General features: G+C 31.8%; 1 protein-coding gene across 2 annotated transcripts; it reads right to left on the bottom strand.

The window, feature by feature from the left end:
• Positions 1-1,212: 1,212 nt before the first annotated feature.
• On the bottom strand, positions 1,213-100,588 carry LOC118181158 (tetratricopeptide repeat protein 39B-like). Of its 2 annotated transcripts, XM_035350232.2 has the most exons (19): positions 100,325-100,588; positions 67,479-67,554; positions 56,007-56,038; positions 53,390-53,494; positions 48,133-48,208; positions 41,531-41,651; positions 40,068-40,200; positions 38,347-38,446; positions 38,133-38,198; positions 31,236-31,347; positions 29,013-29,080; positions 28,194-28,253; positions 28,022-28,113; positions 21,437-21,598; positions 16,297-16,414; positions 16,052-16,163; positions 13,277-13,394; positions 9,355-9,471; positions 1,213-7,740 (listed from the first exon to the last, which is right to left on the bottom strand). In XM_035350232.2, the coding sequence occupies exons 1-19, from the start codon at positions 100,408-100,410 to the stop codon at positions 7,482-7,484; spliced, it is 2,013 nt and encodes a 670-aa protein (XP_035206123.1). In that variant the 5' UTR covers positions 100,411-100,588; the 3' UTR covers positions 1,213-7,481. The 2 variants fall into 2 exon arrangements, with proteins under 2 accessions (XP_035206123.1, XP_035206125.1); XM_035350234.2 differs by lacking the exons at positions 67,479-67,554; positions 100,325-100,588 and adding an exon at positions 62,516-62,645.
• Positions 100,589-144,179: the final 43,591 nt, after the last annotated feature.

A 144,179-nucleotide genomic window follows, 5' to 3' on the forward strand; every position in this document is an offset into this window, starting at 1 on the left:
TTAACACATCCCTAAAATGCTTGTTATAATACACTGATTTACTATACTGACTTCTTTATATCAGAGTTGGTTTGGATTATTTACTTAAGGTAATGAACATACAAGGATATCTGCTTACGCTCCAATTAGATCTGACTGAAAATATAGTATGTACACATCTTTGTATTTCATTTTATTATGAGAAATCAGTATTGAAGTTACAGGTATCTTTGTATCCCGTTTTTCTTGCTTCTCTCATTTTGCAGACATTGCAAACACCCATGATGTATTCAGTAAGGTCACTAAAAATGTCCCAGTTATATATAATTTAATTAGAAGATTAAAGTCTTTGTAACAGCCTTTCTTCCTTTTCTATTTTGTAACTTCTATATCTTTAATGTATTCATGTAGACTTATGATTATGGCCATTGACTTTAAAAAAATACAAAATGAATTAAAAACACAAATTTTGGATCACGTTTGTAAATTTATTTTTTAATCACACATTAATATATGAAGAATATTTTATTTCAGATAAGTTGGAAAACATTAACTTATTATTTTCTTTATTACAGCAAATAATAATGTAAAAAGTGATGCAATCATATTAATAATATAATACTTAATACTGTTCTATACACATCACAAATTAAATACAATTAAGAGCTTTATATACATTTGAATGATCTGTTATGCAATAACAGAATAAAAGTTTGCTCTTAAAGAAACAAAGAACAGTATATTTCATGTTAAAAATAATCAAAATATTTATGTGAATAATATATTTAAACTCTTTTTAGCATTATTAACATCTAGCATGTATTTTCAAATTTATCAGGAATAAAATCCGTTAAATATAAATTCAGCACTGTGACATTAAAACAAAAATTGTGCAATTTGTCTTTTGTTGAATGAAAAATAAAAACATTGATAAAGACAATATTCTATTTGAATAGGAAATCCTAAAGATCAAATATGCATCATTGCAGATTATATTTTGATGAGAAATGTAATGTGTGTATGGATGGCTGTTTCTAAAGCATTAAGCATAGATTAAACCATTTGTACTGATTTGAGAAATGTCTATTCTGAACAGAACTTTACTTCTTGCTTTTAAGAAATTCAAGCACATAAAAGTAGCATAATTACCATTATTACCATTACTATTTTTTAACTGATTTAACAAAATAGATATATAATGATATAAAAATTACTTGACAGAAAGTGTTCTTATTTTGTTAAACTTCTTTAAAAGATACAATTTAAACTGGGAATTTGATGCAGCAATGAAATTTAGTATGGTTTTGAAAAGAGAGATTTAAAAAATGCCTATCGTTTACATTAAAAAGGAGACAATAATTTGAACTTCGATGCAACACACTTAGTAATGACTGAAAGTGTCTACTGAATGTGAAGGATTAATAATACATGTTTCTTAATTTTGAACTAACACAATTTTAATAACATTTTAATTGCAGTCATATATGGTATACCATGCACATAATGAATAAAATAGTTTGCTTAATAATGTTATGTAAACAAAATATGTTCATATAAACTGTAAAGAATAAAGCATCACATTACATAATTGAAGATCCTAATGAGATTCTTTACTGAAATATAAAAAAGATTTGATTTAGGTAAAAATTTAATTATTTGCATGCTAAAAATAAAATTTCAGGAATACATTAAACAGCATATAAATTTAAATTGCATTTAAAACTCTACCGAATAAGTATATTGTTTTGCATAATGGATATAACAGCAATATAAGGAAAACACAAATTTATACGTGAACAAAGGGAGATAATAAAATTCAGGTAATATAATATACAATAATTACATAAAACTAAAAGAATAAAATGCAAACACACACACAAATTCTAATTACTGTAATTAAAAACCAATATTTTAAAAGCTTATGAAATACTTAAACTGATGAGAGAATCTTAAAAATATCACATTATTTATTTTAAATAACATAATTAAGTACAAAAAGAAGTGACCTCTTTAAAATTGGCCTATATTAGGATGATAATGATCTAAAAGAAAAAAAAAAAGTGGCATATGGAATGTTCTACTTGCATAAGTTATACAGCTACATATTTAAATTTCATAAACTACTTATATAGCTACACATTTTAGATTTCATAATTTTCTTTTAAATAACAACAAATATTTTGAAAATAATGAATAAAATATAAAAACAACAGTTGATTTTCGTTATGTTAATGCAATTGCATTTTTAGTATAATAGTACTGGTGACATAGACAACAAACTTTATTTTTTATACTAGTAGTTTTATAATTTTCTTGAAAAGCAGAAGACATAAACCAAAACTGAAGTATTATTCCAATTTACCATTAAAAATAGCATAACTTTAAAACAGACATATTAATTTACAAATAACAGTCCATACAGAATAACAACAAAATTTAGAATTTTTCCCCTGCATATTGATTGCATGTTTTGTTTACATTTATTTGTAAGCAAAACAAAATTTGTTTACAGTTCAAAATGTTTCAGATTCTATTTTGACAGCATAGTTGTGTAAACAGTCAATATTGAAAATTCTTTATTGTAATGACAACAGTTTTTTTAGGAAAGGGGGACATTTGATGATGTCCTTTTCTAGTCAGACTTCCAAATCCAAATAAAATTCCTTTTACTATCTAGAATAAATTATATAAAATTTCACTTTTACTATCTAGAATAAACTGGGAATATGAAAAACAGACTTTTAAAAATTTTACTGTGTTAGAAAATTAATTTAAAAAACAAAAACCTTTTTTAAGCAAAAATTCCTATATATAAAAGTGTTATGAGATTAAAAATAAAAAATCAAAATTACAGTAGTTCTAAACCTACAACACTTACGAAAACACAATACTACTAGTTGTGTCTATGTATTCTGTGATAAAATTTAGCAATGCTTATATTATACAGAAGATATAAAACTTTAAAGATAATACTATAAGAATGTATATTTGTAAATAAAAAATATTTTACAAATATTTCAAGACAGATGACTAGAAATTCTACTATTCATCATTTATCCTAAAAGTAATGAAAAAATTAATTAAATCTGAATAAAATATATCATTCAAAAACACAAAATATGCATAAAATACACATGTTTAAATAGTTATTTATGTTCACAGCACAAAATATGTCAGAAAAGAAAAAGTTATTTGTAATATTGTGTAATTAAGTTTTTGAATGCAGTTGTGCATTTCATGAATGGTATCAAAATGATAGAATAGACATAAGAAATGCAATAGTTGTTACCAAACAGAGACGATAACCTGGTGACAATTTATTTAATTTAAACAGATTGCTTAATTTACAGTTTATTATTTAAATTGTTTAATTAAAAGCTTATTTAAGTTATGGTTTTGATTTTATAAATATTTAATTTATATTTCCCACTGAATTTGGGTAAAATTTATTATTAAACTGCAAACTAAAAATAAAAGAACATATTGTAGTTTTGCTATCCTTTTAAACATCAGAATTCTAACAACAAGTTTAAATTATTAAGTTACTATATTTGAAAATATATATGTTTCCTAAAGATATTTCAGGTCATATACAAGTATATAAAATATTTTTAAGGGCCTAGTTTCTATACGGATTTACATGTATAGTAAAATAAACTTTCTAAAAACTGTAGTAATTAGATAAATATGTATATATACATGTTATATTTAGTTAAAAGATAGCACTTGCATGCATTAAGGTTTGAAATTATGAATGACTTATGAAGCTATTTTTCAATTACATTGATTTTCGATAGCTATTGTGTTACATCTGTAATGTATGAATTCACATCCCAAAATGTTTGGATTGAAGGATAATTAAAAATGTGACAGTAAGTTTAATATGTTGTAGAAAGTAACAAAATTATCTATTCTATATAACACTTTACCCATTAGTATAATTATTTCTTGCAAATACATGAATGAAGGAAAAAACATTTAGGAGGTTACATTTGTACACAATGAAATGAAAACAAAAACATCCTAATAAATATAATTTGGAACAAAATTATTAAATCATTGTTTATAATGAGTTAGACTGCATTAAATTACAAATAAATTTTTAGTTTCCAAAAAAGGAATAAATTGCTGTAGCTGTATAACAGAAATAACTTGACTGAGATTCTGTACTGAAAATGTCATTCCAGTTATATTAAATACACCAGAGAAATTAAGTATTCACCAGGGTTGGAAATAGGGCTTAAGTTTAAAAAGTGTTATTCTCAGTTTTAATTAGAAATTTTAAAAACTATGAGAGAACTTAATAATAAATAAATTAGATTAAAATTTTCATCAATTTTACATTATTTTCAAAGTTTTTGATTACATTATATGTAATCAACTGTATAATTTTCTTTTTAACACTTCTCTGTATGTTTAGAAAGTATTTTTCCTTTAAGTTTTAATCTGACATCTATCCTTTTATTTTATTTAATAGAAGATTGTGAAATATTTGAAAATGTTTTACTACTTTTAGACACTTTATGATTTTGAATTTCAAAAACTCAATATTTGTGTATATATGTTAGTAATAAAATAAAATTTCTTTAATCCAAATTAAATTATGGTTGAAAATTTATGGTTAAATTATGAAATAAGATATTTATTTTCATGAAAAAAGAACAATAAAATATCACACACTTTGTTTATCTAATGAATAGAAGAAAGCTGCCATCAATGAATTCTTTCAAGCAATTTTTTTCAGTCTTCCCTAAAAACCTTCTATTCCTTTTTTATTATATAGTATATTGAACTGTGTGGGAATTCTATAAGAATTCCAGTTAGTAAAATACTCATTATACTTTAGTTTAAAAAATCCTTAACTGCAGAATTCAGGAAGATATGCCCAATAAACAAAGGGGCCAATTTAAAATTAAAATTTGATGGATGCTATTCTATGACAGATAAAATCATTAATCAACAAACCACAGCTTCATTATGTAGCTGCTATTTAAATTTGTTCTCAGATGTCTTGAATATGAGTAAAAATGGCAGAGAAAATGATTATGTCAGTAAATTCTTTTAAAAAGTCGGCATAAATTTTGCATATATTATACAGAAATTTCTTACAGTATACTGAATAATTTAAAGAAACCTCAGACCTATAATGATAAGACCGTATTTTCACACAATTCTGTACACCTTATTTTAAGAAACTTTGCAGCTAGATATATATGCTGGTAATGAATATGGAATAACACATGACCTGCTTTTTTGTAACATACAAAATGTTATTATTAGTATTACTTCTCTTCAAGTTCTCATCATTTTAAGGGAAAACAATTTAAGAAATGTTTTCATATAGTATTTTTCGGACTGAAAAAGCTACTACAATGGTGTATTTTATGTGAACCGTTAAGTGCTTGCTGCCTATTTACAACCCTGTTTGCATTAATAATAAATAATAATAAAACATAATTGTATGGCATAATCATGCACTCGTGCAACTTCGAGAAGAGAAAATAAGTAGTTGCAACAAGCTATTATCTAAAATTTGTTTTAATAATATTAATATATAATGTGATAATTAAGGTAATAAATTCTGATAAGAGACAAAAATACATCAAACATTTTAAAGGAGGAACACCAAATACTAAACACTGCTACATACTAATATAAATGTGATAACTATCACAGAGATTACCATAAAGTTGTCTTTGGTAATAAATGCAAAGGCAGCTAATTTATTGCTGCTTGAATTTACTACAAATACTATTCAGATGTTGACAACCTTCAAATACATCAGCTAAGTTAGCATGCAAAACTTATGCAGTGTAAGACAAGTTTCCAGAATACTGTTTTATCAAAAAGAAAAAGTCTTACAACAACACAAATTTAACTTTCATCATTACAAACAGGATGTTTAAAAAAGGTAGCTGCAGGTTTTATTTATTTAAATACCGATGATGTACACTTAAAATTACAAAGTTCTTTTAAATAAGTGAAGCATTTTATGAAAACAGTCTCATACTGTAAGTTAAAATTCTAAAAAATAAAAGCTAGTATTTTTATATGAATGACATAAGAAAAATTTCTAATGCTTCAATTAGTTCAAAAATTTCACACCTTATGTACAAGATTCTTAGAAATATTCAAGAACAATTTGCTGACTTTGATTATTTTCTTGTACGTGACCTCAAATTCCAGACTTTTGAGAACACATTAATGCAACAGCTACAAAACAAAAGCTGCTTGTTTTGTAATTACTTGTTCTGCCTCGGATAATACAAAACCCACTGTTAAATTTTAGATGGCCCCTTTATATTGGGTAAAAATGTTTATTAATTGTACTGCAGTGAATATTGCACATAATGGTAGAGAAATTTAAAAAATTAAGCCATACGCTATATAGAATAGTTACTGTACAGGCCCATATAAAAAAAAAAATCAAATTTTTTTTCCCACCTACGCACTGAAAATATCTTCATGAAATTCTCTATTCTAATTTTAAGAAACTTTGTAATTAAAGGAAATAAAGTCTACAGCCAATTTTTTTCAAACATCTGGTATACTAGTATTAAATTCGAATGTCACCCATTTGATTGCTTATTTCTGAAAGTGAATAATAAGATATTTCTTTTTATGTACTAAATTTTAGAAACTAATACAGTTTTGAACGGTCTAAAATAAGATGTTATTTTGAAGATGAGAACAATGCAACAAATTCACTCTGTACCTTTTATGCATATTCCTAAACCATAAATTTCAATTTCTTGTTATCTAATTTGAAAATAATTTTAGAACACAAGATTTAACAAAACATGCCTTGCATAATACTGTGAAATTAATACACAATCCTACATTAAACTAATAATTCTCTAGGTATTAAAACTTCAACCACTGCAAAACTAAACTTGAAACTAAAAACACAAACTGAATGCATGAAAATGAGAAAGCAGTCCATTTTTAATCACAAAAATTCATTTGGGCAAAATAATATTTGATACTAATTTCTTCTATATTAACATTCAGTTTAAATAAGAAAAAAGCAATAAATATTCCTCATAAGGTTGATTTATATTTCTGATAAATATGCATTGTTTACAGTAAAACATTGCAGGTATTTAAATAACTTTCTGATAATTGAAGCATCAAGGCACTAAATTTAATTGTGACCAATATGGGCGGGAGTATCTCTTACAGTATGACAATTCTAATAGCACCTAGGCTATGAGTTATGCCATGGAACAAAAGAAGAGGTATTTTTACACTGTTTTTTTAAAGCAGTAAATCAGAATATAATTAGAAAAATATTCAGTCTCTTATGAAATTAATTCCTCTTCCTACTATCCATTATACTGCACTATACAAACATAATTTTGTATATCTTGCATTATATATTATCAAGGCATCCAAATTTATGTCAATAATTACAATAATATTTATCATCAATAAAAGGCTGTCACCACCTGAATGGGTGAGTCATATAGTACTTGTGAATACTAAACAACAAAAAATTGTGACTAAGGCAGAGAAACACAGGAGCCCAGATCAGCAGGAGGGTGAAGAAGATTTCGTTTAGGTGGCAAAGTAGGACTCTCTTTGAGATAAGGGAACTCTGGAATCTCCCCACTGCGATTAGGCGAAGGATCAGGTGAATGTAAAGGAGTAGATTTCGGAGATGGTGTAGGGATCACATGACCTTTGGCACGTAGCTGATGTAGAATTGAGTGCACACGGAAGTGAAGTATAGTCTCCAGAGGATAACCCCGATAATTATGCCTATAAATATAGAAATAGAAAATAAATACATACCATGCCATTAGTAAGAGAATATAGTTTTTGATTATTATTATTATTATTATTATTACGGAATGATTTTTGTTTTCAGAATGAATAATAAATAAATATATGTGGAAGGATAAAAAGAAATGCAAAGTAAATTGTTTCGCCTTCAACTCTGAAGGTTCCTGCAAGCTGGAAAACATCAAACAGATTACTGCATTACAGGTTTTACTGAATTAGCTACCAACTCTGGTAGAAGACACATGAACCATTACACAAAAATATCACATTTGCTAGTGCAGTCTACAGCTAAAGAGTAATGATTAAATTTTTGTACATTATACAGAAAGTTAAGCCAGAAGTTTTCAAAGAAATTGCTGTAATTGCTTGGATCACAGCAACATTTACTGCTGGTTTATTCTTCCATTCCATTAAAGAAGTACAATTAATCTTCCACACATGATTATGTGCCTCTACATGATTATGTGGGTGCTCCAATTCTTCCCATCCCCAACGTCGGAGTAGCTGCCGTACACACTCTGCTTTATGTGGTCTTGCATTGTCGTACAGAATTATTACACTGTCCACAAGATCCGGACATTTATCCCGAATACCATGTTGTACCTGTTGCACCAGGAAGTCCCTGTAGTACTGTGCGGTCACTGTTCTGCCATGAGGAACAAAGTGGCAAACGAAGACACCCATAACGCCATATGCGACGATCACCATCAATTTGACTGGGGAAGGATTCTGACAGACCTTCTGCTGCCTCGGTGATCCAAGATGTCGCCACTCCGCGGACTGACGTTTCAGTTCTGGTTCATATGCCCTGGCCCAAAATTCATCGATGACGATTATTCGGTGACAAGAATTGATCGCTGTCCTGTTGCCAGCATGCACAGTGGTCGGAGCATATTGCATAGCGCACCCCCTTTGAACTTCTGTCAGTGCATGCGGTACCCATCACGATGCGATTTTGCGTAGCTGTAGCTCATTACACAATAGCATGTGGACAGTGCGTTTCTCAATGTCACTTACCCTCTCTAAATACAGTAACATCCATCATTTGTCTTCATCCGTGAGGTGCTCAATGATGGCACATGCCAAGTCGGTCCGCACACTCACCGGTCGCACCGAACGTTGCTCATCACTGGTTAGCACATGTCCTTGCTGAAACTTTCCTACCCACCATGCTACTGTACGATATGGTAGGGCATTATTCCCAAGGGCTTCTACTAATTCACTGTGACATTCCATCGCATTTCTCCCTCAGAGAACGGCTATTTTGATGTAAGCGTGCTGCTCAACACTTATTTCCATCTCGTATGACACTCACCAACTGACTGATTTCAGAGCCCTCGCTATCACAGAGCCATCTGTTGTTCTGCATACACACTATGCCTGCAGAACTTCCACATGACGCATATATGTTTTGTGATCCGTTCACATATCTACAAGAAAAAAATAGTTGCCATGACTTTTGCCCCAACCCTCATATAAAGACAGAATTAATGTAACTGTATTCAGAGAGTCAGGAAAAAGAAAAAGAATTCTATATTTACATGCAATGGAAACAAACTTTCATGCTACAAATGTTTCTTAACAAATTACCTTGCAGGTTCCAGAAGTTCTTTTGCCTCTAGTCCATTTGCCTGCTGCAATTTGATGAGAGCTAATTCAGTCATAGCAAATGGGATAATATATATATCTTCTTTCACTCTTTTTTCACTATAAAATAAAATATTTCCTTTGAGCAAAACATTTCTCATTACATTGTCTTATAAAAAAAATATTTTGTACATGACAGCACAAGTTGGTAACACATGGAATCAAAACACAATAAAACATTCATCACTTACACTTAATAGAGAATGATTACTCAAAATCAATCAACTTATGGAAATAAAAAAGACTGAAATACTAAAGATATTAATATTAAATACACTCAGGTGAATATGTTTTGCAAAAACTTGAATCTTTTCGTTTAAATATAGAAAGATTCTGTCCTTTTAAAAAATGACTCATTTATATGTTTTGATTAATGTCCTTGTTTATGCTCCTGACATAACTATTTATGTGGCAATAACTATGAAAAAGTGATATAATAATTGCACACAGTGTAAGCAACAAAAGTTAATTTACATCTGCATTCACGGAATGCAATTCTTATACATGTTCATATGAGTATTATACAAAACTTAGTATGCAAAACAACTGTAAGATTTCCCTACAAATAGTTTGTTCTGCTTAGTAATTTTATAATGTAAACAATACGCATAATTAAAAAGTATGATTTTAATTCTTTCTTAAATATTTCAGAAAGATTAATATATTTACTCTTCAGGATGAATAATAAACTTGGTATTTTACTATTAAAATTCATATGCAGAATAAAAATTTTCCATCCAATAAATTGAAAACTCTAAAATTTCAATAATTTTTACATTAATGGTATAAAATAAAACTATAGTATTAAGAAATTCATATTTCACTAGTATTACATCTTTTCAACTATGAGATAATTATCTGATACATAATAAAGACTTTATCCTTGAAGGTTATTTGATAAGTTTATTAAATTTTTATGGGATGGTACTCTGACTTCTGGATGTGCCACTCACTAGGCAGGCAAATTTTAGCTATTCTTGACTTGGGGAAAATTTTACATAACAGCAGCATTCTGTTAATGTTTTTACAGACTCTTTAAATAAGTACTGTAGTAGTTAAAAAAAGTTCTCTGCAATGATAAAACACTTTTATTTAACTAATCAAAGAATTATCCATATCAAACAGAGCTGGGTAAAATTCATGAAGATTTTGCACAAGCAATGACAGCAATTTATTTCTGATAACTAAGTTTAAACATAGTCAAAAATGAAAATGAAATGCATTTTGAACATCCAGCTGAATCCATCATGACTGGTATTAGTGAAAACAGTCCGTAAATATCATTACAGAAAACCAGAGAATTAAAGTGTGTGAAACTGCTGAGTGTAGACTCACAAATAAATATCTGCACAATAATAATAATAAAATTATTATTATTATTTACAGACAAAAATCGTATATGATGGGTGCTGTGGTTGTTGAAAGACCAAAAATGCCCATGAAAAGAGATTTCAAATCAATATTTGATGATATTTAACTACAATCTTTAAACTTTTTGCATCAATTTATGATTATGGATGAAACCCATATACCATTTACCATTATACACCTGAGTCAAAGCAGAGGACAGTAAAAGGTGAAAATGTTCAGAGAAGGTGAAGACTGTTTTGTCTAGTGAGAAAGTGACAGACAAAGTGCTTTTCTTTGGATTCCCAATGGATATCAAGGTTAACTACTTGGAGAAGGGAGAAGCAATAACAAATGCCTAATATCAGGGCCAGATTAACGTATTTAAAAGCACTAAGCACTTAAAGAACTTTAATGCCCTTGCATAAATTTATGGTTACTTTTTCCATCTCTCTTGGTCTTAGTTTAACTGCACCATACATAGTAAAACCTGCAATGGTAAATTTTTGTGGTGCCCCTTTTCTTGAGTCTGTCAGAACCGTTTTATTGATGCTGTAAGCATGTGCTTATTTTGCTTAATGGTTAATGTGGCTGTATGTATTATACAACATTACTGGTCCATTTGAAAAAAATGTAAAACAAAAAATTCAAAATTGGTGCATAAAAAGTGCTCTTTTCTCAACATAATACACTGGTCCACAAATTAACCATCACAATGGCTAAATTACATGAATTGTGCTTTGAACTATTTCTTCATCCACCATTTTATATATGTTCCAAAATAATTTCTTATTACTAAGAATATTTAGCTCAGTGGGAAGAAATACTCATCAAATAAGCATGTCATTAGTACTTTCATAGTGTATTTTGGAACTTCTGACTAATGCTGTTGGGTCATCTAAAGAATTCTGCAATTTATTCATGGTAAATATTTATGAAATAACACAGAAACAGTAGAAACCTTCATTGAATAACAGAACCACTATTTTATTCAGTGATTCTTATGCACTTTTTTTTTAGCAACTGGAAATTTCCCTTCTAAAAGAAGTCTTTAGATTTATTTGTAAGGATTCCACCAAAATCTCATTTGACAGTTTTAAAAAAATTAACTGCAGACCGATTCAGACAGTTTTGAAGTAATCAAAACAGATGAAAATCTGATGGGGCAAGATCAGGTAAATATGAAGGATGAAAAAAGAAAAAAAAAAAAAAAAAAAAATTCCAGCCAAACACAATAAATCACTGTCAACATTCATTCAAATACAGAGCAAAGCATTGTTATGATGATAAACAACACTTCAATAATTAGTTATTTCTAAACACTTTGCATCATTTTCTGCTCTTAGATCTCCAGTCTGAGAGTTCCCTCCCCCTAGAATTGAAGGTCTGATTAGATAGCAACATTTGAAATAAATTACTCTTTTAAAGTTCCATCATGGGAACAGCATCACTTTTTTTTTTAGATGAAACCCACATCAGGATTCCATAGAATCATTTAACTTATTCTGTGATTCTTTTTGCTCAACATTATTGCATAGCATCCACTTCTCATCTGCAAAGGTAAACCATCCCAAAAAAGAGCTTTTTCACATTTTATTTCAAAAAAGAATTGAATTCAGAAATTCAAGCACCCATATTCTGCTTTCAAAAATTATGGGGGTAAAAAAATCATAGCAGTTTACATACTCAACCACTCAAATGGTCATATATTAACTTTTCAAAACATTTCAAAACATTGTCTGCAAGTTCCTGAACTGTATGATGCTGATTTTCAGCAATGGTTTCTTTAACATGTCCTAAGAAATGATGTCCCTAGCAGGTTAGAAGCTTTATATTTTCTAAGCCTGAAGTGTTCTTTTTTCCCTTCTCTTTTGAAATAAAGGAGCATAATGTAACAAAACAACATCTTTAGTCTTCAGTGTGAATTATGTAATGAAACCAAAATAATATTACTATAGATGTACAATTAGCAGAATGTACGAAGGAATACTGTTTTCCTTGCTGCATTGAAAATCAAGACGCTTCTTATTTTTTAAGAAAAAAAAAAAAAAGTCCAACCACAATGAAGGAGAAGCAGTTCAAAGATACAAAAATTTGGTAGCTCATCAATGAAAACAGCACATCTTAGTTTCTAATTGAATGAAAAAGCAGAAGATCACTGAACTAAGTGGTCAGTGAAGACTCCGTTGGGAAATAAAATCAGTTTTTCCAGAAAAACAATGTTTAACTTGAAATAGCCTTTGTAAATTTTAAAGATTTTGTTAATTTGTTTTGAATTACAGCAACATCCGAAAATCTACCATACATTTAAAAAAAAACTTTAAATGTTACATATAACTACTTAAATATTAAGTCATTTAATGCAAATAAGTAAATTTTTAATAAATAATTGACTATTGCAATAAAATCTTTTCCTGGAAATTATTTGAAATTATTATTGCATTATTTGAAAGAAAAGCTTTTATGAAAAAAGAACACATAAAATAATTAACAAAAATGCACTTATTTAAAAAAATACCATGATATAATTTCCCTAAAACAATCTTCTGCTTGCATGTTACGGCCCAAACTGGTGTAACAAACACCTCTTATCAATAAAATAAGACAATAATCATCCAAAGGTGTATTTTCCACATCTGTGAAAACAAAACAAGATTTAATAAATCACACAAATAATTTTCATAAAGTTTACTTTCATAAATAATCAATTACAAAGAAAAATGCTCAGATGATTACTTCTAAACAATTTACTGATAAGTGCAATTAAGCTTCAAACATAACTTTTCAGGGGAAAAATATTTAACTTAAAATAATAACTCCTTAAGTTGTCAATTAATTACATATTAATTTTTTGAAAAATACTACAACAATTTTTTTAATTATTATTTTACACGTACTCATAATGCTTTATTGATGTTAATAAAATTGTTTGGCTGAACAATAACCTATTTATAAGTTTACAAAAAATTTCACTTAAAATTCTAATTAACACCTTTCACTTGTTCTTGCTCCTCCAGGTATGCAAGCAAAATCTCTTTATATTATACACACAAGTAGGCTTAAAATAATGTCATTATTAAAAGAATTGCCGAAATGTATTGGCAAGATCTTTTTGATTTATAAGCAAGATCTCTTTGTCTATATAGGCAGGATCTCTGCACCTGCAAGTGTACGCAAGGCAGTTCCATAATAAAAAGAATTTCTCCCTTTTCCAATTATTTTTTGGTACAAAATTCTGGATTTATTTTGTATTGAAATACTAAAATAAATACTTAAAATTGCATTTTATAGCATATTATTTAGTTTGAGTCACTTTCATGAATTTTAAAAGCAATTTGTGAGACATATATTCAAGAAAAATTGAAAAATTAAATAATGCAATAACTTTGGATCTATAGAATGCTCAGAATTCAGCTCATGTAGCTTCATGCAGAAGTAAGAATTAATTTGTTTTATAACTATTGCTTCAAGTTTTCAGACAAGTTAATAAAGCATCGGACATCCCAGCAACATAAATTCAAAAGATAATGAAGCATTATTAAACTAAGTCACATATAATTTTTTCTCCTCTTAATGGCAGGCTCTAGTTAACTAAGGCATTGGCCACTACTAGCCACCTAATAGGTGAATCACCATTCCCTTCTATGTAGAGACAGACAAATTACATCCATGCCTTGTCTGGGATTCGAACCTGGGTCCTTCGATATGGCAGTCAGAGTCACAAACCACCTTCCCATCTAGGCAGCAAGTCACATATACTGGATAAAGGATAACATAACAAATCATGGAGTAGAAGAAAAAACACAAATGCTTCCAGAAAAATACAAGATAATAAATTCTTGCCCATTCACTGCAGAAAAGGGAACATAATAATTTTAATGTAACAAAATGAAACATGGTTTTGTTTCTTTTAGACAAAAAATCTAAAAACCGCCTTAAAATTTTGGTATCAAAATAATTCATTGGTTTGAGAGGCAAGATTGTAATTCCTATTAAAAAAAAACACTTAAAAATTTACATTTGAAACAAGAAATATATCCGATTCAATACTAAAGAAGGCATTTTTTTAAATAAAAATGTAACTGACACTAAAAAGGCAATTGAAGAACTAACTGGCAAAAATTAATAAGAGGATGGCAATAAATATACAGTGGTACCTCAGCATATGAATTTAATTTGTTTCATAAGAGTTGAATAAGTTGATGTATCTTGAAATCATTTTCCCATTGAAATAACATTTAAATACCATTAATTTGGTTTAGTATCCCAAATAAACACCTCAATTTACTGTTACATGTTTCTAAATAAGAAAAAATACACTGTATTATGTAGAAAACAAATAATATTGACAGATTCATTGTTTGAAAAGTCCAAGTTTCTTCAGCAAATCAGTGTATATAACTCATGCCTTCTTGCACATTATTGCCCTGGTCACAGTATCTGAGTTGCTTTTCCTTCAGCCACACCAACAGCAGCTTGTCCATTATCACTTACAGTAATACACAGTTTCAAAATTGTTGTAATGCCTTTGGCTGTCATTATAGCCTCTACTGCTTTGTTCTGTTTCAATATTGTACATAAAATAGAAGTATTATGCTTATACTACTAGCCTAAGTTGAAAACATGCACATTTCCCTCAAGTTTATCTATGATTTCATGTTTTAATTCTTATGACATCATCCACTTCTTCACACTACTCATATTCTTAGAACCCATGGACATGGATATATCTTAATAATAATTGTAAATATGTATTAAATTCTAAATGTATCTTAATAATAATTGTAAATATGTATTAAATTCTAAATGTATCTTAATAATAATTGTAAATATGTATTAAATTCTAAATGTATCTTAATAATAATGGCAAAATAAGTTCACACACATATGAAGAAATGTAAGAAAGTGACCATAAAATATTACAGAGAGATGCCTGTGGTACAAGGTAACACATAAACCAAACAAGCGAGGGAGTTTATGCTTCACTTTGTTTAGAGCCAAATAATGCTGGCGCAGCAAACCTCTTGCTTAGGATCCTATCTTGACTTTTACTTGTATCCAGACACAAAAGTTTGCTCAAATACCAAGTCTATTTTTTACATAATGGTAAAAATGTAAAAGTCTGAATTATTTTAAACAGATTTCATTTATGATGAAATAATATGAATATAAATATTCCACAAATACACACGACTGGATACAAATATTATTGACTGATTACTAACAGTAAAAGTTTAATCTTACTTAAAGAATATAAATTTTATTTCTAAAAATATTAAATATCATCTTATACCTTTGGCATCTTCTAGACTAGAATACACATTATTGACTCTACACAAAATATTTTGTGTGAGTTCACGATTTTTTGCTATCATAGGAAAACTGTTCCATATATAAACAAGCTCCTAAAAGAGACCAAAATAAAAATTATTCAAGATGTAATCTAATTTATGTGATATAAAATACAAATGATAAAATCGCTATTATTCACTGGAAATTTTTAGTATCTTCACATTAAAAATTACAAATCACACATACCAGTGCAGGAACAATAAGACGACCACCCTGTGAATTATATTTGTTCGCTTTTCTTACAACATACTTTTCCAAAGGAATTGATTTCCCAGCCAGTTTTTGTTTGAGACTAGGAACTTTCCTGATTTGAAAAATAAGAAAGTTAGTTACCATGATACATATAAAATTAATAATAATAATAATAATAAACACAGGGAAGAATAATTTTAAACATATGCTTCAAAAGAAAATACAGAAAATTAATTAAGAACTAACTGCCAAGAGAACTGCTTTCATGGAGCAATTTCTCAGAAAAATTAGCTGCTACTCACACACCAATAGAACAACAAAATTTTCATCAGCCAACCTTCCAAGGCAACAAAAACCAAACTCAGAATGAATTACCAGTGTTCAATGGGCTTATACACTTTACCATTAGTTAGGCTTAGAAGAAAAATATATTCTGAGCCATATGCTTGATATGGTATATTACAATATTTCCTCTGTGTTAAATTTTTTACTTTTTTATTAAAAGAAATATGAACAACTCCTTATTATTACAACCCCTGTTATTTTATGCCTGATGGTCCTAATCTTTAATCATGATTGCTAACAATCAACTTGTCAATAGAAGAAATCTGTAAGGTTTGCTGCTGCTCTGCACTCCATTTAAAATTGCAGCACAAGGAAGGAATGATCTGACAAACGTCAAAATCACATGAAAGGAAGAAGAGGTTGGGATATGAAAATGATTAGTAATTCAGCACATTTAGAAAATACAGGAGGGAGAAACAACATCTGGAGCACTGCATAAAAGAAAAGTTGTGTACTCATTCGGAAACCACTTTGTAAAGTCATAATTTGTTCAGAATATCATGTTATGCCTCAAATAATAAAAAGAAATGCTTTCCAGCAAGTGTCAGAATACGGCAGAGGATGGATCATTGCCCACAGAGAGTGTGGATTATTGTTTCATGATATTGCCTGTCACACTGGTCAACATCCAGCCACTATCATGCAAATATGGAATCAATGGGTTGCTGAGGCTCATACTGAACGGCATGCAGGATCTTAATGCCCTCCCCTGACTAACGTTTGAGAGGACAGACATATTATGAGGTCAGCTCTGCAAAAACATACAACCACACAATGGATCATTAGTGAGGAAATGGGCATGTCTGCTCGTATGATGTGTCGATGTTTGCAGCAGCGTGAACTAATGACGACCATTAGTTTGGCTTCCCTTGACAATGCAGCATAGAGAGGGACAGCGACTCTGGTGCACGAAATGACAAATGTGGATACAGGAGTGGCACAATGTCATCTTTCCACAAGAGTTCTAGTTCTGCATGCAGTATTCTGATGGTTGTATATGTGTCTAGAGGCTACGAGGAGACTGCATGTCGCCTGCTTGCATTCGATATCAGCATAGGAACCCTGCACTTGGCGTGATGGTTTGGGCAGCCATTGGGTACATGAAACACACATCTCTAGTTCAGATTGAAAGTAATTTGAACGCGTATCGGTACATTACTGAAATCTTATGTACAGTGGTTGTGCCCTATCTTTGAGGCTTGCCAAACACCATCTTCCAACAAAATAATGCAAGATAACATGTTGCACATTGTGTTCAGATTGTCCTCAATACACAGGTGACAGGTGACAGCAGGGCCGGACACCCGGACGGCTTACAATGACTACTCGGGTGCTGTCCAGACCCTGCAACTATCTGTAGCTGAAACTTTAAATAGACATAAATATAGTAATTTACAAATAGACCTGATCGTGTAATCGCACAATGCGTCAATGTACATAATGCAACACACTAAGATACTGTAAACTCAAAGATAGACACAATACACCAATACACATAATTGTGACACACTAATACGCTATACACCAGTATTCTATACACTAATATACTATACACCAGTATACTATACAATAATTCACTAATATACTATACACTAAAAGATAGACACAATACACCAGTGCGCACAAATGCGACACACTAGTATACATTGACACTAATACATAAGTACCATGTACACAAAAATACACATAGGTAAGATAATACAATTATTCTATTACACTACTGTAACATACACGTGGATACAATACACTGAGATAGGTAGAAACGTACGCTAAGTTACAATATATAAAAAAGTTAAGTATTGATACACATAGATACTGCGTAAATTCTATATATTTTAAAATACACTTTTGTGTAAATATTAATAATACACAGTACTACTACAGGTGTTACTCTGTATGTTCTTAGATCTTGAAACATGACAACATGATGCTAGAATATATTTATAGACACAATAAACCAATGACACGATGCGTCAATATACATAAATGTTTCACACTAATATACTATACACTAAAAGATAGATACAATACACCAATGTGCATAGATGCGACACACTAATATACTATACACGTATATACTAAACACTAATACACGATACACTAAAATATAGGCACAATACACCAATGCACATTAATGCGACACACTAATATACTTTACACTGATATACATTGACACTGATACGTAAGTACCATGTACACAAAAATACACGTGAATTAGATTATACAACTATTCAATTATACTATTGTAACATACACGTGGATACAATACACTGATAATACGTGAATACAGTACACGTAAATAAGATTAAACAATTATACTATACTACTGTTACATACACGTGAATGCAATACACTGAAATATGCAGGCATATACGCATATGAGAACACTAAATACTACGTGGATTCGACATATTATGAAGTGCACATTAATGTGAATATTTAATACATGCCAGGCGGACATAAACTGTAAGAGAATTCTAGACTGCACTATACACTTATCTATGCATTATTCTCTTGGTGCATGTACGATGGGTACAGTGCATGCCGAGGAACGTTGTTAATGCGTCTGTGGCACGCTGAGCATATATGCTAGCGAGGTACTCACTTTGCCACGTATGTTACAGAAACTGGCATGTGCGGCACCTATGCAGGGCTGCAGAGCTCCTGCCCCAGTACTTCTAAGTGATCCATGATCTTTTTGATTTTGTCCATAAGTCGTGGTTGTTTCAGCACGAATCTTTTAAAGGCGGCCACATTATTCGACGGGAGTTTAACGTGCCATTGTGTGGTGAGTTGACACTCCGTCAGGTAGTGGTCGGGGGACCCGATTTTTCCGCAGACACATAGGTCTGTGGAGGATATATTTCTCTCTGCGAAGTAGGTCGGAAACGGCCCATGTCCTGTGATGAATCTTGTTAAGAAGGGCGCAGATATGAGTCGTTCCGTGTCCACTTTTCGTATGAATTCGAAAGTTCGCCGACTCTGTGGTGACGTGTTCCATTCCTGCTGCCACTGCGACAGAGCTGACTGCCAAGTCTGCCGCTTGAGAAGTGACTTTGGTAAAGGTGGGTCTATTTGCACCGCATCCCGGTCCTGTGCTGCCTCTTTTGCCAGGGTATCTGCGCGTTCGTTGCCCTGGGCACCAACGTGCGCTTTTACCCAAGAGATTTCAATTTTTTGGACCGGACTCGTATTTCTTAGTGTCTCCTGAATTTGGGACACGAGTGGGGAGGTGTGGCGTGGGTCGTTGATGGCGTATAGTACCGATAGGCTATCAGTATAGATTGTAAAATCTTCTGCTGTGGTAGTTTGTGCCCATTCTATTGCTTTCAGCAAAGCAAGGGCTTCCGCCTGGAAGACCGAATTGTGCGGAGACAAATGGCACTTCCAGGTTTGCACTTCAGTGCCATTATGGAAAACTGTATATGCGCTGCCGACTGTATTGTCCATCTTCGACCCATCCATGTAAATCATGAAGCCCGGGCCCTCTATGGATGGTGGTAATTCAGGGGCGAAGTGAGTCACAACACCTTTCCCGTAATCTGAAGGGTGCGTTTTAAGTTTTGAACTTTTAAACTCGAATACGGTTGATGAAGTGTAGCACAGACTTGAAGCAGCATGGAATGAGTTGAGCGTTTCTGTCATCGAAGCCCAGTTCAACTCCATGCCGAACCGGGTAAGGGCCATTTTAGCTACCAGGGATGGTAGCTGTTTCTACTGATCTTGCACCTCTGTGAACCCTGTGTTATGCAGATTCTTCATTATTTAATTTCTTTAAATATAATACAAGGCACTAATATATGGTGCAACAATTTGAAAATTGAACCAACATTTATAGTGAATCAACGCAAAATGCCAAAATAAAATAAATAGTCCTTCTGGGCAAATTGGCCTTTTGGACTACAAATTCATTTAACCCCTTAACTGCCGCGGGCGTATATATACGCCTTGCTCAGCCGATGCGTTAACTGCCCCAGGCGTACATATACGTCCTTCCAAACTGCTATCATTTGCTTTGCGCTGCTACACCTAAAATTATTCGCAAAGTTAACACATCGGCTGCGCATCTGGGGCAGTTAACGCATCGGCTGAGCAAGGCGTATATATACGCCCGTGGCAGTTAAGGGATTAAATTAGTTAGCTTTCCAAATTTGTGAAATAACTTATTTATTTTAACTACCACTTAATATTTTAAAAATAATTCATTCCAGCAAAAAAGTACGTGTTACTATTTATCACAACTAGGTATTTGAAGGCATACAAACACCATCAATAATAATAATAATAATAATAATAATAATAATAATAATAATAATTATAATAAAATTCAAAGCAATTACTTAAATGACATTATGAAGATAGGATTTTTGAATGTGCAATGTAAATAAATTCACTGCTGAAAAAGTATTATGGGATATATGTCTCAAATGAACATATGTAGGGTGACTACATAGAATTTCATAATAGTTCTAAACTTTTTTTAACGACATAGCCTTAAAATTTCTAAATATGCTAAAAATACTACATAGAAGTTTTTTACTCATATTAATATTTTTCTTTCAACTAAATTGTAAAAGACTGGAAATGCAAAAAATTTAGTAAAATTCTAATAGGACTAAATTGTGTATGCAGTTAACTTGTTGCCATTACTTCTAAATTTTAAAGTCCACTCTATCTATGTAAGTAATCCCTTTCATACTATGATACAAATAAAAATAAAAGATAAAAAATTATTTGCAAGTACTCATTCTTCTAATCCTTTTTAGATAATAATGAAATAATAATTTACCCCATAAGACCTGTAATAGTATCTTTCAGTTCTGGATGGCCTTCTTCCATCATCATGTACAGCACAGAAGCATGTACATATGTATAGATGGCTGGTGACCACTTGCATTCTAATCTAAGTATATCTGAACACTTTGCAGCTTCCTTCCAATCACATTTAAAACTATTAAAAACAAATTTATAGATAGCAATTGTTAATAACAATAGAATTTTATTCAAATATAAAATACATTTTATTTTTTCAGAATTCTCATAATATTTTTAGAATAATAAAAATAATTGAATTCCCCCCTTTCTTTTCTTTTTTTGAAACTGAACACTTTATTTCAATCTTACATACCAATTAAATACATGTTAAACAAACTTTTAATTCAAATTCACACATGACATGGAAACAAATTAAAACTTTTAATACATATTTTCTATTAGAAACTTTTAATACTAGAAATTTCTACTATTTTTAATATATCTTCTTACTAGAAAATATGTATTAAAATTTCTAATTCACATTTTCTTTCATACTTTTTCAAAGAAATCACTGAATGATATTAAACATGCTTAATTTGATTAAATACTAGATAAATCATAACAAAATGCTTTAATATCATGTGTTTTAAAAGAACAACACTTTTAAGTTGATAAAAAGCTACAAATGTATGTGCACAGAAAATTTTTTATTTTTAATAATTTAAACATTTTTTACCATAATGTTGTTCTCATTTCATGGTTGAAACATACACATTGTTAGCATGAATTAATAAACTTTTCTCTGTAGGTACACAAAAAGAAATTATTAATAAAATTTTAAACTTGAATTATAAGCATACCAATAACATCATTCTAAAGAAGTGCTTTTTTTGCATATGTTCATTAATATGCTATTATTCAGAGGAACTGCAATATCAAGGAAAAACTATCAGTTAGACTTAAAATTTGGGATAGTAATTAGTTATGCTAAGAGATACAAATAATTAAAACTTCAGTTGTATCGGGAAACAGAATATGCACAAAACTGAGGTTGCAATCTGACTTAGAGGGTTATACAAAGAGGGAAATAGGAAGGAAATTACAATTATCACATTAATAAAATTATTTGTTATAGCACTGAAAGTATGCAAGATTGTTTCAAAACAAAGCATGGCAACATTATAAACAACTAATGAAAGCAATTACTTAATACCATGAAAAAGTAGCTCATGATAGTACATTTACATTGTAACAGCTTTAAATAGTATTAAAATCTTGTGGTTTAAATAATTTAAATAGATGAACATTAAGGTATTTGTGAATGGCAATATTTGAAACCAGACTCGAGTGCCATGTGCGACTCTCGCACGAAGAATGTAAATTATTTTTAAATGTTAGAATATGTTTTCTCTTCTTGTTTGTATGTCGTCTTTTTGAGTGTTAAATAAAAGTTATTGCTGTGTTCCATCATTGGAGTTGCTTCATTTCGCCAAAGAAGTATTACAACATGCACTTAAGAACAAAGGACAGACAAATATGTGATGAACTGATACAAGACAATTGTTTAAGTTGCATGGTTTCTTTCAAATAACCGTTTTAAAAATTTCTGTTTACACATTCAAACTGCATAGTAAGGAGCACCGTTTATTACTTTTTTTTCAAATAGTTTTCTTTATACTATATTTTTTAGTCATAGTTATTATTTTAGGTAATTTTTGAATTTTTAGACTTTTATTTTAATTTTTTGTGTTGCATTGTCTCTTCAGATAATTGTTTTAAAATTTTCTATTCATTCATTTGAAGTGCATATTTAAAATATATTTATTAATATAAATTTTCCAGAATTTTATTTTATTTATTTGAATTGCGTTTCTTTCGGAAGAATACTTTGTGATCCAGACTACGATGCATTTGAAAACTGCATATATTAAAAGAGAAAATACTGTAAAGTACAGTTAACACACCTTTCAATGTTCCATTCAGAAAAGATACATAAATAAGAGAGATATATATCCGACATTTTAATTTTAGATGACTTGCATACTTTGCTTTAAACAGTTTTATCATTGTGCCCATTGCTTTACACAATTTCCTCATCCTATATTTAATTTCTTAAAATGTTATTCATATTTTAGTCAAATATTTTATTTTTGAAATCGCAAGAATCAAATATCGTAAAATAAAAAAAATTAATTTAAAAAATACTAAATTTCACGCAAAAGCTTATTTTTTCCCTTAATGGTTTGTTCTTTTTTTTTTTCACACATTCTGCAAGTATATTAAAAAGCATCCAACTTTTTGAAACATATTGGTATTTCTGACATTAATTTTAAATAAATTTTATTTATTTCCCCAATTTTCTTCTTTCCTTCTACATTTGTTTTCAGTGCTGACACAAGAAAATTATGATTTTTAGATTGTTACACTTCCATAAATTTTGCATTCTTGTCAATTTTTTAAAATATCAGTTACATTAAATGTGTTTCAGCTGAAGACAGCTTCTAGACATTTTAACTATAAATAAAGTTTAAAGCAAAGTCCAAAAGATCAATATTTGAATTAAAAGATTTTTGTTAAATGAGAAAGAAATAAACCACTTCAGCAGCGCTTATCCTGTATCACCAAGTGACTCAATTCTTATATCGGGTGCAAAAAATCTTAATCATATTATTTAAAGTTTTAAGCCTAAAAATTTCTATAGTAAAGAAGATGTTTTTTATATAATCTACAACACGAGAGAAAATTACTGCTTTAAAATATTCTTTCTAAGAGGATTAATGTTTATATATATGTTTATATATATGTTTTTTAAAGCTAGGACATGACCCAAAGTGTCAACGTTTTGTTTGCTTAAAAACATTGTAAAAATAAACATCAAACAAACTTTTCTCAGTTTTAGACAATTCAATTTAAATGAAGTAAAAGTAAAGTAGCAGACGATAACACGGTGAAGGTAAAAATTGACTCTTACAAATTTAAAAAAAAAAAAAAAGAAATTTTTTTTTAAAAGTTAAAAATTTGAATAATATCATCTATAATTAAAAAAAAAAGCTTTTCATATCATATTAACAAATATTAATTATGAATTACACTGAGGGAAAAAATTCATATAATTAATTCTCCGTAAAAATTTATTTGAAATTTAAGGTTAAAAATAGCTGTGGCAATTCACTGTAACAAAATCCATAAACCACATTTGACATTACTATCACTCAAAAAAAAGATGCCAAATTTCAAACCGCACAAATATGTAAATTTGCATATATCTTAGAAAATTTTTAATAAAAAAAATCTAATTTTTTGAAGGTTAGATTAATATTTAGACTAATTGCTTAGAAATACACCTACTTTAAGATGATGGTAAAACTTTTCTAGGTTCTAATTAAAAATTTTTTTCATAAAAATTATTTAAAAATAGAAATTTTAAAAATAAATCATAAAAAATGGGTAAATTTTATTTAGAATGAACCTAAACTTCGAAATGTGAAAGGAAGAATAAAAAAAGTTTAATTAAAAATGAGATATTAAATGATATATACCAAATTCAATTAACAATGAGGAGCTAAAATTTTGAGAGCTAATTTTTTAAAAATTACTCGTGCAATTTTTACAAAACTTGGTAGTCTGGCATAATTTGAGTCATAGACTCGAAATATGGAAAAAAAAGGGCATATCATTTCAGAAAAAGTCCGATTTTGTGTCAAAATACTCATGTTAGATTGATGCTATATATAAATCTAATATATATCCTACATCATGCTTTAGAGACATGAAAAACACAATTTGAATTTCGTCAATCGGCCCAGTAGAACGGGAGATATAGAACTATCCCCCTTTTTTACATAATATGATATACCAGGTTTTAAAAATGTTGAAATCTTGAAAATAAAAAATATTTTACTTCTTCTCAGAAATAATACTCTTCAGCTCACTCATTTAACAACTACTACTTAATTCATGCAAAAGCTTGGGAAAGGTTTAAACAACAATGTAAAAAAGTAACTATTGTTGCCAACCTAATTAAAGTTAGCAAATTTCTGCTACTAAGGGAAAGCCCCAAATGGGGATCATGACAGTTTATGGGTTAATTCAAATAGCATTAAATTGCCTAAGAATATCATTTACAAAATCTATTTTTAAAAATTTCTATTAAATTTCTTATCATCAACACACTTCATAATGCAATTGGCTGAAGTTCGTAATTGTTGGTGAGTGTCATTGGCACAAAAGGTTACCATGCTGTTTGGTGTTCAGTTACTACTATTTAAAACAAAAACTGTTTGCCTCATGAAAGAAGTAAACAATATAATTGCCTGAATCATTTCTCAAGCTGGTCGGAGTTGACAGTGTGTGGTGATTGATGAAAGCAACAAATAAAAAAAAAAATGGTTGTCAAGTTGGCACAAGGGTCAAATGACATTCAGTAACCCTAAAATAAGCAATAAACTTTGAATGTTTTGATTTGAGATGAATTCCAAGTAATACCGCAGCTACAGAACCAAATATTGATTATAAAGATTTATGCTAGTAAATGATTGTGTTTCTTCAACATGGAGATGTTTTATTTAGTGTCAAAACGAAATTAAAAATCAAGCCCCTCATGCCTTATTAGGAAAAAATGCTGTGCATGCATGAAAGCACTAAGCATATGCTACTCTCGGAATCTAATTCTTTCTCCTGTTTTGGAAAGAAAAAAATCCTATTAAAAAAAATGCTGGTGAGTAGGAAGTCTGGATATTAGATCATTCTGGATGCTGGACATCTAGATATCAGACTTTATATATTTGTGATGCAACTGCAGAGAAATGTGATTATTTCTGCTTAATCTTGCAATATAATATATTTATTAGTTTATAATACAGTACAAAGTCCGAAATATGGACTCGTCGCGACTTTGGCAATTCTCGATTTGGGAATTTTAACCGGATATTAGATCATCAGTTTAAATTTAGTAAGATGGCATGTAAAAATTATAAAATTAAAAATATGAAATCATGATTTATGAAATACTGAAGTATTTATGATCTAAAGAGCATCAAAATTCACAAAAAAAGGCTTAATATTTATTTGTTTACCTTATTAAACATTTCTTTCAATGTAAGTTAAGTTGCTTTGTTTTTTGTGCTAATACCTTGCTCTTTAATTCTGTAGAGAATTCCAATTAATTTGTCAATTGAAATTTTTTTGTTTTCAGTAATTTGTCTTCACTATTGGTAGCAGTATTTTCTGGATCTAGAACTATATTACAGATTTCACCATTCATTAATTGATTGATGATCGAGAAGCACTGTCATCACAATGAAAATCTTCTTTTATATCACTTTCATTTATTACCGCTTCTCCACATTTCTTTACAAAATCCGTTAATTGGAAAATTTCACCTTTGTTTTGCGATATCCGAAAAACTTTGACATTCGCGGCTATCATCATAAAACTTAGCTATCGTTCGCTATACATATTTGGCTATGCATCATGAGCTTGGCAACTAGTGACAAGTTTTTCTGTTAAATTTTTATCTTGCTTCTATCGTACACTGAGACAATTAAGCCTGAATTGTTTTAGTTATTTATTATACTTATGTCTATTTCTTGGACATGCTTAAGGCTTATCAAAGTTCTGAATAAATAAATTCCCACATATACTTAAGCCTTATTGAGGGCCTGCGCTAGGTATCTTACCACCTGATGCAGTCTCTGCGGTTTCTAAATTCTGCGACCCGGTGCGGCCATATGAGCCCTGGCGCTGGTTCTGGGTTTAAGTGAATAACAAATCAGTTATTCTTAATTCAAATAGCCCTAAATGTAATCTTTAGGTCTATGAATATCATCAACAAAATCTATTTTCAGCACATGGGAAGAAATCTTTGTTAAATTTTTTTCTCGTCAAAATGTTTTAGCGCATTTAACTTAATTCTGTAATCATCGCCAAGCATAATGTCAACATAAGAGTTACCATACTCCTTTATTATTCAATAACTAACATAAAAAAATTGGTTAGGCATCGCTACATGAGTTATTACTCAAGTTGTCATATGTTGATAAACATATGGTGATGAAAGGAAAGTATAACAAAAAATGATTCACCAGGTTGGAGTCAGATCAACGATGTATGTATGTGGAATGTTTCAGTTTGAGATGTGTGCCAAGCGGATATGCAGCAATGGAGTCAAATTATTGATCGTACAAATTTATGCTAAAATGATTGTTTCTTCAATAACAAGGTATTTTATTTAGTGTCGAAGTGAAATTAAGAATCGGGACTCTCCAAATGTTTTATTATGTGCGGAGGGATGGGGGAATTAAATGCGCATATGTAAAGAAAAACTACCAGAAAAACGTTGTTGTTGGTTTTCAGGTCCAGATAGATAATGTACATCTGGATTTCGGACTTTGTACTGTATATTATTTTCCAAACTTTCAACCTAATTTGACTGTACTTTTATTGAAGCAGTGTTTGTACATTAATAATGTAAAACCACTAAAATTCAAATAACACAATTGATACTATGCAAACACACTTAAGTAAAGTTATACACACTTATTTACAAAGTTTTAAAAACTTAATCTAATTCTTAATGCAAGGAAACTAAATTCAGTTTTAAAATATTTATTTCTCATACCAGTGACACCACAGTAATTCCCAATAACATAGATAATGAAACTGCTTCCATTCTTCTTGAACTTCAATGGAGCGCTTAAAGGTTTCTATAGCCTAAAAATTAATAAGATCATAGTAAAAACCAACTTTCCAATATATAATTATTGAAACATTTAAAAAAGCATAATTCTTACTTCATCAACTTGTCCTTTCAACTGCTTTATACGTCCAGACAAAAATATGAATAAAGCAGCCTAGTAAAATGAACGTAGCAATTAGCATTTAGTAAAAAATGTATAAACTTAAGCTGCAAGAACTGAAAGTTACAAAACTTTCTATACCCACATTATACAGATGACAACAAAGCATATAAGATATGCAGGTAGATTGTGGAAAATGAAAAGTGCATCCATAAACAGAATCATTAAATACCAAACACATTTATGCATTTTCTTTTAGGAAATTAGCTCTGTGTAATAATTTAATAAATAAACATATATTTAAAGAAGCAACACTTTGAACAATATCATATAAACCTTTATTCTTAATACGTTACAAATCCTAATTATTAAGACGCTGACTTTCACAGCACTTTTCAGATTCCAGTCTGAGAAGCCAAACCAATTTAATCATATTATATTATTAAAAATACTAATTATAATTTGTAACAATCATTAAAAAGTTTACAGGAAAAGGGTCCTATGAATTATCTCATAGTCTGCTTTTGTTAAACAAAGCTCTTCGCAAAAGCTCACCACGTGTTGATTCGTAGAGACACGCTTTGACGCGTTGCCTTGGTACAGCTAAAATAAGTGCTATGAAGCGAGTAAGTAACTCATAGCGGCGCAAAAGTAGCAAGTCAAGAAACTACTAGATAACTCGTATTGGGCGTCCTAAAGAAGAGCACGAATACAAGCTATCTTGTGTTAGGCAGTCAACGTGTTTAATAAGTTAAAATTAATAAATGTTTTCCAATACATACTTAATATTACAAACACATACATAATTCTTACCTCTGGATACCGCACAAGCATATCTTTCACAATTTTTTCAGAGGCTTCAATATCTCCATCACCACAGCCTAATATTAAAAATCAAGCAATCACTTGAGAAGTCAATTCAGATTAATAATACTGAAGCAATTTACAATAATAAAACACAGATGATTTTATAATTGATGTATAACTTATTAAAATATTTCCTTAATTTATATTAAAGAAATGATAATAATTTTTCACAATAATTATTATAATTTTAATTATTACTGTGCCAAAAAAATCAGATATTACTAAATTGGATTGCATTATAAATTACACTAATAAAATGTTTTCAAAATCAAGATACAGATAATTTGATTTAATTTCTTAATATGTCTAATGAGTAACAGTGTCACTTAACCAAAGGAAGATCAATACAGGTAATGCATAGGATTTCTATTGTGTATAGTTTCACACAACCACAAATACTAACACAAGGGATACCAATTACATGCCATAGGTCACCAGATATAATATATGTACATGCTACTCATCTAGAACTGTAGGGCATCTAGCACATATAAGAGCTACTTCGAGAACAAAGAGTAATATTTGGGCATGAAAGCTTCTGATAGCTCAATCACAGTAAGCACAGTAAGCCTTGGAAATATGATATAATGTTTTGATGTAGTTTGGTCTGAAGAAGAAATTCATGGGATCCAACGACTATAATTACCTTGGCCTGCATTACTTCTCAAATGTCAGGGTGACACTGATTATCTCACAACTATTCATTCGTCTTATCGTTTGAGATTAAAATTGTCATATAATTTTATCTCACAGATTTCCAGTTTGGCTTGACATTGACCTTTTTGGCATAACAAACCCTCTGAAAATCCATTTGGTTTGTTTCTAATCACTTCAGAATAAAAACCTTAGTGCCGTTTATGTGAAACAGATGAGAAGTGTTTACCTATAGCATGAAAGATTATATGAAAGTTTCTGCCCACCCCCCCAATTATTAAAGGATGCTTGGCATCAAATTTTTTTTGCAGACAGAAGCTGATCTTTTCTCAAAGATAATTAACACTGATGGATCCTTTGTGAAAGTAAATTCAATACCTAATTTTAGATTTCAAGCTATACCTATAAAGAAGCTTTGCTTATTTATTTAAAAAAAAAAAAAAAACTCTGAAATGGAGTTGCATTGTGCTTTTGTTTATTTTTTCTCAGGAAGCAGAGACACTATCAGAGTTAACTGAGATACCACTACATCTGAATATGAAGGCACTATTGTATTTCCATTTCTACTGATTACTCTGTTGGCAAATTTTACTTTGTAACCACAGCTGCAAGCATATATTTGGCAATTAAATTAAAATTTACGTCAAATAAATAAAGCTATTATAAATTACAACATAAATGAAATTTACATATGATTATGGACAAAGATCAATTACAGATGCAATGTATAGGTAGTGTCAGAGCATACATAAAGTTCATACATCATCAATGGAATTTAGTTTCTTGGAAAATGCAAGATTCCACAAGACCTTTGTTTATCCCCCCCCCCCCACAATGAACCAGAAGAGCTAAAATTATTATGCAAAATTAAATGATGTACATACCCTTACATCATGAATAATTTATGTTGCTGATATCCTTCGTTAAAGAAAATACTAATTTCTTTTTATTTTATTTTTAGTGTGCCAAAGACAGCAGGTTTTATGTTTAATAATCAACATCAGATATAACACAAGGTAATAAGTAAATAAAATTTTGCCCACTCCATCTAATAAAAGAAAATGACTTTTACTTTACACCTATAGCAACTGCAATCTAAACATTTTCTGAATAATCAACATACACATGTTTCATTTACTGCAGTCACTAAACAACACATAAAATTTTACGCCGTTCATATTAATAAAAGAGATTAGTATGAATACATTACTACTGTAACACATTGCAACTTACAAGCAGTACAAAATATTATATACCTCATCTCAAATAACGGAAAGTGAATTTTAATAATAAAACCATTTTTACTTCCCCTCATATATTATGAAAGTTGTAAATTATATCTTAGCAGCAAGATAATCCTGATGTCCAATAACCTAACACTACTTAAAAATGAGAGTGTAAAAAATAATGGATTTTCAAATTATCAATACACTTTTAATACAAGCATGAGAAAAATATTATAGTGATGCATTTAATCATGTAAGAAATTCAACAAAAAATAAATTAGAAACTTACCAAAAATATAAGTAACTAAAGTGTGGAATGTCACTAGAATTAGGGCACAAAGTGGCGAACGCAAACTCTCTTTTATAGCATATCCATCATCAAGTTCTTTTAATCCAAGTTGCTGCAAAATATATGAGAACTAAGGTTTCTAGTTATATATGAACTAAGGTTTCTAGTTATATATGAACTAAGGCTGTTTTCAAGAAGATACCAAAAACAAATAGTTGTAAAATTCAAATAAAGTTTCAATACATCATCAGCCATTCCAAACATGCCTGTTTATTTTCTATTTTTGGTATCAGATAAGCCAAAAATGTCATCACATCAGGGGCATAGCTAGAGGGGGGCAAGGGGGGCATCTGTCCCCGGGCACAGAATCCAAGGGGCGCCAAACTGATGTTACGACATTTTAGAATTAAATGTTTTCGATCCTTGGCAAGCAGTAGGGGGCGCGGAATCTTCAGTTGTCCCTGGGTGCTGAAAACCCTAGCTACGACTCTGCATCACATAACCTTTTCACTGCTCAAAATTCTTCCAATCATAACTTTAATTCCTTGTATGAAATAATGTCATTTTATTTCTACTAGATAAGGTTCAACAACAAATAAGGTGCAAGAAATCCTACTGTTCTTCACTGGTATCAAATCTTGTTACTACAGTTATATCTGTGTGCCAAGCCCACTCTGACAAAAAAATGAGGTGTGATCGAAAAGTATCAAAAATTGGTGCCATAAATTCAGAGTGAAAAATATATAGCAGAACTTTTCTGCTTTGTACATGGATCATGAAGTGTCTTGTCAATACATTTACCATGACACAGAAGCAGAGAATATGCCTGAAATTTCCAAAAACGTTTGATGATACCTAAGCAGAGACTTATGCAAATTCTCAGAAAGTATATAAACTGAAATTTGCAAAAACGTTTGATGATACCTAAGCAGAGACTTATGCAAATTCTCAGAAAGTATATAAACTATACATAATTTTGTGCATGGATTTAAACATTTCTGAGATGTCAAGAAAGTATTAAAATTGACAACATTCCAAGAGACCCATAACTATAAAAAGAATAAAAATATGTATTTTGCAAGAAAATAATTTAATTTAATCACTGATGAGAATCACTGAAATCATCAATTTAAATCATTGATGAGACTTCATCATATGACTTTAAATGTCTGCGATACCCAAAAATACTTTTTTTTTTTTTTTTCTGTATCTTTTCAAACCCAGAAAAAGAAAGAAGAGTGCTGCTGCAAAATTTGGTGAGTTTCATGGATGATCAAAGGCTACCACTCATTTACAAGTCATAACTGCTCTATAATAAGGGCTTTATATAGCCAAGCATTATCACAGTGAAGGAATCAAAAGCTTATCTTGGAGTATTCTGGATGTACAGGATACTTTGCAACAAATTTGACAGAACATCTTTGTAAATGTGAAATATCAATAATATCCTGGGAAATAAACATTATTTTTCACATTGAATCTTCTTCCCCTTGTGCTTGATGAATTGGGATTAGGGCTTTTCCATGCCTTACCTTTTAGGCTGAGGGTAGTACATCACGTTTTGTCTCCACAAGCATCCGTATGAACATGCACATGATATTTTGTAACATGATGAGGTATTAGAAAATTGCAAACCTTCTGTTTGTGCAAATTATCTGTCAGTACAAAATGAACACTCTCAACACTTATACCCTATTTTTTTGATATTATTTACACTGTAAGACAATGATTCACTGCTAACATCACTGCCCTTTTTTAATTCTTTCAGCATTACACAAAGCCCTACAATTTTGAGCAATATCATGAATGGTATAGCATTTAAACAAAAAGCATTGAAACCTTCATAAAAACACTTTAAATATATGGCTTATCACTGTAAGCTTGTTTCAGCATTTCATGATTTTCTTTTGCAGATTTACCACGCTTGAAACAGAACTTTAAATTTCTTCACTGCTCTATTTTACAGCCATTACTAAATCTTTGCATGCAAGAGTGTTACTAACAGAAACCTAAAATGCTTATTTTAGTACAAATGCGCAAACATGTTAGAAAGATATCATTTCTGTGCTTCATTATTTGTCCACTACATATGCACATCCTATGATGGCATTCACTCTAAAAGAACTTTTTTTACACCTTGTACAGTCAAAAGTCGTTAATCCGGACTCGTCGGGACTTCGGCGATTCCGGATTATAGATCATCAGTTTAAATCTCGTAAGATGGCATGCAGAAATTCTAAAATTAAAAATATGAAACTGTAATTTATGAAATAAAGAACAATGATCTAAAGGGTATCAAAATTTACAACAACAAAAAAAAACAAAAAAAAAAAAAAAAAAAAAAAGCTTAATACCGTCAAAAGTCGTTAATTCGGACACCCATAATTCGGAATGATCTATAATCCGGACATCAAAACTAAAAACTATCTGCGCATGCGCCACGTTGACACATGCGCAGAGTCGTTCACGCGTGCGCGTAAGACCTTTTACGACTGCGCATATGAGTGTGCGCAAGTGCAGAATACGTTTTCGCGTGCGCATTTTATGTATAATGGACGTATAAGCTAAAATTATCTAATTATCTATTTCAGTTAATGTTGATGATTGCATTGTTCCTTAATTTTCGAATTGCATCCGGCTTATTATTTTTTGCAGACTGTAAGAGCAATTTTATAAAAGTAAGCTTAAACTTTCGATTATATCAAATAGAATTTCCGATATATATTTGTTAATATGTAAAGGATCTAAAGCGAAAGTATGTTTTGAAATCCGAAATCTGTTTATCAATTTCACGCTGCTCGGCGGCGGGCTCCTAATGAATTGGAAGTTGATTTGTCAGCACTATCATTATCTTCAGCGCAGATGTTTTTATTTTATTTGGCTTATAATTCCTTACCAAATGTAGTATTTCATCTCGATATGCTCCGTCTTTGATATGATTTAAAACAAGTTCCTCGTCATTATAATTCGCTTCCGATAGCGAAGAAAAGTGACAGAGGTTATTGAAAACAAAAAAATTTCGATTGACAAATTAGTCGGTGTTCTTGACACAGCAATTATAGGACTTGAACGGCGGAACTTTGTAACTGAACAAGAAATTATGTCTGTTTAATAGAATTAAAGAGAAAGTATTATCACATGAAACGAAGCAAAACTTAAACAACTTACATTGAAAGAAATGTTTAATAAAGTAAACAAATAAATATTAAGCTTTTTCTTTTTGCAAATTTTGATACCCTTTAGATCATAATTGTTCTTTATTTCATAAATTACGGTTTCATATTTTTAATTTTAGAATTTCTGCATGCCATCTAACGAGATTTAAACTGATGATCTATAATCCGGAAAAATCGATAATCCGGAATCGCCGAAGTCCCGACGAGTCCGGATTAACGACTTTTGACTGTATTTATTTGTTTACTTTATTAAACATTTCTCTCAATGTAAGTTGTTTAAGTTGCTTCGTTTTATGTGATAATACTTTCTCTTTAATTCTATAAACAGACATAATTTTTTGTTCAGTTACAAAATTCCGCTGTTCAAGTCCCGTAATTGATGTGCCGAGAATACCGACTAACTTGTCAATCAAAATTTTTTCGTTTTCACTAACCTCTCTGTCACCTTCTTCATGTCTTTATCCATTTTTTGCAGCAATTCCACTTTTTGTTTGACGGACGTCGAAACATATTTTCGTTTTGCAGATCCTTTGGGAGCTCCAGCATCAGAAATTCTATTTGACATAATCGAAAGTTCAAGTTTACTTTTATAAAATTGCTCATACAGTCTGCAAAAAATAATAAGCCGCATCCAATTCGAAGATTAAGGAACAACGCAATCATCAACATTAATTGAAATAGATAATTAGATAATTTTAGCTTATACCGTCTGTTATACATTAAACGCGCACGCGAAAACGTATTCTGCACTTGCGCACACACATATGTGCAGTCCTAAAGGTCTTATGCGCACGCATAAACGCCTATGCGCATGTGTCAACGCGGCGCATGCGCAGAAAGTTTTTAGCTTTGAAGTCCGGATTATAGATCATTCTGGATTATAGGTGTCTGAATTAACGACTTTTGACTGTATATACAGTAAAAGCTTAACTACCTGGAAAGCTTGGGAAATGTAGAATTCTAGATACATTAAAATTCCAGATAGCTGTGCATATAGAAAACGGAATTCACATTACAAAAGCCAAATGAATGGGGAAAATGTCAGCTCTAAAATCATAAAAATAATCATCTCATTTGTCATCAACTCAAATATCAAAAGCCTAGATTTAAAATTATACATGATTTTGAGAAAGGAAAGGCATTTAAGAAATAAAATTGATGTAATTTGCAGGCCTTAAACATGAACATAAAACATCTGATCTGATTATGGAATCTCCCCAAATGTGAAAGTTAGTGAAGATATCGCCAATCATTTTGGCAGAAGTTTACAATGAACACATCACTGTTTATTTAGTTAGATAATAAAGAGATATAGATATAGCATACAAAGAACTTGAATGGCTTAACATAATGTTTTCCATTATACAACCACTGTTTACCTGCTTTCAAAGTCAAGTATGCTGGGGTTTTTTTTTTTTTTTTTTTGGATGTCCAGATACTATAATTCTGATATGCCAAATATTAATAATTTTTTCTCATGAGAACTTACATCCTTCTCTACAAAATAAATAAATAAAATAAACCGGCTTATCAAGAATTAATTGAGTTTACATTAAACCAAAATGTTGTGTAACTTGCTAGCAAATTTAATATTTAATTCTTGTAACCAATTAGTTTTGTTTAAAGTGGTTATTAAAAGTTTCAATTAGAGCTCTAACTGATTTACATAATTTTGAAAATGATAAATCTTTATTAACTTCTATAGAAAAACTTATATTTAATTTCTGTTTCCTCTGTCAACACTTCCCTAAGAGGCACCACTAATGTTGTTGGTGGTTTGCAACCCTTTTGGTTTGCTGGATGGGAAATGAGGAATTCCTTCTCAAGAAAAGTAAAATACTTGCCGAGCAGAAGAAGAGCGCCAGCGAGACATTTGAAGCTGTGAAGTGAAAAGAGAAGGTTCCATCTTTTACATGGTCAGCAAGGCAGAAAAAGAGGATGGAAGTGGCCATTGTAATAAGAATGGCAATAGGAAACACGGCTTCTAAAGATCCACTGGAAGGAAGGAGAAATCTCACCTAATTCCATATTAACTACTTTCCTTTTATCTTTATAGATTTAGTCAGCTGATTCATGCATAGATGTCTTCAGTGGAGTTAAAAAAAGTTGTGCACATTTCCGAACTAGTAACACTTACATTAGTACCCATTTAGTAAAATCAAGATCTTGTATAATTAGTTGCAAAATAGTGAATAGTTAAATGAATGCTGAAACTTCTTCATCATCACATGGTATAACCAGTTTAAAAATAAAAATTTATATTTTGAAATTGGCTATTGCCTATAATTTTTTTGCAGCTTATGGAGACTATCTTATATAATTCTTGAAATAATATGTGGTTGCAAAAAATTATGTCTTCTAAAATCTTGATCTTATTCAAATAATTCCAGTGATATCGGGTAGCTAATGATTAATCCTGTGATTGAAATTTTTGTTGAAATTCTCCCTGGTGTCAATGGTCTTCATAGTTTTCACTAGATATTAATTAATGTTGTATTTTCAGAGTTAGGTTTCATGTAATTAATATGAGTATGAAAAAATTCTCTTTGAAGTGGGGTCCACTTATTAATGTATGTCAAAAGGTATGTTATCTGTTTACTATTACTTAGTCAACCACCTACAAAACAGATTTTGTAAAATCTATTTTGCTCTTTCTTACTAAATAAATAATATATGTTTACTTAACTAAATAAATCTGTTTTTCTAATAGCTTAATTTATATAAACCTATATTAGTATATATATACTTAATTTATATATACCTATTTCCTAGGTTATAATGAAAATTTTCTTTAATCACACAATGCATGAATGTTAATTAAATTATATGTTATGGACACTTTTACTCTCTGGTTTACCAAAATTGATGTATTGTTTGAAATGACTGGATGCATTCATTAAATTTTTAAATACTGTGTAGTATGTTTATAAAAAAAAATGAACTTCTTATAATGATTGTATTGTGACATCATACTTATCCATCATTGGTACTAAATCACATTTTTTGGTGACGATACACACTATTAGTATTACAAGCTCTATAATGCCGCTCTAAACCTCTCATTCATTAAATTTTCAGGGTTTATAAAATTCTAAACTATTCTAGTTACTTGACATTTCTAGTTAGTTGAATGACAGATAGTCGGGTTTTTAGTAGTCGGGATTACTATTCTCCCATGTGGGAGAAACACATGGGAGAACAGTACAGTGATACATTATCAACAACAATATTCTCACTGATTAAGGTTATTTTGGTGATGAAATTCTTTCTCCTAGACAACTTAATGCAAATAAATCTAAACCACAAGTACCTTGTGTGCCTCTACGACATACCAGTGCATAAGTGATTGCAGGAAACTGCATTTTGTTTTTGATGAGTTTTAATCTAAAATAAAGTGCAGCATAAATGCAATGAATACTTAAAACTTTTAACATGTATTCCATTAGTATATATATACATCACATTGAAAAGACATTTAATATACCATTGTTGCAAGAGCATGAGCCACAGTACACTAAAAATGTTGAGAAACTATGTTTTAAAAGATTTGTTACCATTATTTTTTTCAGTACCTAATGATTTATGCCTTCTAAAAACAGAAAAGCACGGGTAGGGGGAAAACACAATAACACACAGAAATGGCTCTTAAAGATAAATATATAAATAAGCATAAAAAATTCATAAATTAAGAGATAATAGATAAAGCAGGAAATATACGTACTCGATTACCAGAAAACCCAATAAATTCTAGAAGTTTCAAAACTTTTGTTGGCAACTGTGATATCATCTAAAAAATATAAATTAATTAAAATTATCGCTTTATAACATATTAAAAGGAAAAATTCCTTAACATCACAGTAATTAAAAATACAGGTAATTTTTTATAACAAAGGTTTAATTTAATAATGAAAAATTTTTTTTATTAAAAATATTACCAGATTAAAGGCACCAACACCCATTCGAACACCACTTTCAAAGTGCTTCTTACGTAACTCATTGCCCCACTTCCTTGTCTCTAAAATATGCATACATTCTCTAAAAGAAAAAAAAAAATCAAGTATTTGAGCTTTATATTCAAACAAAAATATCACAATTTCCTCCAAATTTCCTTTCTTACAGAACTTTCTCTACAAACAATTTTAAGCATAAAAAATTTTCATACATATATTTAGTCTCCTGCAGCAAAGACTGTCATTATTACATTTATATAAGGAACTTTACGATACTTTTAAAGCTAACTTGAAATCTTCTTCAAGGAGAAATGAATGCATAAAAAATCAGACAATATCACCACAGAATTTCAGTATGAGTGATAAATTGCTGAGAGTAAAATTTTCATATTTCAGCATGGTAATTTACCATGAAAAATTTAAAATAGAACAGAATAATATAAATATGCTATGCAGTATTCAAATGAGGAAAAATAATGTGAGTAAATTTATGAGGCTATAGATTTTAATACCACTCTTAGAAAGCATAAAAATTTCTGAAGAAATAAATGGGTCATCAAGAAAATTTTGCAGCTTTTTTATGATAAGTATAAATGAAGCAGTATAAAAGCGTCAGAAAATTTCATTACATCACATATGCACAATACATTGTTATTCTTATAAGCTTTCGCTTCACTTATTCATAGTGTTTGTTGCTATGGTCAAAAGTCTCATTGATTTTTAAACTACTTCCTGTTAAGTTATCAAGTTCAAATTTTGTACACACAGTATTTGTGGATGATAATATCATGTGGTCCAGCCATTTTTTAAAAATTCAAATTAGACTTTTTTTAATTTAGTGTTGAAATGACTTTTTTTTACATATCTTCATTTAATGAACAAACTGAAAAATCATATAGTTTACTGTTTACATTATCAGATAGAGCACAGGGGAGAAAAATCCTTTAAATGAAATGTTTTGTGTAATTTATTTTTTTTTTCCATAATATTAGAAAGTCATATACTTTCATAATATTCGGAATTTGTAATATTATGTTAAAAATATTCACGTCTAAAATATTTTATTAATTTCTATCTAAGCTTTCAGCTAAAAAATATACAAAGACCTATTTTTGTGCAACAGCACAGTTCATGGAATGTGCACAGTCATCCATCCATATAAAAAAAAAAATTGCTTTTTGGGCAAGAGGTGTGTTCTATAAAGCTTACCCACTTAGAAGTGAAACTGAACTATCCATTTTATATTTGTAACCTAACTTTTTATAAAGAAACATATTTACCTCATCTTACCTTAAATTATGCTAGTTTGACTATAAAATAGTACTTCTAGCACATATGTAAAAGTTCATGTATGGGGGGGGTGACTTCTTGGCTTCTGTGTAAGCCTTTAAAATAAATAAATAAACACTCACTAATATTATATAAGAGGTAGTGTTATATTCAGACCATTACAATATATATCAAAGCTATCTTTTTATTATCAATATGATTTGTTCCTTAAACCTCAAATATTTAATTTTAATCCATTTTAACAGCAAATGCAGACATACACACATATTTCTTTTATTTTAAACTGATATCCATTTAAAATAGGAGAAATTATGCATCAAGGAATACAATAATTACTGAAATACAATATCTTCATCCATTCGAAATTATTCCAACTTTTAGGATATATCATGTGATATGCAGGTGCTAATACTCACTTATATGAATGATAACATGTCCTTATTCTTAGACTTCCACGAACAAAATTGACTAAACTTTGATCTTCAACAAAAGTCAAAATTGCAGTTAACAGTAAGCATTCTGCATAACATAACTCTGCATGGACTTCCTCTAAAACAACAAAAAGTAATAATATAATTAATTACCTTAGAATGTGAGACAATATCAAATTAAATCTGTAACTACACATTATATATAACAGGGGTGTTCAAACTTCATGTTAGTAAGAGCCAGATGTTAGAACTTAGGAAAGTTCGAGAGCTGCAACTAGATTTTTGGAAAAGTCACAAGTATTTATATCATTTTTATCTTATTTCATATGCATATTTTATTTGCATAATAGCCATGAGACTTGCCTGCAAGAGCTGCGTTTCATAAGCCACACTATGGCCACTCCTGATATACAATAACCCAAAGCCTTATTTTTCCTTTCATATAAAACAGAAATTCATATGCAGTTTCAACATATGATGTCACTTTAAAGCAATAATAACCATGTCAAATTTTTTATTATTCAGAGAAAGCAATAAAGAGAAATATTAAATAAGACGAATAAAATAGACAAGCTTACGAAGCTTATAAGCTTTATCCAGTATTTAAGCATTCTGCTAGTATTCACATTTTTAAATAAGGAGGAAAAAGATGGAAGATGATTAAATAATATTTTACTCTCAGTATACATGATGATAATCTTTCACATTTTCAATATCATAATAGCTAATATTATGATATTGAATATCATTTCATTACTTCTGAAACTTTCTTTTGTTATTAGTTTTTACTTTTCTAGAATTTATTAATTTATTATTCAGATCTATGCCTTTAGTTTGGACATACAAATTCAAATTTAATTTTTTTTCCCATTTACACTGTTAATTTTTTTAAATACACAACCAGAGAATAAAATGTCAATTCATTCTTTTTACCAAAGTGGAGATATACTAACAAAAACACAGCTTTTTAAGCCTTTGAAATACATGTCAGTCAGTTGTTTGGTCCTATACAACATAATTGACTATAATACATGATGTGTATTATAGTCAATAAATATCACTCAATCAATTATTTTTCCATATGCACAACTCAAAGATATTATCTTAATATATTGCGAAAATTAGATGAAATAATAAAATATTCAAGATAAAGCCACATAACAGACCAAAGCACAAAGCTCCTTTTATTAATTAAAACAAAATATATCATTCATACCTTTCTTAGATGAATATGCTGCACATCATTTCATAAATTCATATACAACATGTGAGAAGTAATGTGAATGAGTAATTTATTCTGTTTTATATTCAGTTTTTACAAACTGTAAGTGATTTTCATGTGTTTCATGACAGAATTAATTCTTAAGAAACATCTTTGAAATAAGAAAGAAAATTTATTTTAAATTTATCTCCAAATAAGTAACTTCTAATCAATGTAAAATAATTACCTTCAGAATATAAATTGTAATCAGGTCGACGTATCATTTTTGACACAGTATGCTTTTTCCGTTTTCGCTGGCAAACGTCCACTGCTTGCCGAAGAGCTTCTGCAGCTTTTTCTATTTCTTTCTGAAAATATTCAGAAAATTTATATTAGAAAAACATGAAACCTAACAGAAAGCAGAGCTTTTTTTAAAGGTTTTGCAGGGAAATATTGATTGCAGACCATTAAACAATATTTTAAATATTATAAAATATTTTATTTTATTTACTAAAACTCTCCGACAATTTACTTTGATACATTAATAATTATGACAGAATTTCTATATTTAATAATACAATAATTATTTTTGATAATAACTCATACATAATACATTCACACATAGTTGATGGCACATAAGAAAAAAAAATGTATGGCAAAAATAGTAGAGTTGGAATATTTAACTTTGATCTTTATTTGTTGCAATCTTTTCATATTGTGATTACAGTTACCTTTAAATTTCATTATAAATTTAGCGATTTGCACTGAGTACTTAAGCATATGATTCATATAGAGTTCCCTATTCCTAAAGTCTGCTGAACACAATTACCCGCAAAAGCAATAGCACCTCCTGACTGTTTGTCAAAGTACCAATTATAAGCCAAAGGAAAATCCCAGGAAGAGGCATCAGTAGTTTTAACTCTTGAGCAGATCTCTAATAAGGTCAGGGTGCAAGTGGTCAGAAACATTAAAGTACCTTCCTTAGTCAGGGCATCAGCCATTTCATTACCACTGAGGCCAATATATGAAGATATCCATCACAGATGCACATCATGATGGGAAGAGAGTTTCTGCAATAAAGCCAAAACAGAAAGTGAAGACTTAATCACCATTATGAGGCCAATTTTGCAGACGCTGGGGAGAACTGCAATTGTCAGTCAAAATGCAGATATCTTGTTGGCAGTGCAAGTGTATGCAGCTTCAATTGCTATAAGCTCAGAATAAAAAACAGAACAGTGATCAGAGTTTCTAGTTTTAAAATTATTAAATTAAAACTATTCACAGGTGTTCTGATTAAGACTCCACTAATACAATTCCCACGTTCATTTTTACTGCTGTCAGTGAAAATCTAAAGGCCCATTTAAAGTTTCCAATGCCAATCTGCCGAAAAAATATGGTAAATCCCTTTTCTTTTTTCTGTTGCTATAAGAGTTTAGGCCTGTGTAAAAATAGATGCCAGTCCTTCCAAAGGGTTGAAAGTAAGTTTCAGGGATTATCTCTTAACAGTTGTAGCTATTAAATCCATGAAATAAGCCAAGAAAAAAAAAGCTGTTTCCTTTCAATCTTTGATTAGAAACCCAATCATGAAGAAGTACAGAGGTACAGTTATGAGTTATTTATAAAAGTATTTTTCCAGTTTAGCTTTATGTCTCAAATTCAACGGTTGTATATTACATTATTCAAAGAAGGTTATTTCAGCCGGGCACTAGTTGCCTCAACATGGTCAGGGGGTGACAATGGGCAGAATGGGCGAAGTACATCTAGAGTTTCTCCTGGCAGGGCTACCCTAGGTGTGAAGGCCATTCCTTTTCGCCCAGCTAAAACTAGTATGTGAAGTCAGCCATCTGCCTTTTGGTGCTCCACGTTTCTTGATGAACAGGAGCTATACCACTCTCCTTTTTTCATGAACCAGATGTCCAGTTACTAAGTTTTATGAATGCCTATAAGCCTAACTTTTAAGAATAGAGCTTTTTTCCCCCCGGAGTTTATACACGGCACAGGAGAAAAAAAAAAAAAAAAAAAAAAAAAAACACTCTCTTCAGTTTGGGAAGCTAATAAAATCCTAACCAAATAAGACATGAAAACTTTCTTTTTATTCCTTGAAAGTACACACAATTTCATTTTGCATCAATTTTTTTGTTTTGTTTTAAACAAAACATCACACAAGTGGTGGCTTCCATTGTTTATGCACTAGTTGAGCCTTTCTCAATATTTGTCTGACTTTGAGAGTCATTTTGAATGTAATAGCAGCAACTTCCTGTTGTATTACCACCTTCAGAGATTTAAAATTGAACACTCAATGGTAATTTTTTATGTGTGTGGTTATTGTTGGGAATAAGTTTTATCGACTAAGTGCAGAGACAATGCAAAAGGCAACCCATGCAAAAGACAACTGCTTGTTATCAGCAACCTGCTACAGTGAATAAACTGTTCTACAATGAAAGAGCAATGTTCTTATGACCAATGATCTATTCTGAGAAAGCACATTAAGTCACTCTTCAATGGTATGCTTCCATCATTGTTATCCTCCTGAAACATAGCTATGCTACTCCGAATTTGGGGAGCTCTTTCTAGTTCGATTATGAAATCTACCAAGCAAAGAAAGTGATGTTATTAGTTTTTTCATGAGCATAATTGTAACTGTTAATGTTGCAATTTGTATGAAATAAAATTTTATTTTAATCAACCGAAGAGAGCATGGTGATTTTCGAAAGATATGGAAACAGTGGGAACGCAAGTCAGCAACTGCTTTGCAGCGAGTAGACAGCCATTTGTTGCTGCCAACAGATTAAAAAAATTTCATAGAACAACTCAACATGGCTAATACTTCTGTTATATACTAGAACAATTATTTGAGAGAAATATTTGTCTACAAGATGCAGAATCATGAAAATAAAAAAAAAAAAAAAATAGGTAGTGAAGATTTAATCACAAAGACTGATGAAAAATTGTTCTCAGAAAGAAAAAATAACATTGGCCATATTCTGCTGGTACAGGTCAGTTCGATGCCAATGGTTCGACGCGTGGTCAATTTGACATGAGGTCGTTTCGACGCAGGGTCAGTTCGACATCATACTTTTTTTCCTTTTGTTTGACGCCATACTTTTGGTATTTTTATTTATTTTTAGAATAAGTTTGCTTCAACATTCAAATAAATTTGGTGTCATCATCATTTGAAGTTTAACACCCCACATTATGGGAATTCATAGATGATCTCAGGCGTATTCAAAAATCAATTGATCAATGTTATGAACAATTTGTATGTGGAGATGAACCGCCATACAAGCAGAATAGGTATCTGCGAGCTGATATGAGAATTTAAGTCATGGTTGAAGATTTTGAAAATCGAGAAATAATGGAATACCTGAAAGGTGTGGCGCATAACTTTGCAATGGATTAGTATAATAACAGTTCTGTGATGTAATCTTATTTATCTCTAATCTTATTTATCTGTAATTATATTTGTCTGCAATATAATATAACTACTTTGTAACCATATGTTTATTTACCATTTGTGTATTTTGCCTTTTTGATGCTGTTTATGAAATAAATAAATAAAAAAAAACCCTCCCTTATGTCCCGGGGCCTTGATGTTGGCGAGGGGGTTTCTCACTAATCTGGGACACAAACAAAAATGTAGAACACTTTCACACATATACGCACATATATTTATTTCAAATATGCAAGCAAACAATCGCTAATGCAATAAATAAAAATCAGTCATATTACTTATTTATGTTACTTCATATTTATTCTAAAAATAAATAAAAATACGAAAAAAAATATGGCGTCGAACCGTCGGCATCAAAACGACCTGCTTTGGTATTCTGCTGCTGATTTCCAAACATTTTTCACTTGAAATAAAGAAAAACTAATTGTATCAGATTATGACCAAAGTTATCCACTTCCTATCTGTTAACAAGTACCCAAAAATCTACATAGGTGGTATTTATATTTCTATAGTTAGTGTTAACTGTTTCAGCAAAATGATGATAATGATGATTAAAGCAAAGTAAAGTAAGTCCACACACAGTCAAATATGTGTGTGGTAAGCATATGCTTAAGTTGGCTATTGTCACATGCAGTTAACCTTTTGGGATTGGGTCTTAAATATCTGCAAGATCCTTACAAAGATGTGGGGTGTGGGATTTCTTGCACTGAATGCTTTCCCTCTTTCAGGAAGCCCCTTGCTATTTGTAATGATGGCTCTTGTAAGTAGTTTGTTTCACGCTTCGAAGAGTACATTTATTTCATAAGCAGAAGGGAAATGTAGGGATTATTGATCAAACTGCTGTATGTTTTTTTCAATGGAAGAAAAATTCAAAGGTGTAACTGATTCTAAGTAAGTCTACTCAGTGATAATATACTTTAATTTTAAAAATTAGAAAACAGAGGAATATTTGTACAAGGAACATTTACATAGCTTCTTGAAAATTAACAAATACTATTATTTTTCAGTTATTAATAATAAAATGAATTTAATTCACTAAAATATTAACTCATTTAATAGTACACACTAGAAAGCAGCACAATTATTCCAGAATTCTCTTTATCTCTTTGTTTGTTTCTTAACTAATTTCACAGCTTTAATAAGAGAAAGTGTTTAACTATATTAGCAAGATTATGGCAATTTTTTATAGCAAAAAACTTTCAGAAGGGATAAATTGTGTGGTGTATACAATTTTTAAAAGAATGGGAAAGATAAAACATACATAGTTGCTGTCTTCAGTACCTAGTATTAATATTCTTTTCGAGATGTTAGATAATTTAGCACTTCATAAACTCTTGACAAAGCTTCTATATTTCATCTTCACTCAGTCTTATTTTCTGCTGTGGCATATTGCTATAAAATGAAGCAAAATATTTCCAAGAAATCTAGCAAAAATATGGAATATTTCAGAGCAAAGTAAGGCTCTGCTTATGATTTGCGAATGCTATCATTCCAAATTTTGAAACTGCAAAAATTAAAAGGGAAGGACAAAAGAAATTGGATCCTTAATATAATGAACTTTGAAGTAGATAAGCCTTCAGAGGCATCACACATGATACTTCTCACTCTTTCAGCTTGGGAAACGGGGAAAAAGCCACAGCCTATAAAGTGGACATCTCCATGTTTCAAACAGGGAACACTATGGCTATTATAATGACCATAAAATATGTTAAATATACACAACAATTCTACTGAAACCAGAAGAATGGATAATCAAAGAACACATTATCATAAATAAAATAATAAACATACCCCTTTCTCCAAAAACCTCAAATCATAAAAACAGTAAAACTATACCCATTAGTTTAAATAAAACAAAGGCACAGTAATATTTATTGAATTAATAATACTTATTTTATTGACAAAAAAATAGGTACTTACATATATACAGAACCACCTTAGTAGATGTTTTCAGAATGTGCCCAAAACTGGTAACCACACACATAAACCATTTTTCCTGCAACTGTGCTTATAACAATCCTTCAGCCAAGCAACATCGCTATTTTTGTATGCATTCTTTTTTGTTATATTCCAAACTCCAACACTTTTTATAAACAAATTGTGAAATTTTTTGCCTTTAAATTAGTTTTAAAATATGAACTTGCAGAATTTGAAAGCAATGAAAGAAACTGCAGTTAAAATTTTTGCAAGAATACAGAATTTTATTAAAGTTTTCGCAAGAATACAGAATTTTATTAAAATTTTTCTAAAGGGAACAATGAGGAAATGCAGTTCCTAGACCAGTGGTGCCCAACCTTGTGCTCGCTGATCGTTTTGTATGTGCTCGCCAGCCCAATTAGGTACTATGGAAAAAATTTTTTAAAAAATAACCATTTTTTTATATTTCTTAATTGTTAAAATATAGTAAGCATTTATATTCATAAGAGATATCTTGCAAGACATTATAAAATAATTGATTGCTGACTGATAAAATTTATAGTGAATATGGAATCTTATTGCTTCATTCCAATGTTAGATGGCTCAGCAGGAGAAAAGTACTTCAACGATTTGTAGAACTTCTTTTACTAGTAAAGCAGTTTTTGGAATCTGGAAACGAAAATTATAAAGAATTGGAGATAATAATTGGTTATCCGATCTGTATTTTCTCATGGATATGACAGCTAAACTGAATGAAGATCTCCAGGGAAACGAAAAATCCCTTTTTCAATTGACTGGGACTATAACTGCTTTTCGGATAAAGAAACATTTGTGGATAAATCAGATGAAAGAAAAAAAATTCACTCATTTTCGGAATTTATCAAGCCATATTAATAACCACAAGGCAACTGAAACAGAGAAATACTCGGAAAACCTAAATGCACCGAAAAATAATTTTGAACTCTGCTTCTCTGATTACCATAAAGTTCAACCAATATTATTATTCATCTCAAAACCATTTGCCGAAATTAATATTTAAGATGTATCACACATAATATTGGAAATATGTTTAACAAAAATACTGATGTTTTGGAAATGTGCTCAAAGACCAAAATGTGCTCACAAGAGGTCAAAGGTTGGACACCACTGTCCTACACAGACGCCAAGGATTGCAAGAAATCGAGTTCCAGCAATTTTCTGATGTTATTTTAAGTGAAAACAGATCACTGTACTTTAGGAGAAGAATAGCACAAAAACAATTACCAAAAGATTTGAAGAAGAATGTAACTGTTTTATTTTTTTAATGTATCATGAGATAAATATTTACAGTTTGGGAAGCTTTCTAAAAAAAATTTTTTTTTAAATGGATGTGAGAATCACGCCTGATAAGTAACTTTTAACCTTTCATCTGTAAAAAATTGCCAAATTGCACAAAGGTGGTTGCATTAATATATAAGTACCCTAAAATAATAGTTACATACACTTTCCATCGTCAAAAGTGCTTGCATGAACAGCATAGTACCTTTGCCAAGTGCATGGTATGTACTGACATGTGACCTATAAGGAAAATGTATACATAAATATATATACACATGTATGTATGTAATGCAAAATACATTTAAAAATTCAATAATAAATTCACTCCTTTCAAAGAGTACTTAATACTTTTAAGAGTTACTTATTTTAATAAGAAGGGATAAAATATTTACAAATTAATAGCTTATCACGTAATACAGTTTAAATAATCTGAAATGAAACAAAAATTTAAAAAATAATATTTTGACTAGAAGATTTTGTAAAAATCCATTAATGTCTAAAATTTAATTTTAATACAAATAAGATAAATCTTAGATCTGCAAACACATTTTATTGTTTTGTGTTGCTAATTTTACTTAATTAAAAAATATATTAATGGAAATATGAATGTCATGCAGAATTTTTGAACAATATAAAAATCTCATTTTGAAGCACCTCGTTATTTTGCTAATTATTCTATTGAAATTGCTTTAAATTATTAATTCTTATCTAAAAAGTTGCAAAAATCAAGGCATGCATTAATATAAAAATTAATACAGGTCACAGGGTTAAAAAAATAATAGTAATAAGTAATTGCTCATAGAGTGGTACTTTTATAAAAGCATTATAGTACATCAAAATAATGTTATGATTTTGCACATTGAAAAATTCTTCAAAACTATTTTACTATCCTTTAGTATGGATAAGATACATAGTTAATTTTTAAAAGGATGCTTCCTTTTTTTTATCAAGTCCTAGAAACCTCATTATTAATACACTAGGACACTGGACTTTAAAACAGAAATTTCAGGGTTATTTTATGCAGTACAATTTGACTCATAAACATGGAAATAACAGCTGTGGAAAAAAAGGTCAACTCTGCTTAATTTCTTTCCCTCACTTCAGTTCCATTTAGTGTGTTTTGCTTCACAAAAACCACATGAATGAAGGTTGACTTGAACATACAGTCTCAAATGATAAGAAGAAAACAATTGCTTTGCAGTGATGATGACAAGAGTTAGGATCACAAACAGAGAGGCTGGCAACAGCCTTGAAGGGAATATTTTTAAGTAACAAATTATAATTAATGCTGGGGTTGTGGAAAACTTCATCTGATCATAGGCAGAGATAAAAGAAAAATGTTTGAAAAATCCCGGTATAAGGTATACTTAATTTTTGAAAAGAATGCTCTTTTAGTAAGTATATTAATTAAAATTCTTAACAGAATAAACTATATCAATTAGTAAATGTTAGCTTTTATATTCACCAATATCAACAAAGGTGATTTTGTTCAATGAATAAATGTTAAAAGGTCTATATTCACGTAAAGCTGCATTGTGCCTTTTTACCTCAACTACTGATTTATTTATTTAAGCTAAAAATCTAGTATTTATTTTTAAAACTGCAAAATAAATATATGTTATAAAGTTGTTTCTGATAAATTACTATCTAAATAACAATTTGTTCTTTAAGAAGGAAGTCTTTCATATTATAGATTATCTGCAGCAGATTAACAAAATTTGCCTAAATAATCATAACTAAAAAATATCAGATATCAAGAAAAGATGCTTTAATTTACAAATTGAGCATTGCTAACATATGCTTATCCCTTATTAGAGTAATGTTTTACTTAAATTCCTTATTTTTCATAAATCTAATTAAAAGCATTTTTTTCTAATAAAGAAAACTAAAAATACTAAATGTAACTAAATGTAAAACTGCAATTTACTTGTGTTTTATTAACATACCACACAATTAAAATTACCTTTCCAGTGAATCAATAGAAGGAGCTGCATTCGAAATACATAGTAAAGCACTCAGAAAGTGACAGGTGCCTCTAAAAACATAAACAGACATTGACACTGGTAATTATAATAGCAGTCTGAGAAGACTGCTCTCTAGCCTGACCATTCAATTAGGTAATATAACATTAATTTCAGTATCAAACTAACAGCTTTCTGCCCCATGTAAATCAAAGGACTACATTTTCTGGTACTTATTTTAGCAGAAAAATTATTTTTAAGGTACAAAGTAGTAAATCATTAATTCAATATGGTTTATTTGCTAGTTTGTTAACCATACAGAAAAGCATATAAGGGTTCACTCTATTTATAACACATAATGTTAGCTATTATATTTACCACTGGAACATGTATGCTTAAAAAAAGTCTTCTATTTATTAGGAAAAAAATTCTCTTAATTATATTTTAATTTATAAAAATAAAAGCATCATGAAAATAATTAACGTGAATGCATATATAAAAACCAAATGTTACTATACATTATAAAAGTCAAGAAATCCTGACAAATGTTGCCAGAGGTGTAGCTAGAGTTTCCAGTACCCGTGGACAACTGAAGAATTTGCGCCCCTTTCTGTGTGCCAAGAATGGAAAACATTTCATTAAAAAATTTCTTAGCATCAATTTGACGCCCCTTGGATGCTGTGCCTGGGGACAGATGTCTCTCCTATGCCACTGAATGTTGCAGTACAAATTTTCTCCATTACACACGTATTTGAATCTTCAATCCTCTGTCTGACAGGATTTTTTCTGGATTATCAATTAATGACAATCTTCATGACAAAAAAGCAATTTTTTTCCAGTTAGAGACATCTTTCCACTACCTATCTTACACTTATCATATAATGTTTTAGAAATCAATCCTTTGTTGTGAATTCAAAACAGGCACTTTGAAAAATATAAGCAAAAATATATGCATTTAATACCTATCACTTTTATCAATTTTCAAGGACAGCCACAGATTTAGAAGTATAACCAGCAGCTCTGTCACGATGAAATAATACTCGTTGACAATTTCCAGAATACAGAGAATTTCTTCTTTTAATAATAGGAATAAAAACATTATTTTTATAATATAAAGAACTGGTTTTAATTTTTCCTTTTAACTTTTCTTAATTTTTATTTCAAGCAATACAAGTTAGCAAAATAATAAAAAAAAAACCTTCATCAAAACTTTTATTTAATTTTGGAACAAAATATCTATTGTCTCCAGCTAAATGATTTGACAGAGTTTTAAAACATGCATTTTATAACACAATGAACATTATTATACTTCTTAAGTTTCAAATGTTTTGTTTTTTTCTCCCCTTCCCACAAGTTGATACAAGGGTATTTAAGAATATTATGATATTTCATTTAATTAGAGATACCATTTTGAAATAGAGAGAAACTTCTTATTAATACTACTTCCTATTCATTAACAGTTATACAGTGATCAGTACTGTTTTTACTTCCTTGTACGAAGTAAAAAGGAAGTCTTGTAATCGCAAAATGTTTCAGGCAGCATATTTCAACAAAAATATCCATTTTGACAGCTATTGAATGCAATTTAACGATGTTTTTGAGTGACATCTGTACGTAAGGACAGAATAAAAGACTCTTTTCCTCCAAAAAAATTATAAAACTGCTTTAAATTAATTCTGAAAAGAATTTTTCGTGGCGTCTGTATGAACGTATGTACATATGTACGTATCTCGCATAACTCAAAAATGAGTAGCCTCAGAACGTTGAAATTTTGTATATAGGAGTGCTATAACATGTAGATGTGCACCTCGTATTTTGGTTGCAATCGGCCACACCTAAACGTATATAAATATATTTATACATATATCCACTCTGTTACCCGGCTCAGTGATCTCAGTTTCTTTACTCTTATATGTTTGTAAATTGTACATTTTTTGTTTAAAATTAATTGAATTGTGTTGTTATTATCTTCCGGTTAAGGTTTTTATGCCTTTAGTAAATCTGTATGCAATATTTTTAGAATTATCAACAATTTTAAAGTTGTTTAAGTGCCGCTCAGCCCTTTTCTTATGGCGGCCATTGATTGTTTACATTTGAAACAGCAGACTAGTGGATTTGTTGCCAATCTAGAGAAACTTAGCTTCGCAACAACAAAGATAACGCAGTCATTTATTATTGCGAATTAAATCATGCTTAATTCTTTCTGGAATTTTTTCGATAAAATAAGTGTTTAAGATTTACTTTGTAATTTTTAATACAGATATTTTGAGTTTTTATGTATTTTTGCCTTGTCGCGAAGTGAGAACTGAATTCATTGAATGAGATATACTGAATCGTCTGTGAAAAACTGCTTCTTTTTTTTGTTTTGTTTGCTTAATTTCTTTTATACATCGTTCTAGCTTTATTATAGTATTTGAACAGAACATGTGGCAACTATTAGATAATACTTCAAATGATATAAATTTTGTGCCTTCTGAGTTACAATATGTATAGTACATCTTATTTTTGATACATATGTGAAAGGCCTAAGGCCCACTTGATCTATTGCTGATAACTCACAGTAGTTGGTACCAAATGCGAGTGAAGGTAAAGTTTATAATATGAATGAAATACTAAGTGAACCTAGCGTCAGTGTCACTATGCTAAACAAATATAGTGAATTTTAAAGAGTGCATTTATTCTATTGTGGTTTATTTGCTGTCAACAAAGTAGATGATTTAATTCAGTCCAATAAGTTTAAATGAAATGCAAGAAAAAATGCGTATAATTTAATATTCCGTACAAGGAAGTCATGTGGTGTACACATCAGATTTTTTAAACTATACAGAAGCAATGGTTCTAAAGATCACCTCTTTCGAGCAATTCTCTCCACTAAAGACCAGAATTTTCCAAAACTGTCAATAGTCATACAAAGCATTTTCTTGAATTTCTAAAAGTATACTTATCCTACTCAGATATTTGTTTATTGTTTTTTTCCCCATTCAAAAGCACTATTTGATGGTTTTCCCTTTACACAAACAAGTTTAGAAATGTTAATTCAATGATTTTATTGCTTTAATTCCATAACAAGTTTATTAGTTTCCTTTGGAAAATTAAAGTATACTCTTAATACAAAACTCATTTATATACACCAATTTTTAACCAGCCAATAATTTAAGTCCTAAAATGATGAGTTATGCCCAACAATTCTTTAGAATGTTTTAGACATGTTTTTCAACATTTTCATAAAAATCAATCTGTAAACAGAATATACAACTCTCCTTTGTAAAAATGTACTAAAGAAATTCATCCACAGAATCTATTACTTGGTTAATACATAATATAAGCAAAAACTGGAAAAATGACATCTTAAAAATATAATTTAAAACAACAAAACTTAGAAAGAGTTATCATGCACATAGTATTTCAAGTAATAATTATAATGGAAATATTGTCTTGTTTAAATAAAAGTGCTTCTTACCAGGCCATGAGGCTATCTAAAGCTGCAGCGAATTTGTTCTGGAAAAAAAGATCCAGAGCTTGCTTAGCCTCCTTGATGGACTCATCCAGACTAGGAAGTCCATCACTATAAATAACAAAATTTTTTTTTAAATTCATTTAATGATATGGAAATATAGTATTAGAAACACAGCATGATTTAACACGAGAAAATTAGAAAATCAAAATTATAAACTCATGTATAACAAATAAACTACCCTGAAATATATTCAATGAATGCTTAATTTTAAATATTAAACAAGGAAGAGGTATTTAATAGTCAGTGGCATAGCTAGATGGGGTTGGAGGGGGCGGTTGCCCAGGCAACACATTTTTAAGGGTTGAAATTTTTTCATGAAACATTATTTTTCTGTCAGGGGCTAGTCAGGTGCATCATCAAGGCAGATGAAAAATAATAAAAAATTCTATATTGCCATAGAATCAGAAATGGATTCAAAAACGTATGTATATAATCCCACATGTATGTGTCCATATATGTGTGTACACACATAATATATGCACATACATACATTTACATATTGCCATATGGAATTAAATTAAGAAGAGAAATACTCAAGGCAAAATATCTAAAGAAATCACTAAGTGATTTTTCAACAGCCACATACTTTTGTCATTTTTTTTTTACTCTGTCCAAAATTTCTAATGCAAATTACAAATATGAACTAAATTAGGATCTTGGCAACAATAAGGAGGAATATTTCATTATGGAATAAGCATCTGAGAGTTTTAATTTCATTATTGCTAGAACAGAAACATGGAAATGCAGTCTTTTTGAATTTTTCCAGTTCATTCTAAATACAGTCTCCAGAATAAAGTTCCAAATATCATAGTATTACTGCCAACTTTCCTCTTAATTGCTGTAAACATTGCTAGTTGTAAGAAGCATTTTCTAAATAAAAATCATTTAAGAAGTATTTCAGAACTACAAATGTATATTTAACATTTAAGAAATCTTTCTCTACTGCTTACATAACAGCAAAAAGCAAATAAGTACATATCTATAATGTCATTCATGGTTTTGCAAGCAAAGGAACAATAAATACATATATATATATATATTATTCAATTTAAAGTTCTTTTTACAAAAATTTCTACAAAAATATTAAAGTCTGAATTTATTTAGGTACTCTTCTGTTATCAGGAGTGGATACAAAAATATATGTCTATATTCCCATATGTATGCGTCCATATATGTGTGTCCATATATGTGTGTACACAAATATATGCATATAATATATGCACGTACATACATATATACAAGCATACATGAACACATACATCCATACACACATTTCTCATCCAGTCCCGATAACAATAGAACACCTTTATTTTTTATATAATCATCTTAATATATTTTTGTAATTATTTGTTTGTATATCAAAGCAGGTAACAAATTTAAGTAGAACCCAGACAGCAAAAGTTCTAGCTATGCCACTGTTAATAGCCCATAAGAATCAAATTTATAGCGTGCTTTCTTTAAGTAATACATTATTGTAATGAATTTGAAAAAAGGAATATATATATATATATACTATAATACGTTAAAATATAACCACACCTAAGGTTAAAAAAAAAGAAGATTTAAAAACAAACGAATCTCAGACATAAAGATACAATGAATAGATTTTCAGAATGTTTTACATGCATGAGTTACTGTTAAAAATTAGTACTTTCTATAGAAATAAGAAGAACAAAAACATTCAGATGGCAATTTGTAAAATGAACCTAATTTTTTTTTTTTTATCAACTGATACAGATTGTCTGAACTTACTATAAAGTTGAAGTGATTCTTCTTTTATATAAAGATATTACTACTCAACATAGTTTTAATTACAAGCAATACATTTGCATCATCACTGAAACCAATTTTTCGTTACCTTTCACCTTATGTCATAAATCATTGTCCAAGCAAAAACAATGAAGTGATAGATTGCTGCTTTCTGTATTTCTCAAATTTTCCTCAATTAAAATATTTTTTCAATAGAAACTAACATTTTAGGAAAAGTTGACTTAAACATTAAAATTACATTCATATTTGAGTCCAAATTTGATCTTCTAACCATAGTATTAAATATATGAACTACAGCAACTGCATCAACTGTTAGACGATTGAATAGTATTAGATAGCCAAAAAACGAATTTTTGAAGACCCATACTTGTCTTTCTTAATATAAATAATTTTGTAGCTAAAATAATAATCTTAGAATAAACTAAGGATACTTTTTTCAATTTTTACTGTTAAAAATTAGTACTTTCTACAGAAATAAGAAGAACAAAAACATTCAGATGGCAATTTGTAAAATGAGCCTAATTTTTTTTTTTTTTTTATCAACTGATACAGATTGTCTGAACTTACTATGAAGTTGAAGTGATTCTTCTTTTATATAAAGATATTACTACTCAACATAGTTTTAATTACAAGCAATACATTTGCATCATCACTGAAACCAATTTTTCGTTACCTTTCACCTTATGTCATAAATCATTGTCCAAGCAAAAACAATGAAGTGATAGATTGCTGCTTTCTGTATTTCTCAAATTTTCTCAAATTAATTGAATTATTTCATGTGCATACTTACATGTGTAAGCCATCCAGTGCATCTTCAAAGGCCTAGAAGGATAGGAGGGAAAAATCAGAATATGTAAAAATATTAGAAATACAATTATTTAACAATATTTTAATCATATGATAAATTACAAATTTAACACACTGGCAACAATAAAAAATAATTTTACCATTTCAGAGATTTTAAAATTTATACATCAGATTATAAGGAACGATAATCAACAAATTTTCATAAACCTAGAGAATATTCAACTTCAGTTACAGTAAATACTGTTTTTTTCTAACAACTCAACATGAAGAGTAAACTGTGATTAATTAATGTTATTAAAATCTCCTTTATTTTCCAAATACAGTAAAATGACCAGTGGAATAACAGGAGCTATTTCCATGCAAAGTAGTTACCGAATCATCAAGAATGCTTCAATATGTCAAAATAATATACAAGCAAATAAATTAAAATACTGTATTTATTTTTGAAAGAAACCTTTAATTCTGATGTTCCAAAATGTTATTTTTCTTGCTTCTCTGTTAGCATAATTGTCCAGGATATTATTAGATACTATTTCATAACTCATAGTTATACATAATGCATTCCTAAAAAATGCTCCAAAAAAAAAAAAAAAAAAAAAATGTGCTGCAGTAGACAATACTCTCCCTTTATCTACACAACTGAAAAACCAAGAAAGAGACAGTGCTACCAGCAGTTGAGTAAGAAAATCAATAAATACTGGTAGTTGGACAAAGTTTTAAATCCCAGCAAATAGGCTTGCTGCATGGAAGCCTATTTGCTGAGAAAAGCTTTCATAGTCTTTTCCATGTGCAATGTAAATGACAATTTCCCTTACATATTAACACAACCACCTTAGTAGAAGTTGCCAGATTTTCAGAATGAGCAAAATTCTGGCAATCATTCACATAAAACATTCTTCAGGTAGTCATGACCATTTTCATATGTATTCTTTTTATTGTACTCCAAGTTCAATGGTTTTTTTATATAAATCATGACATTTTTTTGTCTTACACTCAATTTTAAAATATCCATTTGTAGAAAATGACAGCAACAGAAGAAACTGTCCTAAAATTTCTGCAAGAAAGTAGTAATTAGTTGCAAAATCACTAAAGGAAAGAGCTGTTTTGAATTTGTTAAAGCAATTACCACTATATTTTCTCCAGAACAAAAGAAATAAAAATTATTTGTAATTAAATTTATTTACAGATCGTTAACATAAATATCTGATTAGAATGTAAAACACATATTTAATAATATTTATAAGTACAATAAGTAAAATTTCAGAAGTTGAACTGAATGCTGACATGAGTAATTATTTTTTTTCATCTGTAACCAAAAGTCAAATTGTACCAAGGAGGTTGCGTTAAAACAAATACCCAAAATTCCTTCATGAAGACATCTCTCCTTTTAGAAAGAGAGTTCTTGTATGCATTGCCACAATTCAAATAGCTAGAAGCAGGCACATTCTAGAATACACTTCAATTGCATGACTTTATTTTCTCCTTTCCATAACAGCTTATTACAGGAATAGATATTATTGAGTTTTAACAAAAGTTTCCCACCACCACAAACAGTTTGCATTGGCATGTTTAATCACATTTTGTCAAATGATTTTTGGCATTTAGAAAAAAAAAAAAAAAAAAAAAAAAATGACTTGCTTATTGTACTGTGAAATTTGTAAAAAAATACCATTATCATTAAGTACAAGGTGTCTGAAATGGAACTATAATGCTACCAGATTAGAACCATTATCTAATTTTAGTTCCATTGCAAAATGTCAGCTACAGAATGTAAGGACTAATCTTTGGAATATGGTAACAGGTAGTTTGGCGACATTTTGGTAAGGCGATAAAGGTTACTAGCTAGGACTTGTACACTGCTAGTGTACATGGATAAAGTCAAGAGTGTGCACAATGCCATTTTTGTGCAATTCTGGGATTTTTTTAAGTGAAAACAGGTTGACGTGTACATGGATACCATGTACGTGCAATTCTTAAAAACGCCGCAAGCAGTGGGCAATTCTGCACTTTCTCCCAATTTCGCATCTAATCTTCGTCATGATTAAGCACTTTTGGGTTGATCTTTACAATATGGTAACTGGTAGTTTGGCGACATTTTGGAGGCGATAAAGGTTACTACCTCGGACTTTGGTAATAATGTGAGCAGTACTCAGTTCCGATTACGCATTATTTTGTGTGAGGGAAATGAGAGATCATGGGATATGTCATGTGATATTAATGGACGAATTACGGTTCTTTAATCGGAAAAGGGGGGAAATCGGGAAAAAAATCTGGAAATTTTGTATTTGGCTTTATTCCGTGTTGTGTGAAACAGTGTTCGTGAATTTTTGGATCCCATGGCCGTAACTAAAGTGAATTCGAAATGGGTATTTATGTATGTATTAATTTAATGTATGTGCTCATTTATATTTTAAGTAGTGTTTTTGAATTTAATTATATTTTAATTAAATGATAGTTATTTTGTGAATTTTATGTTTGTAGGAATTTGGTATACGTTTTAGTTGAAGTAAACGTGCATGGAAATAATTTAAATATCTGACACTAAGTATTTGTAATGGTTACGGTATGAATTCGTTGGTGACATGTATAATGTAATAGATGATTTAGAGGTAAAAGTTTTTGGATATTTTATTTATTTTATATGTGGAAATGTTCATATTTGGAAAGGGTAAATACTTTTTCGCAATCAGGTAATTTCATATATGTTCTTTTTACCGGGTTTAAAGATTGAGAAAATTGTCATGTATTTTCGTGAAATTTTTCTAATTTATGAGAAAAAAGCAGTGTACATGGATATAGTGAAGAGTGTGCGCAATGCCATTTTTGTGCAATTCTGGGATATTTTTTTTAAGTAAAAATAAGTCGACGTGTACATGGTTTAGTGATATTTTAATTAAATGATAGTTATTTTGTGAATTTTATGTTTGCAGGAATTTGGTACACGTTTAAAGTTGAAGTAAACGTGCATGGAAATAATTTAAATATTTGATACTAAGTATTTATAATGCTTGCGGTACGAATTCGTTGGTGACGTGTATAATGTAATAGATGATTTAGAGGTAAAAGTTTTTGGATATTTTATTTATTTTATATGTGGAAATGTTCATATTTGGAAAGGGTAAATACTTTTTCGCGATCAGGTAATTTCATATATGTTCTTTTTACCGGGTTTAAAGATTGAGAAAATTGTCATGTATTTTCGTGAAATTTTTCTAATTTATGAGAAAAAAGCAGTGTACATGGATATAGTGAAGAATGTGCGCAATGCCATTTTTGTGCAATTCTGGGATATTTTTTTTAAGTAAAAATAAGTTGGCGTGTACATGGTTTATGTGTATGTGTTATTTTGAAAAATGCGTAAGGAGTATGGTATTGTGCACTTTTTCCCAATTTTGCAGTGAATATTTATCATGATTAAGCAGTTTTGTTAGATAAAATTTCTAGCATAAGTGTAATTCGGCTAGTAGATTGTTGGAAGAAGTGTTCAGTAGATAAAAAGAAAAGAAACATGTCTTTACTTCGTGAAGACAAAATGGCGGCAGGAAAAAAAAAATAGAGGGTTGCCGTAGGATAGTTGGTCGCCAAATTTTTGCCAAAAAAACGCTAAGTTACCATAATGTAAAGATCAACCCACTTTTGTTCCATAAAAGTTCTAGCATAAGCGTAATTTGGCTAGCAGAGTGTACGGACTCGAAGGGATCTTTTGCCACACCCACTATTTAGCTCCAACATCACTCCTTTGAACTTCTACCTGTTTACACATCTGCAGGTACATCTTGCAAGTGCTATCTTCCATTCTGCACAGGATGTTCAAAATGAGGTTGATCTGCTTTCAAGTTTCTGGGATGAAGGCTTTGAAAAGCTACCAACATGTTGGAAGAAAATCATAGATTTGGGTGGTGATTACTTACCTGCACTAAAGGTACTGCTTTCATGTTTTCTGTTCTGACTTTATTAAGAACATTTCTTTGGCGGAAAACTTTTGTTACAACCAGATAATTCATAGTAATTACATAAAAGATAGCACTTACAATGTTATTACATGCACCACTGAATTAATTACTCAAAATACATTCTTGAACTCTATTCTAGCTTTAACTGAATAGGTGTAAATATTTTGGCAGAATGCTACTTTCATGCAGGACTTTCTAAAAAGATACTGTATTCATCAGAAAATCAATAAGAAACCCATGAAAATATGAAATAAAAAGAATTTTTATATCTAATTAGTTTTTCTCAACGAACAACAGAGCCAGATTAAGATTTTTAGAGGTTCTAAGCACTTGAAAGATTTTGGTTCTTCCACATATGCTTACACCAGTTGTTTTTCTTCACTTCTTCTCTCTGCCGATTTTGATTTAGCTTCATCATGCATTCCATGGTAAAACCCACAATGAGAAATTTTTGGGGGCCCCTTTCCTTGATGCCTTAAATACATGCTTACATTGCTCAATGGTTAATGTAGCCCTGATGAACAAAATAAAATACAAAGGCAAGATTTCTACTTGTATGCAACATTCAATTATGTAATATTATTATAATCAAACTTTAATAAGCCAGAATTTATGAAAGTTGGATAAAATTTTAAATAACCAAAAATTCAATTTATCAATGCATACATACCAAATCATTATACATTTTAAAAATAGAAAAAAATTACACACACAAAGCACTTATTACGACCTACAGAGTACTGAATTTAAAGCACACTTAATATAATGAGAAAAAGGCAACTCATACGTTGTGAGAATTATGCTTAATTATTTTCCTCAACAATACATCTGGTAGAATCTTGTATTTCTCAATCTCTTCAACAGAGATGGATAAGTAGGACGGTGTTATTAATTATGAGGGGAAAGTGCAGAATCGTCCACTACTGGCACATACCACTTTTAAGAATTGCACATACTCAGTATCCATGTACACATCGACCTATTTTCAGTTTAAAAAAATCCCAGAATTGCATAAAAATGGCATTGCACACTCCCTTTATCCATGTACACATCGACCTATTTTCACTTAAAAAGTCAAAGAAAATTGACAAAAATCCAATTCTTTTTACTCTTGTTTTGTTTATTTGTTTGACACTTTTTACTCTTGTAAAAAGTGCCCCTTTGATTAGCGACAATTTTTTGTAAAATTTTCACGATTAAATCTTATTTCTGGTTACCATGATAGTATAACTTTGCTTTAGCCTCCTGAATTTTTTAAAATAAAAATAGATTGTTGTGTACATGGACAAATTTAAACAGTGCGCAATGCCCAGTTTGTGCAATTCTGGGATTTTTTTAAAGTGAAAACAGATCGATGTGTACATGGACACAGAGTTTATGCAATTCTTTGACTTTTTATTTTGGTTTTGTGTAGCGGCCATCTTGAAATTATGTCTTCCTGGCGCCGATCTTGGCGTCAAAAAAGAATCGCCAAAAAACAATGGGCACCCAATTGTAAACTTTTACCAAAGTGCCAAATAAGTAGGCGATTCTGTACTTTACCCAATTATGATACATAATATAAATATTAAGTAATTAAAATTTTTATCACTCTTAGAAAGATAATTTTTTTTGCTGATGAAATATAAATAGAAAAATCACAAATGTAAATATATGAATACTTGATATTTAGAATTAAGAAAAAACTTTTAAAATAAAAATTTAACTATTAAAACTAACTAAGACAATTAATTATTTCTTTCCACAAAATGACAACTAAACCAAATTTTCAATTAAAAACCAGATGTTCAATAAATCTGAAGTATTTTTTATAGAAACTGTTTTGATTTTTCCTACGCAAACATAAAAGTATAATGGATCATTATGTGAAATTTCCATATCATTCTCTGAAATTAAAAGAAAGCCATAAAGCCTACAGATAAAAAATTGGATATGTTTGTCATAATAAGTTTAATAAATAAGTTTGCATAATAAAAAATTGCTTTAGTTGAGTATGTTTCCATGTAATATGGATCTGTAAAAATTACATTAACATGCGGCAATGAATTAACATACTGCAATAATCCATTTTAGGATAACAATATGGATGCATAGACAGATTTTTACTATTATCCAGAAGTTTTTGACGAATAAAAATAATGTATTGTAAACAGACTTTAAAATGAATTAAACTGAGAAGTAATGCTGAAGTTGCATGAAATCAACAGTATTAATTTCTATTAGAGGTTATAAATTCCATTTAAACTTCCAAATTGGTTTCATGAACATTAATAATTTCCAAGTCAACTAATGAAAAATATATATTATGACTTTAGAAGAATCATTTTAAATTGGAAATTTTCTTTTCTAACACAGATCGAAACTGAGCAATCATCACTAGAGGCAAAGTAGTGAATTAACTAATTTAGAGAAATGTATCACAACATTACATTTGAAAACCATCGATTTTGAATTATATTACGCAAAAGCGAAGACTATATTCCCTACTGCGAGTGATTTGCATGCTATTCTACCGAATCGAATATGAAAAAACGAGCACCTCATCTTCGCTGTCACTTCCAGCCATAATATCAGTGCGACTAGATTACATATACGATGTTATTTGATGCGTTAAAATAACGACAAAAACAGAAACAATACATTTCGCCGACAGACAGACAAAGCAGACAGCTGTCTTGTTTTGCACTCACTAAGTCTTTCTGCCGCAGAGTGAAAAAACAGGCTTAGGAGCGAAGGAAAGGCAAATAGAAAGAAGGCAATTTTTCTTGAACAAAATAATTTCGTAACATTTGATAAGACATTTTTAAGGCCAAGTAAAAAATTAAGTTAAAAGTAAAGAAAAAGTAAATCTCAACTATATAAAATAATAAAAAATGGGCTTAAGTAAGGTAAAAAAGAGGAAAAAGAGAAGTGCGAAAATCCTAACCATGAACAATGTGTCAAATATTGGAGAAATCCATGTGTCCTACCACCTAATAATGAAGGCTTTGATGTGCTGAGGTGTTGAAAATACGAAACCTAATATAAATGAAAAAGAGTAACAAACTAAGAGGGGTGCTTTGTTTCAGTAAATATTTGTTTCTTAACAGAGGAAACTACTAAAAAAAAAAAAAAAAAAAAAAAAACGCTTATCAGGAGTGTGGCACTTTCAGAACTCTTTAAGTGTCCTTGAGCTAGTTGAAAGCCTCAAAAAGCCATGGGAAAAGCCAAATTTAAGAAAAAAGAAATGGGGTTCCAGTGTGATAACAATTTACAACCAATTAAGAAACTAACTTTAAGTTAAGACAAGAAAGTAAAAAAACATTTTCTTCTTTCACTGGTGCAAACATAAAAATACTTGTTCTATGGCGATCTACCTCCAACGTGCTAATAATTAATTTCGAATTTGCTGTGAAGTAACAGAGGTGCTTATAAATGAAGAATAGTCACTAAAATGGCAAAAGTTCCAGCACAAAATACCTCGGTCACGTAGCGCTTCTCTTATGAACGAAACATGCAAGGCGAGCTGTCGAACTGGTGAGCAGGGAAATAAAAATAAAAAAAAAAAATAAAAAAAAGGAAGGAGTCCAAACATGGACTACAAAGCAAAATGCTTGCTTCTACAATGAGACACAAAAGCACCGAAGAAACACAATATCAAACAAAAGTATATTTTGATATATTTTTAGAACACAGGAGAAAAAAAAAAGAGAGAGAGAGAGAGAGAGAGATCCACACACAGATGCGTTCAAAGTAAATAGGAATAAGTTAGAACACACTGTGAAGCTTCAGATAAATATTTGTAGTAAATCACCAAATGTTACGAAATAATCACACAGTCCTAAATAATGGAATCTTTATAACAACAAAGATTCCTGAGAGTTACAGTAAGAGAAATAAATTTTGCACGGTATGAACAAGAAAGCCAGCTTAAATACGTAAGACTTCAACAATCATTCAGGAGGGAAAATTAGTCTTGGCAATAAATCACAAATGTACAAGTTAAGCTTTAGAAACGGTTCTACGGAGCAAACATTCATTCCTGCGAAGGGGATAAAAGTTATAATCTATGAATTGAAATCTTTATGCCGAAAATAAATTATAACCAAAAGGAAAAATCGCTCCACGTTCGTTTGCATTCCAAATTTCAAGAAGCAAAATATTCTCCCTTTTCATCTTTTGTAGCATATACTGAGGGTCAATGAACTACAGTCTCTACCAAGAAAAAAGCCATTCTTCCCACTTAAGACGAAAGGGTGAGGAGGAAATATAAACAATCTCCGACAGTGTCGGTATGGACTTTATGCAGAAAGGAACTGTATGCATATAGAAAGTTAAAAAATCGTGTTAAGATCATAAATGCTGAGCAGTAAAAACTAATATAAATGAAGAAGAGGAAAGGAAAACATCCTACCTTGAACATGGGATTTCAGTTTATATCCGTAAAGAAATATTTTAAATTCCTGGAGGGAATAAAGACGTAAACAAAAGATTATCTTTTTCTGTAACTAATGAAGAACAATAATGCTTGTCAGTGTTGATAAAATAATTAAGTAAATAAATATAAAACTCAAGACTCTCTTAACTTCGGAATAAAAACATTAGACAAACTGAGGAACAAGTTCAGTACATTTCGTCGGAGCAGAAGGTGTACTATAAGCCATTATAGTTACAGTTCATGCTGTTATAAATACGACGAAACCATGATTCAAGAATAAAGAGCGCCTTCGCGCATCCTTCAAACCAATTGTAATGACGACGCTGTAGCTTCTTTAGAAGTGAAAGCTTATCTTAATCAAAATATAAAGGCGAACTTCATTACAATATTAAAATTACGCTCCATTTCATGATAAATTGCTTTAGGTATTATTTAAAATATTTAAGTTTTTTCTCTTCTTTCTTTAAACAAATATTTTCAACCATAAAAGCAAAAATATTAAATTTTTCGAGTGATAAAAGCTTGGCATATGAAAATAAATAAATACATAAATAAATAAATAAAAATAAAATAAAAAAGATAAGTAAAACACATCAGATTTATTTAAAAATTACGCTAAGTTTTGAAGCCTTGCAACACATTCCATACCAAGAATAATGATAAAGAAGAATTCTACTAACAATGAATACAAATTTCTATTTGAAATCTTCAAATTGAATTTTATTTCTATGTTGGAAATTAACCAAAATTGTAATCCAGAAAATGCTTTAGCACAATACAAGCCTTTAATAAAATTACCTGCTTCCTTAAAATAGAAATAGAACGAGCTTAATCCAAAGCATTTTAGATGTACAGGAGGAGAAATCTGAATTTTTGGGTCTCATAACATACTTACATGAAAGAACAAAGGTAATGTACTAAGAAGAGTATATAAAAGAAAATTGATAAGCGAAGCCGTGCAAAAATTTTGAAACACATATAAATAAATTACATGAAAAAATACAACCTTTTTATTCAAAAAGAATAACGATAGTCAGTGTTAAAACCATAACATTTCATCAAGCAAATAAAAGCGCTCTATATCCTTGATATAAATAAAAAATATCAATGAGCCGGTAAGCTTATGATTAATATCTTTACTCTGAATTTAAAACATAAACGTTAACATATGATTTGGGAAACAAGACTGATCATTGAGATTGTAAATGAGGAAAATTTGTCTGTAACAGAATTATTCATTGTTGAAGTGATTTAACGAAGTTAAGAGTTTTCTAAGTCCAAACGAAGAAAATCTAAAAGAATGGATTTAGAAAGATTAACAATGACTAAAGCATACCTTTTTCTTTTGATTACATCAATGCATAACGGATGCACGGATTCACGGATAGCTACTAAAAGAGGTGGAAGTAGGAAGTAAAGAAAAATTTAGGTAAAAGATCACAGAACCTACAGTGTGTAGTAGATAAATGTGTAGCAATATGGGTTCTGATTTAATAATCTGTATGGGTTAGAAATATGGATCTGATTTAATGACATCAATAGCTCGATACAGTATTGTTATGTAATATAATGTATGTCGTAGCACTTCCACCAGCTTGTCTATGTATGACTTCTAGCAGCAAGAATCAGTCAATACGAATTCTGTATCATCTCAGGATAGGAAACCCCAGTAACAAGTGAACTTTACTTAGACAAACAATACCTCGTAATTAAAGTTAAAAATTTTAATTACAATCCGCCGTGCATATTTCTTAACAAGCATACACCTCCGCATAAGTATCTTCCATATTTTCGAAATAATATCAGTACTTCTTTCCTTTCACACACACACACACACAAAAAAAAAAAAAAAAAAAAAAAAAAAAAAAAAAAAGCCTTTTCAGCTGTTTTTGTTTTATGAAGCGTTTTTACTAGGGAGGGAGTAAGAGAAAAACGTGAGAGAAAGAAAGAAAGAGGGAATAATCTCCAAGCAGAAAGGAAAAAGAAATCGGATTCCATTTTTGTAATCTGATCAAAAAATATACTATGTAACAAAACCATGTTGACCAATATAAAGTGTCACGGAAATAACTCAGTCTAAATTGTCTTTATGGTGTTTAAAAATCAAGTACTTAATCCGTATGTTGTATGTTTAAGAATTATAAATTAGTTTTCATTATTTTTCTTTTTGCTTACTAGTACCAATAATTTCTCAATCATAGCGTTCTTATAAGGATATAAAGTACTTTACCATTTAACCAATTTTGCTTGATTTCAGAGTCGTAAAATTACTTACTTTGACAGCATGTCAAAGACATAAAAAGTACTTATAATAAGCTCTCGATATATTAAGGGGAATTTTAATTTCCCCTTAATTTTGTTATAGTCATTAGGTTTTTCCCAAGGAGATGTGAAAACTGTGCAGTGCCCTTCACGGGGTTTTAAGACCAAACCCCCCCATTTACTAGCCGGACATGCTATCACGAAGGTGGACATGCTATCACGAAGGTGGTACATCACGAAGGCACGTGGAAAGGAGGGAGAAAAATACCTTATATGCTCCCTCTTTTAAGGGCCGTTCACACTAGGTTTTATCTGAGCTCCCGGAGTCAGTTCCATGAGTCGACTATCTCCACTATATGATGAAGTTTAGATTTTTCAGCTAGCTCTGTTATGGGACAAATTGGTTTGGGAACTGCGTCGACTGTGCCAGATGTCTCCGTTAGCTTATAAATCCCAGTGTGAACGGCTCTTAAAGGGAAACTGGGAATGGGGGGACCTAAATTCAAAATCCTGGTGAGGACGAATCAACGTCCACCAACTTTTAGCTCTGTCTCCACTTGCACAGCCATTAGATTTTATTTTATTATTATTATTATTATTATTTTTTTTGAGAGACAACGCTTTTTACTGTAGATATGAGAACCTGCTAAGCTTATCCAGTCTTCCATTGGGTAATGAACACAAAATAAGTTAACAGCATTAAATGATTTTATTACTGAGTAGCTGGTTAAGTCAAATAAACACGTAAATTAGTATTAATAAAATAATGACGTTGTTAGCAGTATAAAAACTATTAAAACCATGTCTACTAAAATTTACTTACATAGTTATTATTCAGATTGATCTTTTCAGCCTTTTCCTTTTTGCTTTCACTTTTAGACAATTTTGACAGCTTAACCCTGGAAAAAAAAAGAAAATTATCACAATTTAAATAAAACTCATTTCGTAAGATATTTGCATAATCAATAATTGATCGTAATCAGGGCCCGTGCTAGACATTTTGCTGCTAGCGCAATCTGTGCGCGTCTTAAATTCTGCTTTTTGGTGCCTCCCAAAATTCTAAAAGTTTTACCGCCTCTTAATTCCTCCCCTAAATTTAAAAAAAAAATTGCCATTCCCAAATTTTGTTTCTCGGTTTTTTTCCTAAATTAAAAAAAAAATGCCGCTTCTAAGTTTTATCACCAGGTGCAGCCGCATCAGTTGTACCGGCTCTGGCGCCAGCCTTGGCCGTATTGCAGAGGAAATACACAAATTGATCGTCACACATTTTCTACAAGGATTGTAAGAAAATCTAAAGGACGGCACTCATGACAGTTTCAGAATTTTGGTGTTCTAAAAATTACAAATTTCTAAGCAAAATATCAAAGGAAGAAAGTCGAAATTTCAAATAATTTTTTATTCACTTTTAGTACTGTCCTCTTTCTCTATAGAAATATAAAACTACATTTATATTACTGATTTATAAAAAAGGATTGTTTTTAGCACTATTGGATAAAAGATTCAAACCTTTATATTAACGCTTGATTATTCTAAAATTGATCAATAATTTTGACACGTCTTATAAATCCTTCGAAATTTATGGACTGGAATTTTGAAAGGAGAAAATGTTGGCTTTTCGGTAAAATTTTTACTTTTTCCATTTTTTTCATCTCTGCATACGGTATGCAATGCATCATCTGACGATCTGGAAATTTATTGAAAAATTGAAAAAATTATGCAAGAACCTGTACGTTAAAAACACCTCTGTAAAAAAAAAAAAAAAAAAAAAAAAAAAAAATTGATTTCTGTTTCTTTTTTGAAGGATATAATTTGATCTAATTATTATATTAAACAAGCAATAAAGAAAAGAATAAAGTATTTCTGTGCTAGCAGTATCCACGTGATACAATCTAGAAACTGATTAAAAATTTTCTTGCTTTAAAGGGATATAAATGCTTATAAAATAGATTAAATATTACCTATAGAAGAAAGAAAATGTATTTAACTGGCGAAAGGGCGGGACCGAATTGTCGGTAGAGAACTTTCCAAGGGAACTTGCTCGTATAAACATTACACAGGGGGAAGTCACGAAAACGCCCATGCATCCAGTCCGTTCGCTTAGAATCGAGCCCAGATCAGAACTAACAGGCTCTGCGATTTTAGTGTTCAGCCTTGGTGGGGCCGGGTACTAAAGTGTCCAGACTGAAAGGCTCTACTTCAAATAATTTATAGCTCAGATTAAATGCCATGTTAGTAATAACTGCTATCTACTTTTATTAATAAACTTAGCAAAGACTAGAAAAACAGTTTGACAAATAAAATTTCCAGAAATCTTTTCGAACATCAAGATATGATATCTTAACAGTTACACGTTGAAAACATTTAGATTGTCTGAAATAAATTTGTTACGTATCGTCTTAACCTGAGAGCATCTCTTTCAGGTCCACGAATTTTATCATAGCGAAGAGGAAGAGCTCTTGGTGTTAGAGGACAAACTCTTGAACGGTAGTACAACTGTATTCACTTCTGTTCTAGTATCGATAGAGACCCCGCGGAGGACAGAATCCAATGATTTTCTGTCTCTTTTCTCTAATTAGTTACATTCTGTGGGAACTTTGTCTATACGGTATTTAATAGACTCCCGCCCCTTCCATGCTTCAAAGATACTACACATGTAAAAGCATCCATGATGCCTCCACATGGATTCACGTCCGGGGCGGGTGGCAGAGCAGCCAGTAACGCTAACTAATATATAGATTAGGACAATGATAAATGCGATGACAGTAACCGAATGTATAGGATTTCCTAGCTAATCACCATACTGATTAGAACAGCGTCAGAAATTTTAAATATATAAGTTAAGCTCAATAAGAAAAAAGTCGTTTCAGTTATGACTTAAAAAGTAATATTTATCTGCACATAATAATTCATATAAAAAGAGATAATTACGAAAATTCCACAAAATCAATCAAAATAAGAAGGCAACACAATTTAGATATTATAAAGAAATAAAGAGAAAGCGAATAATTTATTTAAGGCAAAGTATCAAAGGGATGTTTGTCTCTTAGTTTTAACAGACAACACATCAAGGAAAGGAAAAAGGCAAAAATTTCATTTTTTATAATTTTTGAGAATAACTTTTTTTTATGAAACTAGGAATAAATGAGCCATTTAACTGATGTTCCTTAATTAGAAGCTGTTAATAATAGCCTTTAGAAAAATGTGGCTTGTTTTAGTCATATAAAACACTATTTCAGTCAATGATTTGAGAACAAGGAAGAAAAACCTGAGAAATATCCCTTTCGCATTTCGGGGATGGAGACAAAATATCGACACTAAATGCATTTCTCTTAATTGCCTGAGCCGTAATCGAGAAGATCGTGTGTTGTAAAGCATGTTAAGACAAACTAACACATGTGAAAAATTCCCATGCTGCCGATATGTTCTACACAACATTGTCTGATAACTGCTGACAGCACACAGCGTTAAATAATCATTAAGTTTTCAAAGAATTTTTTTGTAGCTCTTCTTCTCTAGAAGAATTCTGAAAATTAGAAATAGTATTACTTCACAGCAGACTTACTATCTAACATTAGTATTCAAATTAAATTAATGCTTTTAAATGTGTTTCGGGATATTATACGCATTTGGACTGTAATTAATGGTTTTAGTTCACGTAAAATCTTGTTTTTAAGAGTCTATATAAGTTGCGAAGTCATCATGAAATCCAGTGAAATACTCAGGGGCCTTTAAGAATTAGATTAAAAAATGAAACCTTCAAAAGTTTTTAGTATTGTTGAAGAGAAGAGTATTTGATAAGTAAAATAAAAATTAAATTATCTCTCACGCTTTTAACCGATAGTTTCTATTAGCCACGAGACAGTCCGAGGGAATACAAGCAACGGAAATATATTAAAACAATGTATTGATACACAAATAGATACTAAGACAAAAACGTACACCTAATTTAAAACGGAAAACATTGTGTAATAAAATATTATTATTTGGTCATTGTTTTTAGAATCGTATAATATAAAATAGTGGTTTTGTATTGGAATGGACGTGTCACAGGTGGTGTCGAGCCGAGATGTTAGTTATCTAAAAGTTAAAAGTTATTTAAGTGCAGCTAAGCCTAATTTTTTTTTACCATAGCAGCCACATTTATTTATATTTGAAAATTAGCAAAATAGTGAATTAATTCTTTCTGAACCTTCAGTGTCCTTTTGCCGAGCGATACCAAAAGGAAATTTTTAGTTTTGTGCACCGAAAAATCTACCTTCTTGTCCTCGGGTCGAATTGCTTGTTTTTGAGTACATATAAAATGTAATTTTAATTGTAAAATTTTTTTAAAAATTGTTTTAACTGTATTTGGTGTTTTATGTTTTTTTTTTTTTTTTTATATCTTTCAGTTTTTAATATAGATATTTTGAGATTTTATGCATTTTTGCTTTGCCTCGAAGTGACAGCTGAATTAATTGAACGAGAAATATCCCTCTCATAAAATTCGAGGAAATAAGTTTAAATGAAATGCAGGAAAAAATGCGTATATTTAATATTCCGCACAAGGATGCCATGTGGTGTACTCATCAGCTTTTTTCAAGTTAATTAAAAGCGAATAAAAAACTTAGATTTTAATACTGACAGTAAAAATTTTAAATTGTTTATACAAATTTTCGGCATTACAGAAAGCAAGAAAATTCAATAAAAATTTAAGAAAAATTGTGAGATAGTAAAAGAAACGCAAAATGAAAATACGTGCTCATCCTGTTCAACAAGTAGCTGCTTAAATTTTAGTCTAACATGGGAACGTAGTACATCTTCTGCATATTTGAAAAGTGAAAAAATATGTTATTCTATAAAAATACTGAGTGCTTTTAATTATATATGTCCTGCATTAAATGCATTTTTTTCAAATCAATCAGATTAAAATGTTAAAAAATAATATTCTTAAGATACGCAACGATTATTGCTTTTAAATAGCTTAGTTTGTTACTTAATAACAGACAAACTGAACATGAATGAATAATATCTTAACTTTTTCCCGAACGGTAATAGACTCGATAGAAAATTGAAATCACGCATTTATACCGCGCAATATCTCGTTTCGAGATTAATAGCCCGTTTGGGCTAATAATAAAATAGTTCGATGCTGAAATATAGATTCAAGGAAATAAAATAGTTCAATAATCGTTCAATAAACTGATTATATTAAATTATTCGGATGATTGAAAATTTACTAAATGCTTTGGTATGTTAGAGCAATGCTAAATAAGATAACTGCCAAATAAGCCTGCGTTATAAACTATAATAGGCAATTTGACATAATATTGTTATTCAGCTTAACTTAGGTGCCTAATTAGAGAAGGTTAGGATTCGAATGCCCATGGAATTTATTATTATGTCCAAAGTTTTAATCACTTGACCAATTTTTTCGGAGTTTAATCATTCAGTATCTAGACCAGTCGTTCTCAATCTCTTTTCCCCATGCACTCCATTCACCATTTTTTTGCTTATTACGTGCTCCGCCCTTGGGCACTACACGGAAAGGGAGGGATGCCCCGTGGAGGTCTTTTTAAGGGAAACTGGCTCGTATCCACGTTACACATGGAGAAAACCACGAAAACGCCCATGCAGCCAGCCCGTTCGCTGGGACTCGAACCCCGGACCGAACTACCAGTGTTCAGCGGCTTTTACCGCTCGGCCGCTGGTGGGCCTTCATTCATTACTACTAGACGATTATTCCGTCCCCTCCATGTTTACCCAAATTCGAAAAATAGACATTTATTTATTGAAATTTAGACCGCTTTTAATATGGTTTTTAAATTGAAGAAGAAAAGTATAAAAAAGATTGACAAATGTCAAATATTGTATAAAATTAGGTTTATGATCATAACTTAAATCTAAATACTTAACAAGCGAATAAAGACCACATTCCTTCTCTGAAACTATGAAAGTCCCCTCTGGTTGAGAACCCCTGGTCTACGTGAACCTTCGTGTAACAACTGTATTTGATTCAGCTTCGCCCCCAAATGTCTAGTGGGTATTTTATTATTAGTATTTTAGTGTACTACTGATTTCTCACTGTTTGTAGCAGAAGCTGAATAATAGATTTTTAAGAGGAAACTAATCGAAGAAAACACGTCAGCAACCCAAATAATTATTTATTTATTTATGTAGTATTTATATACGAGTAAGTAATGAAGGAAAGAGGTTAATGAAACAGTAATTTCAAGAGTTTTTCTCCCTGCGAGAAAAAAATAATATAGAATAAACATAGAAATTGCTTTCTGGCAGTTTATAATAAGTATAAGAGTGGTTGGTTTAACATAAACTTGACTAAAATGACTAAGAACTAAATTTAGAGTTGTTTTCCTTATAACGTTATTCGAAACAGGGTTTCAGCCAGATTTTGTTTAGGATGAGAAATATGTTTACCTTTCAATCTTGCAGACAGCTGTAGTTTATATATCCCTCTATGGTCAGCAGACCAGAAACAAACTTTTAACATAACGGCGTCTATACTAGAAAAATGCAAGCCACTGTGTAATGAACTCGATTTGGAAGCTCTCAAGCATATCGGTGTATTATGCGTCGAAGAGGAGGGGAAAAGAAAGAAGTGAATAAATAGCGCTTTGTATTGGAGCTGTTTAATATCACTAAATATTTTATTTGATTCTAAAAATTCGTTTAGTGACTCAAAAATGACACGTAAGATCTGAACCAGCATTGAAAATATTTAGCATACCCACAAATCCACTTGACTTTTAATTGGCCAACATGTCTGCCTTGTATGTTTATAACACGTTTTAGGTATCTAAAGTTACAATCTCCGAAGGAAAAGAAAATTGTATTGAATACGATTTTTGCTTGTATCTGCGAAGCAGTCCACTATTTGGTTTGATAGTTAGCAATGCCGATTGCCATATCATTGGGTTCGGCTTTGATTCCAAAGAAAGCATAAAGCATTGTAGATGTACAGCGTTTGTTGATGTTATCTACAATGAGGCATTTAAAATATTGTCAAATCGAAAGTCCTCTCGAGAGGCTAGTGTTAGGACGAGACAGAAAGGAGACGTTTGGATCCATCCCTCGGAGTGTTTTCCTTCAAAATTAGAACTGAACTGGGTAAATTCATTTTGTCACTTATAAGACACCCAGAATATTAGCCAGTGAATTGCGGAATCCCTTTCCTATTGGGCAGGGCGAATTCATGGAATTGATCTAGATTAAATTTAATTCAGGAAGATTCAACAACAGTATAAGAAGTAGTTTATTCATAGGGCCGCGTTCTTTAAAAAACTAAAAAACAACCAAGAATAACCCATTTGCTACAACACAAAGCATTTTATAATTATTGAGCTTAATAAGTGCTTAGAAGTTTCACCATGAGCATTAGAAATGTGAGTTCCCATTTTGTCTCATAAATACAAAATCATAAAGAATTTTAGAAAATTCGTTTCGATAAATAAATTAGTCATTCTGATGCATTCCTTCATCACTTTTCGTTAGGACTAGTGGCGTATTTCCACATTACTAATTCTAGTGTATTTCCGCCAATACCTCTCCTTATACATATAAATTTTCAGTTTTAAAACTGAAAATTTATATGTATGTAGTTTTAAAACTGAAAATTTATATGTATAAGGAGAGCAAAAATACAGTCTTAACTTGATACTGGCTTTATATAAATAAAACGAGTTTCAATCTAAAATGGAATTTTGCCTGATTTTTAGCATCTCAGCTTGCCTGCATTGAAGAAACCCAACAAATACTGCTACTTCAGTAAATATTTTGAAGTTCGATGACGATAGGTTTAACCCTTACCTAATACTTAATTGCAGTACGCAAATAAGTATTAGGTTGATGCATGAGTTTGTGAGTTCTTCGTTGGGTTAAGATTGAGTTTCTATAGCTGGGTTGCATTTACTTGCTGATTCTCGTTGGCGTCTCTTAACAACGGTTGTGTTCGCATTCCATAATATCTGAAAAATCCTGCGTTGTTTGGAGAAGGATTATCGTGAACCAACTGATTTAGGAGGCTTTTATCAAAATGAGAAGGTCCTCCAATACATGGTTCATCACACAAGTTGAATTTTCTCGAAAACGAGAAAACTATTTCCGGGCCGTCCTCTGAGAAAGTACTTCACTTTCGTAACGCCACAAATTCTTCACATGCTTTCTGCAGCATTAGATCCTCGATTAAACTCGACGAGTAAAATGTGTCGAAAGTGTTCATTTTTCTCTAACTGACATTCCGTACTGATTAGCCTTGAACATGGTCAAAACGAGCTGTTAAGAACATACAAGCGCCTGTTCGCAACAATCATACTGCAAACTGCAGAGAAACAACTGAATAACGAAAAATGAAGACTTCACAATGCAGTGTTGCCAACCGAGTAAAGTAAGGTACAGACTTGACAACCGAGTAAAGTAAGGCCAATATAATGCTATCTTTCCTGTGACATACAGGCGCAGAGATTGGACTGAAAGCTGCTGGAGTTGGTTCTTCCCCGAGGTGTTAGTTATAAGAGTTTTTACCTACTCGGCCGATGATGCGTAGATACTTTCTTTCTTTCCACCGACAGCGAGACAGCCGGTCCACTGGGTAGTTAGCATATCGGCCAGGTAGCCCCGCTGACGGAAATAACTTGAACAAAAGACACACTTATAAATACATATTGTGCTCAAGACGACTGCTGGGGGCAGTGCAAACAAATGCTGGACGAAGACGATAGTGCATGATGGAAGAAGGGTGCATTGCGGGCGTGAAGAACAATTCCAGTTACATATTTACAGAGTAATGGATAGGTGGTTACAAATACTAAAAGTAATAAGAAGTAAAGATGCGTAGATACTGTTGAAAATATGTTAAACTGACGGAATTATTAATATGTTCCTAGCTAATAGTGTAACTGAGCGAAAGGAAGTACACAGAAATATTGCAGTACACAATAACACATGTAAAACAGTAAAGACATGAATTCGATAATGAGCTGTTAAGTCATATTCAGATACAAAATAATTAAGTATGCTAAATATTACTTCAGCTGAAAAGTATTAAATTGTTGTATATTATTTATTGTAAACAGACACTTTTGGTCACTGCTAATTTCTTTTAAAGAAGACCACTAAAAACTATATAAATTCAAAATTTAAGATAAAATTACTTTATAAATAACGATATTATTCAGGCTAAATTTATTACATGCTGAGAAGAGTACACATGAGCATATGTGAACGCAAAAGTGTATGTGAAAAGAATAGAAGGAAATACATCATGGGGAGAGATTTATCAATTGTACGGTGAGTGTCTCAATTAAAAGAATTGCGCAGAACGTTTTTCTAATGTAATCAATATATCTTCTCTATGACTAATAAGACAGAGTCAAATAAATTAAAATTCTAGCTGAAACCAAATTTGGCAGGTACACAGTTAAGGTTAATCTGACGGCAAGCAAAATGGATTTTAATTTCAGGTGCAGTAGCAATAATATTCTTAGAGTAAGCTGGGTCTATTAAGCCACTACAAAGATAAAAGTCAAGTGAAGTTAGATTTGAATTTAACCTTCCAGTGATATATTAGAAATAGGCAATTAACCCCAGAAATTATTTGAATCACAGGTCAACATGTAGATGATTACATTGCAAGTTCCTGGGCAATGGCAATTGATCTACACGACGTTCTGATGAATACAAGAGGCTTTTCAATTATACAAGAGCTTTGTGGGGGATTGAAGTATTGTTCCTATCCTTGTCTTGTGCTATGTTAATCAGCAAATCGACCAAGTAACTCGGAGGCCTCGGTTTGAAGTTCGGACAAAGGTACATTCTATTTTCATAGACACCTCACATTAAAATTCTCCGTTTACTTTATTAATTCTTTTTGTTAAAATTTCAAAAGCATGCTGCTCCTTTCAGCTCAAATAACAATTTTTTGCAAAACAAATTTGATAGACATTAAAAATTTTTACTTAGCCTGAATCATTTGGAAGATTAAGAATAATTTGTGCAATGGTATTTCACATTTATTTAAAATCAACCTAACTAATTTAAGTATTTTTGAAGAAATTTCAGAAAAAAAGCATTACAAAATTAGTATGACATTCTATATTTTGAAATGCATAATAATAAAGGGAAAGAGAAATACATATAAATAACAATTTTGAATGTAGAATGTTCAACAACTTGGATTTTTATCTAATTCTTATTAGACCAAAAGAAAACGAAAAAAAATTCTGAATCAAATGAACTAACTTAAAAAGTTTCAAAAATTATTTCCAAACTGTCATATAGAACAAAAATCGTACCAGGACTTGATTGCAATTCTCTTTGTATTATTATTATTATTATTTTATTTGGTACACTATAACAAAAAAAAATTATTTTCCTTTGTAAAATATAGAAAAAAACCTGAGCAATTTTCTGGGATAAGCTGAATGAAAAAAAAAAAAAAAAAAAAAAGCTTTTATTATGCTCATTGTTTCGTAAATTTGTTGGAATAACGGCATTGCCACTTGATGAAAAAAATAATGCCCTATTTTTCAAAAGTTTCCTTGCACTGCTAGTGATGGATAAAATGCAGAGAAAAATAATAATCGCACTACAACTTATCTTAACCCATATGCTTTGCTTCTAAGAGGTTCGAAAATCGAGGTCTTTAGTTACTTGAAAAGTAGGGACAGTGATTCATGCACTAAATGTTTTAAAAGCAAAATCCTAACTGTTATTTCAATATAGTTTATCTTCTACAAACCTTTGAACCATATTACAAAAATTCTCAATTTAGAATGAAATTACATTTTGATATATCTGTTGTAAATTGTAAATATGTGGGTTGAAAAATACATTCAATTCACCTCTTATACTGAGGAAAAAAATAGCTTACCTACCTTATCGCATTCAGAAGACAATGGCTACAGTTTCACAGAAAGGATTAAATGAAAAGCCTTACGTTGCAATAAAATGTTGATTGAATCCCATAATTTGTTGAATATTGCACTAAACAGTAGATTCCACAACTGTCCGCCATTACGATAGACAGAAGAAAATACACTTAGATCTGAAAAATGTTTGATTCTGAAATTAAGTCTTAACTATGATTTAAATCTTTACTTGCCCGCTTGATTAGTCAGCCTAAATTAGACACTAAGTGAGAAAGTGAATTATTACTAGCACAGGAATAAAAAACTTGAAAATAACTAAAAAATTGTATGTGTAACAAGACCCCCCCCCCAAATAAAAATCTGAAAGGTTTCCGATTTTAAATTACGTCCAAAGAGGCGTTTTTTTTACGTTTTGTGTGTTACCTTTATTTATTAAATATCATGTTCTTTGCACTTAAACCATAAAATTCAGTTCAGTAGCAATGTCACAAAATAATTTTAAAATGAGCATATTTTTAGAATTTCCGATACACAGTTCCGCACACGCTGGAGATAAAAAGGTTTTTTCTCCCGCCGTAGAGTGTTGCCATTTGCTCGCTTTTAAATCGTTGAGTTTGTTACTCAAAAATTCGTTAAAGTTTTACAAAATATGAAATCGATAATAAAACAAATTCCAAATTTCAAATTTGTCTTCCACATGCCCATATTCGTAGGAGGATTACATCATTCAAAATTCGATGGCTCTATGTACCATTGTTTTATCACAATGCGAGAAATAGACATACTTTTATGCAGATTTTTCATTATTTAATTTCTTTAAATATAATGCAAGACTGTAACATTTTGTGGCAACAGTTTGAAAAGTGAAACGGACATTTATAGTGATTCAACGCAAAATCGCAAAACGAAAACAATAATCCTTCAGGGACAAAGCCCCTTTGGACTAACAAATAATAAAACAATTGTTTCCTCATCCCAACAAATATTGATTCAATTTACTATCTTCCTACAACACAAAAAATAAAGAATATGATACTAGAAAACAAATTTCAACAACATGGTATAAAGATGCTAACAATTCACTGATTTTAAGGACTTAACGAACCAGATACTTGAAAAATCTGCAGCTCAAACTGTCTAATTTAAATGTCAAATTACCAGATGGCTATACATTCATAATGGCGCATAGCAAAATTTTAAAGCGACAAATACATCAATAAAGCGAGATATAACCTTAAGTAATTAAGACAGATTATAAAGAAAGACGGAATGGGAAAGGAAAAGCATTCTAAGCTAATTGTTGCAATCCGAAAGTAAAGAATTCAGTTTGAATGTCAAAGTTTATACCATTATACCATTATTAAGTTTATTTACATTTACATCCAGTGTATCTGAAAATATTATATATCCATAATAATTTCTACTAATAATATATCATATAATCAGAAAGAAACGTTTCATGCGACAGCAATGGCGGTGGCAATGAGTTCTTAGAGTTTCCGGAGATCCAATTATTTAAGATCTAAAATTCCTGATATAAATTTATGAGATCAACATTTATATTTTTAGTAGTGAGAAATATTGAATTGTTTAATCCAAATCAAAAACAACTTTTGAACGAGTTCCAATAATCATATTTGGAGATGCATCCTCGGTAACTGGGATTGCATGGCCGTAAGCGAATACGAAAGTTTGTATTCATTCATTGAATGAGCTTGTATTTTCTATAATTCCGATGGTATAGCGACCTGCAATATTTATATACATATGTTGAATAAAAATTATATCCTTTTATATCCTTAAAAGAAACCTATCCTTTTAAGTTCATATTGGAAAAATTTATATATTCCAGTAAAATATCGATACATAACCCATGCGCAAAGAATATTATGTAAAAATGTTGTTAGCCCAGAAGGGCAATTTGCATTTGCATTAGTCTCGAAACGGCAATTTGCGTTGAATCACTTAAATGCGATGTATCATTTTTCAAACTGTTGCCACTAAATACTATCGTCCCGTATTATATTTAAAGAAACTAAATAATGAAGAATCTGCGTGAATGTATGCATGTTTGTTGGTTTGTGAAAAAACAACGGTACCTAGAGTCATCAAATTTTGAATAACATAGTCCTCCACCCGAACATAGACACATGGGAGCCCGAATTTAGAATTTGTTTTATTGTCTATTTCATATTTTGTAAAACTTTAACAAATTTTTGGTTAAAAAACAACAATTTCAAAGCGAGCAGTGGCAACGCTGTAGGGAATAAAACATTTTTATCTCCAGCGCGCGAGACTGTGTATCAGGAATTCTAAAGATACGCTGTTTTTTAAATACTTTTTTTTTTTGCGCAAAGTGGAGTTAGTCTAAAAGTTCTCAAAACATGTATGTGTCTTTAAACGATTTAAAAAAAAAAAAAAAAAAAACGCCAGTTTGGGCGTAATATAAAATATGAAAGCTTTTAGATTTTATTTTATTATATAAGTAATAGCTGCACATCTTTGCCTAGGTTTTAGACATCAGGGTCATCGAAATTTATTTCTGCATTTGGAAAAGGTGCTCAAAAACTTAAAACAGTGAACAAAGATCTTTAGAAAATTCTCTTGAAAAAATCTGATGTGTACACCACATGACTTCCTTGTACAGAATATTAAATTATACGCATTTTTTCTTGCATTTTATTTAAACTTATTAGATTGAATTAAACCTACTTCGCCGACAGCGCATAAAACACAACAGAATAAATGCATTCTTTAAAATTCACTTTGTTTACCATAGCGACACTCTGGCGCTAGGTTTACTTAACAGTATTATATTTCATTCATATTATAACTCAGAATGCACAAAATGTATATAATTTAAAGAATTATCTAATCGTTGCCACATGTTCTATTCAAATACTATAATAAAGCTAGAACTATGTATAAAAGAAATTAAGCAAACAAAACAAAAAAGAAACAGTTTTTCACAGACGATTGAGTATTTCTCATTTAATTAATTCAGTTCTCACTTCGCGAGAAGGCAAAAATACATAAAAACTCAAAATATCTATATTGAAAATTACGAAGTAAATCTCAAACGCTTATTTCCTCGAAAAAATTCCGAAAAGAATTAAGCATGATTTAATTGGCAATAATAAATGAATGCGTTATCTTTGTTGTTGCGAAGCTAAGTTTCTCTAGATTGGCAACAAATCCACTAGTCTCCTGTTTCAAATGTAAACATCAATGGCCGCCATTAAAAACAGGCTTAGCGGCAATTAAACAACTTTAAAATTGCTGATAATTCTAAAAATATTGCACACAGATTTACTAAAGGCATAAAATCTTTAACCGGAAGATAAAAACAACATAATTCAAACATTTTTAAAGCAAAAAATGTAAAATTTACAAACATATAAGAGTAAAGAAACTGAGATCACTGAGCCGGGTAATAGAGTGGATATATATATAAATATATTTATATACGTTTGGTGCGGCCGATTGCAACCAAAATACGAGGTGCACATCTACATGTTATAGCAGTCCTATATACAAAATTTCAACGTTCTGAGGCTACTCGTTTTTGAGTTATACGAGATCCGTACGTACGCACGCACGTACGTACATACGTTCGTACAGACGCCACGAAAAATTCTCTTCAGAATTAATTTTAAAGCAGTTTTATAATTTTTGTGAAGGAAAAGGGTATTTTATTCTGTCCTTATGTACAGAGATGACGCAAAAACATCGTTAAATTGCATTCGATAGCGGTCAAAATGGATATTTTCGTTGAAATATGCTGCCTGAAACTTTTCGCGATTGCAATACTTCCTTTTTACTTCGTACAAGGAAGTAAAAAGATTGGAATAAAATATTTTCACAACATAAAAAAAAAAGGGCAAATATTTTTAAGACATAAGAATCACATGAAAGAAGAACATGTCAACGCAAACTTAGTACAATCTAAGCTACTTGAAGACTAGATGCAATACTGTTGAATTTTAACAGTCTTTGAAATTCACGAAGTTGAGAAGATGGGAATTTTTTTCTATTATCTCGAACCAAATAACGAAAGGATTTTGGTCTTTTCATTTTCTTAAACAAAAAGCTGTAACTGTTTACTAATAAAACTTAATTTCACTAGAAAGCTGTTATTTTCAACATTCCGTAAAAGTGTTACAGATAGAATTATCTATTAGATCTATAAAACAAATACTTAGTCGTAGTTAGTTAAAATCAATTGCTTTGCTTAAAAAGCTACCATCACGTAGAATACTGTTCGTGCATTGTCGAAGCTTGGAATTATTTCATCTCATAAATTTGTTTTAGTGTATTTGATTGACGAAAAGCACACGAGAGCTATCTGTTTAAGGAAAGCGATGCTTTCGCGCAGGCCTTTCTAAGGAAAACTGTCTCGTATCCACGTTATTCATAAGGAAGACTACGTCCACGCAATCAGCCCGTTCGCCTGTATTCCAACCTCATTCAAGCTACCAGCCATCAGCAATTTCATCGCTCGGTCACTATCGGAGAAACAAGATTTTGCATCATGTAATATTTTTTTCGCGACAGCATTTTCTTCGATTTCAAATATTCTTATCTAAGAAATAAATATTGCAAGCATTTATTTATATATTTAGTGTGTTTTACTTGAGAAAATTTTGAAAGTTTGAAAGAAACTAATACTCTTTCTTAAAAATAGTGTTTCATCTACTAAATGATTTAAAACAGACATATATCATGTATTTCTAAACTGCATCTTTTTACGTCTAAATCAATCATTCGATCGCTTCTTATTGTGCTTAAAAATAATTCTTAGAGTAAAATTTTATGAATACTTGGCGCAGGTATTGATGACTAATTTTTGTCTCCAAATTTGGCGAGAAAAATCTCCATATTTGAGAATATTTTGGTCTAATCCCTGTGAACTGTAGTCTGCATTTGGAAACAGTTTGACCGTACATAACTGTAACTGTATCCGGCGCTATGTAATTGTCAGGCAACTTCAAGAAATCAAAAGTACTGGACGTTTCTTGGCGGAAGTGGGAAAATTACATAAGACCGGATAAAGCATTAATTTTCAGTTGAGCTCAGAGCAGAGTAATGAGAGATTTCCGTGCGAGCTTTGCTTTTAGATGCGCTTTGCACTGCGCGTTTGTGTGCAACGTCCTTAGTAGTATGAAGTGGTAACTACTGATTGTGCTGTGTCGTACCACGAAGAGCTGTACTAGTACTTTTGTATAAAAAGTTCCAGAACAGTAAAGTGCGGGTTTTTTTTTTTAAAGTAAATTTCATTAAAGCTATCATCAGTTCTATGACCATTCAATCCATTAAGAACCCGTACTCTCATAATAGCATGTTTAGTGCTGGCAGATCTCACGATGATATGCTTGGCTTTAAATTCTGAGTAATGCACATTCTTTCTACGACAGTGAGGAATAGCGGCATAAAATTCGTAGCTCGAACGTTTTTTCAAATGTGAGTAACTGAAAAAGGAAGTGTTTATTGTAGTCAGGAACAATTCTTTAGGTTTAAATCAGAATTTGGATAGGGTTGAATGATTTACCAGTAACTCATGATTCGTCAGTGACTCATGACGGCAGTTCATGGTCTACAACATAAATTGCGATGTAGAGTTCCTCACTTTGTAAATGCTAATTTACAGTTGAACGGGAAGAATCTTAAGAACTGATAAGCGAATAATCGCTTAAGTTCGTGTGACAAGAAACAACAAGATGGAAGGGTAAATAACACTTTATTATTCAAATAAGATTTAACAGAACTCCGTCTTGGAGTATACAATAAAAGCCGACACTTGGGCTTGAACTTAAGAGGCTAAGAAGCAAACTAAAACTAATATAAACTAAAGAGATGTAGCCGAAGCTATCAAAGTTTTAATGGAGTAAATGGATAAGATTAACACGAGATGACTGCGAAGCTATCAAGGGCCTGAGTACGACCGAGCGTAATAACAGCTTTGGGAGAGAGTAAACAAAAAGGCGGACGCGCTCTAATCAGAAACTCTGATTCTCTCTCACTCAGCAAGTAGAACTTCGCGGTTAAATACCGCTCTTCCTCATTATGTAGTCATACGTAATTCTAAAACTCTGTTCTAGCCGGAAGTAGAAAGTTGTAATTAAGAATTTGACAGGAAAGAAGTTTTAACTAAAAATTTAACTGTTAATAAAATTAACATAATTCTTACAACGTTTTACCCAATCCATAAATTTTTATAGATTCTCTTTTTTGCATATGGAATAGAATAGCATCAAGTGAGATTATATGAAAAATAATGTTAGTTAGCTAAAACACTTTTGCCGTTTCATGAAATGCACTCACATGACACGATTTCATACGAAACTATGCGATTTAATGGATTGTACAGGAAATAATAATAAATAAATAATAAAAACTGCAGATTAACCAAATCAAAAGAGAATGGCAATATATGGCCTGTTAAGAAATCGACATTTCAAAACATAATTCCATGAACTATGCTATAGTTGGAAAAGAAACGAACTCTATTTAATGATTGACTTAGTTAAGCTTATTATTCAAAGCTTGACATTTTTAAAGCACAACACTGGAAGAATCGTAAAAATGATTTAAAGAAAAGAAAAGAAAAAAAAATATGTGCGTTTACTGAAATAAAAAGAATTGTTCAAGAAAAGCTGTTACAAATTATGGTCATAAATAAATGGTATATTAGGGGGAACTATAAGGAAGTGATTTTGGAACCGTTTGAGAATTCATGCAATGAGATTAAAGTTATAAGGGCAAAGAGCGATTACAGTTGACATATTTTCGAAGATTAACAAGGAGTAGTATCAGAAGTCTAGTCACCTGAATAGTAGGTTAAGCAGGATTTGTTGAGATAAGCATTTGGATATTTTCATGAGCAAGGTAAAAATGCTTTTCTGAAGTTAAGGCCAATTTAGCAGATGAAGTTAAAAGTGCTTACCACAAAGAATTAGTGACTCAGTAAACAATTTTATTGCTAAACGAAAGAATTAACTGTTAAAGCAAACAGCAAATATTATTTTAAACTGAATGCATATGAGCAAATGTAGATTTCCAGAAGATGTAGAAAGTAAAGGCGTATGAATTAAAAAATTAATTAATTAAGCCTGTGATCTTATTTTTAAAATTCAAATAAATATTAGTTAAAGGGAAAATAAAATTTATTAGTCATCACGTGATAATGCTTAACAATGGCAAAAATTCCATATATTAGAAAAGGAAAATAGGAAAAAAAATATTTATGCCGTAGACGCAGTGAGCTGATCAATGTTCACGTTTACAAAGTGTTCAGTTAGGTACAGTGATTAGGGGAGCCTAATATGGCTCCGAAAGGCCCGGGTTCGAACCCCGGAGAAGACATGGATGTTTGTAAATGTATAGTGGCATGTAGTTTGTAAATGTATGTGGCATGGCCGCACTCTAAATATGCAGCGAGCCGAAAGTCCTCTTGTGTGTATTGGTGGAAGGAGAGAGGGGTGGAAAACCCCCGGATCCCCCCCCCCCCCACGGAGTGCTCTCCCTCAAAATTGGGGGTGGAAAATAGAAGTCCAAACTCTCTTGGGAGTAGGCTCGGATAACCATTGTTCCATGTAATATGGACAAAACAACAACAAAGTGTTAATTGTAGCCATACTTTTTTCATATTCGTTATACTATTTGTACTTGGGATGTAAACTGATGAACGTGCCTGGATGATGAAGATATGCGAATTTGCATTTGGATATTTTCACTTGTAAAAATGTTACTGTTTAAAAATGAAAAAAAAGTTCTAAATTCTTGGTTAATTTTTATGCTGTTCTAGCACGTTTGCAGAACAATAATAACACTACGAATTGTTAACGCAGAACAATAATAACACTGTATTTGAAAATATTGAAATATCAAAATGCTTAATTTAATTATTCTTTATTTTGATGCTGTGGATGGCAATGATTTGTAAAATAATTTATAATGGAATTTTTAGAATTGATTTGAATTGAACAATGTTTACAAAAGTATTACAATTATTATTTTGCAAATGAAAGTAATCAAAAACAGTTTGCGAGAGATCAATCGGCAATCAAAAAATTTTAGTTCTCTCAGAGCGCTCGAGTAGTTAATATCTATAATCACACAATAAAAAAATTATTCGAAACAAACAACTGAAAACTATAAACAAAGGTTGAACGTTGGACAGGACGCAAGTACGATGATTAATCATTTTAATTTAACGCATTACTCGATTCGTTAGAGAATCAGGGCTTATTAGTAACTAATAAAATAAACAAGTTTAAAAGACCAATTCTTCTGCCTTTTTAACAGTAATTATTATTTTTTGTTAATTAAATTATATTAATTTTGTATTATTCAATTTATTCTAATTTTGTGTTAAGTGTCATATGTTTTCACGGCTTTAAAAATTTGTTTGCTGTCATATAATACAAATAGAGTTAATCTGTTGTATAAAAAATAAGAACAAATATTCACAATTGCAGATGAAAATTGCTGTTAGTTTCAGAACAGCAAAGTATAAAATTTGAAGAGAAAAAAGAGAAAAAGAAAACATGTAGAAACATGAAATGCATTTTTGTTTAAATTAAATTATTTTTAAAGTTATGTTATAACGTTGCGCGCCTCTAACTAGCACGCAACCAAGAGGTGACTGTGAAAGCTTGTATAAACCACAGAGTCTTATAAAGGGTTTAATTCCCTTTTTATTCAACGTAATAAATTACAATGGCGTCCTCTTGACGCTTACAGACTGTGCCCACTAGGCAGTCAAATAAAAATAATAACCTGAAAAAGAAAGTAAAGACAAGATTCTAACTACGAGGCTCTCTAAAATAACTAACTCACCGCGTTTTACAATACGGCTGCTAATTCAGCAGACTTGAAGCTCACTGGAACAATTGCAACTACTTCCCGCCAAGCACATAGGCCGCAACGCGGGGTTCTTCAATTCTCGATTTCTACCTCCGCGCTCGTGCAATAAGAATATCACACACCGAACTTGTTTCCTTCTATTTAAATCATAATACTTCCGCTGATAATTTGAATCCTTGCGCGTTCTACTCAAATTTACATATTCTGGCATTGGCAGTTCCAGGGGAAAGTAAGGCTTGACAGGAAAGATAGTTTAAACTTAAAATAAATGTTAGTTAAAATAAATATAAACCCTACATTTGCCGCTGCCAGAATTTAGAAAACTTGGAAGCAGGTCCTACAAACGACCTGTTGTAAGTTTCTCTAATTCTGAACTAACTGGCGAGAACCTCGTTTACACAAAAAAAATCTTATGTAACAAATTGTATTGTGTTGCTCGTTTTAACTCTCTCTTCTTACAGCAAATTTTCCTGGACTTCATCAATCAATCTTGGTCTTTCCTTCCAGCATTTGGAAGGAATAAGTATCAGTATCTTTCTACATACATTATAATTTACACTTTCTTGACACAATAAATTTTTGTTTTTAACGATTCGTTTTTCTTACTTATTGCTTAATTCACATTCATTCAATTTTTCAAGCATTAATTTAACTTTACCCTGGCTCTCCACCGTGTGTGGTGTCAAACGGGAATATTCGTGTTTTAGTCTTACAACACTTCCCCTAACCACCATGATTTGTTAGAATTCAACGACCAAATAGACACACCTTACTCGACATTCTACAACTCAATGAGCTACTTAAATAGTCTTAAAAATTCAAATGTAGGTGGAGAACCCTACAAAACACATTCATTCTAACTTCCCCCTCATTCATCTTTAAACATGCAGGCTTTCGCTCTAAAGCATGACTTTATCTACAATTTACTACTTAAATTTTGACTTCATTGCTTTTAAGCATTCACTTTTAGCATCTACAATTTTATGCTTCTAGACTAAATTCTACTTTTACATAACCTTCAAGTATTTACATACATTTACAAATTTTTAATACATATGCTTTTTACAATTTACCATAAAATGAATGAGAGAAAATAAATTTTTACTTTACTCATTCTTCGCCAAGCTGGCGGCACTGAAAGTAAAATTCTTATTGATACAAGAATACGAAGTTATTTTTATCTTCGGCCAAATTTTGGCTTTAACATAACAGAATTAGTCTTTCGACCAACAGAAAATGCTTGTTTTTAGCTTTTACACTTAAAGAAAATAATACTTTTGCCTTAGATAAATAAAGTAAAACAAAACTAAGTCTCAACCGAGACATATTGACTTTCGTCAAAACATAGAACTTCGTACTTATGCATAACATTTCGGAACAAAAGAGAAAAATATTTATAGAAGGTTTTAACTTATCTTTGAGTTTTCGATGCTTGAAATTCCGTCATCCGTTTTTGGCAAAATTGATCCCAAGTTAGAGGTTTCATGGATGTCAATCTTCTCCTTATTGATCTCCGAGTGTCGTCCCCGTTGCTTTTTCTTTTGCGTCCTCTACATGCTGGCCTCTTGACGGAGTAATCGTCTGGTTGTTGGCCTTTGCGTTTCTGCCTGGGACGGCTGGTCGTGACGTCCTCCGGTCTGGAGTCCTTCTTGAATTTCTTCTGTTCGTCGTATTTTTGTGCCTCCTGTTGGCGTTTCAGTTTCCGGAACGGCGGCCTTGCTGGCATCTGACTCTGTGGCCGTGTGCGCGTTCTCCTTGATGTGTAATTTCTCCTGCCATCTTTTGTAGGTGGTGTTTTCGTCTTTACCACGGTTTCTTTACCCGGTTCATCTGTATTTTTGTTTTTCTTAAACGCCGGAGTTTGAAAATCCTTTTTTCTTTTTGATACCGACGACCTCTTCAGTTCTCCGTTTCTTTGGTGGTGGAATAGTTGTTGCAGTCTCTGGCCCTTCTATTTCGTTTAGACTTGAGTCCTGCAAGAAACTTTTAAGGATTTCAAAATCATTTGGATTATAGTATTTTTTCACCTGGTCGGGACTTGCTTTACAGATTTCCCCTCTCTCGTTTTTAAGATATAAGACTACTCCTTTGATTTCCTGAATTACATAGGGGCCTTCAAACTTTGGAGCTAGCTTTGCCATAAAATTGTCTGGGGCACTTGATAAAGAAAATTTCCGTTTCAATACTTTATCCCCAACTTTAAAATCTGCTTCACGGCATTTTCTATCATAATATAACTTCTGTCTATTTCTTGCCGTATCCGAGGTTTTAAGCGCCTGATCAATCAACTTTTGCACGTCTTGTTGTCTAAATTCCTGCTCTCTTTGTTGCACAAAGAATAATTTATCTAAAGGCGTAATTAACTTTCTGCCTAAAAATAATTCTGCTGGAGTATTTCCCGTAGTATCATGATGTGCCGTTCTTAAAGCATAAGCTAATTCATTTATGTAGCCATCCCAGCGCTTGTGATGTGTGCTAACGTAACTGCGAATTATTTTTACAATGTTTTTATTAACTCTTTCTGCTATGTTAGCCTGTGGTCTATACGGAACCATTTTGATATGGCGTATATCAAGTCCATTGCATATGTTTTCAAATATTTGACTAATGAATTGTTTTCCGTTATCGCTAATGACTTTTATCGGTGCACCGTATTTTAAAATGTATCTGTGTAAGAATGCATCTGCGATTGTTTTGGCTGACGCGCGTTTAAGTGGAACAATTTCTATCCATTTTGAAAAATGATCTACTATTACTAAAAGAAAACGATTTTTATTTAACTCGCTCTGGGGGAAGGGACCAAGGAGATCTATGCCTAAAATTTCATTCGGAAATGTAGCGCGAATGCTATTTAAGTACCCGGCCGGGCTGTAATTAATATCATTTATTAACTGACATTGATTGCAGGACCTGACATACGCCGTTACTATTTTGTATAATTGCGGGAAATATACCGCCTCGCGTACCCTTTTTATAGTCTTTCTGACCCCGAGGTGGCCCGCTGTTTTTTTTTCGTGCAACTCCTTCAAAATGCTTAATCGAAGCGAGGCTGGGATGACTGGCTTATACTCAAGATTTTCGTTTGTTGTTTTCGTATAGAATAATAAATTATCAATTATTTCATAGTTTTTTGCTCTATTTCTTATCGTATCGATATCTGTGTGCTCAAAGCTTTCGGGGTCTTTCAAATAAGCATAGATATTTCCAAATTCAGGATCAGCTTTCAGTTCAGTAATAACCGTATCTCTAGAATCTAAAATTTTTGAAGTCAACACAGCGCATTTAAGTTCATTACCTTCATCGTCCAGTTTTATACGAGAAAGTGCGTCAGCTACATTGTTTTCCTTACCCGGTTTATATTTTATTGTGATATTATATTCTTGGAGTTTTAAAGCCCATCTTATTAACCTGGGCGTTAGGTTTTTTCCCGAGTAAAGTCTACCAACAGCCGCATGATCCGAAAAGACTGTTACTGGCGATTTGCCGAAATAAACTCGAAATTTGTGTACAGCCATTAATACGGCTAATGTTTTTCTTTCTGTAGCTGTATAATTCCTTTGTGTTTGATTCAATGTTTTACTAAAAAATGCCAGCGGATGGTTATTTTGCATAAGAACCGCACCCACCGCATAGTCTGACGCATCTGCCGCAATTTCCAGGTTTTCGTCCCCCTCAGGGAATTTTAAAACAGGGGCATTGATAAGCGCTTCTTTTAATCTTTCAAAAGCTGTGTTAGCTTCCGCTGTCCACGTAAATTTACTCTTTTTTCTTTTGATTACTAAGAGTGGTTCAACAATATTAGCGAAATCTTTTATGAAAGATCGATAGTAAGAACATAATCCAAGGAAAGACGAAAGTTTCTTGGCGGTGTTGGGCGGTGGGAAATTCTTAATAGCTTTTATTTTTGAATCTTGCGTTTCTATACCCTTTTGCGAAATTTTATAACCGAGATATTTAAGTTCTTTAGTTGCGAACTTGCATTTTGAGGCGTTAATTGTAAGACCGGTTTCTTTTAATAATTTAAAAACTTGTTCGAGGTCATTAATGTGTTGTTCCAACGTACTACTCGTTATAATTATATCATCTAGATAAATTAAAGTTGATTTTCCTAGGACAGGCTTTAGAACAATGTCCATAGCTCTCTGGAATGTTGATGGGGCCCCACACAACCCAAAAGGCATGCGTAAAAATGCATAAGTGCCCGATTTTGTTATAAACGCGGTTTTATGTATATCTTCGGGTCTCATAGCTATTTGATAGTAGCCAGACGTTAAATCCAAAGTAGACATATATCTCGTCGATTTGATCTGTCTAATGATCTCGTCTATAACCGGCAAAGGGTAAACTGGAAATTTAGTTATGCTATTTAGTTTTCTATAATCGATAGCAAACCTCCAAGCCCTTTTATCCGAAGGAGGAAACTCGTTCTTTTTCCTACATAGTACGACTGGACTCGCGTACTCACTATTTATGGGCGTTATTATTTTATTCTTTAACATCTCCTTAATATGTTCTTCGATGATTAAGTCTTTTTGTTTATCATAGCGATACGGTTTAGTCCTACAAGGTTTTTCGGCATTTAATTGAATCTTGTGAGTCACGATCTGACAGTTTCCCGGTTTTTCTGAAAACAAATGAGAAAAATTACTCACCACTTGCTGTATTGCTTTACTTTCCTGGTCATTCAAATGGCTAAGGTCCAATTCAGGTGTCTCCACCGGTTCCACCACCCTCTGGTCCATCTCCAGCACCACGGAACTATCTTGAAAATTTAATTTGGCCCTCGCGGCCCTTAAAAAGTCTATACCTAAAATAAGAGAGTGTTGGAGGTCTTTCACCACAAAAATTAATACTTTGAGATTTTCCTCTTTTATCTGTAAGTTTAATGATACTTTCCCGATGCAGTGACATCTGTTTTTCCTTGCGCCGCTATAATTTCCGTATTTCTGGTTTTGAATAGTCGTATCCTATAAAAATTCTTTTTGAAGAACTTTTCACTCATGAAATTTCCTTCTGCCCCTGTATCGATGAGGGCTTCTACTGGTACATCGCCAACCAGGACTTGTATAATTGGTAGCTGTGAGTTTTTTACGATGACTGTATTTAGATGTCTATTTGAGGGTTTTTCTAAAACTTCCGGGGTCTGGACCCTCCCTTTCACAGGCCCCTCTAGTCGTTTAAAGCTTTCCTTTCAATCTGTGTCTTCTGGGTACGCGGATGCTTATTTTCAAATTTTCTTTTTGGGCCTTGACCTTCGAGTTTCGATGCGTTAGCTTGATAGTTCTTTCCCCCATACGAGCGATTTCCATTTCTGGTTTCCTCCTTCCTTCTGGTACTTTGAGAATATGTTTCCCCTCTCGCTCTTTCCGCTATTCTGCGATTTTGAAATTTCACCGCCAATTCGAAAAGTTCCTGCAATGTTCTTGGGTTTCTAATTTCAAAGTAGTCTTGGACAGCGGGTAACAATCTTGGTAATATTATTTCAATTATCTCCGCATCGGGTTTCTTGCCATACAGCATATCCGTTAGCTTGATTTTTCGTAAAATAAAGTCCGTCAATTGTGCTGTATCCCGTTGATAGAAACTATATAGCTCGGCTTCCAGCCGTGCGCGATCTTTCACTATGGGGAAGGCCTTTACTAACGATTTTTTGAAATTTTCAAATGTATACGTCGGGCTTCCAAATTCACCTAGAAGAAATTTGCCTATATTTTTCCACCATAGCGCGGCCTGTCCTCTTAGTGCTGATGTGGCAATAGCAACTTTTTGTCTTTCAGGCACAGGATAGAGCTGAAAGTGGTTTTCTATACCTTCTAAAAATACGGACACCGAATTTTTTCCGTCGAAATAGACGTTTGGCTTGATTGATGCTCTCAAAGTCTGGACCAGGTATCCAAATCCTTCTAACTGTGTTGTCATTTCTTGGTGTTGTCCAGCGGCTTCCATCCAGTTTTCGGCCATTTCAGTTCGATAAGTGTTCGGGCGCCAATATAACGTTGCGCGCCTCTAACTAGCACGCAACCAAGAGGTGACTGTGAAAGCTTGTATAAACCACAGAGTCTTATAAAGGGTTTAATTCCCTTTTTATTCAACGTAATAAATTACAATGGCGTCCTCTTGACGCTTACAGACTGTGCCCACTAGGCAGTCAAATAAAAATAATAACCTGAAAAAGAAAGTAAAGACAAGATTCTAACTACGAGGCTCTCTAAAATAACTAACTCACCGCGTTTTACAATACGGCTGCTAATTCAGCAGACTTGAAGCTCACTGGAACAATTGCAACTACTTCCCGCCAAGCACATAGGCCGCAACGCGGGGTTCTTCAATTCTCGATTTCTACCTCCGCGCTCGCTAAGTAAGAATAACTCTCTCACCGAACTCGTTTCCTTCTATTTAAATCATAATACTTCCGCTGATAATTTGAATCCTTGCTCGTTCTACTCAAATTTACATATTCTGGCATTGGCAGTTCCAGGGGAAAGTAAGGCTTGACAGGAAAGATAGTTTAAACTTAAAATAAATGTTAGTTAAAATAAATATAAACCCTACAATGTAGATTATTTAAATTTTAAAATTATTTTATTGAAAACATTTTATTGAAGCAAAAGTTTTCGTTTCAATTAAACAAAAAAAATTTTTTTAAGTGAAAAAGTGGAATTTTATTTAAATGGAAAAGTAGTAATTTATTAGGTTACATCACGAAATACTTCATGTAATTCGTATCAATGATACTTACGACATTAGTTTTAGAAAATCGGGACCTGCATGTTTCTATATAAAAACAATGCTTTTAAATATATATCCATATCTTCGAATGTTCGTATTCGCACTTTTACTTGTAACATCGTTTTCTGTAGGCAGAAGGAGAACAAACACAAGCCTGTGATGGCGGTGTTTTTTAACTTTCGACAATTGATTTTTATGTATTTTTTAGGATGAATCTTAAAATGACTTCCATTCTTTACCACCACGTCAATATTTTTCTCAAATCGCACGCTTCAGAATTGTTATAATTCGAAAAATTGCAAAAATATGAGATTTTTTTTTTAAAAAAAAGATAAAACGTTATTTTCTTAAAAGTGATTCTTTTTTTGGCTTATCCTAAGCCTTCTTATAGCAAAACATTTCAAGGTTCTGATGGGATTTTCTTGTAAGTGATTCCTTTCGGCTTATCCAAAGCATTTTTATAGCAAAACAGTTAAGGGATGGAAGGGAGGAGTTCCATTGACCCCTTCAGTTTTCTAATTTAAATTGCTATGAGCTATACAAATGAGCCAAGTTTTCTATTTTGTTACATTTTTAATTATTTCCATTAATTAAAAAAATTATTTAAAGTACATTGGGTCTTGAAAACACTTCCCCTTCCTTTCCTCCCCACTAAATGTCTCTTAGAGAATCTGCAAAATTTTTAGAGTCGAAGATTAACATGGAACCAAAAATGTGCTCCCAAAAGCTCTCAGGTTTATTCAAGAAATAAAGTTCTCCTTCTACCTCTGCATATCAAGGTAGGCTTCATGAAGCAATTTTCCAAAGCTTTACCAAAGGAAGATCAGTGTTTTAAATACTTTTGTGACAAATTTCCAGCATAATCAACTGCCAAACTAAAACGGGATGTCTTTACTGGTCCTGATAATTTTAAGGTAAAAAAAAATGGAAGTTGAGGAAAAAGAAGCCTTAGAGCCTTGAAAACCCTAATAGCTCAGTTTCTGGGCAATAAAGAAGATATAAACTTTAAATCAATTGTTGAGAACATGCTGTAGAAAAATTTAGACTGTTCCATGGGCTTAAAAGTTCACTTCTTAAATTCACATTTGGACTAGTCTCCTGAAAAATCTAGCTGCTGTTAGCGAAGATATGAGTGAGATATTTTATCAAGACATCAAAGAAATGGAAAGGAGATATCAAAGAAAACGGACTGCATCAATGATGGCTGATTATTTGTTGCATGTTATACTGAAATGAGCCCCATCAAGAACATAAAGGAAAAACGCGAAGCAGAGCATGAACGATTCCCGGAAACTTCCACACATGAAATAAATTATATAGTTTACGTATATTGTCTCAGACAAGCTAAAAAAGACTAAGTTCTAAGAAAAAAGTTTAATAATATGTTATTTTAAAATCTGATTTTCGCAAATTTTCGACTTTTACAAATTTTAAAAATTGCGATTTTCGAAAAACCGTAACCTGATGTAAAAAAAAGGAACTTCATTTCCGCATTCAGCGCTAAAAGGTGCATAGGAATCAATTAATAAAAATAAAAAAACTGACTCAATCCAAATTTTGCAGGCTTATGATAATTAGTGCAATTCAGAGTTCAGTGCATTTATTATACTATTCCTTTTATTATGTGTCAATAAAAATAAATGGTGTTTAATTTTAATTATGTGTGTTGTATTAATTTTTATTTCCGTAATTTTTTTCCGTAATGAAAATTTATTTTTATTCCCGTAACACTTCACACAAGATTCCGTTTAATTTTAGTTGAATAAAAATAAAAATTATGTTACGGGTTCGTTTTCTAATCTACTTTAAAATAGTTAATTTTATTAGGTTACTTAATCTGTAATAGAAAAAGATTAAAAATTTAGAAAAACGAAAGCAAGTTTTTCAAGAAAAATATATTTCCGTTTTTTTACTTCCTTGTACGAAGTAAAAAGGAAGTATTATAATCGCGAAAAGTTTCAGGCAGCATATTTCAACGAAAATATGCATTTTGACCGCTATCGAATGCAATTTAACGATGTTTTTTCGTGATATCTGTACGTAAGGACAGAATAAAAGACTCGTTTCCTCCAAAAAAATTATAAAACTGCTTTAAAATTAATTCTGAAGAGAATTTTTCGTGGCGTCTCTACGAACGTGTGTACGTACGTATCTCGCATAACACAAAAACGAGTAGCCTGAAGAACGTTGAAATTTTGTATATAGGGCTGCTATAACATGTAGATGTGCACCTCGTATTTTGGTTGCAATCGGCCGCACCAAACGTATATAAATATGTTTATATATATATCCACTCTGTTACCCGCCTCAGTAATCTCAGTTTCTTTACTCTTATATGTTTGTAAATTTTACATTTTTTGCTTTAAAAATGATTGAATTATGTTGTTTTTATCTTCCGGTTAAGGTTTTTATGCCTTTAGTAAATCTGTATGCAATATTTTTAGAATTATCAACAATTTAAAGTTGTTTAAGTTTTTTCTTATGGCGGCTATTGATTGTTTACATTTGAAACAGCAGAGTAGTGGATTTGTTGCCAATCTAGAGAAACTTAGCTTCGCAACAACAAAGATAACGCCTTCATTTATTATTGCCAATTAAATCATGCTTAATCCTTTCTGGAACTTTTTCGAGGAAATAAGTGTTTAATTTATAGTATAGATATTTTGAGTTTTTATGTATTTTTGCCTTCTCGCGAAGTGAGAACTGAATTAATTGAATGAGAAATATTCAATCGTCTGTGAAAAACTGTTTCTTTTTTGTTTTGTTTGCTTAATTTCTTTTATACATCATTCTAACTTTATTATAGTATTTGAATAGAACATGTGGCAACGATTAGATAATTCTATTGTTTAAATGTGTGCATTATGAGTTATAATATGAACGAAATGTAATACCGTTAAGGGAATCTAGCGCCAGAGTGTCGCTATGGTAAGCAAATACTAGAGTGAATTTTAAAGAATGCATTTATTCTATTGTGGTTTATGCGCTGTCGGCGAAGTAGATTTAATTCAATCCAATAAGTTTAAATGAAATACAAAAGAAAATGCGTATAATTTAATATTCTGTACAAGGAAGTCATGTGGTGTACACATCAGATTTTTTTATTATGCGTAAATAAAACTATTTTTCGTTTCTTAACTGTACAATTTCGTGAAAACAAAATTTCCTCATCTCCGTTAAAGAATGTATCTATGGCCGATAGAAAAAAGTAAACTCTATCATTCGGAATTTTTGATTATGCATTTGGGCTGGAGACCCAGTTAGTTTGGATATCTGAAGTATTACTGTACGTGCTGATCCCATGAAAGTAAGTAAGCTTTCTAGTTGGATATATTTAGGCTAAAATTATCTATTCAAATAAGAAGCTCTCCAAAAGCACTTAGTAAAGATGGTTGGTTTGGCTTGGTTTATTCGGTTATGGCAAAGTACTCGAAAGATATGTTCCTAAAGGAAGGGATGCCTTCGTGAAAGACTTTCTAATGGTGTGTGTGTATTTTAATTATGGCAAAGTACACGAGGGCTGTCTGCCTAAGGGGAGGGATGCCTTCGTGGAGGACTTTCTAATTGAAACTGTCTTATATACACATTACACATGGAGAAAACCACGAAAACGCCCATGCAGCCAGCCGTTCGCGGGATTCAAAACCTCTGACCGAACTACCAGTGTTCAGCGACTTAACCGCTCGGCCGTTGGTGGGCCCTAGTAAAGATAAAAGCAGGTAAAAATTACCAGCTGCTCCAACGAGTATATCCTAAATCGCAGTTTGCCCTCTTTTTTTGCACTTGTGTAATCTGCAAGTTTTTTGAGTAAGTGATATAATTCCATAAGAATCTTAGCGAAAACCAAGCAACACCTTTAATTGATCAACAAAACTGAAAAAGAAGTATAAATATTTCATGATTTTTTAAATTTTTTTTTAATTTTATTGTTCTACAGTATGAAGAAACAATAATAGTGAACCCCTCAAACATACTTTTAATTTATGTTTCAGTATCGCTCACTAAAGTTCGCAGAAAAATTTAATAATTTATTATACTCAGGAAACCGAATTATTTTTAAGTCAGAAATTAAGATAGAAAGACCAGCTATCGTGGTGGAACCAAACTACGGTATCTAAATTTTAACTGGTTTATTTAATTACTTTCAGTTTTTGCTCATTAGAATTAAGCAAAATTTCGAGAAATTTGCTCTCTTAATATGAGAAAAAAATTGCCTTTTTTGCAGAACTTTCTATTCTAACTAATTGATATCTGACTTATATACTAACGTAAATTACAAAAATGCCCAAGAGACATTAACATTTTTCACATTGGTAAACAATTTTATTCTAATTTCTCTTGTTTGACTTTTCTAATATAACGATATTTTACTTTTTACTTTATACAGTGCTAATAGTTAAATTTATTCCCTCTTGATCATAAATTTATATTAATTTGTTTGAGTAAGACTATTAAGACTTATAACTAAATTGCAAAAGATAAAATTAAATGCCTCGAGATCCAGCTGTAAGGTATACTTCTTGCTGAAATATATCAGTATTGATTCATAGATGTGTGACTGGCAAGTTGCTTCAAAGCTGATTCAGATATATTACTTGAGCTGTGAATAATTTATTTTAAGTTCATTTACTATTAAATTAAGGAATTTTCTGGGTGAACTCAAAATTTTGTTTAAATATTGAATAAGAGGGTACATAAATAGTAAGTGCAGTATATATCCTGATTTCTTAAGCTGATTGAACGCTTCTTCTAAGCTGGAAGCTAAAAATTACTGATTAGTATAATGTTTCTTTCCCTTTAATAGTACTGGTATTAATGTAATTAACACTAATAAAAGAAACGCGCTAATGTAAAATTTAAAAGTAGGCAAAAATACATCCTTAATTTGGAGTAGATTATGAATAAAACTCTATCGATTGTGAAGCAATCCAACATAAGTCCCTTTCTTTCCAAGAACAATTGTGTCTGATCGCTCTCGAAAGCTAAAGTTTCTACACAGACTACGTGGTTTTCCCCATGTGTAAGTTTCCTTTAGAACGTCCTCCACGAAGGCATAACTCCCTTTAGGCAGATAGCCCTCCTGTGCTTTGCCATAATTAAATAATGTAGTCCAATCTAATCCTACACAAACTACAGTTGCTTTTTTTTACTTAATTTTGATGAAGAATATTTTATTAATAATTTTCAATAACTAAATTAGTTATTTATTTACTTGGAATAAATATAAATGAATTATTATCTGTTAATTATATAAAATATATACAAATTAAGTAATAAAATAATAATCACCAATTAATTGAGTAAGAATAGTTAACAAATATTAGTCATTCCTGATTATAATCAGGTGAGATATAATATAATCATTCCTGATTATAATCAGGAATGACTAATATTTGTATATGAAATGAATAACTAATGAATTAATAATTTATTGATTCTAATTACATTATTTATGTGTAGTAATTCAGTAATACGGTACAAAATTTTTTAATCTTCAAGAGACAGAAATTTTTATTTAACTTGCAAATCGAAGTGAAGAGGATACATATAAATTATTCATTTTTTACTTCCATAATTTGAATTTGCGGTATTGTTGAGAGTAGTTGACGGTAAAATTGTTTTCTAGGTGAGGGTAGTTGAGATAGTTACACTTAGATTTAGAACCTTATAAAATGCCTAAGAGTAAACTGTTACGAACATATGGAAATTTTTTCAAATCGCATGCAAAATTTCCATTATCATGTGTCACGTGCTCTGGACGAACACATTGTGTTAGTTTCTGTATAATATTTGTTTTTTATTAAAAGTTTATGATTATTTTGTTATTCTGTTACGCAGAAATCGACTTCAGCACAGTATCATCTGAAGTCAAGTTAAAGCATATCTTTTGAGACAGATCAGAAAGTTATGTTACCGCAAATGAGAATTTCTTCGACTGAAAGAGGGAGACATTATTACCAAAGTAACTAAAATAAAATGAAAATCTGAAAGTTTTCAGATATGATGTTTTACAAAATTTGAAACAGGTAACAAAACAAATTCGAAATTTAAAATTCAGGCTTCCAAATGCCCCTGTTCAGTTGGAGGACTGCGTTATTCATAATTTGATGGCTCTAGGTACCGTTGTTTTTTTCACAGTGCGAGAAACATTCATGCATTCATGAGATTCATTTTGTTTCTTTAAATATAATACATGGCGATAACATTTGGTGGCAACAGTTTGAAGTGAACCCATGCAGAAAGTGAAACAACGCAAAATGTCGTTTTGAGACCAATAGCCCTTTGGGTCTAACGCCCATCTGGAGTAAAAATTATGAAGCTTTGATGGTAAAATTAGTTACAAAGAAGTTCAGTGAAGCATAAAAAATATTTTGTCCAACACGCAAGTTGATAGATTATTTTACTAAAAAATAAATGAATTAAAATTGGATTTTTTACAAATATTTAATCAAAAATTTAAATGAAATTTAATAAAAGAAATCAATGCATAATTTATAGCCAGCGTTGTTAATTTAACACTCGTATTTCATATCACTTAAAATAAACATCGTGATTGTTAATCTCAAATTTTTTCTTGTAAAACAGTCTTTAGACTTATCTCAAGATTTTTCCTTTTTAAATTTTAATTCGTTTATTACATTATTTAACATACGTTTTCTTTGATTAGTAATGAAAACTTTATGCATAACTAATATGCTCGGATCCTACAAACTCATAAATAAAATTATATTTTTCTTAAGCATTATTCAAGTATGTAATCGAATATTCACAAAAATAATCACTAATTTCATTTTGAGATAAAAGGTGTCTACATTTTAATTAAAAATGATAAAGATTGACAGGTATGCATGCTATTCCTCAAGTAAATAAAACAAACAAAAATGTAAAGAACAAAACAAAACTCTTCGAGTAAAAAACACGATGCTCAAGGTCGTGGTTTCTTTACCTAAGATCTAAAGTTAAATGGCCATGTATGCATGAAAACAAAACAAAACAGAATTCATTTTACATAATATAGGCCATATAAATTATTTCTCTTGAGTATGAAGAATTTGCTGCCACTATTTAATTAATATTAATGAATTAATATTAATGCATAATTAATATTATTCATTAATATTAATTACCCAAATGAGCATAAATGTTTTATACTGTTTACTTTAATAAAATTTGTTATAACAGTAAGTAATTAGATAGGTAGGTTAATACTTACTTCTTCTTTAACTTTTGAAAGCGTGTTTGTTTCACTTCTTTTACCTCGACGGGCATCTTCACGTCTGCTACTTCAACAGACATCATAATCTGGTTTAACAAGTAATGTAAATAAATGATGCAATACTTTAAAGATGAAAATTCCAAAATTTATGAATCAGTGGGAATATTTTTCTTCACAAAACATTCATAACCATCATTTTTCTTTGTTTTACTCCTAAAACACTGTGGATGTCCTTCGGCTGGTAAGAAACTTCTGTCTGTCAAATGAAGCGGGAATGACATTTGCTAGTACGAGCATGACCGGTGAACTTAACACACACGCATGCGCTCTGAGTGTTTAGAGCCTAACTGGTGCGTGAAAGAGAATGGGTAGGAAAATGTACGACTTACTTGTTGGAGGGAATATGAATTAAAGACTCATTTTCTAACCTTTACTTTTTTTAGGGGGGGGGAGGAGGCGGATTATTAGACTACTTAATTTGTGACTATCAAGAGTAAGCAAACTGTTCAATTTTTATATTTTGCTTTTGTTTTCAACTGAAGCAACTGAAGATTTACAAATACTTAATTATTTATTTGTAAAAAACTCAGTGCCATTATATATATATTAAGATTCAGTTGCTTCCCCTCTCTTAACAATCATACCAAATTTTAGACTAGCAGATTGATAGAAAATTTATAAGCTAATTAAAATGCCGCAGATTGAAGTAGTTTCAGGAGCAGTAATTTGTTTCACAAAAAGAAAAATATTGCATAGAAAAGTAATTATTACATCTTTAAAAACTATTTACAGTTTTTCCTTCACTATCCGGAATTATTTCCTCCTGTGCTATTTTTCCTAAGCTGAAATGGTGTAATGTGGAAATACCATTATTAATTCATCTAGGAGAGATTTTGAGTTTTTTCAAGTCTAAAAAAATAAGCTACCAGATCTCATAGAAGTATACACGTAGGGTTTTGATATGTCTAGGATCTTTTATCTGTGTCCAACAGACCCTACTGTAGACTGTAGAACGAGTTATCGCATTAGTATGAAGCAAATGACCAAGTCATAAGAAGGTTAAAATAACCTTTTTATTTAGCTTTTAAATTAACAGAAGGGACTACTTGTGCTACAGATGAACTTCCGCTATTTCCGGATGTTTAAATTATTATAAGATAACATTAAATTCAAATGCAGGTAACGTAGTTTGAGACCACGCATGCAAAAACTACTTAAGCTGGCACAAGATAATTAACAGCACGTTTTTTAAACGTCGGCTAGCAAGATGCTAAAGCCAGAATAACGTTGCCAGAACTGGTGATAGTACGAAACAGCAAAGCGAGGCTACCAAAAAGCTCTGACCCTAAAACATTCAAACCCTTGGATTAAGTACACACCAACAATTTGCGTTCTGATGAGGACTACGGAAAGAAGTTAAAATAAAGTTCAAATCATAACAACAAGTTAATTAACATAAAATCCTACACACATAAAATATAAAATAACGTCAACATGCAGTGGTGATGTTAATATTTATAACACAGCAGAATAAAAGCAGGGATGACGTGTTAATATGCAGGCATTGTAAAATAGGAATAATACGACTAAGTAAAAGGTAGTTTCATCTTCCAGAATCAAGAAGATAACGAGCGAAGGGAAAGATTCAGAGCGGTTGCAATATTATCAGGTTGCAGTTATAAGAAACATTATGTATACAGGGAGTATAAGAGATTAATGCGAAGTGCAGATAGGAAGAAGTTGACGCAAATTATTCTCTTTTTTCATTGTTAGGATCAAACAAAATAGTCAAGTAACAATGTATATACGTTTTCTTAGATATGGTTTTCTTAGTCTGCATTCTTAGATATGGAAGATCGAAGTTTATAATCAACTACAATTGATATAAAATCTGGCAGTATGACAGTAGCGGTCATAAACTTAGGTTATTTCATGTCTGTTACAGTTCTCTTTAGGTAATTAAAACATCTATCAAGCTGTTGAGTCATTAGGTTTTATCGATGCAGGAGACCTGGAAAAACGTGGAACGCCGTCACCGAGATTTGAATACCGGACCTCCCGATTGCTAAACGATTGTGCTATCCATTTACATCAAGAAGGCACACGCAGTAAGTAGGGAGAAGATACCTTATAAAGCTTATTGTATATCTTATTTTGAAATTAAAAATATACTTTTCGGCCATCATTGTACGAATGCAGCATGATTACTTACTGCTTAAGCCTACAAGGTTCCAGATATTAAGATCCTCCCAAAATCAATCTGCAGTTCTTCATAAAGTTTTTCCCCGCTCATAAAAAACGTGGAAAATGAACATTGGATTACTGTTCGATTTTTAATGCCATAACAAAAATAGGCCATTACACAGCGTGAATAGGAAATTCAAGTGTTCATAGTGGAGCAACCCTGAGAAGAAGTATAAACCAAGTATACAATGGATTGAAATAAAATACAATGTGCTGTAAATAAAATATCTTTCCCTCTTTTAAGCCAATACTGAGGTCATTAGGATTTTTAAAGCAGGAGACAGGAAAACTGTGCAATGCCCTCGCCGGAACTCGAACCAGGATCTCTCGAATACGCGCTGAGTGTGCTACGTTAAACCACGAAGGCATGCTGGAAGGAGGAAGAAAAACTCCCCCTTTTAAAGAGCGACTGGGGATTAGGGAACCCAGTCGCCAAATCCTAGTCGTGAGGAATTATTGTACACCACCTTTCAGAGTCTCCATAATTTTTGAAGCAGGAGACAGAATATTTGTGCAGTGCCCTCATTGGAACTCGAATCTGGACCTCTCGAATACGCGCTGAGTGTGTTACTGTTACACCGCGAAGGCATGCTATAAGGAGGGAGAAAATACCTTTTACACTTCTGAATATCAATCCAAGTTTCAGGCATAAAAGGCAGAAATACTAACAAAAGTTAAATAAAATTTCTTGAAACTGTATCAAATGAAGCTACTGAAATGTCATAAATAAATGCAGAAAATATCGCATAATAATTGAAATCGCCTCGCAATACTATACAAGTTAAATCAAAGTAAACTATTCTAATTTTTTTGGGGTAGATTTAACTGATGCTTTACTTAAACAAATAGTACCTGCACGTTTATTTTGCCAAATTTAAATAGTTTATGTATTCCTTATTTTAACTAGCAAAGATAAAGACAATTTGAAAACATATGGTTGTCACTAACATGAATGCTTTATTTATTTTAGTTCCCTCCTGTTTGACTATTATTTTAAAAATGATGCATCCTAACTTACATATTAGTGCTTGCCAAACAAAATCACAAGTCTTTAAGAAGAAATAAAGGAATTTTTCTCCTCACAATGATTACTTTAAGTTCAAAAGATGACGTCTGTGTTGAGAAAGATTAAATTTAAATACAACAAAGTAGAAAAAAGTACATATTCCCAATCAATACAGTACATGAATTCGTATTAATTAAAACATCGTAAGTGCGGGCTTGGTCTGCATGTACTGATGGTATGCAAACATAGGGAATTTTCAAAAATCAGGAATGATTATTTCTTACGTTTGATTTGGCTCATTTGAATAAGGCACACGTCGGCTATTTATCTGAGGAAAAGGATACCTTCATGGAGAACGTTTTAAAAGAAACTGTTTCGTACCCACGCTACACACAGGGAAACAACGAAAACGTCCATGCAGTCAGCCTGTTCGCCTGGAATCGAGCCCACGTCGAACTACAGACTTCAAGCGACTTTACGGCTCGGCCGCTAGTGGACCAATAGTTCTTACGAGTGAATAAATCTTTAAAAGCTTTAATTCAAGAAAATATATATCATCAAGCTTACCAATAAATAGTGTAACTCTAATCAGCTCTTCGTATAACTGAAATTTATCACTGAATCGTTAAACAGTTGAAATTTTCTATCAAAATGACAGATTAAAAGTTATATAAATCACAAAAAAATTAGTTTTTTCAAACATCAGAGCCTTAAATAATAATTTGGTATTTTATTAAACATTTTTAAAATTCGTTATAAATAAAATATCTGTTACCCGTTTATAGATCATAAAGTTGTCACTTAAAACCCTGAAGTAAAATAACTACAAAGTTTTAATCACAGTGGTAGTAGCGTAATTTTAAATCTTTTATGAAACAAAACTTTCATTGCAGTAAAATCTTTTATGAAACAATAACTCGCAGTAGATTCCCAAAAAACAGCGGCAATACTGGGAAGGGTGCCAGCGTCCACATTAAACCCAATGTCACGGTTTATACTAAAAAACCAAAATTAAATTTAATTTTTCTAATGGTAGATTAAAGAAAAAATTGTGAAGTGATCGTATTACTATTTTTACAAGACGGGACACTTTTAAATATTTTCTTCTTTAATACTTTCTTTAAATATAAATTTCTTGCCTCAAATGTGACAAATTTCTGCAGATTAAAATATTTATAGCTAGGTCTTTATCATAATTTAAAAAAACAAGTAGGGAGATAATTTTACTTCAAATATAATTTATTTTACATTTTATGGTATTAAATTAAAATATAATAAATTCTGTAGCATTAAATTAAAAAACAATACTTTTCTAAAGTATACCTATTAAGATAAAATTTAATCAACGAAATAAATTTCCATCCTATATAAATGATAAAATTACCAGGAGGGAAACTATTTATTATTAGTTTATTTAATAACAGTAAAACCTAATGCATTATACGTTTTAATTTCTTTTCCAGTTTCCAAATTTAGTTCAACTACCTACTCAGTAAGGCAAGATTGTTAGCCAAATATTTCTGTTTATAAACTACGCTGTACACGAAAAAGTTTGTAATCCAAATATTTCCCCCAAGTTATTGGAGTTAAGTGACTATAATTGAGATGTTAAGAGGCGATGACAGAGAAATAACTGTCTTCTTGTTATCTGAAATTATTCTATTCTGAGAAAGGTGAATTTCTTTTTCTTAGTTGTTGCTCCAAATTTGAAAATTTACTTTCTTCCTCTTTCTCAACTGGGGCAAGTTTGAAAATTTTGTTCTACTAATTTTATCCTGAAATGGGGAAAATTTAGGGACGTAGTTCGTTATATGCCGCAGCACTTTCTCCAATGCTTGCATGGAATTTTAGGTTAAAAAAAAAATAAAACCTCTGATGGATGTATGTTTAACGTAAAAAACCTGAAAAACGCCTATAAAAATAAACAGGAACTATTTAAATGAATTGCACTGTATTTACTGTTTATATTTTTTGGGTGAATGACATAGTTTAGTTTTGTTATTTAACAACATAAATGATTGCATCGAAAAGGAGACAATACACCAGGAATAAAGTAAGGAAAAGACCTGCGATTGGTCGGATTATGAAAAGACCACAAGATTGAGTCCCGTTTTCAACAAAGAAAGGATACGAAAAAGGTAAAAAAAATATTTTTTGGAGATCGGAAACAAGTTAATGACTGCAACACTATGAATACATGATTTTTAGTAGCTTGTTTTCCTCTGATCTTATAGGGTTAATATTCATTTCTATTTTAATTAAAGTAGAAATTTGAGAATTTGCAAAAAGGTTTTCCGTGTTGCTTTGGGTTGAGAAAGCCAGCACGTTTAGATACTCTGAGTCATCAAACGCTAAAAATATAATTAACCTTAACCCACGAAGTGAACATCTCCAGTTTACACTGCAAAGCAGATTTTCCTCTCCTTTCACACGTGACCGCTAGCAGTCAGCATCATGAAAGATGTTATTCAAGGTGGAGCTGACTTAAACAGCTGTTCATTCACGAAGTCGTAGCCTTCGATTACTAATTAACTTAGAGCAATGGCTTTAGTAGTTACAGCAAAATTTTTGCTTGTACAGTCGCTTGGTCAGTGGACTTGATATTTATATCCTGCTGAAAGACAATGGTTTTAGTAAACTAAGGAGTGGTCAGTAAAACGTTTCTAATAAACCGCTTGTGCTGAAATTAAATTTAATGCATATTATAAAATGTGAAGGGAAAAATCGGATGCCGCCAGCCCATGACTTTCCAATAATTCCATGTTTTAAATAGCAACGAGCTTTAAGTAAAGTATACCTCTTGGTTGGTCGTTTGTAAACAAAGTCTGATTAGTTGTTCCAATAAATAGAAAGATCTCTAATAAGAAATTTTGGATTATATTTTATTAGATATAATTGACCTTAAAAACTTGTTTCTCAATGTTTATATAAAAATCTCTTTATTTCTTATTTTTTAAGGCAGCTGAAAAATTATATTAATGGACTTGTTTTTAGTTAATAAAATAAGTGTTTATAATATATTTAAAATAAATACTTTGACTCTAATACCAGAATTAATTTTCATCTATGTTATTTCTACAGCATCAAAAAATCTAAATTAATTTTAATTTGCACATATATCCCCGCCATGTTTAGGTATCAATAAGCAATGCCTGCTAGTTTTTACAAAAATAGATGAAGAATGACTACCGTGCATTACGGATTCATAAGAAGTAATGTAATGGAGCTTTTCGAATTTTCTATTTGCTATCATAACGACGATGTTTTCAAATATTTTTTGACTGTTTTTTTTTTTTTTTTATTTTAATCTTTATATTTTCTGTGGCCATTTGTCAAACGTTTGCATGGAGGCACTTAGGTGAATTACTATATCCTGGAAACGAAATAAAGCCATATTTTAAATATTCAACAATATATTGCCTGCATTTTTATTTCAGATCACTTATACTCTTACCTGTAAAAAAAAAAATCGACGCAGTTGGGTTTGTTTTACTTAGGATGTAAACCTTGCTTGCAGTTTATTTATTGCTATTTCTTTTAACTTTCAGAAAAATTAAACGATTCACAATGATTTTATTTTATATTAAACTATTCGTGGATCCTTGTCATTGTCCACGCAACACCAAATTAATTTTAATTTGCCGCAGATCCCTTTAGCGTCATAAGGAACCACACTGGGGGTACATAAGACCCACTTTGTGATACAGACTAGTGATACAGACCAACTGATTACCATATGTTTTAGTACTTGGATATTTTTTTTTTGTTAAAATCACGTTTTACTAATGGCTCTCGTATCTACTTAGGCAGTTGAAGGCCTTTTCATTTCCAAGGCTGTTTTCTCAGGCAGAGTATAAGAAAACAATCTACTATTGGTAGCAGTTTCTACAATCAAAGTTCAAACAATCTACTATTGGAAGCAGATGATAATTAAAAGGTTTTATTCTCGATTTTATATTTAATTTTCAAAGGGTTTTTAGTTCAGCCACTTCATTTGCATCATTCGAATAACTTTTTGGAAGTAGAATATTTCATTACTTTATATATATATATATATATATATTATAAAAAGATTACCAAGAGAGATTTGGTAATGAAAAAAGATTTAACATTAAATTTTCGATTTTTCAAATGTCTTGGAAGAATCTGAGGTGATTTAATAGTTGTTTTGACATTAAAGAGGTAAGAATTTTGAATACCTCCTTGAATAAAAGAGCAAGGGGTTTTTCATCAGCTTTTTATCGTGATTGTATCAGTGCGCGAGTTTTTGGTCATGGTAGTGGTCTGAATACAATTATCAAATTTTGCGGTAATATTTTTGACTAGAAAAATATAATGCAAAGCTAATTTTTATTTTGAATTAAAATTAGAAGTGTATTTATTATGAAATTAACACTGTATGAAACTAAGTGAAAGAGTATTTCATTCTGAGTTTCAGGAACGTGGATTAATTAAAAAAAAGCCTTTGTTTTTCGACAGCAGAAATAGATTCCTCAAAAATATTATTTTATGAAACTTTTAGGGAAAAAGAAATAAATCCTGAAGCCCGAATGAAACTGATAATTGTTTTATGAAAATTTCTCATCCCTTTAAACTGAAAAAGAAAATCACTTTTTCTGAAGCAGAAAAAAAAAAAACTATCATATTTATAAAGCGGTAAATGATACATTTACTTCATTAAATGTTCTTGACATCTGTAAATATCTCAGACGCATTACTAAAAGAAATATTCTATATTTCATAGATGTATTTCCTTTTTTTTAAAAAAAAAAAAGAAATTGTTTGGCTTGAACGAATGTTCGAAGTGAAAATTAGGGCTCTGTTACGGGAAAAACCCTTTCTCCTCTAACTATATTCCAGTTGCGTAATGGTATTTTAATGATCAATGCATATTTAACCTGGAAACTCACGTATTGTTGAAATAAAGCATGGGAAAGAGCTCCTAACACTTAATAATTCTAATGACATTTTCAATTATAATCTCCTGTTTCTGAAATTCGAGACAAATTATGACACAGTTCCTTTGGGAAATATATTTTCCTCAACTTTGCGCGTTCCAAGCAAAGTATTTCTTAATGCATCTGTGTAAATTGGGAAACTCTCCGGTCTTACACTAGTGCTTCTTGCAAGAGTGCTTTCCGTTCGCTTCGATTCTCAGTTGAGAAAACAACCTTCGAATTCTGGATATTCTACCACCTACCCCGTTATCAATCACACATCACTGGATGCGAGTGATTTTTTACTTTTTATTTTTCAGTTGTTGCGTAATTACTTCGTAACGGTCTCCAAGACGTTTGGGGTTAACTTCCGGCATGTTGCGCTTCAGGGAACTAAAACTCAGTCATTGAGTCATTCAAACGGGAAATCAGCAGCGTTTGACTAATAGGTCAGAACTTTTGGCGGAAGTGCAAATGCGTACACTATTCAATCTTTCATCAATTTAATTAAATGCAACAAGAGATGATCTTGCTGAATTTTTACTTGCTGCCGTTGACTGAACAGAATGCAAATTTTCATTGACATTCAGACTGAAGGAAGAAATAAAAAAAATCTGCGTGATGAAAACCATTTAAATTTTACATAATACCTTTCAGTTGAATATGTAAACTGTACTCAGTTAGCTATTTAGTTCTAAAGCTGATGCGATCTGTGCACATGTATGAGGAATGAAACTAATTCAGTACTCAGGTATTTGTTTTTTAAATTTGGAAGGAAATGAACGGAGTTTGGGAATAGATTTCTGTAGACCACTGGCTCCAGAGCTGTGCTCCTCATTTACTTACCAATGACTCCTTAGATCTTCCAGGAAAATAAAATGAATAAAACTGCAATAAACTTAAAGAAAGAATAAGAACTAAGAAACATAATTAAAATAAAAAAAATTACGGACTACATTTTGATCGAAAATTGCCAGCTCTTGCCATCTTCAGTAGACGAATCCTGATCATTATAGTTAAATGTACTAGCAAATTAAGTGCTTAATTTTCTAACAATTCCGGCTACAATTAATCTGTCTGTTATACTATGAATTGGTCTACTATGTTAGACTATGAATTATAAACTCTGGATGTACTAGAAGTTTTAATGTATATAAAACTCTCAGTATGTGCCCTTTGTCTGCGTTATAAGCATGTTTGGTCTATGTTCTAAGTTTTCTGTGTTTCTATCCTAGGTAATTAATATTATGCATCAGTACTAATGCAACTTTGATTTACTTGATCAAATTTAAATGCATGAACACACATGCAATCTTTGATTCAACTCTTGGGATCTCTAGGTACTTGAAACGATAAAAAATTCTCAGGAAAATATAGTTAAAAGACTCCTGGTAAATCTTTTATGATAGTGTTCATATTCTATACAATCGAACCCAAAATCTACTTCAAAAGCAAGCAAAAGCTTTACAACATAACAACTTACCTGCTGCCACACATGTGAGGGGAAAAAATGGGATAATGTTTCCAAGAGTAAATTAAGTTCAAATTAAACACTAAAAACAGTTTTGGCATAGTATATGAGCATCTAAACGATTTTTATAGTGACCATTATGCAACGCAGACTGATTAATTTGAATACTTTCACCCAAAGTAAATTATAATTTCATAAATGAAAGTAATATAAAATATGCAGACCTGGGACAACAAATCCAAACATACACTTTGGTGAGAAAAGTCATTTTAGATATATACCGGAAACTTTCTTATGAATGCAAATGATTTCGGGATTTTTCACGCACTTGCACTCGACTATTAACACCGAAGAACAGAAGTTGACTCGAGATTCTAGGCTATACCTTTCAGAAAGCTTTTTAGGGTAGGTGTGGTCTCGAACTTTCTTTGCTTTACGTGGTGCAAATTGGCAATGAATGCTTACAGAGTGAAGATATTGAGATGGTACATTTATTGTGAAAGTCCCTAATGATTTTTGTTTGAATAACATTGGTGTTCAAAATTAAGAGACTTTTCATATTGGGTAAATTACACCGACCTTCAAAATTTAAGAAGTAGCATGTTTTTCAAAGCTCACCATTACAAAAATTTAATTGCACCATTACAAAATTAGATAGAGCTCGATCACCTAGCGTTAATTCGGTGAATGATTTTCTGAAAAGTGAGGGTATAAGCCAGATAAATTGGCAACTTAGATCTCTAGATCTAAATTCATATGGGGTACTTTTATTTGGGAGAGCAATTACAACTCGTCTCTCTCCCATAACCTTGTAGGATTTAAAAGCCTTGCTGCAGAAGTGGGAATGATTGCAAAACGCCCTCATAAGCTGCCTCATTTCCAGTAGGAAGTCTGGTTATGAGAACTATATAACTGTTAGATGGGGCCATACCGTTCTGTTCGATCTTACAACTTCTGCTTTGCCCCTTCCTGCGTCGAAGAGCATTAAGCAAGATAATATGTATACGTACCAAGACTGAATGTAAGGTATATTTTATTGTATATCATCCTATGACCGTACCAAATTTTATTAAAAATCTGTCCATCAGGTCTTGAAATACACTGCCCTCCAAAAGTTAAGCGACAGCATGTTTTTCTGTCTAATTTGAGAATGAAGTAATATAGAAATAAGAAATTTAGAGAACTTGTCCACTAAACAATTCTTTAACGAATACGATGTGAATGTTTTTTAAGTTCAACACAAACAAGAATTACAGCAAAAAAATTGCACTCATGGCAAAAAAACTCAGTCTTGGAGAAACAGTACATTACAGTTTTTTTTTTTTGAAGAAACATGAGGTGTTAACATTACAAAAAACAGGTTCTAATAAAGAACATGTTCACCCCTAGCTGGAATACATTGCCAGTAGTGACTTTCCATGCTGTCAATTAAGTTGTCAACGAATGTGATTAAGTTGTCAACGTGAATGAAATGGGATGCAACGACAGAGACGGAGTAATACTTGTTCAAGCCCATCTGACGACCTTGGAAGACTTAAAGCAGCAACTTGTCTCTCAAGGTAGTTCCGAATATGCTCTATCGAATTCAAATTTGGGGATTGAGCTGGCCATTCCATCCGTTGCATACGTAACCCTCGAGATACTCTTCAGCAATCCGAACTTGGTGCGTTCGAACATTGTCGTCCATCAGAAGAAATCCAGAACCAATAGCAATGGTATATGGGCGGACATATTGATCAAGGATCTCATCTCGATACCTTACACCGGTCAATGTTCTTCCATGGAAGATACGCAGGCCAGTGTGACCACCCTGAGAGATCCCAGTCCAAACCATTATTCCACCATCTTTGTAACTGTGTCTTTTCACAATGTGGGAATGGTTGTGTCTGGTGTGTTGTTCCTTCTATATCAGCTGCCGACCATAATCGCTCTCGAATATAAACCTGGACTCGTCTGTGAAGAGAAGAGACGCTTGTTGTTGACTGGTCCAGGAGACGTGTTCTCTTGCCTAAATGAACGGACACCTCTGTGTCCTTGGGTCAAGGAAACACAAACAACTGGTCGTCTTGCATACAGACCTGTTCTATTTATGCGCTTGCTCACTGTAGTAGCTGAGATTCTTCCTATTGTTACTTAATGATCTCTACTCTACTAAATGATTGTTTCTGTTGCCACTAAATGATCGGCCATGAGCTGAAGCACAGTAATGTTGTTTCTTCTTCGGGCTGAAAGAATAAAATAACGGTCTCCCACAGGTGACGCATATCTGTGTCTGTCTGGAATATCTCTTCTAGACACAGAATCCTCGGATTCAAATTAATTCCATTGTCGGTGGACCACATTACGAGAGACACTGAGACATCTAGCAGCATCAGCTTGTGACATTCCAATTTCCATCCATCCGATCGTCCGCCACCTTAACGAATAGGGCAAACTACTTCTCTTGGACATTGATATACTCTCCTGGATATTGTCCACGAAACTGTAATAACAACTGAAGATCAAAACTCGTGAACAAAACTTACAATTTTTGCATTTTTAACAATTTCAACTCCTATATAAGTATTCATATCTATAAAATAAAAGTGGTAGCTGTTTTTTGCTGTATATATTTTCTTAAACTTATTATCGTGCATATAAACTGTGAATTTAAATGCTACTATTTAAATGCACCATTACAAAAATTAAACGGAACGCCAAATTCAGTCCTCAAAAGCAGGCTAGTAGGCTATGTCTTCTCTAGAACTCTGCCGTCTGAATTCTTTCTTGCATGTTAGAGAACAGGTAAATGTTATCTGGTTCTCTTTAGATGAAGCTAAAGAGTACAAAATCTGTGATTAGACTGAATCGAAACTCAAGTGAAGAAAACGGTGCTCTGCAGATGCTTGGTACAAAGTTGATGTTGCTGCACTAAACATCTGTTGTGCGCAGAATTGAGCGAGATGCAAACTGCAGTTTTCATAGGAACAAACCTATCTCATGTACCTTCTAGAAATTGCAACTCTCGAAAGTGCTTTTTGTAACCGCTGAGAGAGCCACAGAGCTGAAAAGCTGTTGCACTCCTAATATGCCTTGTTAAAAGGGACAAATGCAATTCTCTGGTGTGACCCTCACACGCCTTTTTTTATTTCTGTAGATCCGGTATCCTTAAATTGTCTTTCAAGTTTCTCACGATAATTGGCATTACATTTTAGTCTGAAGCAATCTACACTTGAAATTGCCTGCTTCCAGTCTCCTGATGATTCTTTACCTGCTTCCAACATCCAAACTTTTTTTTGGCTGCTTATTTTAATTATTTGCTTCTGAATTTCACAGCATGCTTAAAAAACACCGTGAAAGAAACGGAGCAGTGTGAGCAAATGAAGCGCATAAAAATAACACGCGCTTTTAACTATTCTTTTCTTACATGCTCCACATACAGGCCTATGTACATTCGTGTATTCGACTCTAAACACTTTTGTTTTTTGCTCGAAGCATAACTGGTAGCTTTCATTCATCTTCCTTTGAGGATTATCGTCAAAATATGAATATTCTGTTACTATTAACTACTAGCGTAGGTGGAAAATATTACATTTCGCTATTTTCACTTTCAGGAACCTTGATGATCTACAAATTACTCTCTTAAAAGAAAGCGAAGTATCAATAGTTTTGTAATACATATATGTGATGCTATTTTTAATGTTGTATAAATCTTAATATATAATCGTTTTCTACTTCAAATGTTGAACCTATTTGCAATACTAAATTAAAGTTGTTATGTGGCACGTCCGCTAAGATCCTGGTTCTTTCGAATCCATTATGATTTCGCCCTTGATAAATGAAAGCATTTAAGCTTGTAGAGGCACTAGGTTATTTCGAAGCAGAGCACAAGGAAAATGGGCAATGTCCTCACTGGGGCTCGAACCGCTGAACTTTTGAATACGCGCCGAGTTTGCTGACCATTATGCTACGAAGGCATACTAAGAACGCAGAAGAAATATCTTATGTAATCCCCCTTTTAAAGGGGGACTGAGGATTAGGGGAGCCAATCACCAAATCCTGGTGGTGAAGAATCATCATCCACCACCTTTTATTTAGTTCGGGCGCCACTGTAGAGACATTAAGTTATTTCGAAGCAGGAGACATGAAAAATGTGCATTGTCCTCGTCAGGACTTGAAACTCGGACCTCTCGAATACGGGCCGAGTGTGTTGACCATTACACCACGAAGGCATGCTGAGAAGGCGGAAGAAATACCTTATAAGCTTAATAATTCGTAAAACGTATGCTTAATAAGTCTTCTTATTAAGTGTTTTATGCTAATATATAATGTATTTAATTCGTGAGTTAAAGTTACTTACCACTGGATTAAACGATTTGGTTTCATTGAAAACAGTCTTAGAAACTTTACAAATACCCTTCGTTTGATTTAGTTTATTTGATAAAGTCGAAACAAGCGAGGGCTATCTGCAGAAGAGAAAGGATGCCTTCGTGGAGAACTTAGGGAAATAGATTCCCATCCACATTATACAGTGGAAAAACATGAAAATGCTCATGCAGCCAGCCGGCTAGCTTAGAACCGAACACTGCTTCAACTACCAGTGCGCAGTGACATTACCGCTTGAGCTTTTATTAGCATATTCTCCTCTTCCCCAGAAGAAATTTTTCTGTAAGGAACTTAGCTCTTGTTTCTTCTCAAGAAAATCTTGCAATTTTTAATGGTAATATAATATTAAGAAATATCTTTACTTATTCATTCTTTAACTCGTTGTCTTCAACTCGTCTTATATACGGATACATTTTGTGTATTTACCGGCCGCTTAAATGGGAAGAAAACAAACTGAGCTCCCCAATAAATTTTATCTGTTAATAATGTGTGGAAATTGTTATAAAAATCTGTTAATAATGTAACATAGTCGTAACTTCGTTAAATAAACAAGACCTGCTCTAGGCTAAATATTTACTTATATATACAACTATGTACAGATTACATTTTAAAAAAACTTAAAAATACATTTTCATTACAGAAGAGCGCGCAAACCAGGGTCCGCTATTTTCTCTTCTATATCTCAATCTCCTCTTACTCCCACCTGCGACCAGAGGGAAAGTCCGCTCCCCTCTTCCAGCCGAGCAGGTGACCAAGTGTTCTTCAGAGAAGGGGAATGTTACAATAATGTGTGGAGATATTTGCATGTATGGTACGGAAGAAGAAGCAGACAGACTGAAGTCGTTTGCGGACAGAAGCCGTTGTGATGAGGTATACCGAAGTCAACAGAAGGAGTCATGCGGGACGTTCATTGTAGAAAGCATTTGCTATGTGAAGCAAAACTTTATTTGTTGAGAAATTAAGTGATTATTTTATTTGAATATGCGAAGGATATATGAGGTTCCTGCCTGAGAGAAGCCTTCGGGGAGTATGCTTGAAGGAAACTGTCTCGTATTTACTTTATACATAAGGAAAACCACGAAGGTAACGCAACCAAACAGTTCGTCTGAGTTTGATCGAACTATCAGTATTCAACGGTCTTAACCACTCGGCCACGGAGGAATTTAGTGAGCAGGCCTGTGTATTTTAAGTACGCAATACAACATATTAATAAAGTTCTGCTGGTAATTACATATCATTTTGACCCATTCATAAGATAATTTTAGAGGCTGAATAGGGTAGGTAATAAATAATTTAAAGAGTAAAAATAAGGTTTAAACTATGCAAAATTTATGTTTTTTCAATCTGTTATTTTCTTTTATTTTTATTTTTGTGGCATTTATTGCAGCACGTTGTTATTAAAGTTTATAAGTACGCATTTCGTATGTCTGTCCGTGGTATTGAATACAAAATGGTTATAAAACCAGTCAGAAGCAAATCAATACTCTACTTTTGGTTGCTAAGACGAAAACATGCATTCACGAAGAGCACGCACTTTCTTTATTTTCAGATTCTGATCTTGTATGTGTATCTGTAGCAATGCCGTTATTTTATGAAATTTTCTAAATTAAAGTTTGTCTCAGTTTATTAATTAATCTTATTCTAATAATAAATGAAAATGCCAAGCAGTGACACATGCACTTATAGCAACTCGTTTACCTTATCATCGAATTCTCAATTTTTCACATGGAATATTTAGAGAATAGCTGAAATGGCTGCTTTAAAAATGCAGAGAAATCTAATGTTTTCGTTTATGTTGCCAAGGTAATATTGATAATTTGTAAAGTCGGGAATTTAATTATTGTGCTATGCATTGAAGGTTATTTTAGGAAAACAGTTGAAAGGAATACCATGTAAAGAAAAACAATAAACAAGCAACATTAACATTTGTAATACATAAAAAATACCTGCATAGAAGTGTATTGCAAGAACATTATATTAGCCTTCATTTTAATAAAGTACATAAGAAAATTACATAAGAAAACTGGAAGGGGGGAAGGTTTCGAATTCGTGATTTCCATTTTTCGTGAGAAATTAAGAAATTCTAGTACTTTTAAGAATTTTATTGCATGAATCTAGTAAATTTTTTTATTTGCTTATTATTTTAATATAACATTTAATAAGTATACTTATTAATAAGTATACAATTAGTCACACTTTAATAAGTATACAAGAAAAAGTATTTTTTGTTATATACTAAACTATTAAATTATTTTAACCTCTTTATATTTTTAACTAACTAATATAATGTTTAATAATATTAGATAAATATGTAAAGGAGCAACATTATGATTAAACGCTTTTCATGATTTTTAATTCTTTTATAAATTTATAAATACCTCATATAGAGGTACTGTTATTTTTACAGCTCGAGTTTTGTGTTCCGAAAAAAAAAAAAAAAAAAAAAAAGTTTATTTACATTTCATTTTGAAGAAAACATTTACTGTAAGCTGTACGCTCATGCAAGCCAGTGAAAAACGCACAACTGCATTTTGATTAATTAAATTATAAAGTCTATGTCTCTTTGGGAACATAAACTTTTAAAAGAACTCTTGAAGAATTATTTTCTAGCCTTGTGAAACAAAACGGAAATCAGAAGAAAGGTAAAAAAAGACCATTTTATTCAAAAATAAAATTAACAATGATCCAACTTGAGTTACAAGAAGCCACTAATTTCTGCCTTAACAGAATAACGTAACAAATACTAATTTCAAGATGTGGTAGATTCTAATGGCTCACAGAATAATTTAACGTGTAAGAAAAGCTCTGGTTTGTAATAAACCAGCGAGACAAGCCTAATTGGCTAGAACGTTCAACGCCGCTAACGCAAGTCGCTAAAAATCACAGCACAACGTGGCCTGAAATAGGTAGACACGCTCTGAAAATAACTTCTGAAACTCTTGCTTAAATAACACTTCATTCTACCTTAATCTGAATAAACTCTCGCTATCTCATTTACAGTCTGGCGTGAAAATCGTGGGTGAAAAGAGAGTAATAGGAAAGGCTTTTGAACTTAAAATGAACTATTAGTTAAAAGTAAATATATAAACCTCACAAGATCTTTTCTTTATTAAATAAATGCAGATGTCTGATTGTGATATTAACATATAACAAAGTGTTGTTATAGGATTCCTTTTAAACCTTTTGATAATGTTATTTTCAAAAGCACCTTTTAAACACAGTAGATCTATCTCCGTTAACAAAGACCTCAGTTTAAGAGACATTCGCCATTAGTAGACATATCCTAAATCTTCGGGCCTTTGAAATATAAATCAATGTACTACACTCATGTCCATAAATTAAGGATAATGCAAAATCAGGCAATGGAAGAGTTAGAAGCAAAACAAATTTGACTTATTTCTAAAGCTTATTTATTAAACAAAAGTTAAAGAGCAAAATATGATGCTATATGTTTGATATTATTAAAAAAATTAGCGAATTTTTCTCCCTGGAGCAAATTACAAAAAAAAAAAAAAAAAAAAAAAAAAAAAAAAAACCTATTTACAAATAACCAATATTACATGGTTGGCATGATTGTTAATGCATTGTATGTCTCCCAGACGATGCAATATAGTCCGTACAACGCCTAGGCATGCTGAGTATCAAATTATCGATCTGATCTTAGGGGATATTACACCACTCAAAAAGTAATGCTCTCCGAAGTTCCGGTAGACATGTAGGAGGAGGTTGACGGGTTGCAACTCGTCGGCCAAGCATGTCCTACACGTGCTCTACTGGATTCAAGTCCGGTGAGAATGCTAGCCAGTCCATACGGGTGATATCCTCTGATTGAAGGCATTCTCTTACGATGTTTGCACGGTGAGGACGGGCGTTATCATCCATAAACACAAATTGTGCGCCCATGGCGCCCCGAAACAAACGTACATGTTGTTCCAGAATGATGTCTCGATAGATTTGGCTTGTCATGGTTCCAATTTGAACATGCAGGTCAGTTCTGGAACCCAGAATAATTACACCCCAAACAAGCACTCCTGGCACCACCGTAACGGTGTCATTCAATGATGTTTTCTTGGTAGTAACGGGTACCTGGAGCTCTTCATATGAAAGTCCGGCGAGAATCAGACTGCAAGCTAAACCTGAACTCGTCGGAAAACATCACACAAGCGCACTGTTGCGGTGTCCACAATGCATGCTCTCTTCTCCCGGCTAACCGCATGCGACAGTGAGTTGCAGTAAGTGGAACGCATCTGACAGGTCTACGAGCATATAGACCAATCTGCCCTAAGCGTCTGTACACGGTCTGCCTTGAAATTGTTGTACCAGTGGCTGAAGAGAGCTGAGGAGACAGGTCTGAGGCTGTGCTCCGCCTGTTTCTTTTGGCAGTAACTGTCAAATACCGGTCCTCATTCGGCGTTGTAACTCTGGGGCGATCTGTGCTGTAACGTCTACTCACATGACACTCTGGGCAATTGCAAGTTCGTCTGATACTTCCAGTTGGGTACGCCCACATTCCAGACGGCCGATAATTCTACCACGTAAAAAATCATCCAAATGCGTTCTTTGTGTCATAACTATTTGGTTATTGCACTGAAATGCTTATAAAGCGCTTGCGAACAATTTTACGTCTTTGCCTGTATTCCTTATATATCACTCTCTTACACTCTCGTCATTGTGACGTACCATCGGTATCATCTGGTTACTTGCAGATGACACCGAAATTTGCATATGATTCTTGAAGATGTGTGTAGTGATTTTACAGGTGATATATTTATTTGAAAGTTCGAATTCCGCGTGACTCCGAATTATCCTTAATTTATGGACATGAGTGTATTTCAGTCTCCAGTAACTGATACTCTCGATAAAGGTAGCAGAAGTGCTGACAGAAAAGGTTTCTTCGAGATCGGATCTTTAGAAAAAAGATTAAAACGAAATATGGAATAAAAGAATTGTATTTTGTGATGCATTTATTCTGAAGAGATAACGTGGAATTTACGATGGTAGAGGAGAACTTATAAGAAATCTGAAATATCTGCAAGATTGCAAAATAAAAGCAACACGAATAAACAAGAATGAATTCCAGGGAATATGTTTCGGCGAATCTCTAAAAGCAGAGGAAAATTACCCTTCTATGGAGACAGTATTTACATTCTTCTGCTAATTTTGGAAATTCGTAATGAGGTTGTGATGTAAGAGTCTATTTTCCAAATATAAAACTTTGGCGTTAAAAAAAATTGAAATAATCGATGCTGCAGAAAAACACAAATCCAGTTTAAGAAGACATTTAGAGTGTCTGTAATTAGAAAAAGACACAGTTTCAAAAATTATCCAAAACGAAAGGGGGAAAACTGCATTAGCTACAATAATAAAAATGGCGGGGAAGGGAGAAACATCAATAAAGATGAATGATATCGATTTAAATGTCTTAGACTGGTTTAGTTCTGTAATCACAAACAATGCGTAAGTGAATTTGGTTACAATAAAAAGCTAGAGAAGGTGTCGATTTTGGGAAAACTCAGTTCAAAGCTTCTTCGATTATCTGGCTCAAAAAATTTCAAATTAGGTATAATTTAAATCAATTTGCGTTAAAAGTAAACCCAAGAAACCCAGATTAATGACTTAATTGATTGAAAAGCTTTTGCAAAAATGTCCATTTCTTAAATATTTACGATCTATGCTAAACCTGTGCCTTTGACACTATACTGGTGAACGAGCTCTTAGATTAAGAAATAATTCCATCATTAGATATCGTATAAAAAGCTGCAAATGTAGCCATTTACTGAAACGCTCGACCTGTCTGAACAAAAAGGAGTCAGCAGAAATCATGACCTTTTTAAATGAAGTTTCCTAGTTATTAGAAGCTGTTAAAAACCTTAGATTAAGTTTCGGACAAAACTGTTTACAGAAGATGGGATTTTTCAAATTTAATACAATAGATGTTGGTTATGATAATTATAAAGAGAATCATATTAACGAAAATATCCTCTCTTTAGATTATACATTAATGGCGGGCTTAAATGTGAAGAGCGTGTTGCTGTTTAATGAAATTTTGATGCACAGAAAAATTAAGCTTGAAAATAGGACAGAGATTTCATAAAGAGAAGTGAGTATAGTTATGTAGAGGAAGACACGGAAGAGCAAACCTAAAAAAAAACGTTCACGAGGCAAGTAATGAGCTAAATGCGAAATATATACTAAAATTAACTGAGGTACTTAAAAAAAGATTTCTAGAACAAAAGAGCTCTGATGGGTTCATTATAACCAAAATGCTGAAATTTGTTTTAGCGAAAACATATAAAGAAATTCAAACTGCTTTTATGTATTTTTGATAGTTTTTATAACATTGTTAGTTATAATATTTTGTGTAACATCATAATATTATTATTAGTCCAAAGGATCTTTGTTCCTGAAGAACTATTGTTTTCGTTTTGCGATTTTGCGTCGATTCACCACAAACGGCGAATCACTTTTCAAACTATTGCCACAAAGTATTATCGCCCTGTGATATATTTAAAGAAATTAAATAATGAAAAATCTGCATAAATGTATTTATATTTCTCGCATTGTGATAAAACAACGGTACATAAAGTCATCGAATTTTGAATGACGTAATCCTCCTAAGAATACGGGCATGTGGAAGACCAAATTGCAAATTTCGAACTTGTTTCATAATCGATTTCATATTTTGTAAAACTTTAACAAATTTTTGAAATAAAAACTCAAGGATTTCAAAGCGAGCAATGGCAATGTTGTACAGAAAAAACAATTTTACCTCCAGCGCGTGAGTCTCTGTATCGGAAATTCTAAACATATGCATATGAAATTCTAAACATATTTTAAAACTATTTTGCGATATTGCTGTTGAACTGAATTTTATGGTTTAAGTGCGAAGAACGTGATATTTAATAAATAAAGACATGTTAAAAAAAGCCGCTTTGGACGTAATTTAAAATCTGAAACATTTCAGTTTTTTTTATATAATAATTTTAATATTTATATAACACTGCATGTCCAATCTGTCTCAATACAATTTTCTTAATTAAAGTCGAAAGAGATTTCTTGGCTCCCTCTCTTTTGCAGTAAATTTGCTTTTTACACAGAATCTTTAGAAAACAGATTTTTGAACAAGAAATTCATCTAGAAATTGCGTATTCTTTTACAGAGAAAATAGTCGCCAAGAATTTATTAAAAATTTGCAAGAATAATCCAGACTGTGTTGAAACATCCTACCATATTTAGTACATTAACAAAAGTACATTTTTTTTGAAGTATAGGAATAGCTTCAACATGCAAATTTGTTCGTGTATATTTAAGGTAAGATTTTAGATCGTAAGACAGAGCGTGTTCTGCCTCTCGAGGCCATGTTTCTAAGATTGCTATATAAGAAAAGATTTGTAGACTTCCTTGTGTTATAATTGCCGATAGTGAATATTCACGCCGGTTAAGTTTTGAGCCAATTTCACGTTCACTGATCTGTATTGCCTTTGGCTACTAGTTTATTTTAATTTAAATTTTGCATTGTATTTACTGCTGCTTTATGTTATCTCACCACAAGTGGCTGGCTGAGTTGCAAGCACAAATTGTGCTTTCTGTTATTTAGTTTTACATAAAAGTTCTTTTTACACCCTTCTCAAGTTTTAGTTACTATTTTAGATTTACCGATAATTCGCTTAACGCCTACTGTTTCAAAATATTCTAAAATCACTATAAGTCGACATCAATAACTTTTAAATGTAACTTTTAATATGTACAATATTTACGTAACATTAATTACAGCATTCGGTGTTTCGGTGATCAAGCAAAATCTATATGCTTTCACAATTGAAAATCGAAATCTTTTAAATAGGAACCGAAGTGTTCCTAAAGTGTGCGAAGCATCTAAACATCTATTGAGCTGCCGGTGTAGAGTATATGGAAATTCAAAAGGCACGTCGCGACGCGTTTAACACGCAGCGCTAGCGCTATCTATCGATCGAAATAATTTCCACATCTACCAAGAGCCTGGGTACTATAGAGTATTGCAAAATGTACCAGACGTTACACATATACAACAAATTAAGATTTAAACAAAATCGTTGCTGAAAATTTTTATGAACAAACCTAGGATGCTACTATGCAAGCAGGTAAAGATAACATACGAAATTTTTATTCTAATAAAAGGTATAGTGACAAATTTTTAACAGAAGGTTATTGTATTTCACTCATTATAAACTCAGAAACGTTTGTGAAATGTTTACAATATGTTTTATAATAAATGTGTATGACAGGCAATGAATTTAGAAATTTGTTATTATATCAAGTAGTTAATGTGTATGTTATCTTGCTTGTTTTAAACATTATAAAGTTAGTTTTAATAAAAGTTTTAGCAGGGCCAGATTGATAGTGTTCACGTGTACCTTTTTTAATTTATTTTGGCACTCCATTTAATCTTGCGTTTTCAGAGATTACTGCTCATCTCTTTCACGAACCTTAAAAAATTTAAAACAACACATGTTAAGTAACGCTATTTGTTTAATAGATTAGTTTTTGAATTCAATGAAATTTCTCTACTTTTTAGTGATATCCCAGACTACATAGTAGCTGTTAGAATGGTATAGCTAACCCGACGATGGTTTTAAGTTAGGTTAGGTTAATTCCTTAAGACAGAGGAACTCAAATGTTATCTTTGTGGAAGAATTTTTAAGGGAAACTGGCTTCTCTCCACTTTACACGAGGGAAAAACGACACACCGCAGACGGTATTGGGATTAAAGCCAGGATAAGGTAAACACTTTTATCATTACAATATTTTTATAGATTTAAAGCAGTTCGTCAGTTCGAAAGACATCCTGAAAGTTTGATGGTAGAAAACGAAAAATACGAGATTCTCGTACTCTACCTCCGTAATTATTAATCATAATTACTCCTCAGACGGCATTTTAATTTAAACCCGGATTAGCTATGGGCATCTGTGTTTATAATATTTCTACAAATTGGGGCAATCCGCCAATCTGAAAAACATCTTGAAAACGTGATGGTAGAGGAAGAGGAACAGAAGACTGTCGTATTCCATTTCTAGCCTCTTTTTATCAAAATAGTGGTAGAGATAGGAAAGTAACCGTAATGTGCTTTGCCTCAATTGAGTAATCTATTATGTATTTTGATTATTTGGGAGTTATAATGTAAAACGTTTCTTTTGCAGAAAGAAATATTAAGCCTCTTACTTTTGTTTGATAACACTTTGTGCAAAAATTTTGATTTATTTAAGTATAAATTTATTTGTTTCGTTATTAAGAATTTATTTTGCTAAATAATTCCCATAATTTGTGAGCAAAATTAATGCATAGCGTTTTCATTGATTGAAACTATATCAATTACAGTGCAATTTCAGCTGCAGCAGAAACCTATTACGCACGTAAGGTCCGTATTGTGCATAAAATACGGAAAAGTAATTGAAATGGAATGTAGATCTCATGTAGGAAATGTTTTGAAACAGAAACTCCGAAAACAGCTGAAAAACGCATTTAGGGAAACATTTTGAATTTATTTTAGTTCGAAATGATTTATGGCACTTCAGCAAGCTCCATTCCATTTCGGACTAGTGACCCTTGAAGTCTAGTGAACTCTAGTGAAATTGAGCTCAGTTCCTCAGTTTCATTTTTAGTCATCTTTACTCAGTGTTAACTGACTAAAAACTCTTTTCCCGTTCTAAACTGACTTGAATATCCTGTTTAAGATATTGACGTTAAAATGTCACTAACAAAATGGGAAAATAATGCTGCCTTATTTGCAGAAATAAAAGTATACAAATTTCTCCGATTTATTCCTGGAAGTTCCTTTTTGGAAGAGAATTCATATCTTCGGGGAGAAATGTAATCGGCCTTTTATTTAGCAATTAAGTATTTAGTTTTAGTTTATGAATATAAATTGTCTGATGTGGACACCACAACACTTCCTTGTATGGCCTATTAAACTATACACATTTTTTGCTGCACTTCGTTTAATCTTATTTCCTAGAATTATTCCAAATTAGTTAACCGATCTTTCAAGGCAAGTCGAAAATGACATCAAAAACTACAAATTCTAAAATTAAGTATCCCGGTCAGTTATTATTTTACGGTAGATAAACTTCTGACATTTTTATTTTTTCATAACGAGTCTAAAACTTTCCCGAATATAAGTAGAGGAACCGGAGACCGTATTAAAAATTAGATTTAGCTATTTGTTGAAAATTAATTTTTTTAACTGGACATTGCAAAATAGGAATATTTTCGTCATTTAAAACACTTCTATAATTGGAAATGACTACGACCAACGACTGCGAAAATAAAGGCCGCTTATTCACTTTTAAGCCGAATAATTTCAATAAGAAAAGGATGCGTACAACTAGATATATACAAAATTTTAATATTCTATTGCTCATAGTTTTTGAGTTATGCGAGATAATACATACGTACGTACGTACAGACGTCTCGAAAAAAGTTCCTTTTCAATCCCTTTAAAATTAATTTTACAATCCGTTTCGAAAAAAAGAGTCCTTTACTCTGTACTTACGTACAGACATTAAATCGTCCAAATGGATTCGGGAACGGTCAAAAGGGATATTTCCGTTGAAATATTATACCCGAAATTTTTCGCCATTGTAATACTTCCTTTAATTCGTACGAGGAAGTAAAAGTTTGTTATTATCAAAATTTTTCTATACTTTTTGTTATTTACTTTATAAAAACATATTAAAAAGTAATCAAAATTTAACTAAATATCTATTTATTTTTCAAAATTTGGAAAGGAGGGGAGGAAAGATCTCATAGCAAATGGTGAAAGTGGTGTATGGAGAAACGTTTGAGAACCACTAAAGCTCATCACTATCATTTGGATCTCAGAATCGCAGTCTTATGCCTTCCAGCATTTCGTTTTTTAGCATCTGTTAAGTGTCCGTCTTAAGAGGAAACAAACATCGAATTATGCCACTGAAGGTTTCTTTGCTGTTTCTTATTCAAGCTCTTTTGATTTGCCTTCACGATCTGTAGCGTTATTTTTTCTTTCAAAATTAGAACTGTTTTTATACAAAGACAATAAAAATGTCACTGAAGCTAGCTGTATTATTTTTAATTCTCAATAGAATTTAATGAAGAGAAATTGTGAGCGTTTCCTGACTTTTAGATATTTGTCCCTCAAACATTTTAAAAATGTAATCGAATTATACATTCGACGTGAAATCATCTCTTAAGAACTACATCGGCAGAAATTGAGAAAGTTTACGACTGCTTAGAATTAAGGTTTTGAAATTAATCGAAAAACCAAAATCTCATGGAAAAGAAATTCAGACTAAAAAAATAAGGCTATTCTTATTGTGTATACAGATTAGATTATAGGTCATTAAAATACAGTAATGGAAGCAACCAACCCGTCTACGTTATGCAGCAGTGCAAGCTTTCGCTCATGTTTACGTGAATCCAAACAGATTTTGAATATTGCTATGCTAAAAGTAAGACAAATTCAAAAGTATTTGTAAGCGAAATTGCTATTGAGCATAGCTTAAAATTGCTCATGAATACTGTTACGAGATTAAATTTTATTTGGTGGCTATAAAGTTTTTTTTTTTTTTTTTTTTTTTTTTTTTTTTTTTAGCTCAAAGGGCGTTAGACGAAAAGTTCTATTAATTTCGTTTTGGCATTTTGCGTTGGTTCACTATAAAAGTCTGAATCACTTTTCAAACTGTTGCTGTCAAATATTAGGGCCTTGGATTATATTTAAAGAAATTAAATAATGAATAAACTGCATGAATGTATGTATGTTTCTTGCTCTGGGAAAAAACAACGGTAACTAGAGACATCCAATTTTGAATAACGTAGTCCTCCATACGAACATGGGCACCTGGAAGCCCGAATTTGGAATTTATTTTATTGTCTATTTCACATTTTATAAAACTTTAATAAATCTTTGAAGAAAAACTCAACAACTTCAAAGCAAGCAATGGCAACACTGTACAGAAATAAACAATTTTATCTTCAGCGCGTGAGAGTGTTTGTCGGAAATTCTTAAGGTATGCGATTTTTTAATATTTTATAATATTGCTGTTGAATTGAATTTTATGTGGTTTAAATGCGAAGAGCATGATATTTAATCAACAGTTTTGCAGTTTTGATTGTGTAATCAACTAAATACCTGGAAATAATCGAAGTTTCGTGACAGAGGTTCTAATTCCATTCTCTTTCCAAAATCTATTAATTCAAGCTCAAAGATAAGCACGGAAAAAAGCTCCAAAATGAGGAGCATATGCTAAGCAAGAATTATTATCTCTGTTTTTCAGCATAAATCGCAAGCTGCATTATTTATATAACAAATAATTTAAATAACAAGCTGCAGTATTTAAACTTAATTCTCGCTTGCGAAAATTTTCGTAAAACTTATGTATTGGGCGATTTATTGTTACAAAACCGAAGAAGAATAAAGAAATATAAAAAAATTTTTAATTTAATTCTCAGGAAATGGAAATAATTGTAATAAAATTTTGTGTAAATTTCCTATGCATGAGTAAAAGAATTCACACTGCTCCACTTTTTAAAATATGCTGCTAACTTGTCAAATGCTCTAAAATTTTATTTCCTTCCAATCTACCTCTCGTTTCAAATAAATGAAGAATAAAATAATGAACTATGGAAAGATGTATTAATAGCTGATAATTGAGAACTATAAATGAGCTGTCTTCTTATTTTTTATGTTACGGTTCATGATTTAAATTGTAGCTATAGCAACAATAAAGTCATCAAGAAGATTTTATTTTCTTATATTTTATTTCAGTAGAGATTAATTAACATGACAGATAAATAGATGGTGCTTATACTTATGTTTCTGTGGTTTAATTTTATCTTGTTAGTGTGTGAACAGTTCAGTCTGACTAGCACAGAAATCAAATTTAATTTAATTATTTATTTTGAAATCTGAATGTTTGTCTAGAGTCACCTATGCTTTGAGGCTAGACTTAACATTATACTCTTTATTTTGAAACTTTGATCCTATACTCTGTGCTTTGTTTTTTATATTTAATTGAGTTAACTTCGAAGGAAGAAAACTCACCGTACTCAAGACGTTATAAGCTGAGAGTTACATGCATTTATTTCCAAAAGTTAAGCAACAAATAAAAAACTGATAGAAAACAACCTCAAAAGGTATCCAAGCAAATCGGACGAGATTTGGTAATAATATTTATTATATCACTTGTAACTTGAAACACACTTAACTTATTATTATATTATATATCTCACCCATGTTTAATAAATTAAGGTCAGAACATCGGTGGACTAGGGTTTCTTCTTCAAGAAACTGGCGCGCGACATGAGCTGCGTGGGTGCGGGCACTATCTGCTGGCAAAATAAAGGTTTCTCCAACTGCGGAGCATAAGGACGAACAACAGGATTCAGTATGTCGGTCTCTATATTTTTGAGCAATAAGAGTTTCATGCGGCAGCACATCGAGTGTCACTCTGTATAGCAAAGCATGACTCATCAGTGAAGAGGCCTCCACTGATTTTCAGTCCAGTTTACATGATTATGTGCGCAATTTAAACACTCTCTCCAGGTAAGCATGATGCACAGTGCCGGTCACCTAACATACAGATCTCTTTTATTGCATACTGTTGTAACTGATAGTATTCTTCTTGTATCAAAAATAGTCATAGATATAAACTGAGAGGGAGTTGCATTCCTGTTGCAAGGCGCACTAAGTCGCAAATGCCGATCACCTGCAAAAGTGGTAACTGTTGGTCTACCTTCGAGAGTTCGAGAGTTTTCGAGAGTCAGAAACTGGTTCCACAACCAAGGAAATGTCGGCACTAGTCATCTTTCAAAGTTGGACAGTCGTTGACTTTCTTCTAATCGATCTGTGGCTGCACAGCGCAATGTTTCTGGTAAATGTCACCTGGAACTTATTTTCGCGAATTTCAGTTTGTTGCTTAACTTTTGGAAACCAGTGTAGTAGCTTTCGAAAATAGATAAAACAGTCATTTAAGTTCATAAAACAGTCAATGAGATATCTGCTGAATAAATCATATATCTCATAGCTATCTATTCAGTTAATGAGTACATATTTGTGCATAGCTTATTCCTTCAATGCAAAACCTCGAAGTTTCTAGCGGCACTATAATTGAGATTCAAATAACTAACTGCAGATGATCGGCATTGTATATATGAATTAATAAAACCAGCAGTTATTGATGTTCAGTCACAAAACTCACCGATAGATCTTTATTGACTATCTAAAAGCTATCGAAACGCTGTCAAGTGTTTCTAAAACGGATGACAACCTTCTTTAGAAATTTCTTTTCATGCTGTTAATCAAGGACCTAGATATCAGGAATGTCTGTCATTATTTAGAATGCCTAAAATAAAGTTTAAGATCTATTTACAGGTTCTTAAAACAATTTATGAGGTATTCTTGTTCATATAATCTAGCTGTAAATTCAGATCAAGAGAATTGGAAATAAAAATATAATTTTTTTTAATTTAATTTGTAATTTATCATAATGTTTGATTTTTAATATGGTTATTTCCCTTTTCAGTCCTAAAAATAAGAATATTGTAAGGATCTTAAGTTTTACTAACGTTTATTTTTATTTTAAATCTTTACTATCACTTCTTATTTTCTACTTCCGGCCAGAATTAAAAGCTTTAACTTATTTATGCAAATTTGTCTTGCGAACGCCAAGTACTTAAGTTGTGGCTTTTTGCCAAGCGAGAGAGAGAGGAAGGAGTTAGTAGAAGCAGGCCGCTTGCCTTAGCAGTTTTACTCGGTTGCTGGTTGCCTTCCAGGCCAGAGGTTTAATCCTCGTGATAATTTTAAACGTATTGTAGTGTTAACAGTTCTCTGTACTACATACGGCTTCCTGTTGATATACGGCCAATCTTCCACGTAGGCCCTTGTTTATTATTCCAAAGTTAAGTTAGAGTTTAGTTAAATATTTTTATATTCTTACGTTCAGACCACAAGTAGTTGGTCTCTGTATTCCGAAGTACGGAAGTTATTGTAAAGAGTGAAAAATAAAGGGTTTCGTATACCCTTCCTGTGTATCTTGTCTACTTCCCACATTTATTGAACATAGCTTTAGTAAGCTCCCTGTTCCGAGTCAGGTCTGTGCATGTTCCCAAAGAAAGTAAGGAGAAACACTGAACCTGATAATATACCTAAAAAATCTTTAAGAAAAATGATGCATAAAATTAACCCTTGACGTATGACTCTTATACAGGGTAGCCCTCATGACCTAATGGACTCATATACAGTGAAATCTCGGTTTACGAATTTAATTCGCTCCTGATGGGCGTTCTTCGGTTCAGTTTCAAACTAATTAACTCTCGAACCGTTCGTAAACCGAAACAATTTTCCCCATAGGAATTAATATTAATTCGTTCCTTGATCACAGGCGAATGCTTATTTAAACTTTACAGCAGAAATTTGTACATAATTTCATATCCTCAAACTGATGGAAATCACTATATAAAACATTTAAAAAAAGATACAGAGAAAAGGGACGAAAACGTAATTCCGTTTTACAATACGACAAAGAGTTCAAAGAAGAGCGTAGGGAAAAGGCGGTTAAGTGGAAAATTATGACGAAGATGCTATTATTTAGATCTTTACGGAATTTCATTACATAAAGATATCACATAACCGTTTTTGGGGGCATCTTCTTTCATATACTTTATCCCTAAGCGGCGCTTGTCTCTGCTTAAGATACTAAACAAAAACAAAGAAATTTTTATAAATATTGTTATGAGTAACATTGAACTAGACTTTCGAAAATTAAAAATTATCAAAGTTAATGGTAGGTCTGCAATCTGCATGGGAAGAGGCAAAAAGTTCTGGCAATATGTTTTAGTAGCACAAGTATTAGATAGGCAATACAAAAAGCAATAAAATTATTTAAACATCCATCCAACCATAATCCAAATATAGAACTGACTCCAGAACCAATTAAATACAAGAAACTCTGCTACTGATTACATGTTGAATGATGCGTGAAAAATAAGTTTAATAAATCATCCTAAATTAAGTAAAATTACACATCAGAAAAGCTGAAGAAAAGAACAAAATAACTGTGAAACTAAAACATTATCGATTTTCCTTCTTCTTAATAAAGAGACCACGATTTAAACGTTTCATTTCCTAATTTCTGCTTCATACGATTTACTTAACTTTTACTTTTTTTCCTTATTTAATTCTGGAATTTTAAGTTACAGGTGTTCCTCCAGTTTTTCACGCCTGTGTATATCGTCAAGAGTTTCAAAAGAAAGGAATAATGCATTTTTAGTCTTTCGCACCAAAATGTCAATTTGAAAACTTTAGTTTACTCCGAGCTATTTCAGTATAAACTAGAACTTCAGAGAAGAATTTTCAAAAAAACTGGCAAAAGCTTTTTTTCTATTTAAAAGAGATTTTAAGAAAAAAGAAGACTGATGATTTTATATCTAGAATTAATGTGTATTGTAGACAATACTCGTAGCTTACCGGTAATGGAGATTCAAAATCCATGAAATTAATAAAGTTATATCCCCACACATATCGTTCATTTAAGTTAGATACGAATAATGAACGCTACAATTAATTATGTAGATTATAAGTGCACATTTTGGGTTGATGAAATATGGCATATAAGTAACAGTACATACACATATTTTGTGATAATGAAATAAGGCATGTAAGTAGTAACAAATTTTCTTAAATGCTTACAATATTGACGAAATAAACGAAATTGCTCCGTTACAGATCATTGCTTAACATTTTGTTTTGTAATGAGCAGATTAAATGATCTGTGAAAAATAAAAGTTTTAGAGATTTTTTAAGCAACTGAAAAAGTCAAGGATATGCCCTTAATCTTTTAGCATCTTTTTCTAAAAGCGAACTTATGGCAAGGACAGTGTTACGTTATTAATTATTTAGCACTACAAGCAATTCTAATTCAGAGTATATTTCACTACGATTACGACAAATACAGTGATAAAGATCAACAAATACAAATTTACAAGTATTGCGCCTGTTTTAGGCTATTTTTTTAACTATGGATATTCCCCCCGTTTCCTCCCCATAAGATTAAAGGTTATTCGTTCTGGGTAAAACGATGTCATTGACATAAAGCATTGGGAGATGGAAAATAACTAAGGGTTGTCTTTGCTGCGAAGGGGAATAGCTCATTTTTGACATAATCTCTTATTGCCAGATTGATGAGAAGAATTCAAAATCAAATTCAATTTAAATCTCGAAAATACTTATTTCGTTCAATTATAAAACAATAATAAAAAAGCAAAATAATAAATCTTCAATAAAAATAAAATACGGAATATAATCAGGAAATCTGTCAACATATTATTTTTGTGTTTTAAGCTATGTCCAAATAAAGAATACAATTTATTATGTAATTAGTTTTCCGGAATTAGTGCAATGTCATTCTATAATTAGTATTATGTAACTAATTGTCGTTAATTATATAACTAATATATTACATACAATTATAGAGTACATGATATTTTATGTAATAATTATAGTGTACTATTACTACAGTTATTATAAATATCATTATCTATGTTTAATAATAATATTATAATGAGTGGAATCTAATTATTATCTATAATTATTGGGTTGTTTGGAAAGTAATTTCGTTTTTTTCCCCATCAAAATGAAAGAAGATTTTCCTATAGTGAATAAAATTTTTATTGAATTATAAATTGTCCATTCTAATCGAATACCATTTCACATCTTTCTGGCAATAGCATGATTCCACGATCATAAAAAGGTTTTATTTGCTGGCAAAAAAATTGATCCAGGTGGTTTTTGACCTCCTCATTTGAAGTTAAAAAAGTTTGTAGAGACTGGAACAAATAATAACCAGAAGGTGCCATATCTGGAGAATATGGTGGTGTGGCAGTATCTCCTATCCAAGCTGTAAAAGATTTTGGCGAGTTACCAAACTTGTATGAGCTCTAGCATTGCCTTGGTGGAACATTACACCTTTTCCATTGATCAATCCTATTGATCAATTCAAAATCTATTCACTTTTAAGTGAATCATTCAATTTGTTCAGCTGATGACAGTACACTTTAGAACTGATCGTTGTGTTGTCTAATAGAAACTTAAAAAAAAAAAAAAAAAAAAAAAAAAAAAAAAAAAAGATTCTTTTGAAATCCCACCAAACGGATAGCATCACGTTTTTTTGATGAATATCAGCTTTTGAAGTATTTTAAACCGGTTCATCTTTTTTGCTCCGTGACCTCTTCCATTTAACATTGTTGCAGACAACTTACTTCTCGTTCTCAATGATGATACGCTTCAAAAATGGAACATTTTCTTGATGCTTGAGAAGCAAATCCCAAACGTCAATGTGACGGCACAAATTTCTCTGCTTGAGAACACGAGGAACCCATATGTTGAGCTTTGAGATTAAATATAGGCTTTTCAAATGATCACGAATGGTCTAATTTGATAAATTTAATCTTTCAGCGATCTCACGAATTTTTATTCGCCAGTTTCTTTCAATTAATGCTTTTATTGTGTCTTTATCAGCTTTCACTGGCCTTCCACAACGTGGTGCATCTTCAAGGTCAAAATTGCGGATCGAAAATTTGCAAACCAGTTTTGGCACTGGCGTTCTGTTAAGACAGTTTCTCCATGCACATCAGATAATTTTTTCCTAGATTGAAATGAATTTTTAACTTTCAAATCATTGAGTTCATTAAAAAAATTATTAAAGTCTTACAAAATATGAAATATAAAATTCGAAATTCAAAGTTCGAGCTTCCAGGTGTCATATTCGGATGGAGGACTACATTGTTCAAAATTTAATGGCCCTAGGCTTACTGGCTTTGAACTGAGCCATGTCTTCCAACATTCCCGATTATCCGCTGAATTGGGTGGCGTGGCCGCCGCGGATAACAAAAATCGCGGATAATCCGAAAAAAACTAAAAACGGGTATAGCAAAAGAAAAAACAGTCGTTCCAACTTTGAAAAATCATCTTATATACAATAAAACGTAAAATAAACAGCAGAAAATGTTTAACTAACGCTTAATATTTTAGTATATCACTCAACACTAACCTAAAATGCATTTTATTAATAAAAATAGAAAAGTGCTTTTTATACTTACGAGCACGTCTACATCTTCATTCTCTTCTTTACAACTTAAAGGGGTTAGGTTGTTGTTGGCTACAACATTAGGCATGAGTTTTCTCCATGATTTTATGAGGGTTGACTGTTTCACTGAGTCCCATGCAGATGCAATATCGTAGATGCTGTCCAAGATTGTTTAGTGTTTCCAAAACTCTTTCAGATCATAACCTTCTTCAATTTTGGTCATTAGCAGCTTGGTTCTGTATGTTCTCTTCATTGTTGCAATGACTAAATTGTTCCATGGGTTGGATTAGCGCAGTTACGTTTGGGGGGAGAAACTTTGAAAAAATTTGTCCATCAGAAGACTTTAGCACGCTTGTTGCTGGGTGAGAAAGTGCGTTGTCGATCAATAGCACAGCTTTGTCAGGCAGGTTTTTCGATTTAAGATGTTTACGCACTTGAAGAAAAAAGATGTTTTCGAACAATTCTTGAAAAATGTTTCGGTTCATCCATCCTTTTTTTTTTTTTTTGGTTAAAGTAATCAACGGGCAAATTTTCTATCTTTGTGCCTTTGAAAGATCACGGTTTTTTGACTTTCCAATGACAACAAGTCTAAGTTTATGTACACCGGTAGCGTTACTGCAAGACATGATAGCGATCCTTTCCTTGCTGCTTTTATGACCCGCCGCTTTACTTTCATTTTCAAATGCTAAAGTGCGAGTGGGAAGACATTTCCACAAAAGTCCCGATTCGTCGTCATTGTAAATTTGTTCAAAAGATAGCTTTTTTTAAAAAAACAAATTCTTCATATTCATGGTGGAAATCGTCGGCTGCTTGTTGGTCACCACTAAGTTTCTCCTCATGAAGTCCAATTGCTCGAATTCCATGTCGCTGCTTAAAACGAGTCAACCAGCCAGAAGACGCATCAAAATTTCCTTTTAGGCCTAACAACTCAAAAAAGGTTTTGCCTTCGCCTCAATGATAGGACCATTTACAGGAGTACCCTCTTCTCGAACTTGAGCTAACCACTCTGTCAATGCCGTGTCTAGCTCATCAAAGGTAGAACATTTCATTGTTTTTCGCGTTTTCATTGCGGAAGCACTGTCCGACATTGATGCGAAGTTCACCAGTTTGTCTTCTTGCTTTAGAATGTCACGCACTGTTGTTTCCGCGATTCCGTAATCCAATTCCATCTGCTGCCTTGTAGCGCTGTTTGCTACTTTGGAAATTAATTCTAGTTTTTGCGCAATCCTCAACACAACCTTCCTTCGTTTTCCTGACATTTTAAATCGGTAACGAAAAACACAAAACCAAAAAGCACAAGCACTGAACACAATAAAAAGATAAGAAATTAACTCGGACCGGTTCGCAAACACTATTAGGCTTAAACTAACAATGGCGAGTGGGAGGAAGTGGACGTGTCAGTAAGATTAAGACGAGAAAGGGCGGTGGAGCGGGCACTGCAAAGGTGAGTAAGAAATCACTTACTCATCAGAGGGGCCGAGGGACAGGTTCCGAAAAGGCTTGGGATATTTTTGCTATAAATAAGCACGATGCTAGCAAATTTAACGTTTCGCTCAGTTATGTGAACATTTTTATTTTCTTTGCTTTACGCTTGTAAAAAAAACTTTGTGCAGCAGGCGCGGATAATCGGGAGTCTACTGTATAGGAAAAAACGTAAAAGGTTCACATGTTCTACTTCAAATGCGTATGTCAGATTTTACGAATGCACGAGAAAGTAGCTGCTGTCAGTTTCGATAGCTTGAAGAATAACGTGCCCGTCTGCGGGTTAAAAGTTTTTCGATTTCTGCCTTTGCCGATATCGAGCGTTTTACACAATGTATCATATTTGTTAAATCAGTTTCTATACCACAAAAAGAACAACTTACTTTCAGATTTATTGCCTAGTCCTAAAAGATATCCGGGAAATAACCAGTGCTAGGCCTAATGAATAGTATTTGAAATATGCAAGTTAGTTTAAGAGGAAAATGTCTTCGGGGAAAAAAAAACCAGAATTACATACGTATCTCGATTTGTGCGAAAAATTAACAATAAGAGAGTAAATAGCTAAAGTTGCAATAAAAATGATTTCGTAACAAGGTAACCACGTTACTGGAGGAATGTTCTTATTATCACGTAAACATAATAAGATACTAAGTATTTCATGATCATGAATGAATATAAGAAAAAATTAATATTTGATAACAACTGTAATAAAAATTAATTTTCATGCAGCTGTTTCACCTGATATAATACCTATTATCCACTGAAAGCAAGTTCTTTAAATCACTGCCTTATTAAAATTTAATTTATATTTCTTTTGCTAAACTAAATTTTCTTAAATAACGGAAGAAATTTAACATATAAATTAAATTTTCAGGTTTAGAGTACAGCTTTTATTAATTTTTACAATCTTTCTTCTTTAATAACGCTTTTACAGAAGTGACATTTAACAAATAGTTCATCCGACAGAAGTGTGAGTAAAATATTTGAGTCTCATGGAAGCTCTTGTTGTTTTATTTACGGATATATCCTCATCGCCAAAATCAATTTAAGCTATTCAGATTTTCTGTCATTCCATACTTCTATTCATTAATCCCTTCTAATGAGTCATATATGAAAGCTTTAAAAAATCAAGTTACTTTGCTTGGGGATGTTTCCCTTAGTATGGAGATCAGCGTAAGTTACTTAATTTTTTGTGTCATCTTGTAACGCCATTCATTAATCCATTCCAATACCTTGAAAATAGGAAAGCTTAAGAAAGGAAAGTGGTTTTACTTGAGGAGTTGTTCTCGTCTTTAAAACTAAAGTAAATTATTCAAGTTGAGCGTTATGTTGCAATTTTATTTTAGTGCTCCAATTTTTATATCTGTAAAATGCACTTCTGCGCCTTAAGCAGTATGTTTTTAAGGTATATTAATATTATTCAATGCACATGGGGGATACAAAATCATTTCATTAGCAGTTATAATTTTAATTCCATTTTGCTTGCTTTATAATTTTAATATCTTTATAATTTCAATACCCTTTTCATGCGCTCTTTACTTTACTTACACGTTCAAACACTTATCTATTTGATGTCAATTAATGATAAAAATCATTTTCAGAGGAAAACAAATGACGCAGCATGCTGGAATAAGGTTTAGCATGCAAAGACATGCACTTACGTATAATTAGCATTCGGCTATAAATAAGCATAATCTCGGTGTATATGTCCTTACACTTTTTTAAATAGATAAAATTTTTTAATAAAATTAAATTTTAAATAATTTAAATTTTATTTAATAAAAATAAAATGAGGCTTGTTGCGTTATACAAACACTTAGGAATAAGTTCACATTTTGGAAATATGCAATATTCATAACAATGATCCATACTCAATCATTAATAGAAAAGAAGCCTTTCTCCTACCAAATCAGTAATTTACTCAACACGATTCCCAAAAGCAAACTGACTGGTTAAAATCCATCTTCCGAAAAAGTCTGAAGTATTCAAATATCAACTGTCAGTCATCAGCCTAATCTTTTCGTGTCTTATTTGTACAGTAATTAATCGACAAGGTTTAGTTAAATCATCGACATCCATTAAAGAAAATGGAATCTAGCCTCTTCGCTGAAAAGCCTTATGACTTAGTAATTTTTTCTTATAAAACAGAGAATACAGATTGCTTCTAACAAACAAAGGTAGTGCAGTTGAATAATCTGAGACTTTACCAAAAACATAAATCCCAGTCTCAAAAAATTATGAAAAGTTTATTAAATCGTCATTAAGGTACTATTCTATTCGATACGCTTTCGAAAAACTTCTCATGTATTTATGTGCATTAAACCGATTTACCATTTATCATTCCGAAGGATAACACGAAGGATTTCCATGATAATATATATATATTTAACCATGACTGTTGAAACTACAACCAGCTTCTTAATAGGAATATTCTCTTATATTTATACAAATGTCGATCGAAAGATTATCAAAGAGAGTAATATCTTTTTGAATCCTTGCATGTCATAGCTGAAATAACAATAGGCATAACCTACAAAGTAAATTTTGACTCATCTTATAAAAAAAAAAATAGGATTAATCCTACTGGATCAGGGAACAATTCTTCTCAGCAGAAATCCAAACGATATGTTCTTTAAGAGGAGATTATGGAAGCAGACGATAGGTTCTCCTGGCATTAAAGACTACAAGGAAGTTTTAAGAAGTTTTCCTTCTCTCCAATTTTACTCAAAAGACAAAAATATAATGAAGAAGCTATTAGAGAGATTGTTAAGATTTCTTGGAGCTAGGTAGATGAAAAATGAAAAGTGCGATAAGAGGAATTCAAACCACGGATTTTCCAGTTAAAAACTGGAGGTCTATCTGCATGAACGCTCACACGGATGAATGCAAATGGTTACAAGTTATCAATGACAACATTTAAATTTCATTACATTAGTGTAGAGATTATTAAAAGTTCTGTAACCGAGATTCAAACTACAGATGTTCGTTTACTGCCTAGACATATTTAACCACTTACACCCTAATAGCAGAGGGGAATGTAGTGATTCATCATAATTAGTAATAAACATTTATTATAACAGTAAATGGAGAGCCCTTGCAAATTTGTCTACACTACCCAACATTGAATATGCAACACCAAGATGGAGTGGTGCAAAAATTAGGCAAATTTTCAGGGTAAACGCACGTTACCGAGTTACACGAATGATGCGAAATGCGCAGGTTGAAGAAGATATAAGAAAAGGAACCTCCAGAATGTTCAGTTTTCTTCCTGTTATATCTGCTAAGAAAATCATCGTAGGAAATTTGTTCTGGTCTCAGAGGACGTGTGTAATAGCAGAGAATGCCAGGCTGTCGTCAACGGAGGCAATTCCAGCAGAGAAACGATTTTACGAGCGGCATGGTAATCAGACTGAGAAGGGCAGGTTGGTCCATACGGCAAATCTCAGCTGATAGTCACCTGGACGCGTCGATAGAGCACCAACTGTGGCCATCATGGTTGGAACAAGGAGACAGGGCAAGTTCGAGGGGAGCCGGTGCAGTCAGAGTGACTTCAATATGTGTGGATCGATGCATCCGCCGACAAGCGATGGCACACCCGCAAGCCACTTCTACCTCCATTCTCAAGCATATTCAAGACACCTTGGATGTCCCCGTGTCGAATAGAGCCATTTGCCATCGATTGGTGGCTAGTAGCCTGCACTCGTGTCGTTCGTTAAGAAGACTGCCATTGACCCCACATCACAGACACGAACATCTGCAATGATGCTGTGCTGAATCGATGCGGACGACGGAATGGCACAAGGTCGTATTTTCAGATGAGTCACGCTTCTATCTCTCCAATGATAGTTGCCGCGTACGAATCTGGCGTCGATGTGGAGACAGATCAAATCCGTCAGCAATTGCGGAACGCCTCATTGCGCGACAACGCTGCGTCATGGCCTGGGGCGCAAATGCGTACGATTCAAGGCAACTTCTACTTCGAATTCAAAGCAATATGACGAACCAACGATACGTGGATAATGTGTTCCGGCCAGTGAAACTTCCCTACTTTCAGAGAGCACTCAGTGACCTTTATCAGCAGGATAACGCCCGACCACACACTGCTCGCATCAGCCAACGTGCTCTGCAAGGTGCTTCCCTGGCCACTTTTCTCTCCTGTTCTCTTACTAATCAAACACATTTGGAATGTGATTGGACACCATTTGCAAACCCCTTCGCTGCCACGTTCAGAAGACGAACTGTGGCAAATGTTTGACAGGAAAGGTAGAGCCATTCCTCAAGACACCATCCGGTAGTCTCATTGCCTCTGTACCTAGACTTGTTGCTCCGTGTACTGCCGTCCAGTGTGGTCCTACAATCTACTGAGAAGACGCTGTTCTCGCTTTGTATTATGAATATTATTTCGAAATAAAGATTACTTATTATTCGTTGCTATCTCTCTGTTTCCCGAGTTTGATCACTTTCTGGTCACTCTTTCTTGGTGCTGCATTTTTAATGTCGGGTAGTGTATCAACACAAAGTGAGGGGAAATGCTACCTAGGGAGTAAGAATTTGTGAAATGGTTAGAGCTCGTCCTGGGTTAGAATATCTGCTTCAGAAGTAAATACAAATTCTTGGAAAAATAGATTGGAAGCAGAAATATCCACGCTTTTTTATTTTAAAAATTATTCAGAAATCATCTAGCTTTTTATAATGTACTCTACAATTATACAGTTTAGGTGTTAAAATCATTGGTAGACTTACAAATGAGTTGTACTGTAACGTAATTTGTGAAGCTACTAATTTTAGATGTATATAGCTAATATCCAATGTGCGGCATTTTAACACTTAATGTTAAAAGGCATTTCTTCAAAAAGTTTTATTCTGAATCAGGTTTTGTAGATTTTTCACTTCCTTGAAAGAAATGTAGAATTAAAATTTGATTATTTTACATTTATTTAAATAAAATTATTAAAATTATTTTTTATTAATATTTAAATAAAAATATTAAAATTTATTATTTTGAAAAATGTTTAGTTCAATTTCTTAGATACGTGAAAACTAATTTGAAGTTCACATCCATTGATTGAAAGGGTTTTACTAGTTTACTGCATAAGTAATTGTCAGGGACCTTTTTTTAATACTTTTAAATACTAAATAACAATATTTAAACATTACTATCAGAGATTTCAGTCACAGAAAATTATAAATTACTTTTTTAATTACAAATCTGCCGGAGAATAGAACAGAGGCTAACAGAATAATATTATTCTTGAGTGTTAATTATAATAGAAGTTTGAAAATAAAAGAATTTAAAACCGTAAGTGATTAAAAAATATACTGAAATAATTTTGCAATATATAATTTGAATAATTGTATTTTATAAAGTGTTTTCTAAATGCAGACTTCTATGTTTCAAGAAAATACTTAAAAATGAACTAAAGAAGACTGTGATTAAAATACGTTTTGATATTTATTTGTCTATACCTGTGATAAATTATGCCATTATTTTTTATCTTAATCGAACAACTAACATTGTTTTCGAGGAGAATCGTGTTAAGCAGCTCCTTGTTCAACATATCTTTAAGCAAATTATATTACGTGAGATCATTCAGGTATAACGTTCAAGCATGCAACAGAGATAACGACAGATTATTATAATAATATCCAGGAAACATCATTCTTGCAAAACTAAATCATAAAGAAGGATCCCAGTTAATGTCTCAAAAGATAATTATAATTACAAAATAACAATAATTTATTCTTTTGTCTTGACGTACTTATGAAACGTACAGTTTTGTAGTATCTTAAAAATTTTATTATTTTTATTAAAATTGTAATTTAGTTTTATGAATTAACATCATTTTATAATTCAATTGTTATTATAAACTTGCCTTAAAATTTAAAAGTAGTTTACATCATTTCTTCTTACAATGATGATTTTTTATAAGATTTTCTTTAACGCATGGAAAAATTATATTTCATAAATATTTCCTTCATTTTTAAAATCTGTAGTTCACAAGTTAGCACTGAAGCTGACAATTTTGATGTGAGGGTGGGGTAAACATAGTTCGAACATCTGCATTACGGTTCTCAAAGATATTTATAAAAAATCGGAATAAAGATTACCTAGATTAGCAATTAGGTTAAGTTTTCATTTTATTAAGGTGGCAACGAGCGAGATAATTCTAATTCCTTTACATCGTATTTTGTTACGAAAATTGCTTAATTAAACAATGCAAACACTAACATAATTTTGCCGCATATGAGCCCTTTCATATTGAGGCAACATAAATTTCCCTACGCAACGAAATGTGAATACAGAACATCTGCTTTCGATTGTAGTAGGTAAAAGAGTTCGAAAAAATTTTAATTCCCTTTGTTTTATTTACATTTAAGACCTGGACATCGAATAGGAAAATTGTTGTACTTGAACTCTGTAATGTTACTTGGCTCTTCTTTTATGATTTTAAGTAAAAACGTAATAGGTATAACGATTCATAAATTATAATTAATATAATCATCTTATTTTTGTTACACAATATACAATATTTGAAAATGTTTGAGTTACATTACTGCAGTACAAAAAAAAAATTTCATTCTGACTGAAGAAACATCTCATCGACGCCGCTGGATGGCAGAATCATCGAATAATAATAGTTTGACTGGGATTTAAATTCTGGTAAATGGGTTAACTGCATGGGAGTTTTCGTGAATTTCTCCCTTTGCAATGTAAATACGAATTAATTTTCCCTAGAAAAGGCAACTTCAACAACGAAGTCAGTTTTTCCTATGCACATATACCTCGTACACTTTGCTATAACCCAAATAATCCAATTCATTCTTGCCCCCAAAAGCTTCACTTGTTTATTTTTCTTACCTCTACCATCGCTTCTATAATTTTCACATTCTTAGCCTAAATCATCAATGTTTAGGACTTATATTAGGTTTTATCAAAGTTTAAAGATTAGACTTTGATTAGATCCTGAATCAAAGACTGTTAAGAGTGGTGTTGCAGATTAGTTCAAATAGAGTTTAACCTGGCAAACATAAAAAGGATTCGCCTGTGTAATTTTACGAATGGCTCTGTGACAGGGCCGCTGGTGTAGAATGGATCAAGAAGTTATCTTTTTCGGAGTCTAAGGATCGTCTGGAACTTTGTGGGATGCTAATGTTCCTAGATACTAGGTAGTACATCGGGACACTACCTGCTTTACCGTTTGGAAATAACTGGCATCCCTTCTACCTATTACTATACCTAAAAATGGCTCTTCAGAATCATAGTATTGCAGTCACTAAACATGCTACAAACACTTTTTTAATCCTTGAACTAATGCGTTGCTTTGAATGAATTTTGAATTAAATTTTCAGATAAGATAACAGATTTGATTATTGAGAAAGTGAAAAGTACTGGATGCCTGCAAGTGATTTTTTGCTTTAGGATTTCCGTATCCGAAAGAGAACGAAAACATTGAAATGCGAAATGTTTTGGAATTTCAGTACCAGATAATCAAGTTAATGTTGCCTTCAGAAGTTCATTCCATACAGTTAACGCATCATCGCCGTCGATGCAACGCCCCAGCGAATTCAGGTTAAGCATTCTGCTTCTTAAAGTTTACCGGCGGAGCTTAGCCCAGTTTTCCCAACGCATTCCAGAAACTTTCTTCTTACAAAGATTTACAACGAATTTCACCTATTCGGAGTTCCGCTTTGGATTTTAGTTTAAAATTATGATAAGTGCTTATTAAGAGGATTATTCAACGTATGCACGAATTTCTTTGAGAATGATTATTATCACATCTTTTGCAATCACAGATCCATAAATGTGATGTAAAATTTCTGATGAAATTTCTTGATTTTTAATTTTTCAGCAAACAAAGTTATCAAAGCAGCACTTAATATTCTTTTTTTTTTCCAAAACCTAACGACAGTATTCACCGCTATTACACTGCTGGATGCGCTGCAGTTTCGATTATAACCCTGTTGTTAACCTACAGCTGCATGTAAATAATTCTATTCAGAAATAATACTTTTATCTATAAAATGATAACTCTTCAGAAGGCATTGGGAAACCATGTTGATGGAGCAGTATAAAGCCCAAAATGTGAATTGAATTTAATTATATAGCAATTATATGAAATTAAACATTTAACTTTATATAAAAATAACTGGGCTGAAAAAAGTAAAATATTTTCGAAAACGTTTTTATTTATTAATTTATTATTAAATTTGTAAAACAATCGCATATCCCTCACATTCCTGCATAGATAGATATAAAAATATCAACAGTGTTTTCCCGCAATCGAGCAACCAAACTTCCGTTTGCTAACTAATTATGCTAACCACTACAGCAAGAACACATGGGCAGTAATGCATATGATAATTCCTTACTTTCATACCTCCCACATTTTGGATCATCAGTGGCAGAGCGTTAACATCGCTGAACATTGGTACTTCGATCCAGGTTCAAATCCTGGAAAACTGTCTGACTTCATGCGTTTCTGTGGATTTCCAATTGCGTAATATGAAATACGAGTAGTTTCTCTCCGAAAGTACTCCACAAAGTTATCCGTTACCTTAGGCAGATAGTTCTCGTTCGTTACGCCGTAATCAAGCAAACCAAACTAAGTCAAATCCTTCCCCACTGGGCAACTGGGAAAAGAGTGGAGATCGAGTCCGCAAAACGTAACAGATGAAAGTTATTTTCCGCCATACCTCATTTTGGGTGCCACTCTAGTGATGGTTTAGTATTTCCCACCCCCTCTTTTTTAAAACAGGCTACTCTTATCTGAAATCGAAATACTTAACAAATAGCTCCAGAAAAATACTCCACAAATGCGTCCCTTTTCTTAAACAGGTAGCCCTTAGCTGGAACTGCTAATCACTGAACCGTAAGCCCAGGCACGGAGAGAATACCATAATCCTTTGCACATCTACTAACATAAATGAATGCATACACAAATGTACTGGTGTACATGACCATATTCTACTATATGAATCATATTATATATTAATATATGAATAGGATCAAGAAGGACAGTTACTGCGATTATGAAAAACAGTATTTTAGATAACTGGAGAGAATTCTGGGATCTTCCTTGAAGAATAAAAGTTATCTAATAAATATTCAAATAAGCAAAAAAAAAAAAAAAAAAAGAATTAAAATTATTAATTATATGGTTTTAAGTCAAATTATAACGAGACATAGATGGTTCCCGGCTTATTTTTAACGATTCAGCAGCTGCAAAACGTGTGGGGGAACTTGGTGACGTA

The sequence above is a fragment of the Stegodyphus dumicola genome, chromosome 4 (genome assembly GCF_044657685.1).
Source record: "Stegodyphus dumicola isolate Sdum_Otavi_A_Nest chromosome 4, ASM4465768v1".
NCBI lineage: Eukaryota > Metazoa > Arthropoda > Arachnida > Araneae > Eresidae > Stegodyphus > Stegodyphus dumicola.

What these genes read in the sequence shown, in the direction of transcription:
- LOC118181158 (XM_035350232.2), bottom strand. Translation starts at nt 100,410, where the DNA reads ATGATGTCTGTTGAAGTAGCAGACGTGAAGATGCCCGTCGAGGTAAAA. An exon ending in TTTCAAAAGTTAAAGAAGAA is followed by an intron (nt 67,555 to 100,324) that starts GTAAGTATTAAC and finishes TTTTTTTTCCAG; the next exon opens with GGTTAAGCTGTCAAAATTGT. An exon ending in TTTAGGGAAATTATATCATG is followed by an intron (nt 9,472 to 13,276) that starts GTATTTTTTTAA and finishes TTTATTTTATAG; the next exon opens with TGAAAAAAGAGTGAAAGAAG.